This window comes from Oreochromis niloticus, linkage group LG7 (genome assembly GCF_001858045.2).
Source record: "Oreochromis niloticus isolate F11D_XX linkage group LG7, O_niloticus_UMD_NMBU, whole genome shotgun sequence".
NCBI lineage: Eukaryota > Metazoa > Chordata > Actinopteri > Cichliformes > Cichlidae > Oreochromis > Oreochromis niloticus.
Genome location: NC_031972.2, coordinates 28,050,871 through 28,182,757, shown reverse-complemented (window position 1 = coordinate 28,182,757; position 131,887 = coordinate 28,050,871). Strand labels below are relative to the sequence as shown.

At 37.9% G+C, this 131,887-nt stretch overlaps 5 protein-coding genes and 1 long non-coding RNA gene across 17 annotated transcripts in view; 3 read left to right on the top strand and 3 right to left on the bottom strand.

Moving 5' to 3' along the window:
- Positions 1-12,055: 12,055 nt before the first annotated feature.
- lpar1 (lysophosphatidic acid receptor 1) lies at positions 12,056-47,586 on the top strand. Of its 2 annotated transcripts, XM_025909174.1 has the most exons (4): positions 12,056-12,515; positions 21,026-21,174; positions 29,058-29,813; positions 42,537-47,586. In XM_025909174.1, the coding sequence occupies exons 3-4, from the start codon at positions 29,075-29,077 to the stop codon at positions 42,857-42,859; spliced, it is 1,062 nt and encodes a 353-aa protein (XP_025764959.1). In that variant the 5' UTR covers positions 12,056-12,515; positions 21,026-21,174; positions 29,058-29,074; the 3' UTR covers positions 42,860-47,586. The 2 variants fall into 2 exon arrangements, with proteins under 2 accessions (XP_025764959.1, XP_003440157.1); XM_003440109.5 differs by lacking the exon at positions 21,026-21,174 and having other exon boundaries at positions 12,057-12,515.
- Positions 47,587-51,321: 3,735 nt separating this feature from the next.
- Positions 51,322-85,773, bottom strand: musk (muscle, skeletal, receptor tyrosine kinase). 5 transcript variants are annotated; one of them, XM_005474705.4, is made up of 17 exons: positions 85,524-85,773; positions 76,136-76,262; positions 73,947-74,098; positions 73,667-73,794; positions 73,223-73,364; positions 73,013-73,137; positions 70,002-70,161; positions 69,474-69,483; positions 67,472-67,735; positions 65,789-65,982; positions 65,254-65,310; positions 65,009-65,097; positions 59,991-60,165; positions 59,591-59,777; positions 59,300-59,494; positions 56,789-56,937; positions 51,322-53,003 (listed from the first exon to the last, which is right to left on the bottom strand). In XM_005474705.4, the coding sequence occupies exons 1-17, from the start codon at positions 85,636-85,638 to the stop codon at positions 52,297-52,299; spliced, it is 2,976 nt and encodes a 991-aa protein (XP_005474762.1). In that variant the 5' UTR covers positions 85,639-85,773; the 3' UTR covers positions 51,322-52,296. The 5 variants fall into 5 exon arrangements, with proteins under 5 accessions (XP_005474762.1, XP_019216803.1, XP_005474764.1 ...); XM_019361258.2 differs by having other exon boundaries at positions 59,591-59,774; XM_005474707.4 differs by having other exon boundaries at positions 65,254-65,277; positions 85,524-85,772.
- Positions 85,774-88,337: 2,564 nt separating this feature from the next.
- On the top strand, positions 88,338-99,378 carry rassf6 (Ras association domain family member 6). Of its 4 annotated transcripts, none has more exons than XM_025909325.1 (12): positions 88,338-88,509; positions 91,430-91,552; positions 92,311-92,382; positions 92,553-92,631; positions 94,686-94,846; positions 95,280-95,371; positions 95,629-95,828; positions 95,913-96,014; positions 97,794-97,845; positions 97,935-98,053; positions 98,174-98,271; positions 98,634-99,378. In XM_025909325.1, the coding sequence occupies exons 3-12, from the start codon at positions 92,324-92,326 to the stop codon at positions 98,707-98,709; spliced, it is 1,038 nt and encodes a 345-aa protein (XP_025765110.1). In that variant the 5' UTR covers positions 88,338-88,509; positions 91,430-91,552; positions 92,311-92,323; the 3' UTR covers positions 98,710-99,378. The 4 variants fall into 4 exon arrangements, with proteins under 4 accessions (XP_025765110.1, XP_003440158.1, XP_025765111.1 ...); XM_003440110.5 differs by having other exon boundaries at positions 92,308-92,382; XM_025909326.1 differs by lacking the exons at positions 88,338-88,509; positions 91,430-91,552 and adding an exon at positions 91,634-92,013.
- Positions 99,379-103,302: 3,924 nt separating this feature from the next.
- Positions 103,303-107,664, bottom strand: si:busm1-57f23.1 (cystatin-C). 2 transcript variants are annotated; one of them, XM_013268506.3, is made up of 5 exons: positions 107,561-107,664; positions 107,173-107,405; positions 103,894-104,045; positions 103,700-103,801; positions 103,303-103,517 (listed from the first exon to the last, which is right to left on the bottom strand). In XM_013268506.3, the coding sequence occupies exons 2-5, from the start codon at positions 107,258-107,260 to the stop codon at positions 103,422-103,424; spliced, it is 438 nt and encodes a 145-aa protein (XP_013123960.1). In that variant the 5' UTR covers positions 107,261-107,405; positions 107,561-107,664; the 3' UTR covers positions 103,303-103,421. The 2 variants fall into 2 exon arrangements, with proteins under 2 accessions (XP_013123960.1, XP_019216796.1); XM_019361251.2 differs by having other exon boundaries at positions 107,173-107,381; positions 107,561-107,658.
- Positions 107,665-113,089: 5,425 nt separating this feature from the next.
- Positions 113,090-131,887, top strand: part of il11ra (interleukin 11 receptor subunit alpha) — a 51,461-nt gene continuing 32,663 nt past the window's right edge. For 2 of the 3 annotated variants that reach the window (XM_005474714.4, XM_019361250.2), the window contains exon 1: positions 113,090-113,260. The gene's annotated coding sequence lies outside the window, so the exon portion shown is untranslated. Of the gene's footprint in view, positions 113,261-127,546; positions 127,609-131,887 lie in introns of all 3 variants that reach the window. The other variant, XM_013268509.3, reaches the window with a different exon arrangement.
- LOC109202826 (uncharacterized) lies at positions 118,100-119,623 on the bottom strand. The gene is made up of 2 exons (XR_002062791.1): positions 119,040-119,623; positions 118,100-118,963 (listed from the first exon to the last, which is right to left on the bottom strand). It is a non-coding gene; the product is annotated as an uncharacterized LOC109202826 (long non-coding RNA).

Sequence of the window (131,887 nt, the reverse complement as noted above, 5' to 3'; positions counted from 1 at the left end):
GGTCCCTCTGTCAGCTGTAATGACTTTTCCATGCTGCACTGCTCTGATCAGGGCGGTGTTAGCATCCTAGCGTAGCCCAAGACCTGCTTTGAATTAGAAAGTATACAATAGTACAAATGCAGCAACTGTTGTGGTGCGATTAGCATCACAAGCCCTAGATGGCTTTTAAAAGAGTTGCTGCAACAATTACAGGTATTATACTTATCCTGTTTGGCATTCCACTTAAGTCTAAACATAAATAAGAGATACCTAATGATTTCTCCTGATAAAAAGGTGATCCACATCAAGATTGTTTGTTTGCACTGTAGTATGCTTGTTCTTTTTATGTCCACCCCCCTCAACCAAGCCTGGCTTAGTCAACGTCTCCACAGATCAGCTGTCGGCAAGAAAACTAATAAATTTCCCAATATGTCAAATGTTCAGGGGCGAAAAATTGCAGTGGTGGAGTGGGAAAAGGAAAAGGGAAGCATTTTCAAATTCATCTGCATTCCAAGGAACATGTTTTTGTCTACCACACACTAGTGCACATACACACAGAGTAGTGCAGTGACCCGGGTGCCACGGTCAGAGTTTGAACCACTACAAACACTAGACCTCACTGACTTCACTGACTCAATAACAAACAGCTGTCACATAACAGGCAAGTGTGTGTGTGATATAAACACAAGGGGTTACGCATGAAACTGGAAGAGAACTTGAGAGCTGTTTTATCTGCCAATAACACATAAGACCATTGTGGGCATGTTGCAGTGACAGCAATACCAGATAGTATGAGTGGGGAAACTGTGAGATATAAAATGTTAATCTCTTTGATCTATCACTATATCGCTGAAATCACTGACCTTATCCCAAGTTTGTTAACGCCCATGTTTTTGTGTTCAAACTTCTTCTTGAAATCAAATTTCACTGCCTTTAAATGTTCTTTTTGGGGGGTTTTTACAGTGACTGCCTGTCATTGGTAAAAACACAATGTGCTCTAGGACCCAGTAACTGCAAGACAAACTGTAAACAAGAGTCCATTACAAAAGAAACACTTCATCACTAACACAGTCATCAGTGGAAAGAAGCCATTACGATGTCTCACCACCTGAAATGAAGGAAGTCACCGTGGCTAATCTGTTATCTCCATGTAATAGCTCTTTTCTACTCTGACAATATCAAAGAGATGAGCCATAGATGTGAGGACGCACGCTAACACTGTTTCACAGATAGTCTCACTGTCATCATGGGCATCATATGTAATTACCACAACAATAAAATATCTGAGTCACTGGAAAAAACAAAAAAGGGCGGAGAAGAAAACAGTGTCATTTGACGGATATATATATTTATATATTTACAAGTAGTTCCAAATCTGACAAATGGAATTTATTTTACTTATTTTACATAGTTTCTTTTTCTTTTCTTTTTTTTTAAAGAGTTTTCATCACTCAAGTGCCAAGGCCTCCACCCAATAGACAGAAAGTTCTCTGTGTCAACAGCTGTAAATCAAAAGTTTTGTTTCTTGATGTCAGAATAATGAGGAACAATTAAGTATTGCAGAAACTGGCTTGCTCAATAACCTTCCTTTGAATTTGAAGTCACACACCACATCAGAGATGTTGATGACAGTAGCCGTATACTCGTGCACTTAGTGTATGCCATTTCTCGTACATCCACTTTTCAGTATTTGTGTCTGCTGTATATCAGCAATAGCTCATAAATCATCTTTTTTTAATCCACTTTTCCCCTACTTTTTGTTTACATTGTGACATCATTCATGTTCCTGCCACGGGCTGTTTAAGTACCTCCAGCCCGCTACTTTTTTCCTTCCATTTCCCCTGTTTTACCCTACCTCACCCCTGTGCCCTCTGAGTCTGGCTCCAAAACTGAAACTCAACTCCCTGTTGAAACCCTGGGCCTCCTTGTCTTTCCTTTGGCTGGCACATGTGAAAGCCTCTTAATTCTTTCTGACTGAACTCTCTCACTGTCAGCATCCTTGTCTCATTTGCATTAAGAGTTGGAATTTATATGGTTATTATTGCAGTTTGAGCGTAATGAGAGTGCCTTTGTCTTAAATACGCAAATTCAAAATGTCAAGACTCCCTTATCAACAGCTGAAACAACAGCTAAATGTCACGTGGAGAGGGATTGGCTGTGTGACCTATAAAGGCATGTGAGTCAATATACGGTTACCACGGTTTTTGGATTAGGCAAATACTGCACTGCTACTCCAGTGATCTAAAATACTGACTGTTAATTTATGTATACACAATGCCATGAAAAAAGTATTTGCTCCTTTCTTGATTTCTTATTTTGTTGCAGATTTGTCACACTTTAATGTGACAAATACGCGTGTTTAACGTTAGACAGAGGTAACCTGATTAAAACCAAAATGCAATTTTTAAACAATGATTTTTTTACTTGCTGAGGGGGAAAAAAACTGTGACAAAGTAAGGTATACTAGGATCTCAAAAAGCAACAGATCACGGCACAATCTAAAGCAACAGTTGACAAACAAAGTCATTAAAATCTATCAGTTTGGAAAGGGTTATAAAGCCATTTGTATCTGTTTACTGTAATCTTTGAGATTACAGTAAATCACAATGCCATTATCCACAAATGGAGAAGAAAGTTGAAAAGCGGTCGACCTTCCCAGGAGTGGACGGCCTACTAAAATTACCCCAAGAGTGCATGGACGAGTCATCCAGGAGGTCACAAAAGTACACAGAACAGCATCTAATGAACTGCAGGTGTGATTTGTCTTAGTTAAGGCTGGATGGTGCTAACGCATTAACGAGCTAACGAGCTAACCACGCTAACGCGTTGATGCCATGCAGCCCCACGGACGGGGCGATCCGCATTAATTTGTTAACAGAGATTTGCCGCGTTAATGTGGTTATGGCGTTAACGTCATTTTAACGAGATTAACGCTGACAGCACTAATTAAAATTTGTTTGATGATCTGAAATACTTAAGTGTGAGAAATATGGAAAAACATAAGAAATCAAGAAGGGGGCGAATACTTGGCATGGCATTGTATATATATAGTGATTTATATTTGGCACATTTAAAAAAAAAAATCACAGCTTTGTTAGTCTGTACATTGGTACAGCAATTTTTTTAACTTAATGCTTCAGTGTTAGCAGACAAAAGGTGTAGTGTGTTTGTCATATTCAAATTATTTCACCATGGTAGCATGCTAATATTTTCATATTAGCACTATAAAATGCAAATGTTGATATCAAAATTTGGATAAAACTGTTTAATTTGATCTTTAAATGTGTTTAGCGCAGAGAACCTATGACCATTTGTGCAACATTTGCTTCCAGTCGGTGCAGCTGATGTTTATAATGTGAGTGAAAATGTTCCATCTGATCGCAAAAATCTTTAAGATGAATCCTTTGAGCATCTAGAGTGTCTGTGCTTCATTCTTGCAGTAGATTTGGTCTCAATGAAAGTGTTCAGCTGACCTACACACCCACACTACTTTTAATATAGATGTGATGGTTGCATTGCTAAAATAAACTGAAGTCTTAAAACCAAAAGCATATACATTACATGTTGGACCAAAACCAAAAATGACAGTTGTTAGATCTGACTGTTTGACTAGCTATTCTAATGCTTTTACATTTTACAGCTGTCTTGAAACAGCTGACCATGCTATCTTCATTTCTTGCCCGGGACACTGTGCGGTGATTAAAGATACAGCTTCAGGTCACATTTGTCATAAAGATGTTTGAAGGTCAGTTTCAGTGTCTTTAATTCCCCCTAAGTTTTGCTCCCATGTGGAATACCCCAATGTTCATTTCTGGGGTCAATTATTTTCTACATTACTTCTCCTTCTAAGATCCATTTTGAAAAAAAAATATGCCATGTCTTTCCACTTTTGTACCAAATTTTTTGTACCAAATTTAACTGCCACTTAAAAGGAATGATGGTCGCTCATTAAAAATGTTGTTGAGTTGTTTCAGTGACAACAAAGCCTGAATAGCATTAAAATTTTAAATCTTAGATGACAGTAAAACTGCTGCCCCAAATGTTACACCTGAGCACCCTTAAACTTTTCAGTATGTTCAGATCATTGTAATCAACCTTGACATGAAAATGAAAATTAAAGTAATTTAAAAAAAGAATAAACAAAGTGTTTTAAAATATTGCTTTTACTATTAATACTTCTTTTTAAGGTCAAGTACTATTCATTGTCAAAAAATTTCAAGAGGGTTATACATATCACGACTATGCCATTTATGTTAGTGTAAATCAGGCCTCTGTCTCATACATACAATAGATCCAAAATGCTGCTACATGCCTGTTTTGGCCTCCCTTCATTGGCTTCTTGTTTGTTTTAGGATTGAATTTTACTATTTTATTGTATGTTTTTGCTTAATGAGTCTTGCTGACCTCTTAACACCTTATGTCTCCTCAAGGTCACTTGGTTCACTGACCTGTTACTTCTTCTTACCTTGAAGACAAAATAAGAGAACCATAGCCATTAAACTGCAAAATGAGTCGCACTTACATGCTAGGCTTGCCCTCGGCCTCCATCTTTTAAAATTGCATCTTAAAACCCATTTTACTCTTTGGTTTTTAACCCAAAGTGAGAGCTGTATGTATAATCTCTTATTTGTGGCCTTTTGTGTGTGTGTGTAAGCTTGATTTTATTATGTTCTTAGTACAACATTTGGAATCTAATGAACTGAATATTGATAATACAGTATAACAACATTAAGAAAAACATCTATATCATAGAAAAAATTAAAGTTTCAGATGCATTTGGAGATACAAGTCTGCTGTGACCGGATATCTTGTAAAACGGTTGAAATCCACAAAAACATGAAGGGTACTGCCATCTGGCACTATTTGTGCCTCCTCTGCGTTCTCTGTCTTGTGGTTAAGCCTTAACTGAGAGGCTACATAATGAAGCATACACAACAATTACATTTTTAGTCCTACCTGCTGGAGAGCTAAAGTGCAAAGTCTAACCATTCATATTGAAATATACGGAGTTTAGCTTAAATCTGCTCCACCTCAGGGTTGTTGAACTTTCGATGTTTCCTTTAATCCCATTATCATAATGCAGTTCTTTTGAAACATCCTTAATAACTTTTGAACAGCAGTTCAAATCAGTTTTTTTCTGGACTGACCTTCCTGGAAACATATGCCAGCTATTTTGACTCGTGTCTTATCTCCATTTTTTCCCCCACTTAAGAGTGCCCAAGAGTGCGTAACTCCAAAGTGAGTAAAAATTCATGTGTGCTCTTTTGGCAGTAGGAAGACATCATGAAGAGTAAGTGATGTGCCTATTTCTCCTAATATGTGACTTGTCCATGCTTCTAGTGACTTCAGACACAAGGTACTTTGTAACCTCTGCTCTTCTCTTGAATTCCTACAATTATGTTGGTTCTATTTACAAAAAAACATTTCAGTAAAGGCTACCAGATGGGTCTGTGGGTGTCGCACATAAAAACAAGTCTTCTGGGCAGGCTTATGAGTTTTCTGATACATACTGTATGTGTTAAGTAAAAGATTTTTTTGTTGTTGTTTTAATATTTGGGTGTTTCTAGGTTGGATTAATGCACATATACTAAAAATAAATGACCCAAACATACACAACTGTGAGAAATACTTTTAGGACACAGCCCAGTCCAGGCATTGCCAAAACAGTGGGCACAGATCCTGCAGATCTCCTTTCTCCATACAGATATGTTATAGACTGAGTGACAAGATATGAACTATTGGCTCTTTATCCTCACATAACTTCTTTTTGACTTGACTGAAAATACTTGATGGTTGTAGCTGGAGAATAAAGAATCCAAGCTTTGAGCATGGCTTAAAGGGAATACTGAGTCCCATATAAGAAGCATATATAGGCTACAAACAGGCATTCATTTGCTTGCAGCCATGTAGACCTGAGACTTCACTGTGTACAGTAGGTGGGATTCTCCTTTGGCCAACTTGCAGATGTTTGCTTTCCATTGTGGGACACCATAGTTTAAATTTGGTCTGTTAAACTTGTGTGAAATAGAGGGTCTTCTGTTACAACAAGAGCACAAATGTAGCATAGTGGTTATGCAACCGTTTTGACAAATCACTCAAAGCAAACGGATTTCCCCCATCACTAGGTTCATTGTGGTTCATTCCTCTTTCACCTCTAAGTGTGCCAGGAACTGCTTAAAATACATCATATTACTGCCTTTCATATCTTGGAAACATAATTATGAGTATTTTCTTATTTGGATCTTTCTTTTCTTTCATTTCTTCACTTTATTATGGTATAGGTATGGTATATATATATATATATGGGCCAGATTACATAGATGGAATATCAGAACAAACAACTGTAGTAGCAGATAATCTTGATAAATAATCTTGAGCTCATCCTAAATGTTGAAAAATGTGATACATTTTCATATTTCCTTAATGTTGGGATCAGCTTTTCAGGAAGGTCAAAAGGAGAGGTGACGAATTCACTCCAGAGAGCTTTGATACCCACCGTGCCAAGAAACATTCCTCTGGGATATTGGTCAATGTTGGCTTGATAACGTCACACAACTGCTGCAGATTTGCAGTGCATCCATTACATGAATCTCCCATTCCATCACCTCTCAAAGGTGCTCTGTTTCTTTTAGATGTGGTGACGCAGAGAGACAAACCAGAGACCTTAGTTTGAGATGATTTGATATCCTATTGTCTGTACCATGTCTAAATGCCTAAATGCACTTGGTTGCTGCCATATGATTGTCTGATTAGATATTTCTGCTATCGAGTAGTTAAACATATACCGACTGAAGTGGTTGGTGAGTGTATTTGACTAGACTTTGAACACTGGAACAAATTCTGAAATTCTTAGCTGTTTTATTTTGTTAACCTTGAAGTAGTAGTTTTTGTGTTTAATAAAACCTTTACAAATTGTAAAGCGGGCACAGACATTTTAGAAAACACTCTCACTGACTGGAGGACAATCATACAAGTTTCTTTTTCTTTTTCAACATGTATTGTGTCATAAATGGTGTCTATAACAGTTTAGTGGTGCACACATTTACTTGTCAAGCAAAAGGTCACTGGTTTGACTCCAGCTGGAGATATAAATCTAAGGTTGCCCTGAGAGGTCAAACACACTGTGACTGAAGACTCAGCAAATAGAAAAACACTGCAAAAGCACATAAAACACAACAGCAATAATAAATAAATTAAAAAACATGCAATGGAATTAAAGAAAACATAATAGAAATTTAACAGAAGCATCTCACAAAACACAAAGTAAGTGTTTCTGGGGTCACATTAACATGTTTCCACACATAAAGTTATGGAAGTTACAGTAACTAAAAAATGCTAAGAACTGCACTGAAACGTAAAACAAGTGGAGGATTCATCAGTGTTGTGAGGGAGAAAAAGATGCAGGGTAACGTGTGTTCGTATACTGTAAGAACATGTTTGCTATTACAGTTAGCTTGTCACTTCCACAGCTGTTCCATCGAATTATTATTGCCACAAAAACACTTCTGTTTTGTTTTGTGATTTTTTTAAGCTTTTGCATCGTCCCATACTTTTGTCTGGAGTCACTGCATCCTCTGGTGATGTTATACTACCTACCAGCAACCACGTGAAACTCACGACTCCTGTCCTTCTAACAGTGTGAAACTCATGAATCACCCCTTTCTAAGGGTACGTTTTTTGATCATTACCAGTGAACAGCTACAGAATTACACTTTGAAATTGGATGATTCTTTTTAATACACCCTATATTTCTATTGTGCTTTACTCAGCATTTTTCTATTTGGTGGTGTTTTCTTAAGTTGCACTACATTTGACCTCTCAGGGCCACCGTACAAATCCCCTTTGGGCATGTGTTCAGAGCTATCTGGTGTGGCAACCCCTTGTGGCACAGGAGCAGCTAAAAGTAGCTATTGTCTCACAGATGGTGTCATTTGGTACTGCAAGATATATGCTTGATACAGAAATATTCCGCCACATGGGATTAGAAGAGCAACCAAAGGAAAGTTAAATTTTTAATTGTTATTTCTGATTTTTCAACAAATTCTGAAGCTATGCTTAATCTGGCCTGTAGTCTGCTTCCAGTTTTGCTCTGTGTAATCTCTGAGTGTTGCTACCAGCACAATTTGTGAAAAATTAAAAGCTGCATTATTTTGCTTTGCTTGGAAATTTCTGCTACATATTATTAAATGTAATTGACATATTTAACTAAATGAAACAAATGAGAAAATGACTTATAGTTCAATGTGTGTAACTTTAACGCTTGATTTCATTCCTCAGCCTCGATGGTTGGTTTACTGCAAACACCTCGCTAAGTGTTCACAGATGGCGTGAAGCTGGCAGACATAACTGTCCCTGCCAAGCACTTTTTCAAAGTCATGGAACTTCAGATGAGAAGGTTTAACTTCACTTGGACACACGCACAGGCAGACAGAAGGAAATATTTCTATGTGGAGGGTTAATTGGCAAGGAATACAATATGTCTTTGAGTCCCTCGGTCTCAAGCCTTTTTCTCTCTCTGATTCACTCCACCCCTCCCTTCCTGTCTCTTTCTTAACAAGTTACCAGGAAAAAAAAAATGTGTTTCCAATTAGGTACGCAGGGATAAAGAACAATTCTTGACAGGGAATACTACAAAAAATGTATTTTGTAGGAGGACATTTACATCTTTCTATAGGCTAGCATTTTTACATGATAGCTTAAGTGAGAAAATAACAGCACTTATTGCCAATAAAGTTTCACATACACTAAATTCAAGGGCAGGCTCAGGCTTTATTGAGTTAGGATGCCACACCTTTTAGAAAAAACATAACACATTTATGCAGATTTGATATATCAAATTAGACACCTTCTTTTCCCTGTGGTTTTGGTTCTTCCCAAAATTCCAAAACTGCAGGATCACATTTAGTTTATAGCAACATGGGCGTGTTCACTGTGTTTTTTTTTAATGGTGTGAAACTGTCCATCAGGCTTTGGTGAGTGTGTCAGAAGTGTGACTCTTAGTCATCAGAAGCAGTAGTTAAACCCCTCAATGAGCTGCAATAGGTGTTATCGTGTAACCTATTAGCTACATGCTAATGTAGCCCCTGGAGGCAAGCAATTCTGGCCTTATGCCTGATTTAGACTTCTGCAAGGAAGTCACATAACCTACATACAGTGGCTTGCAAAAGTATTCGGCCCCCTTGAACTTTCCCACATTTTGTCACATTACAGCCACAAACATGAAACAATTTGATGGTAATTCCACATGAAAGACCAATACAAAGTGGTGTACACGTGAGAAGTGGAACGAAAATCATACATGATTCCAAACATTTTTTACAAATAAATAACTGAAAAGTGGGGTGTGCGTAATTATTCAGCCCCCTTTGGTCTGAGTGCAGTCAGTTGCCCATAGACATTGCCTGATGAGTGCTAATGACTAAATAGAGTGCACCTGTGTGTAATCTAATGTCAGTACAAATACAGCTGCTCTGTGACGGCCTCAGAGGTTGTCTAAGAGAATATTGGGAGCAACAACACCATGAAGTCCAAAGAACACACCAGACAGGTCAGGGATAAAGTTATTGAGAAATTTAAAGCAGGCTTAGGCTACAAAAAGATTTCCCAAGCCTTGAACATCCCACGGAGCACTGTTCAAGCCATCATTCAGAAATGAAAGGAGTATGGCACAACTGTAAACCTACCAAGACAAGGCCGTCCACCTAAACTCACAGGCCGAACAAGCAGAGCGCTGATCAGAAATGCAGCCAAGAGGCCCATGGTGACTCTGGACGAGCTGCAGAGATCTACAGCTCAGGTGGGGGAATCTGTCCATAGGACAACTATTAGTCGTGCACTGCACAAAGTTGGCCTTTATGGAAGAGTGGCAAGAAGAAAGCCATTGATAACAGAAAACCATAAGAAGTCCCGTTTGCAGTTTGCCACAAGCCATGTGGGGGACACAGCAAACATGTGGAAGAAGGTGCTCTGGTCAGATGAGACCAAAATGGAACTTTTTGGCCAAAATGCAAAATACTATGTGTGGCGGAAAACTAACACTGCACATCACTCTGAACACACCATCCCCACTGTCAAATATGGTGGTGGCAGCATCATGCTCTGGGGGCGCTTCTCTTCAGCAGGGACAGGGAAGCTGGTCAGAGTTGATGGGAAGATGGATGGAGCCAAATACAGGGCAATCTTGGAAGAAAACCTCTTGGAGTCTGCAAAAGACTTGAGACTGGGGCGGAGGTTCACCTTCCAGCAGGACAATGACCCTAAACATAAAGCCAGGGCAACAATGGAATGGTTTAAAACAAAACATATCCATGTGTTAGAATGGCCCAGTTAAAGTCCAGATCTAAATCCAATCGAGAATCTGTGGCAAGATCTGAAAACTGCTGTTCACAAACGCTGTCCATCTAATCTGACTGAGCTGGAGCTGTTTTGCAAAGAAGAATGGGGAAGAATTTCAGTCTCTAGATGTGCAAAGCTGGTAGAGACGTACCCTAAAAGACTGGCAGCTGTAATTGCAGCAAAAGGTGGTTCTACAAAGTATTGACTCAGGGGGCTGAATAATTATGCACACCCCACTTTTCAGTCATTTATTTGTAAAAAATGTTTGGAATGATTTTCGTTCCACTTCTCACGTGTACACCACTTTGTATTGGTCTTTCACGTGGAATTCCAATAACATTGATTCATGTTTGTGGCTGTAATGTGACAAAATGTGGAAAAGTTCAAGGGGGCCGAATACTTTTGCAAGCCACTGTAGGTGGTCTGCATCATTACCATCCTTTATGGTTGTATGTGGTACATTATGTGCTAATTAGCTTGTAGCTGTGTCGTGTTTTACATGCAATGCCAACCACAATACAAAATACCAGGACTTTGTGGAGGACTGTGGCTTTCAAAGACAGACATATTTCTCTCACACATTATTTTACTTATTTGTACATTTCCTCACATCTATTCTGATAGTATTGGCATCATCCCTCTGTAAATTTGCTGACCTTTGTGATTCCTTATATTGCCACTATGATTGCACTGCTAGAATGTGTAGTTACTTTTCTAGAAGGGTGCACGCCAGGTCACGACTATGTTGTAGGGTATGAGAGGGGTTTGTAGTTGCAATGTACCCGAGGCATAGATTTCAGCCTGAAGTCCAAATCTTCAGTTACACTTTAGCTGACAGACATACACTTCCTGTTCCATCTGCCAGTCAAAAAAAAAAAAAATCTTCAAGCAATAGCAAGTGTTTACAAGATTAGTTTTTGGCATGTGCAATCCCTCTTTTGCCATGGACATGTTTACTTGGCCTACAAGTAAAGCTTGGATACCACAAAACTCCTGGTACCAAACAGCCCACCTACAGATTCATATACAGAATCTGTTTATAGAAATTACTTTCATAGCATAAGGGGGTCAAGGTCAATACACCACTATGCATGCAGTGCAAACTGAACAACTTATTGATTTTCTAGTATAACTCATGAAGCCCTATTTCAAATGAAATGCAGTTATTCATAGGAATTTCAGACAAATAGACATACTTTTTTCACCAGCTAATGAATATTCACTCTACTTGTTTAGCTTTCTGGCTCACTAAAGAGGAACAACTTGTGATAGCATCCTGGCGAAAGAGAGTATTTTTTTAAGTAGGTGTTAGTTAGCAAAATATAAAGTTCACTTTGATCTGTCGAGATCAAGACACAAAGAAAAAGCTCCGGTTATGGTGTTTTTGGGTATAGATTGCTTGCACTTGGATTATAGAGGGACCTTTCAAGAAAGTCCTTAGTGTAAGCTGTGGGAATGGAGCAGACAGTGCTCTGTGACGCACTCAGCTGTATTAAAGCTGCTTGTGTATTCTGTGCACTGTATTTCAGTGTGCAGCCATCACCGTGTTTGCAGGTTTTAGCTGTAACTGTGTGTCATCCTGTTCTCTAAATGAAATTGCAATGTGCATGAAGTCTGTTTGCGTTTGCTTGTTTTGTGAACGTATGCCCGTCCTGTCTTGATAAAAGATATGGCATTTCTCTCAGCTTGTGTGCTTGTGCGTGTGAGTGACGTCACATGCAGACAAAGGTCCCGTCCTGTGCAGTCTGTGTGGCAGTCTGTCGGTCAGAGAGACAGAGAGGGGGAGAGAGAGAGAGAGAGAAGGAGAGAGCCGCGCCAGCGCAGAGGGGCACGGAGACGAAGCAGAGAGCGCAAAAGCTTCGACATCTGGGGAGAAAATTAAAACAACTTGCATTTTTGAAAAAAACAAAGCCAAAAAACAAACAAAATCGGGACGTAGCGGTGGGAAAATTTGACCGATCTTTCGCTTTTTTTCCCTGCACGGACATAAAATGAAAGGGTTACCTGGCTGCATGTTGGATTTTAAATCTTATATTACACCGCTGCGGCTTTGACTTCAGAGTTGCGCAGGCAGAGTCTGTATGAGTTGTCTGTTGGAGGAATTTTAGACACTCCGGATCAAACTTGAGTTGGACATCCAGGAACCAGTCAGGGAGTAAGCTAAACCACCTACCCACTGCTCTCACTGCATGCAGGACACTGTAAGTATTTGATATCTTATCCTCACTGTTGAGAGATTTCCCCACAATTTAACATTTGTTACATAGAGGGGGGTACATGTATAGGTTTATGTGGACCGCTGTGTCTCACTATGCACATATGCCTAAGAGTGGGCATCTTTTCATAATCAAAAGTATACCTGCCACGTAGACGTGGCGATAGAGCAGTCAGTTCAGATAAAGGCTTTGATGGTATTAGCAGATGCCTGAAGCCCCTCAGCGCACCGTTATTTCAACGGGAGACGCGCAGTTGTGCGTCTATAGAGGATGTGAGAACAGGGACGCGGCTGGAATGAAGGACTTGTTGCGCCAGAACTGGGCTCTTTATCAAACTCTGGGATTGGAACAACACTTGTAGATGGGAGTGAGAGGAAAAAAATAAATGGGCGTTGGGTGTAGGAGTTTATAAAGGCTGACATCTGTTTAGATTTTCCACGCTGATCTCGTTATGATCTTATTTTAGATTTCTTTATCGAATCTCTGCGTCTTCCTCCCCCAAATAAAATGTAAACTCATTCTAACCAGCATCAGTTATTCAAGAGAAAACACTTGTGCTGTCAGTGTGAGTACTACGGATGACCAAACCACCACCAGCGTGTTGAAGCATTTCTTGTGGTGCTGGCGTCTTTCCAAAGAAAACGCCTTGACTCTGTCTTCTGCCGGCAGGAGTCAATCCACCCTACTCAAGCTCTAAAAATCAACTGTAACTGTTACAATTTTAGCAGACTTTAGTAACATCTTTGGGAAACAAAGTGATTTAGTCATTCCTCGAACATTCCCCTTAACTGTATGGATTTAGAGTAGACAGGCTTCACCTGTTATGGCAGAGACTGATAGCTCAGAGGTCCAACTTATAGTCTAAAAGTTAAAAGGAGCAATAATTCCAACATCTTAAGACCAACTGGGATGGAATGCTTGTTTTTTTTTTCATCTGGCAGGTTCTGATGCTGTGTTGTTTGTTGGTTAGTCATAATAAGTCATGCATAACAAACTGGAGATAAATGTACATGAAACAGCTCTTGTGGGGACCTTGGTGACTGTTATCGGATAAAAGCACATCTTAAAAGCTCTGTTTCTGTTATTGCCACTGTGAAACTCTCTTAATGGAAAAATCTGAATGTCCCTTGAGACCCGTGGGATTTAATTTAGAACAGGTTTGCTCAAACTTTAACTTGCCCAACAATTAAGCTGAGTTAAGATGCTCTTGATGATATAAGGTGAAATAAAGCCATTGAGTTCTGTCCTTCCTTGAGTTTTCTTAGTCAAAACTCCCCGTGGCAAATTTCCATTTGAAGATGAACCATTTCACATCTCTACAAGAGATAAAAAGCCATAACTGAGTACTTTTATGTTTCCTGAAAGAGCTCTTTTGAGCCACTTACATCTGGTTTGTCATCAATCTCCGCAGACCTTAGGGATGGATTTCTGTTACCTTAGCCTGAGTCATGCATTCAAATAAACACAGTTGGCTGTGTTCTTGCTTGGAAAGTGACAAAAGACTTCACAGCTGTGTTGCTGATGTGATGCTTTTTACTGGCTCATTTTAGTTCCTGTTATTGGCAGTTTGCTCATTATATGCCTAGTCCTTCTAAAGTACTATTATTGTTTTGAAGAATGTTATACACCCACCAAAAACCTTGAAACTTGACCAGAACAGTTTATTAACAGTTTATTAAGTTCATGACCTTCCTTTTTTAAATCAACGTTTCCACACACACCCAAGATATGTGATAAGAGTGCAGAGTTTCTGTCATCAAAGTCAATTTGAACTGATTGAGAAGGTCTTCTGTAAGCGAAAAAAGGTGCTTGATACATGCTGTCACTCCCTTTTGATGTTTCCTGATTAACAGTAATTTGGGACTCAAATGGTGTCTCTGTGTCTGAGTGGGTGTGTTTATTTGTGTATTCACAAGAGAGAGTGAGACCACTGCTTACCTACCACCCGCTGTCACAGGTCTCAGGGGGTCTTTGATGCTCCAGAGAGTGATAGGACCATTAGCACTCCTGAAGAGAGATTTCAAATGACTTTGAAGCGACTTTAATCATGGATTCTACATTCTCAACATTTCTTACAGCCTTAAGCAACCAGAATGAAAGATTTGTCTTTAATAGTTTGTTGAATATCGATTTAGTTTTATTTACTTATTTGATGGATAGTGTGGATAAGTTAGGTTTAATTTTAACACCAATTTTAATCTGATCATAAAAAAACTAAGAAACAGGAGATCAATCCAACAAGCACAGTGGTTCGATTATAGTCATATATACAAAATCTCACATTATTTTCTGGGAAATTCTTCTTCAGCAGTGCAGTGAGCCACGTAGTTCTTATTTACTGAACTAGGTCAGTTTGTTCACTCTCGATATAGCTTATTTCAGTCATTCTCAAGTACTTATTTAAAAAAAACAATTGCAAATAACTGCACTTTTTTCATTTAGCATCATCTTATAGTAACAAAAATAACATTTTCAAGTAGCTGCAACACTCTGTGACACACAATCCAAATTCATATAGTGCAACATTTTACAACTTACACAGCTACTGTAGAGTTTTGTAAAATTAAGACATAACTCATGGAGAGAGAAAGTGAGAGATGATAGTGTTATACAACAAGCAGAAAAAGCAGATAAAAAGTGTAAAAGACTTATGATGCCCTTGTATTAAAAAAACTGAATGATACTTTGTGTATATATGGATTTAGATATATATAGATCACAACCAAGTTTTATTTACTAGTCAAGTGCACTTAAAATATGGGTAAAGCAAAGTAAAGAGGCTCGCAGAGGCTCAGAGAGGCACCTCAGGTTCTTAGCCCTCAAAGTTGTTGTTGATAGATTTGATGGGGTTACAGAAACATACTCATCTGAAAGTCATTCCAGAGAAGTTGATTCTTTTGACTTCTGACCTCTTTTATCAAACTAAACAGAACTCCCATTGCAAAGACTTACTGTCTCCCCTGAAGATGACTGTTTTATGTTTCCCCTCGTGAGCTTTGACATCCGTCAAAAGACTGGGTCCTTGAAACATCTGTGTTGTGATTACTGGAACCCTGATTTCTCCTCCCCCTATTCTAAGGAAATGCATTCCACCCATTCTTATTCCTTAGGTCCAGATTGTTTCCACATTCATGCAGGTAGCAGAGTCCCATTTAGTGAGCAGTTGCTGCAGAAAATAAATTTCTTCAAGGGCCATTTAAACAGGGAAGTAATTCAAACTAGCCTTTGACCTGTTCACAGCTATAAAAAATATACACAAGATAGAACAAATAGTTATAAATGGTTTTAGAATCACTAATACTCTCTCTGAAGTTATCTTGACTTTTTCTTACACATGCATTCTTATTAACATGAATTACAGATATTATGCTCCTCAGTGTCTGCACAGTCTTTGACCTTTGCACATCTTTAGCGTTCAGTGCCTTGTATCACATTTATGTTAGGTAAGATTAGATTAGAAAAGTCCAACAGTTGAGTCATTACTGTGTTGTAGCAGCCAAAAACATTTTAAAAAGAACCCAAAACAACAGTAAGCTAAATGGAATTCCACATAATGAACTTAATTAACCAAAATTTAAAAATGATGCAATAAGGACCTTAAATCTCAAATGAATACAGTAGTTGTGATACATTTTATTATCAGCTACTGTCAATAACATAATAACATAGACAATATCTGAAAATATCTCTCAAACTTCAGCTTGTTCTTGGTTCTGGGATCAAGTAATTATAGCTGGTCCATGCAAGTACTGGGAGGGTTTGTCCATTTTTGAAGAGGCCTGCTATGCAGAACTGGAGATATATGATTTTTAAAGTTGACCAAAGCTCGTGACAAATTGCTGTAATCTTTTTTTTTCTGTACAGCCAAACGGTGTTGTACAAAGCAACATTTCAGCTTCAGCGTGAGATAGCGTTTGGCATTCACAGTGGTTTTTGATTTGTGCTTTATTGTTCATATCTCATCTTCTGAAAACATTACTGTTGGCTTTTAATAGATAGACTTTGATAGAATTTGCTCATAACTACTTATTTGGAGGCAGTCGTGCGTTTTTCTCAACGTATGTAGACATTTCTTCTGTTTATCCACACGGAGCTTTGTTGCCATCTTCTACCTTTACCACTCATTTTTTACCTCAGATAAATGGAAAAAATAAATTGTGGTTTTGACAGGAAACTGACAGCTGTCAGATTAACGCTACTGTGGTTGCGTAGCTACGAGTGATACACAATGAATGCTGTTTAGGGAAGTAAATATATTTGATATTAATGTAGTTACTGTATATTCCAAACAAACTTCAGATATCGCCATGGCATGCTGGAAACATACATAAATATTTAAAGAAAGCAGATTTGCACAGTTTGATAAATCTATACACAAACCGCTCACAACTATCAGTGTGTACATATTATTATGCTGTCGTCTAAGGTTTCATTACACAGTGTAGTTAGTGCTAACAGATTTAAAGAAAATGGACCCCATACTTACTCAGGAAGATTACATGAATTAGGTTAGAATACACAATCGCGTGCACAAAGGGTAGATGTGTATTTACATGCATACAGTGCATGTTTTGGCACTCCAAAATATGGAACAGTCACATTATGTTACCACTTTACTTACAAGTTCTTCTTTATTGAGAGGCAGGCTTTAAGGGGGTAAAAGGATAATGGTCAGTGTGACCAAAAGTCAAGTGTTCATCCCTGTGATGTTTACATTGTCAGGAGCTCAACCCACAATGGTGCAGTACTGTAGGCTGGTGCTGCCAGACACTGGACCACATCAGTTAGAGATAAACACATTCAGTGGCTCTCATGGTAACATGGTTCAAGACATAGATCCTGCACTTACCACTTATTTCCCTAATGACCACTCATTAACTTCCTTGCAACAGATCATGTGTGGCTTTGAGGCAGAAGAGGGTTAAAATCATCTCAAAGGTGTCAGTCATGCATGAAAGAAAGAGGAACTAAGAAACACCATAATGAGGAAATTATTTTTCAACCCAGCACAAATCATGGCTCTTTCTGTGGGTACTGTATTAGTATGATTATTTGGTTCTGTACTCCAGCACGCTCTTTTTGAAGTGAAACAATGACACTAACCCTTTCTTCAGATGCTACATAGCATTTTAAAGTAGTATAATTCAAAATTCAGACAGATTGCTCTTACTTCAATGCTTCATTCAGCCAAATTATGGTAAGGACACAGTAATTAAATTCAGTTGAATTGCCCCAAGGTAAATGCTCTGAAGTATTTGAGAAAAACCCCAACAATCATCTGACCCCCTATGATCAAGTACTAAAACTAAAGTAAAACCTCCAGCCCAATCAGGAGGGTCAGCCCTCTGCCATGAAAGAGGAAAGAAGAAAGAGAAGAGAAAAGTGAAATGGAGCATAGGGAACCAGGACAAAGCACTGAGAGAGGAGACAAACTGTAATGACATGCTGCATCTGTATATAAACTTTCGGGGATTGAAAAAAGGTGAGTGGAGAAGAAGTGCATCACTGTGAATTACATGAAAACTTGCAGCAGTCTGAGCCTATAGCAGCATAACTAAAGAATGGTTCAGGGTCATTTGATCCAGCCTATAATCTTAATGCAAAAAGGAAAGTTTTAAGCGTAATCTTAAAATTAGAGACAGTGTCTGTCTCCTCAGTCCAATCTGTGTGCTGGTTCCACCAGAGACTGGCTTGATAGCCGAAGGCTCTGCCTCACATTCTACTTTTAGAAACTCTCAGAGCCACAAGTAAGCCTGCAGTCGAAGAGCGAAATGCTCTTTTAAAACAATGCAATCCTATGAGGTCTTTAGAATATGAGGAGCCCTGATTATTCAAGACTTTGTATGTAATCAGAAAGAGTTTAAATTGAATTTTGAATTTAACAGGGAGCCAATGAAGAGAAGCCACCATATGAGAAATATTACCTGTCTTTTTTGTTCCTGGTAGTAATCTTGTTGTAGCATTTTGGTTTAACTGGAGGTGTTTTAAGTAACTTTTAGAACATCCTGATTATAATGAATTACAATTGTCCAGTTTAGTAGCAACACAGAGGCAAGAAGTATATACATTTAGAGATGTTGTGCATCTCTAAATTCAGTAACTCTACAAAGACGCTCTACATATTTTTTGTGGATATTAAAGGACATATTTTGATTGAAATGACTCCCACATTACTCCTAGTGTTACTGGAAGTATCTAATCAGTCAATTAGATGGCAGCAACTCAGTGCATTTAGGCATGCCAACATAGTCAAGACAACCTGCTAAAGTGAGCATCAAAATGAGGAAGAAAGGTCACTGAAGTGACTTTGAATGTGGTTGTTAGTGTCAGATGAGTTGGTCTGAGCATTTCAGAAATTGCTGATTTACTGGGATTTTCCCGTACAAGTGTTTCTACTGTTTACAGAAAATGACCCAAGTAAAAGAAAATATCCAGTGTGTGGTAGATGACTGAGTTGATAGGAAAGCAACAGGAACTCCAATAACCCTGTGTTACAACTGAGATATGAAGATACTCATTTCTGAATGCACAACACATCAAACCTTTAAGCAGATGTGCTACAACAGTAGAAGACCATACCAAGTGTCCATCCTGTGTGCTTATAACAGGAACCAGGGCTACAATACAAATAAGGCTTACCAAAATTGGACAATAGAAGATTGGAAAAATGTTACCTAGTCTGAATTCCCCCTGGATCATTTCAATGTTAGGGTCAGACTTTTCTCTTAAAGCCTTTTAAGACCAGAGTTTCCAATCTTCCAGTAGGATAACACTCCATGTCACAAAGCTCAAATCATTTCAAACTGGTTTCTTGAACATGACAATGAGTTTACTCTACTCAAATGGTTTGTGATGCGGTGGAATGGGATATATTCCCTACATATATTCCCAATGGGATATTCCTCAGGTCCTGGAAACAATCTCTGAGGAATGTTTCGAGGACCTTGTTGAATCTCAGCCATGAAGGATTAAGGCAGTTTGGAAGACAAAATGGGATGTGGTATCCAATAAAAGAGGTATCCAATGAGTATACACAGATAAAGATACAGACATATACATGCATTTATGCATATGTAGATATAGATATATACACAAATCAATTATCATTTTAAATTATGACGACATGCACACATTTGTTTTTATTCAGTGCAGCGCATTAATGGTTTTGACAGGCCAGGTCATTAAAGTGATGAATTTGAAGAACACTTTTGAGTCAAACCCTGAAATCTCTGCAGACCACACTGACGCAATCCCATATTGCATCTGAGCTCCGGTGATGTAATCTGTGGAATCTGTCTCTAATAGTGCAATTTCATTAGAGAACACGCCCAATAATAAAATCCAGAAAAAACCACACAAAAACAAAAACAAACTGATACATATGGTAGTGACTGTTTTGTTAATTTTTTTTTTAATCCAGTCATTGTTAAATACTTCAGTTATCATAATAAAACCACTTGTTATAAACGGTTTTTAGACTGTTTTAAATGCATTCACACAACCGTCCATCAATTATTCATCTATTTTAAACATCTTTTGCTTTCTTTCACGATTTCTTTTTAAAATATATCTTAAACCACTGTAAGAAGGAGGATTTTTAATAGCAGACTCTCTTTTTTATGCCATCTAGTATAAATATTTGCTCTACCTAAACATGTGGGACAGATCAGAAAGATCCTAAAGCTAATAATCTGAGTTACATGACAGTTCCAAAATGAAAAGCTGCATTATACGCCACTACATAGATAATAACTAGTAAGTTGGATTTTGGTTGTCACTAGACTTTCCAAAGCTATGATCCCTGTGAGAATTTATAGCCAAATTAAAACAGCTTTTATATGTTATTTATGATTCTGCCCATTATTTAGAAATAACAAGTTGCTGTCAGTGGCTTTGGAAAAACCGAAAGCCACTGTGAAACCGATCCGCCTCTCTCTATGTAATTTAGAAGTTAACTCCTTCTCCTGGCGAAATGAAACATTATTTTGTCAGTGCATCCAGGAGTAACCGTTCCCAATGTGCTGCTGTTGGTGGTGTGATGAAACGCTGCTCCTTGAAATGCCTGAAATATGATTTCTCATCTTTTAAAATGCACTATTTGTTTATTCATTTTACTATTATAATGTTTTGGTAGAAACCTCTGTTCAATATTATGCATAGTATACTCGATATATTTAGCCTATCACTGTTTAGCGTGGTTTTTGTCACTAAAGAATATTGTGTATGTTTGGCGCTCCTACATTTCCTAAATGCATTCATATCACTACCAGAGAGCTCTTTTTGAGATAAACAAAGCAAAAATTAAAGAGACTATTACAGGAAGCCAACAATGTTGGTTATGTGTTTCACTACTGAATTGCATTCTGGTTTATTTATGCAATTGTGGTGCTTGATTACACTAATAGTCCTACAAAGAGTGTACTATACAGTTCTATTCTATTCTATTCTATTCTATTCTATTCTATTCTATTCTATTCTATTCTGTTCTGTTCTAGTATAATGACCATTTGGGGCCATGTGTGCTGTGATGGAAGTGGTTCGAAGGGTATCATCCTCTGATGAGCTGTGAATCAGCCGGTCACGCCTGCAGTCACTCATGACTCAACACAGGCTCTCAATCCAATCCTTGTTCCGAGTTCTGTCGGTACGCAGCAACTGTTTGAGTGTATGTGCAAGTGTGTGTGTTTGTGGTTTGTAATGATAAAGATAAAGTTAAAGAATGAAAGCCTATGTGGCTGAGTGTTTGTGTGCATGCTAGCTTGTAGAAGCCCAGCGTCTCTACTTTCTGGGGTGGGAGAGATGGAAACAATGGGCACATTGTGTGGAGAGTTGGCAAAGATGGGAGGAGGGAGCTGGAGGAAAAGAAGCAGGCAACAGGAGAGGAAATCTGAGAAGAAAAAGATTGCAGAAGATGAGCACAAGGGAAAAGAGAAGAGGTTTAAAGGGCAAAGAGGAGAGGGGAGAACAGAGGTGGAAAGAGAAAAGGAAAGAGATTTGGAGGTGAGGGATGGAAGAACCGTGGGAAGTTATGAGACTTTTTGGTTTCACTTGAGTTGTACATGGATTAGACACAGATTTAAAATTCCCAATAATCAAGCTGCAACCAAATATTTCCTATAGATAAAAATGCATTGAAATGTAGAAAAAAAGACTTTTTGAACCCATTTGAAGTACATTTTCAAACATATGGGTAGCCTTGCATAGTGATTCATGCCATGTACCGTGATACATAGTATGAAATAAAATTCCTCCATTTTAGTCATTTTTAGTCAATATGTAGTTTATAAAATGCAAACTACAAACTCTGTGGAAAACAGCCAGTTAGCTTAGCAGTAGGTGCAAAGTAAGGGTCAACAGCAACTTACTCAGACTAAGTGAAGTCTCTTCCTTAAAAGCCAAACTTTATGTTGCAAGTATATATAATATTTTAATAGCTGACACTGTTAACGTTAGGAATTGGAAAAGAGGGTAGGTGTTCACTTACTACTGTGAGGTACGCTTTAAATAAACATAAAGAGAAGAGCCTTAGCTCATGAACCCCTTGCAAGCTTCAAAGAAGACTTTTTTTTTTTTTATCACTTTCATATGTTTCCTGTGTCTCATAAATCATTCACATCAAAGTACAATTTGAAAAGTGCTCCGCAGGATTCATTTTATGTACCAAAAATAGACATTTTTTTAATCATGATTTCACCCCAGCTGTGCACTAAATGACTCCCTTTCTCTGTCTGATAATTTATGCTTCTCTGTAATCATTCTTACATGTTTCGTGACTTTTTATGAAAATAAATAATTCTTTTTCTCAAAGTTAAAAACCTCAGTACAAGACTGATAAACTGCAGGGATCCTGTTTGGAACATTAGCTTTTTTGTGTGTGACCTCACTTTTAAACAAGCTTCAAATGGTCATATTTTTGTCTGAACTCCAAAGCTAGAAGATGCATCCTTTTCTCCATAAAAAGAGAAGTTTCCCGGTGAAATGCTACATCAGTGAGACTCATTCAAGAAAGAGACAATTTGTAGACTGCAGTACTTCATATACAGCCTTTAATGCACATGTGAGTTATAGATCACTATGGGTGAAAACAATGTATGAATTTTTCTTCTCTTTCATGAGTTCCACGAGGGCTATATGTTGCTTAGCATGGAATCCCAGATCAGTGATTGGTCTCAACGTGTGTCTAAATAAATATTAGTTAACACAGACTAAATTCTTGTTCTGTGAAAGAATAACATCATATCTGGGGGTGATGTTCTTAAAGGTATTTCTCTCAGGGCTGCATTTTAATAACAGCAGCCAGAAGGCTGGATGAAGGATTTTCAAGAGAGTGGGAACAGACTCTACTGCTAAGTGTTTAGTGGACTTCTTGTCTGGCAGTGACTGAAGTTGGTTTATCTCAGCAGTTGTCAGAACAGTGGTTAAAAAAGTGCAAAACACATTCACAAGCAACATTTGTTTTGGAGCCAATTAAAAACAACAACAACAAAGCAAAAAAACAACAAAAAACAAAACAAAAAACAAAACAAAGTATCAAATTTGCTCAGCTGTTCAGATGAGCATGAGGCAGTGATGCATGAACTCAAATTACAGTGGATAGCTCTTCAGATAATCCAATCATAATATGCTCATCTATGAACTCGCAGCCACTTCAGTTCAATAATGATCAGCGCAATTAACCAAGTATAACACAAACAAATGGGTAGCAAAAGGATGAGAAACAAGATGATTTTTGCATATTTGTTATTTGACAAACTGATATATGAATAGGTTTCAGGCAAGTATTTCTCCCAGGAAATAGAGTGAACCATGTATGGTCGGACAGCACATGTAAAATTTCTATTTTCTGTTACAAGAACAAATTCTTACTTTAGAAAATGAGTAAGTTCTTCAGATGATGCAGCTCAGATGGAGTTTAGCATTAGGACTGCATTATTATTGTGCTGTATAAATCTCAAATCTGTGTGTCACATGTGAAGACAGCACAAAGCAGCAATATTTAGAATCAGATCCTGACCAGTCTGCTGTTATTAAACTTGTAATTTTGTAAGTGGACGCTGTGAAGCTGCGGATATTTATTAAAGTCAAAGGAAAGAATTTGACACAGCCAGCTGTTTGCAACAAGCAAGACTAGACACTAAAACAACAAGTACTGAGGACCTCAAATATGGAGGATTGCATCTAAACATGAAGTGCAAAGTGCAAATGACTTGAGACATGTATTTTTTGGTAACAATGGTAACAACCTGATAACAACCTTCATTTAATTTACATTTTCCTGCAAATGTAAATATAAAAGGCCAGTAGAAAAATGGCTAAATCGACTAAATCTTAAGTGCATCTCTTTTATCTTGACAAAAATTCTTGAAAAGAAAAAGAGAGTTTTGTGTTAGCACAAACTGTTAAAGAAAATCAACACCCAAGAATTATTTCTTTAAAGTCTTCATGCCTAGTGTAGTTCAAAAGTAAAAGCAAAGGCCGAGTGCTTGATCTGTCTGCCAGGAAACTGTGGTTTGCTTCCTGTTTGGAAGCTTTGACTTTTTGAACTTTGCTTTGCTTGGTTTTCACTGATTTGTTTGATTTTAACTCACTTTTTTCACTTCAGACACTAAAAGCTACTTAGATTTGGTAAAAGATTGTGTTTGAGCTCACAGCATTAAGTCAACACATTGAAATATGGCATTTGCCTAGTGTATCTGACAGATGTAACAGATCTGCGTGACTATTACCTAAACCTGGTCCACAGCCACTCGTGTGAAAAGATACCCTGTGTGTAATTTGGAGAAAATGACAGATTTAATGTCCTTGCAATGAGAATGGGCTGGATAAACAATTTACTATGTAGCACATGCTGACATAGCAGTCCTGATTCAGTGCTTTTCTACTAATACCATAAAGTGTGTTAAGAGATTTAAATGCCATGAGCCCGTTTCTGTTACAGCTACCCTAAAGCAAAGTGTTGAAGATTTCCATAAATCTTTTAATAGTAATAAAAAAAAATCTATGGTCCTTTGTTTACTTCATTTCAAGCTATAGCATTCATTGTATGTGGTAATGAATGCATATTCTAGGAACCGTGTGGTTTTGTGATTGAGTAAGTAGCTCAATTTTTCAAAGGTGAAAAGTTATCTCACCCTGCAAGGCTGCATCATTTATTGTCAATTTAGCACTTTATTGTAGTGTGAATAAGTAATGGTGATGAACAACTAGCCTCTATGCATGTGTCAGTTAGGCGTACATTGACAATATACGGATGTAGCCTTGCTGTTGATCCTTGAGTAATGACCTCACATCTATGGATTCCAGGGTGGTCCTTTCATAGCCTGTTAGACACTTACACACACAAAACACACACTGAGTCTCTCACTCCGCACAGCCAGACTTTATCACACATTGCTAACAAGCATGAAGAGTGTGTCGACACACACTTGGGCACAGTGAGCATTTTGTTCTCTTCTACACACTCCCCAAACGTTCCTCTCTTGCTCTCAAACACATTTAAATTCTTGAAAAATAAGTCACTGCAGTGTTCTTTTTTACATATTTTTTGTTCAGGAACAAAAGAACGAAATTCCCCTCATTCTATGTCCTTGTTCTTACATAGTCTTGTACAATATTCAGCTATCAACTGTTGTATGCAAACACATACACAATGACAGGATCTCCCTCCACAGGCTCCGAAGGTCTGATGAAAGTGTTGGGAATGTGTACTGAGAGGTCACTGACACTTCCTCCACTTTCTTGTGATGATGACTTGTCTCAGGCATCTAATGCCCCGTTGATTGCTCCCTCCAGACATTTAATGGCCATAAACTGCAGATGACGACATGGGCTTTCATCCGCTGTGGTCATTGTAAATGGAGACTCCATCCCTGTGACTTTATTTTAAATTTGTGTTGCTGCTGTCATTCAGTTGCTCCTCATAATGCCTCCTCTTATTGCTGACTGACTGCCTTACATGAGCAATGATTAAAATCTTAATAATGAGATGCAGGAATGATACTGTCATTTCTTTAAGAAAAAACAAAAACCTTCCACAGACACCAAAAGGAAATAACACACCCATTACAAACAGGAAAGGGGATAGTATTGCAAATTTAGCAGTTTGCTTCAAAAACAGATGTGTTCTTTATTTTCACATGTCGAAATAACACTCTTTTGCAATGAGGCCATACAGCTTTCTATTTAACCCTCTGGGGTCCAGGGTAAAATTGGCCATTTTTGACTACTTTTGATTTGACCTCTATATTTCACGTTTTAAAACTGTTTATCTTGCCTTGTTTGGTTTCATTGTTTTCAGCACAACCTCACATATCTGAATTTGGAGTTATGTTTTCATTTTGACATACTGTATTAGCACAATTGATCTAAATTCAGACAAAAAAACTTAAAATCAGAGCAGAAAAAGTTATATTTCTTACTGTAAGAACCACAAATATGTTTAACGAATCATTTTCAAAACTTGAAATGCAAATAAAAATTGTACAAACAACAAAGTTATATGGTACTATTTACCTAAAAATGCAGCCAAGGCCTCAGGCGTTTTTTATATAACCATTTAAAACTATTTACAGAACAATCAGGTGTGCTGCATCAAATAAGATGCCACATAAATTATTTGTGCCACTCCAAAAAAAGAAAACACTCAGAAAAAAACATTGCGTGTATTTTTTATTATATCTCCGGTTTTATGTGGCCTATCAACACAATTTAAAAACTGGTATATAGTTTCCAGTCTGCACTTTTGGCCCAAGTTGGAGACTCTGGTTTGCTGCATCTTGTTGCTGTGTCGTCTTAAATTGGTCATGTGATTTTGACGCCTTGGCGCATCAGTGGACCCCAGAGGGTTAAATGAATCCTGGTTTAAAAAAACATAAATGTAAAAAAACAAAAACAAAAAAACAAAAACAATGCAGTTCCCTTACAGGGCTGGACACTGCGCATTATTACATTAAAATGGTTTTGCTCGCTGGACTCAGTATACTATAAACCTCTGCAAGCTGCTGCATTCTAAACCACGTTCAGAAATACCTCTTTCCTTGTGTATCCTGATAGTAAAGCAATGCAATAATCCAAACTAGATGCCACAAAGGCATAAAATAGAACCTCATCATATTTGAACGACAAAATACGTCTGATTTTAATAAATAAATGCTTTCCTGTCCATCCATATCTTAGTTCAGTAATATTTAAGATTTAAAACCAGCTTTTCACCAAAGTTAAATAATATTTCCTCCAGAAATTGGTGTAAATAATTGTAGATCATCAGCATAACAATGGAAAACAATCTCAAAGGCCCACGTGAGTTTACATATTGGTGGTTAATGTAGTGAAAACAGCTGTGAACCAAGGTCCAAGGGTTCCATAGTTAATCAGTTGCCAAAGAGTTTCATAAGCCTCTCCGCAAGTGTATTAAATGACCTGTATTAACACAGGGAATGATCGTTGCTTACACATAGACAAGACCATTAAAAAAAGCAAAACAAAACATTGGTAAATAAGCATAACCATGTCTGAAAAAGGAGGCCCTACTTTCAAACGCTGTCTGGTTAGTGTTTAGAAATTAAAAAGCAGATACATCCCATAGGCCTGGAACAGTCCAGTACTAGCTATAATTCAATACCGCTAATACAATGTACCACTGCTATTTTAGTAAACAAAATAACATTTTACTGGTGCTTCAGGCAAATATGGCTGCAGCTGGAGTTCTTTATTGATCTTTAAGAAAATAAAGATAAATAAATAAAATGAAATCTAAATAAAATCCAGGAAACCATTTGCTTAACTGATTTCAACTTCCTTTAAATTGCCATTGGTGCACTGCAACATCTAATATACACCTAAGCAATGTAGGTATATCACACACCACTTAAACAACTTATGCTTTAACGCATGAGTCACTATGGAACAATTGCACAGTTTTGAGCAAAATTATTGTTTAGACTTGCAGGTTTTTTGCTCTCCATTATATAACATTTAGAAATGTATATTAAGTTGAGTTGCAGAATTTGAACAAATAGTTTTGGCAAGCTTAAATTTCAATGCTTTCAACATTGCTTCATTTCCCAAGATGATTTTTGATTGTTCATGTGACTATTTTCGAGGTGAAGGTTGTAATATTTTTTTTTCCTCCCAAAATTGCAAGTTAGCTAAGGAGGGGAAACAAAAAGCTTCTTCATGTTTGCACTTAAGTTTTGGCAGAGTGTGTCACTGCAAAAGGAAAAGGTGGTTCAAAGAATTTGGATGATTACAGAAGAAGGTAAAGAAAAGAAAATTTAAAAGAAAGAAAAAAAATAGAAAGCACTGGCCTTCGACCCAAAACTTCCAATACTTGTTCTTTCATCTGTTGTCCCCTCATTTTTCTCCAGTCTTCCTTGTGTCTGTATCTCTAGCACACACACACAAACACACTACTCATGCCCTGAGGTCCTGTTTCCGGTCTTAGGTGCATGAGAGAGACTAGCCAGCATCTGTGTGGGACTTGAGCTTTATTACAAACACATATACTCCTGTGAGTATTGTTTGCACGTGTGTGTGTGTGTGTGTGTGTGTGTGTGTGTGTGTGTGTGTGTGTGAGTGTGACACAGAGAGAGAGAGAGATGATGCTGCTGTTTCTACTTATTTTCTCAGTCTCCTCAGCATTTTTTTAAGCATAAATACTCGTAAACCTAAACCAGATGGAAAAAGAACATGTTTGAGGCTTTTTTACACAGGAGATACAAACACACACATCTTCTCACACATATCAGGCAAGCCTGCAGGCACAAAAAACACAGCACCTTTGTGTAATGTTTCTGTAAACTTGTAAACTTCTGTGACTTGTAGGCAACACAAGCTTCGTTTTGCACATGGTTGTATAATGGACAATGTATGTTTTCTATGAGATAACAGTGACTGCTATAGATGACAACTAACATGGAGCATGCTTATGATATAGATTAATATACTAGATTGCTTCGCATCAAAATTGTAATGAATAGGTCCAGATTCTCACATTTAAAGCACACAAAGGCTTTTTAATCACACTGCATCTACTGTTTTGTAACAATTTCTAGCAAAAGCTCTGTAAGTATCAGCCTGTCGAGATAAGACCCGAGAAAAGGATTCACGTTTCACTCACACAGCAGTGCAATCAGATAATCAGATAAGCTGAAATACTCACATATGCCACATGCTTTTGAACCTACCTACTTGAACATTCAGTGGAAGTGTTTCTTTGTTTAGTTTAATGCTCCTTCTGTAATGATTTAACATCACAGGTGTGATTTACACAAGGTGATCAAGTAAAGGAAACAATAAAAAAGTTAAACAGCACTGAATTCATAATATAGCCTGTTTTTTTTCTTAAAAACAAAACAAAACAGAACAAAAAAAGTGTTGATTTTGATTTGAGGTGGTGCATGTTGTTTCAGCTCCATGGATCTGAAAAATAAACCTCCCTTTTGAAATTAAACCTATGGTATTCAAACATACATCAAAAGATCGTGTTGTATGAAAATTTTATGTATTTCATGTCTTTTCTCATTTTAGTAAACACCACTACCACCATGGATGAGGATCAATGCTACTACAATGAGACCATCACCTTTTTCTACAACCGCAGTGGCAAGCCTCTTGCTAAAGACTGGGACACCTACAGCCGGTTGGTGATGGGCCTTGGCATCACTGTGTGCATTTTCATCATGCTCGCCAACCTTCTGGTAATGATCGCCATCTACGTCAACAGGAGATTCCACTTCCCCATTTACTACCTGATGGCCAACCTGGCAGCTGCTGACTTCTTTGCTGGATTGGCATACTTCTACTTGATGTTCAACACGGGACCAAACACAAAACGTCTGACTGTTTCGACATGGCTGCTGCGTCAGGGCTTGATTGACACCAGCCTTACTGCATCTGTAGCCAACCTGCTTGCCATCGCCATTGAACGCCACATCACCGTGTTCCGCATGCAGTTACACACACGTATGAGCAACCGGCGCGTGGTGGTTGTGATTGTCATTATCTGGACTATGTCCATAGTCATGGGGGCAATACCCAGTGTAGGTTGGAACTGTATCTGTAGCATTAAGTCTTGCTCCAACATGGCACCTCTCTACAGCAACTCTTACTTGGTCTTCTGGGCAGTGTTTAATCTTGTGACTTTTGTTGTCATGGTGACACTATATGCCCACATCTTTGTGTATGTGAGGCAGAGAACCATGAGGATGTCACGGCACAGCTCTGGACCACGACGCAACCGAGATACCATGATGTCCCTTCTGAAGACTGTGGTCATTGTGTTGGGTAAGAGCATTCACTTTCAGTCTATGTACTGCAGCTGTTGATCTCTTGATAGTCACTAGGCTTTCTAGCAGGATGCCGGTACCTGTATATTTGTCTTTGCAGCAATGACCCAACATCTGAAGTCGTCAGCAGCAGCAAAACAATGCATGTGTTAATCAGTTTAACTATGAGGCTGTTACATTCAACACTGAATCCAAGCACAGTGTCCTCCTAGCACTACTGCAGACCTCATATTGGTCAGTGGTGCTCCCCATGATCATTATTAAAATGCTCAGATTTTTAGTTATGAAGTCACTTTTAAATTGTTGATGCCAAATAGCCAAATGCAGATGAAAATAATTAAATATATGCAAGCAAAAATATATAAACATAGTGCTTTGAATAATGTGGTTTGGTTTTGTTGATCTAAAGTATAGTAGATTATGTCTCTTTTAGAAGATGCGTGTACCAAAAGTACCAAAGCTTCAGTACATGTCCATGCAAGTGCCTTTAAGGCTTTACGCCTCACTACAATTGTGCACAAAACAAAAGAACTTTTCTGGTAGTCTGTAAACAACAGCATCTGTACTACCAACGGATTATGAGGAAATTTGATTAATCCCACATCCCATCTTTTATAGTTCTGAAGAATTTTTGTAGCGTGTCCTGTTTTCTTGGTAAGGATTGTGAAATACCCTCAATTACTCTCCAGCTGTACTTTCATTTTCACCTATAAAGAACACAAACGGATGTCTGAGGTATCTAGGCTGTGCTTAAAAAAACAGATTACAGTTCTCTCACAGATACAGCAGGCCACAGTCCAGCTTTCCAAACTAAAACTAAAAACACAGTTGCAATGAACAGTAGCAGGTTTTTGAGTTTTGTTTTTTTGTTTTTTTTACTGTAGTGCTTCAGTGTGGTCAACTTTTCTGGTGTCTGTTTATACGCTGCAGATGAAACTCGGCCTGTTTAACCTATCACCCAAGCTGCGTGTGCAGTCTTGACAGTTTTGTGAGCATTAAGCAGAGATATGTTTCACACTTTGCAGGACTCTGTAATAATCAGACTCTACTCCTTCTTCTTCTTCTTTTTTCATTTAACACTAGAACAAATTAGCAGACCAACTCAGTTATGTTTATAGTATGTTGAAAATTGTGGGGGAAAAGGCTTCTTAGGCCTGGAAGCAGGATGTGTTGCATCCTAGACAAAACATACCAAAGGATTGCGAGTGATCTCTTTCCTATGTGCTCTGCTATCTCATCCTGTTGCATTCGTTGTCTTTACTCCAAACTTAACTCAATGCAGTGGACAGGAGACTATGATCTGGAACCTATAGTATGGGCTAAAGAGGCAGAGAATGTACATCTGCTGTGTAGAGATGTTTTGTTTATTTCTTTACCTCTTTGGTAACCTGTGAGGTAAAGAGCTCTGAAATTAATCTGCTAACTTTGGTGTATGTTTCCTAATGGCCATAGGGTGGAAGCTATATACCATAGTATGAATTAAATCTAAAACAAAAATTAAAAACATTTTTTAACAATAGAAACCAGCATTATTGCTGTCTTTATCTATTGTCTAATGGATAAATAAAAATGTCAATTCTCTGGTGTCGTTACAACTATCCTACAGCTGCCTTTTTCTATTGAGCTTTCCACATACTATTACAGGAAAAAGACTGAGTCATCCAAAAATAAAAGCTAAGTTCCCCTAAACAGATGTAAGAACATTCCAATAAGTGACTTCATATGAACTTTAATGATGTTAATGCATAGCTATTTGCAAAAGACTCACTCTATAAATCTAGGTAGAAAACACAGTTTTTATAATCACATAACAATAGTAAGCATTAGGATTCAGGAATTAATGTTAAGAAACAAAGTTTCACAGTCATTTAGCTTCATGAATTTCTGACTAGAGAGGACGGTTCTTTACCAAAAATGGAAAAAGTTTTATGTTTTTACAGTTTCTTTTCAGTTTAATCAGTAAATCATTAGCATAAATTTGAAATACTGTTTTAAAAATTTCAGAACAAGCCACATTTGTTCTTCTCTACTCAAGCCGACATGTTACTGAGAAAGTAAGTCTTTTGAGTGAGGGTGTGATCTGTTTTGGTTTAGTCTGAATGAGGTCATTTTGAAGCACTATCAAGGACACTGAATTCCATGTCCCAAACTAAGTCTCTCCCTTGTATTGCTTGCCTGTTTCATTGTACATGCACTGAAAACCTTTGGACTTCTCTTAGTTTTCATTAAACAAAAAAACAAATAAAAACAAATTTGTTTTTTTGCTCCAGCTGATACGCATATCAGTATTTGCCAAAAAACTGTCTATCAAGGATTTTTCCATCTCCAGGAAAGAACATGTAAAATTCCAGTTGTTTTTAGTCTAAAGCACCCATAGCTGTTAATGCAGTCGCAGCAACCAATTTTTTAAAGCCCAATTCTTCAAAATGTAGTAGCACACAAAACTCTCAAATCAGCAATATGTTTAGGCTGAGCAAGAAGTGAAGCTCAGGAGCAATCCTGGCAAATACCAGCTCACACAATCTAGCTCAGCCAATATACTTCCATGCATATGGGAATCTACCATAAGGGAAAACTCTCTGAGCTATTTTAGAGTGCATATAATTGCTCTGCATCTATTCAATTCAATTCAATTCAATTTTATTTATATAGCGCCAAATCACAACAGAAGTCGCCTCAAGGCGCTTTGTATTGTACAGTAGATCACACAATAATACATACAGAGAAAAACCCAACAATCATATGACCCCCTATGAGCAAGCACTTTGGCGACAGTGGGAAGGAAAAACTCCCTTTTAACAGGAAGAAACCTCCAGCAGAACCAGGCTCAGGGAGGGGCGGGGCCATCTGCTGCGACCGGTTGGGGTGAGAGAAGGAAAACAGGATAAAGACATGCTGTGGAAGAGAGACAGAGATTAATAACAGATATGATTCGATGCAGAGAGGTCTATTAACACATAGTGAGTGAGAAAGGTGACTGGAAAGGAAAAACTCAATGCATCATGGGAATCCCCGGCAGCCTACGTCTATTGCAGCATAACTAAGGGAGGATTCAGGGTCACCTGGTCCAGCCCTAACTATATGCTTTAGCAAAAAGGAAAGTTTTAAGCCTAATCTTAAAAGTAGAGATAGTGTCTGTCTCCCGAATCCAAACTGGAAGCTGGTTCCACAGAAGAGGGGCCTGAAAACTGAAGGCTCTGCCTCCCATTCTACTTTTAAATACTCTAGGGACAGCAAGTAGGCCTGCAGAGCGAGAGCGAAGTGCTCTAATAGGGTGATATGGTACTACAAGGTCATTAAGATAAGATGGGGCCTGATTATTTAAGACCTTGTATGTGAGGAGCAGGATTTTGAATTCAATTCTGGATTTAACAGGAAGCCAATGAAGGGAAGCCAAAACAGGAGAGATCTGCTCTCTCTTTCTAGTCCCTGTCAGTACTGTTGCTGCAGCATTTTGGATTAGCTGAAGACTTTTCAGCTTGTTTTTAGGACATCCTGATAATAAAGAATTACAGTAGTCCAGCCTGGAAGTAATAAATGCATGAACTAGTTTTTCAGCATCACTCTGAGACAGGATATTTCTAATTTTAGAGATGTTGCGCAAATGGAAGAAAACAGTCTTACATATTTGTTTAATATGTGCGTTGAAGGACATGTCCTGGTCAAAAATGACTCCAAGGTTCCTCACAGCATTACTGGAGGCCAAGGTAATGCCATCCAGAGTAAGAATCTGCTTAGATACCATATTTCTAAGATTTTCAGGGCCGAGTACAATAACCTCAGTTTTATCTGAATTAAGAAGCAGAAAGTTAGCGGCCATCCAGGTCTTTATGTCTTTAAGACATTCCTGCAGTTTAACTAATTGGTGTGTGTTACCTGGCTTCATGGATAGATAGAGCTGGGTGTCATCAGCATAGCAGTGAAAATTTATGCTATGTCTTCTAATGATGCTGCCTATCTCCAAGCCTCTTTGCAGTCCACCTCCCCCTTATGCTATCAGGATAAGTGAAAGTCCAAGAAAAGAGTTTCAGTACCAGTTACTGTAGATAAAAATAACAAACTTCCATTATCAGTTTGACTGAACAGCATTAGAAAAAAGTCCACATGAGAAGTTCTAAACAAATAATGCAACCAGTCTTTCTCTGTGATTACTGTTTTTGAGTTGCAGTCAGATTGTCTTTTTCCCAGTTAGACAAGTACCAAGTGTTTACACTTACAAAACAACCAAATTCAGTGAACTGGCACTCATCATCAAAAACTGTAGTGCATCAGATTATAGACTTGGTTATTGTGATAGCCTTGCTAGTTTTACCCACTTTGTGTTTATTTAAAAAAAAAGAGTTTGAATCACATAGACAGAGATTCCCTTCATTATTCTTAAATGAGCCAACAGCCGTCAAACTGGCCAATGTTCCTTGTTCAGCATGTGTGCGTGTGTGTGTGTGTGTGTGTGTGTGTGCGCGTGCGTGTGTGTGTGTGTGTGTGTGTGTGTGTGTCAGTTGTTGGCAATTGCTGGAGTCTTCTGTGAATGATTTGATTATCTTAAAGCTTATGGTGTTGTATGAGGTCACATCGTCAGACAGCATGGAGTGCCAAGCAATACCATGCCCAAACAAATGCAGATGCCATATCACAGACTTGTACTTGTCTCCAAATTACAGTGTATAAGCAGTCAGTATTTACCCCGAGGACTTATTTCAGTATCTAGATTTCAAAGGAAGGACAGAAATTAATGATTACACACTAACAAATGTGCCCTACTCATACACAGACGTTTCTGTAATTTTCTGCTATAATGCTAGTGTATTTTCTGGCTGAGCAGAACCAATCTGCAAAAACCGCAAGCCAAACACTCCAATCTGCTGTCAGCATGGAAGCACAACTGGCATGCATCTCACAGTGTCACCTGTTTTCTGTGTGTTTGAGTTTGTGTGCATCTGTGTATGTCAATTAATGTAAGAAATAATTGTAGACAATACAGCTTTTGTAATCACTCCCTATGGCAGGATCTACGCCTTACAAATGTGGTTTCAGCAGCATGGGTTGTTACTTTCAGGCAAACTTAAAACACCGCTTAACCCTTTTACATTTTAAGCCTGATTCATGAAATAATTGCCCGAAAAATCTACTTGTTTTGAAAATGTAGTGTTTAGTGAACCTTCTGACAAAAACTAACCAAAAAATAAATATGAATTTGCATATATGAGTTTAAATTTGTATAACATTTGCTACGTAAGGCATTTTCTTTTTCAGTGCATTCCTCAAAAATGAATTGTGGATTATATTTGGGCTTTTTCTGGGATGTAGAAGTCTCAGAAACTCACAAAAACTCATATATCCAGTATGACACACTTGGCTTAGAGTTAAACAGTTAAATATACGAGGTGTTATAAATTGCTTTTAGATTGGGTTCAAAATAATATAGTTTTCTTATTCTTTTCAAATGTGAATTTTAATTTTTATTTATTTACTTTTTTTGTTAAAACATATACATCTTAAACACAAAACCTGCTGCTCATTTCAAACCGGGACCTTCGTTTCATGTCATAGCCCTCATTCCCGGCTTGATGTCTGTTGTCTTCTGTATCTTTTTCTATAATACAAGTTACAATACCGCTCCAAAAAAGATCTGATCCCACAAAATTTGAAAAAGATTTTCATGCTGCATTTGTTAGGGTGTCTGCATTTTCAGTTAAAAGGTACATCAGTTGTTTTAGAACTAAATGACAAGAGAGTCAACTCCAGTTGCCTTCTTGTCAAGCAGCTGAGAGAACCTAAGTAGACCTTTTGATGTTGATGTTTGAAGTTTATTAAAAAATGACAGATTTAAAAAAGTCTCAGTACCTACACATGAGTCACTGCTGCCAAGCAAACATCTCTGCAGATAAACAGATATTTTTGTGTAGGTCAAGCAGGAAAGAAACGCCATTATTTCAAAGAACTCACTGTGTTTCCGGTCAAAAGCTGGTTTCTCTAACCATTAGATCACTATGAAACCACTACAAGACTCCATCACTGTGTACACCACAAGCATCTTTGTAGACTCTGTGCTGTGGACTCTCAGCTATTGAATGTGAACTTTAATCTAATCTTCTGTGTGGAAGCACTGATGTGGGTAAGAGGGGAATGGGAAAAGAAATCCTCCTGTGGACAAACGGGAAACTAATGGGCCCTTTTAGAAATATATATAGGGATCATGGTCATGACCACAGATAATGATTGGGTTAGAGAGACACTTGAGACAGAATGTGAGATACAAGTAAAAGATGAAGCCGGGGATGGCTGACAGGAATACAGGTTGCAGAAAGGAAAACATGACCACGATCTGAAAGAGACGTGCAATGAAAACAAACCCCCAAAAAACAAGATACAAAGAAAGGATAAACTCAAGATTTTAAAATTCATAAAGGGATTTTTGAAAAACAATAGATTTTAAAAAGGAAAAGAAAGTGAAGAGAGCAATAAAAAAAAACTTGAGAAAAAAGAGATACAAATAGATTAATGGCAGGAAAATGAGTGAGACTCACAGAAGATGAAAGCAATAATTCAATTTGGGGTGTTTTTAAGAGCCACAGAGAATTCACATTAGTGGAAACCTAAGCTGGCATGATGAGCCTTCCAAAATAACTGAGTGATGAAAATGTCAGACAGAAGAATAGGAAGTTGTTTCTGAATTAAATATTTTACTGGATGTAGAATATTGGATAACTAATATAGATATAAAATTGTAATGCAAACATGCAATTGTAATGTTTGCACAAAAACTTTTCTTTTCTAGTGTTAGCTTAGCCTTCCTGGCTTGTGAGTACTTATGAGTTTAGCTTTGAACAAAAGAAAAAAGAAAAAAGAAAAGAAAAGTAGCAGGGGCGGTGTTAGCAGTAGAGTTTGTTTTAAGTATGTGTGTTTCAGTCTTACTGTAAAAAAATATCAGCCCATAAGTGCTCACTTGAAAAGTAAACACATTTAACATCTAACAATGTAGCCATCTTCTTTTCTATTTTAGTTATTTTGACCATTGTAAAGAAATCGAAGTAACTGAAAACTCAACCAACACTTTACTCACTATCACCTAGCCAGCCAGCTAGTGAACCTTCTGACAAAAACTAACCAAAAAATAAATAGGTCAAGCAGGAAAGAAACGCCATTATTTCAAAGAACTCACTGTGTTTCCGGCCAAAAGCTGGTTTCTCTAACCATTAGATCACTGTGAAACCACTACAAGACTCCATCACTGTGTACACCACCATTTTCAGTTAAAAGGTTAAAAGGTACATCAGTTGTTTTAGAACTAAATGACAAGAGATCAGTTGTCTGATTGGCTAATGTAGTCGTATTAGTCTCGCCAGTCTTTCCCAAATAAGCATAGCATTAGAAAAACAAACAACATGAATGAATCTTGGTGACAGTGGGGTACAAGCGCTCCGTATTAACAAGAACATCCTGCCAGCTTTAACATGAGAGAGGCAGCCTACTGCCTGTTGGAGAATGAGGGGAAAAAGAAGACAGATAATCACAGATGCTATATTTTTACAGTTTTACAGTGTGAGTGCTTTCTCAACATCGTCAAAATATTTAACCCATCTGTCTTTGTGCCATGTATAATTTAAGTAAGTGAGTGTTTGCATGTGTTTGTGTCTGCACATGTGAGTGTTTATCTACCCTCAGTTCTGCATGTGTGTTTTGCGTGCATGTGTCTTTGTGGGAGTGCAGGGTTCACTGCCATAATCTGGCCTCTATTATTTCCTTATTTTTGTTCCCATAGATCAAGAGTACTTAATTAGAATTTAAGGAGGTCTGGATAGAGAAAGTTTCCTCACACAAAGGTCCAGAATATGCTAAAGTTTCTTATGCATAATAATTCAATGCAGTATATTTACAAATAGCCTAACACTTGTCTGTAAACAGTCAACAACTGGCTGTCAAGTAAAAGAAAGAAATTACAATTCACCATTGTTGAACTAGTGTTTCTTATTTATTTTCAATGAACTGAAGGGTACTTTCATAATAAAATGTTCTTTTAGCAAGGTTTACATTCAAAATTTAAAAAAAGCTTTTCATGTACCATACTTACCATTCATGCCATTACATTGCCATGTGAGCATTAAGAAAAGACTTAAGAAAAGAAAGAAAGCATGGTGGTGGTTAAAACACTGCTGCTGTATCATACACTTGGATAAAGCAGTACATATTATTATTAGCAGTTCATACTATAGGATAGTAAACATTTGTACAAATGCACCATGCAAAATTTCTTTTAAGTAACTAAATGATAATCTGAGAAATTGCATGGTTAGAAAGTGTATAGGAACAACCTCTCATACATAACTCTGTACTTTATTAGGCTCACCTAGGACGTACGAGGGTGGATTCCCTTTTCCCCTTAGTACCGAATTAATTGGTGGCATAGATTCAACAAGATGATTGAAGCATTCCTCAGACATTTTGTTCTACATTCATGTGACAGCATCACACAGTTGCTGCTTATTTGTCAGCTTCACATCCATGATGCATATCTCCCATTCCACCACATCCAAATGGTGCTCCTTTGGATTGGGGTCTGGTGACAGTGGAGCCCATTTGAACTGTCATGTTCAAGAAACCAGTTTGAGATAGTGAGAGATTGGTGACATGGTGTGTTATCTTGCTGGATGCAGACATCACGAGATTTATATATTGTGGTCACAAATGCATAGATATGGTCAACAAGAACACTGAGGTAGGATGTCCATTTGGTCCTACTGGATCTAAAATGTGCCAAGAAAACAGTCTCTACATTTTAATATCACCAGCATCAGCCTGAAGTGTTGATATTACGCATAGATGGATGTTGTTTACTCCACATTCTGACCTTACTGTCCAAATATCTGCAGGAATTGATACTCATTGGACCAGGCAACATTCTTCCAATCCTTTGGTGTCCAATTCTGGTGAATGTGTGTGAATTGTGGCATCAGTTTCCTCGTCTTAGTTGACAGGCTTCTAAGTTCGCCATGTTTTGCATCCTGAGGTGCTCTTCTGCATACCTGAGTTGTAATATGTGATTATTTTGCTCGAAGCAGTCTGACCATTCTCTTCTGACCTCTGCCATCATTTAGATATTTTTGCCCAGAGAACTGACACTCCATGGGTATTTTCTCTTTTTCAGACCATTCCCTATAAACCCTGAAGATGATTGTGTGGGAAAGTCCCAGTAGAGCAGCAGTTTCATAAATACTCAGACCAGGCCAGTATGTCAGAAACTGTATTTATGGAAGTGCAGGCCCATCTGGCAACAACCATGTCATGTTCAAATTCTCTTGAATCACCTTTCTTTCTCAGTTTGAAGTTTAGCAAGTTCTCTTGACCATGTCTGCATGTCTAAATGCCTTAAGCCATTTGATTGGCTTATTAGATATTTGTGTTGAGAGTCAGTTGAACAAGTAAAATTGCAGCTCAGTCTTTATAAACCCCCTCGAAGCAATGCATTTTTGATATGTTGTTCATGAGCAATGGCACAGTTAATCCATTGTGTGCTGCTGTTTCTAACAATTGCTTTGAGTTATGTAAATCTTGAGAATCATTCCACAAACTAAAAATGTCTCCCCTAAAGCTCGTTATCAGGTTTTTGACAGCAAAATGATTCCTTTAAAGGTTTATTTACTGCATTCTGGTGACACATGAGCCATTAACAAACTAATAGGAAAATATGTCATTTATGAAACTGTTGCAATAGTAGTTTGTCATTGCAATAGCCACACACATCTTAACACATTTCTATGTAATTACTTATTTTTATAAGACAACGAGTGTGCCAAAGTAGTTTTCCTAGGTTTCCATACACTTTCCAGGCCTGCTTTAGAGCTGTGTTTATTTACCTTCTTCCAGTGACTTTCCATTCTCCAGCCTCTTTTCCCTCCATGTGGCATTTTTAAGTAGTGACGGGGCAAAAAAAATTTTTTTTAAAAATCACATGTTGCTTCCATAAACAAAACTCTGGTTTACCCTTTGTAAACCTGGCATGGTAGTAACACTGTACAATGTGGCTATGGTAAACCAGCCATATTCTTTTGGGGGTAAAGAGGAAATTCTGCAATAAAGATAAGTAATGAAGGTAATTATATACTCTAGGATTCAGGGAGGAAATGAAAGAATTTGAGGGTTAACCTCGCAGGCCATAAAATCACAAAACGGCACTCCTTTCTCATTTTGAGTGGAAATAAAACAAATGTCCTTTACATATATGCACATATACTGTTTTATTTTATATTTTTCACTGGACGTGATCAGATTGTTTCATTTATTATTTTGATGGATTTTGCCCTACTAAGACAATAACATATTGTGAATTGTGGTTAAGATAGATTGGATGAGTAATAAATGTTTAGATCACCACTGACACAGTAAGACAGTAAAAACAGAAAATACAGTAGCAGTCATAATGTTAGAGTCAAGTTTTTTTTTTTTTCTTGTTTTTCAGACTGGAAATTCTAAATGCTTCCTCTGAGCATTTTTTGTGCTGAGTCTGGTCCTGCTCCGAGTAAGATGTTTCACTGAGAGACAAATAGTTGAAATAGTTTCTCTGCTGGGCAATGAACTGCTTGAGAAATTTATCCAACTCTGGAGAGTCTGCTTGCATAGTTAGGAAGTGAGGTCAAGCTCCACTGCAGCTGCCGCCTGCACAACACTAACAGATAACAGACCTTCCTGTCAATACTCTCTCGCTTTCGCTCTCCCTCTCTTGCTCTCGCTCTGTCAACTCTGCTAATTTCTCAACAAGACTCTTTGTTTTACCATCTCGCGAGTGGAATGTCCTATAGTTGTCGTATAGTTAGGACATATATCATCTGATGACTGAATTCACAGCACTTGACATGCACGAGTAATGTCAGTGACCCTTTCCACAGCGCTAACATATTTCATCTACTCGGGGAAGAGTCCACTTTAATGCACAAAGTGCATAGCTGATTTATTATTTATATTTATATTTAATATTTATCACAGTCATTCAAATCACTTAAATCTAAGTTATTTTTCATCAATTTTTAATGAGGTTTTTGACCTTATTAACCTTTTTTTACTTACATTTGGTCATAAAGAGATATTGGTACTTTGTTTTCTTGGCGGTGTGGTTCATAAGTGATGCTAATGTGGTTGTAGAGTGATTGTTATTTGTTTCAACAAATACACAGAAAACATTTGAGAAAAAGGACAGGAAGGCTATCAGTGGGGTTTCCGTGCGCTCAGAATATAGGCACTAAAATAACGCCATAGTGCAGTGTTTAGCACTGTTGCCTCACATTAAGGAGGTATCTGTTTCAAACCTCCTAGTGAGCTGGGGCCTCATGTGCTTGTGAGAGAGATTTTCTGTGTTTCTGTGTTAGAGGACTATTATACTTCGCGAATGGCACTGTATGACAAAAACAGTGTCATAGGGTTGCGCACCTCTCAGTTTTTGTAACCTTCCATGCTCAGCCCCTCCTGCTGCCAGTTTGTAGAGGGAAACTAATGTGTGGTTGTGCTGGTTTTTACCACCATTCTATTGATATCAGTATAGAAGCTCTGAAGGAGATGTTACGACAGTATAAAAAAAAACAAAAAACAAAAACAGGACTTTGTGGCAAAAGCTTCTTCTGCTATACTAATGATTAGGGTTTGCATAAGTGGCAACACCTATAACTCTTGGAAATAATGTAGTTGATATCTCCACCATAACAGGAGAAATAGATGTGTGATGACATCAGTGGTGGTCTAAAAGCGATCAGTGCGTCAGATTTAATTGGGTCCCTGGCCCTCTGATTCAAACACAGGATGTTGCGTTGTTAGTGGTTTGATAGTGTTTTGTTAGAATTATGAGAGGTGGTAGGATGAATTCTAATGTGGCACCGAAAGGACCCATTTTGCAAGTTGCCTGTACTGACTCATTATTATTCAAGTGTAAGTTAGCAAAAGCCCAAACCAAGTAATCAGTTCCCAAATGTTGCTCATGAGTCATGACAGTTACTTACATGAATCTTGCATGCTTAGATCAAAAACTGCCATGTGCTACAATGTTAAAATCCAAAAACAAACACAAATTACTTTGATAAATTCATGGTGTCATCATATGATGAATCTTAGTGTCATCATCTGTGGAACTAAACACTCAGTGGACGTGGCCCACTTCCAGAAAATGGAAGAAGTCAGCTTGATTCATGTGAAGAGACAAGTAAATAAAATAAATAGTATTGAATTGTTCAGTCTAAGGCAAAAAGGTTTCTTTCATACATATCACAAAATTACACGTTAGCTCCAAGTATGTAAGTATTATACTTATGACAATTTTAAAATAGAAACAGTTATGATGTGGATTACTTTTAAGGTTTATATTCCATTATGAGGTGGCTGTGACTCAGGAGTTAGTGGGTGGTTCAATCCCTTGCTCCCCCAACCTTCATGTCAAAGTACCCTTGGGCAAAATACTGTACCCCCAGTATCCACTGATGCATCAAAGTGTGAGTGTATGAATTTTAATGTAAATAAAAGTGAAATAGAAAGAAAGCACTTGTATGAACATGTGTTAATGAATGAATGAGGCTTATAGAAAAAAGAGTGCTTTGAATACTCAGATTGAGTAGAAAAGCGTTATTAATTAAGAACAGTTATCATTTATGTAGCGCAGTGTATGAGAGGATGGAGTAGGCTTCGGTTTTCTGATGGGCGTGTCAATTACCTCAACTAATATGTAACGTTTGTGTTTTTTTAGGTGCGTTCATCATTTGCTGGACCCCTGGTTTGGTCATCCTCCTCCTTGATGTTTTCTGCGCTAGCTGCAATGTCTTGACCTACGAAAAGTTCTTCCTGCTACTCGCCGAGTTCAACTCAGCCATGAATCCCATCATCTACTCCTACCGTGACAAGGAGATGAGCGCAACCTTCAGGCAGATCCTGTGCTGCCAGAGGCAGGAGAATGTGAATGGGACGGCAGCGGAGGGATCCGACCGATCTGCGTCTTCCATCAATCACACGGTGCTGACTGGCAGCACCATGCACCACCATCACCACCACAATGAACATTCGGTGGTATAAAAAAAAAGAAAGAAAAAAGAAAAAGCCCAATGTCTTGGATTTGAATCCATCTTGAAGGGATTATTCTCTACAGGAGATACAGACTGAGAGAAGGTAAATGAGTGTATGTCAAGAAGAATATGGCAACTAGAATGAAAGCTGAAAAGACTCAAGCTGTCTGAAGACAGAGCTGAAGAGAACTCTGATAGGCTGTTATTATTTTGTTTTGTTAATTTCCATTTGTGTTAAATGTGTTGTCACAGGCAAAGATGATATGAACTATTTAAAATCTGTGAAGTAGAGTATTGCCAGTATAGCCCATCCTCTTTATCCAATCTTCCTAACTTTATGCCTGGTAGGTTTGTACTATTACTCATCTAGAGCCCCATCATTACGAAAAGTATCGAAGTTAACATCCTACATTTATGTTATTGTTGGTTGCTGACTCACCTGATCCCAGATTTACAACATAGTGTTTTTGATTTTTGTCGGGCAGAAGCTTTAACTTTAAATGGATGTGGTGTAGGCTCGAGGCAGGATATTGTTACCAATGTTATATATATTTCAAAAGATGTCATCCAAAGTGAAAATCCAATTCACTATCCTGCCTATATTCACTTGTTTTCCATGTTTTGCAATCTACCAAAACCCTGTGACATTGTTTCATCCATGAATTCAACACATTATTTTAATAACCTCAAACATTATCATTTTCTGCTGTAGAGAGTTGTCATCTATTGTTTAGCAACAAGTAAATTACAAAGTACAACCAGATTCATTTTTTTATTCTATTCTACCTATCCTCTTTTATGAACACGCTCTTGTGAATCCATCAAAGCAGGTTTTTGCTTCCATTTAGTTTAAATAAAGTAAGGATCCAATGTTTGCTACAAATCCTGGATTGTTTACTCCGTCTAAGGATTTAAAGGCAAGCTGTTCCAGGGAAAAGAGTAGGAGGAGGACAGTTATGTGAAGACAGGATGAGAGTCATGTTTGGTGCACTTTCAGAGACTTGATATTATGACACCAAATGTGCTGAGCAGACTGCCTCTCAGTGTTTTCCTTGGTCCCCTGATGCTGACTTCGGGAGGGAAAAGGGGGACTTGTGGAAGTGAATGTGAAAGTATCGCCTGAGTTAGTACCAAATTGCTTTGTGGTACCTTGAGAATGGGTTCTTTAACAAAACAACTTAAAATTAAAAAAGAAAATCAAAACTTTTGACTCAAAAGCCTTCTCCCACTCTATTTTTACCAGCTTTCATGAACTAATGATGATACGTGAGCATTTACCTACCTCACTTCTGGTGAATTTATACCAAGCGGGGTAGAGAAATAGCAAGAATGGCTGGTTTAAACCTTTATGATTGATTCTGTAGCCATGCTAGCCACTGTGTCAGGCAGGGCTGTAGGCACAACAGTGCTATGACTATGCTGTTAGGATGGCTAATGACTCACAACATAACCTTGATTAGCAGCAAGCCGTGCAGTTTGTTGGTTTACACTTTTAAGGCAGTTTGTAATTTGTCAGTGGTACACAGTGAAAGCTAGCCAAAAGCAGTGCTCTTGAGTTTAGTTTAGTTTTTGTGTTTTTCACCTCCATTAGAAAATACACATTTTCCTTTTAAAAATAAAGAATTTGAATTAATTGTTTAGAGAATTCTTGAACTAAAACCCCACAGACACAAAAATGCACTAAGCCTTAGCAAATGCTGCAGTTGTTTAACAGAATCTGAATGACCAGCATAGATTTTTACTTGCTGTAACATTGGTATCAGTGATATGAAGTAAGCAGATATCCAACCAAAACACGTTTTATTTTGTGTCTCTGTCAGAGAGATAGTTGACGCTTACTTTAAAAGTATTATTGGTAGCCTATTTTTATTTTTATGACAGCAATGACAAATTAAAGTCTACTCTTATCTTCCCCCCTTAGGGTGCCTTTATAACTGACTCACTTATGAGCCAGTGCAGTTCGAATGGTGTAATATTTCCACAAGTGCTCTCATTAACTTGCGATTTTGTGCCAGCTGAAATCCAGCATGGCAATGCTATGATGCACATTGTTAAAAATTGCAAACTGAATGTTTTAAATCAAAACACATTCTGGCCAAAATACATAGACAAACCTCCCAACAACCGACAGCAAAGTGAGAATCACTGCCAAAAGTACAGTCAAACGTTTTCCAGGAAACCAGATGTTTTTCAGGAATTTCAGCTGCAGAGTTAACATGAAGTCACCAGGTATCTTTGCCCAGATGTTTGGCCTATTAATCAGGCAATTTATGTTGTGATATACAGACAAAGTTTTTTTCACCATCACTCTGCAACACTTGCATACATTTTTGATGCATGTGTGAGATAAAGGACTGTGGTCAGGGCACCTTAGTCATCACTTTTGTTAGTCATTTCCTTCCTGTGCCGGTGCTTTTTTTTTTTTATCTCTAGCTCTGCTTCTACTTGAGCCAAAATGAGAGAAATATTCTAAGGAACCAATCCCCTATAGCAAACTTGTTGTCTTAAATTTGTCCAGCTTTCACAAAATCTTGACCAGATTTTGTCAATATATGGCTCTGGACCCAACACTCCATATTTGAAATTCACTGTAACATTTCTTTTAAGTATTAATTCAGGTTATTATATCAAACCAACTAAACATTCAGTGTCTTTGTTTACTAGTGTGTCAGTCTTTATGTACCTTTGTAAGTATGTGTGTACAATATGTATATATAAAATATATTATGCAAAGTTAATCACCAAAGGGAAACATGTTTTGTGTCTGTAAATTTCACTGTGTTATACTCTGTCCAGATGTACTGTAGGCTTGTTTGTATGGGTTTTTTTTAAATGCCATTTGTATTGTGATCCCAAATAATGACTTTCCCATAAACACTATTACAGCAACATTAACTTGTTTGTGATGCAAAATTCAATATCTATGAGTGCAGTGCTTTTCAGTTCCTGTCCATAAAAAGTCAATTAACAGCAGAAAAGCAGTGATTTACCCTCTTCTGGTTGAAAGTTTTAAGCTTAGAACATCTCCAATCATACCCAGAAGTGTTTAGCCGTAACCACACCCATCAGTGCAGTCTGTATGCACTTGTACAATACTGCAGCAGTGAGAAGAGTAAAAAAAAAATGAGCGGTGTTATGTTACTTTTTAAGCTTGCTAATACACCAGTCCTGCATATGTTTCAGAAGGACAGAGTGTAGGATTTAGTGGCATCTAGAGGTCAAGTCGAAGCATGCAGCTTACACAGATTGTGGCTAACAACTTACCAAATTAAAAGTTGTTAGCCAATGTAGAAATGCAAGTATCAGTATGGATACAATGCCTGCCCTCTTTTATGCCAGTGTTTAGTTATATGTATGGAGAGAGAGAGAGAAAGAGAGCGAGAGAGAGCTACAGATGTCAACAACAGGCCTCCTGAAACTGCCCAGAAAATGGTGTGATGACTTTTATCTCCTTAGATTATAACGTCATGGCCGTTTTACCCACTTGCTTCTTATTTTGTCTGAATGATGTATGCAGTGTTTGCTGTGGCCTTCAACTGATGCTGCTTGACACAAACACTGTGTGATGCAGTTCAGAAACATTCTGTAATACCAAAAAACTGATGTGCTTAATAAAAAACAAAACAAATAACAAAGCTGTAGATCTGAACATTTTGTTTTTTCACAGTGAAACATAACATTAAAATGATGTTGAAAGTTTCCAGGCAAAAAGAAACCCAAAACATGCACCACATGTTTTATATTTTTAAGTAATAGTGAAAAAAAAATCAATGTGATTTCCTTACTATCTCTACTTTAGAGTCCAATATCAATAAATGTCCAACCACAGTCATAGTGTTGATACTCCAGCAACAATAAAAACATCAGTCTGACTCCAGGTGAAAGTGTGTGAAAGTTATCTATATGAAATGAAGGAGCTTTGTGAAAAACAAACAAACAAAACAGAGACTGTATCTTACTATGGTTGTTCTGTTTGATTTCCTGCCAATATTTGTGATTTTGTCCAAACACATCAGAATGGGGAACACGGAAAGACACAGGCTTTTATTGTTGTTGTTGTTGTCGTCGTCATTTTTTTCCCAGCCCATTAAATAGTTTGTGGAAAATGAGCCTGCTAACATAGTTTGGGCAACTTTAACTGTTACCAGAAATTTGTGTGTGACTGTGTATTTATTGTTGGAGGAGGAACACATTTCTTCTCAATGCTGTTTGTGTGCGACTGTTTTGCATAGCGAGAAAATGCTGAATGAATAAGTTCCCAAAGCTCACACGGTCTCCTGAGGCAGTGTTTCTGGACTTGGCTCATATTCGGCAGACAGTTTGGGGTTGGTTTACGCTGAACTTTTGTCAGTGAAACAGGAAAGAAGGCCCACCCACCCGCAGTGTTGACAACAATTCATTAGACACATGTGATGCCATAACTTGAAGTCATCTTAGATGATTTTGGAATGTAAAATGTGTATTAGACAGGCATATTTATTTATAGCATATATGTATACATTAGGTTGTATAATCATGAAAGATATATTTGGGACGAGCTGAATAGGGGAAGGGACTGATAAGCATATGCTTCCTCCTTCTGCTTTTTGAACAGGACATTTTTGGAGTAACATTTTACTTTTGTTTTTCTTTATTTCCTCATTAATAGGATGGCTTTCAGTGATTTCATGTTTATTTTTGTTATATGTATTTACAATCATTACTCATATTTTCAAAATAAAGATTCGATTGACTGATTGATGGATTGATTGATAAATGGAACAGGTTTTCTAATTTTAATAATGTTATAACGATGTAGAACTACCATTAAACTCTTACGACTACTTCATACTCTATCTAGTCTATACTGGCCTTTGGCTTCTGTCGACTGATTATTTTGGAATACAAAAGTTAGTGATTATCTGGTGAATATATGGAAAACTATTTATTTAATTTGTGACAAAATATTCCATTGACACAATGCCAATTCCCAGTCTAAAACCATCTCTATGTGTTTCCACCAAAAAAATAATTCTCCTCAGTGGCTACAAGATATGATACATGAGAAATTAACCAGATGTACCCCGCAGATTCTGTTCAGCATGATTTGCCACAACTTCTGAAAGAAAGACATCATTAAAGAACTAGCATTGTACCAGCAGTGGTGCAGCGTTGGTGGAAAAGAGGTCAAATTTGCATCTTTAGTGTAGCACAATTAATGCACCATGTGCATGTGGTTACAGGTGTAAAGCAGAGACAACATGAAGCACAAATATGGTATTTCTGTATGTTTACTAACACTGTAAGAGTGGTCAGGGTCTGTGTCATGTGTGACATAAAGTATGCAGCAGTCCTTGCAACAGCAAAGAGATGTTTCCATGGAAAACAACATTGTCTCCCCTTCTGTGTGTGTGTGTGTGTGTGTGTGTGTGTGTGTGTGTGAGTGAGTGCATTCGCTCTGTTATGTTTATTGTTCCACAGCTTTGGACTGGTAGCCTCCAGTTGACTGATATACGTCTGTTCACGTCCTGTTGCTGCCCGAAAAGGCCAATCAGGGCCAGTGTGGCCACACAGGAAGTTCTCTGCACGGTTGCTGAGTGAGGGGGGGATGTAAAATCTTCGTCACAAAGTCAATATAGACACTTTCCATAGTTCCTGCCATGGTTTGCTGAGTGAAAAATTTGTCCCATTAGTCAAAAGTCCTACTGCCTGTTTGGATAATGACTTTAATGAATAGAGTTGAGCATCATGTTGCCAGCTACATTTATGAAAGATGAAAAAGTCAACAAGACATTAAAAATCTGCTGAACAGCTCAGATCCAGAACATTTAGAAAATACCAGCTTCCTCTGTTACACTAACACAGAGTTTTGACAAAACAGGAAGCGATTCTTAGCCATAATAACATATGACTGCCAGACATGAAGATCTGTTTTTCATGAGGCCACAAAAATAATTCTATTTTACTAATTTACTGTTAATAAGTGTTACCTCCCAGTAAGGATCAGCTGCTGGCTTTGCAGCACACTAAAAACAAAAACACTAACAAAACAAAGAAGATGGAGACAGGACAAGGAAATGACTGCAACGGCTGCAGATAAGAAACAAAACACCACAATCATGGATTCACTCTTGGAGGAAAATAGGAAGGAAATTAGGAAGTACATTCACATGGCTCTTTTGTATAGATTTCAACTTCAGTGAACTTTGACCTGTGAATACTTGTTCAAGAGTTCCAAACCATCCTGAAAGTGTTGACCTTTGACAGAATAGATAAACCTGCAGGATTAAGTGCCAGTGTTGTTTACATATATTGGGTACATATATTTTGCAGAGGCATTTTTATGGCTGATAGAGTTGCCTGTGAAATAATTTTAATCTGCATCCTTGAAGAGCACACCAAAGAAGAGCAACAAAATGCTTTCCGTCTGTTTTTTTTTTTTGATATGGTTATACACACACACAAATGACACAAATGACTGTTTTGCATTTTATAATACAAACATTTCAATTCACTAACAAAACTGTTTAAGGATGGCTGGGTGATTAGGATTAAAAAATAAAAATACAAAGAATGAGTAATGATTATGTATTCAGAAGTAGCGTGTTCATAATGGATGTGATCACCTCATAATATTCATGATAGCGCCACATGCGGTCTAAAACATACTAACATACCATTGTACGATTCTCTCTGTATTGTATTCATTGGTGGAGAAGTGATGGAGATAGGATTGAAAGACTCTGAGCCAAAGTGTAGATCAAGAAAAAGACGGATGAAAGTGCAAGGCCAGACTCCATACAGTCTAATCTAAACAGTTTACACTTAGGCATCCCCCACAACGCACACAGATGTCCTCCATTTAACTTGTATACACACACCCGTTTGCACTGAGATGCAAACACAGACATTTTGATAAAGTTGTACAAATGCAAACAAACAGGGCTTATTGCAGGCACATGGAAATTCATGGTAAAAATGCTTTGAGTAGCACCATTTCTCTAATGCATACTCTTACACTGAGGAAAAACAACAAAAACTGACATAATAAGATAATAGGGGCCTTGTATAAAGAGAGACTTGCAATGAAATAAAATAAGATATAGTTTGGGCTCAGAGAGAGAAAACTCTACCAGTGATAATGTCAGTAGGAGCTCCTGAACCAGAGCAACACACCTTTGAAAGTGATGGTGGACATTGTTGGGTTTTCTTCCTTAGAGAGGTGTTTTGGGTTAAGTATGATGGCAAGTGTAAATATTCCTTTCTAACTTCCTAAATTCAGATGCATGCACACCTTGTGTAAAAAGATTCATTCTACTCTAAAAAAAAGTCACATTTAGATCTGACGTACAAACTGTTCAATAATTCTGTTTATTTGCAAGCAAGACAAAGAAATATACTTAATGTGAATTATGTATGGCAAACAAAAGGGAAAAAAGCCCAAAACATTATTGATATATTGCAACAAATACAGCAAAAAAGTAACAACATGGCAAATTTTAAAAGAAGACAGTTAAGTCAGGCATTTATAGACAAAATCAACATGTTTTTTTTTAGATATGAATATCTTAGTTTTTTTTTAAATTCTATTAATGTAACCCAAATGGAATTTTTACCAAAGAAAAAAGGTTAAAGAGTACGAGCACTAAGTATGATCTCTAACCTAGCTGACCTAATAAGCTTCCATTCTAGATTTATATTTTCAGAATGAGGATGTAAAGACATGTTGGCAGTTTGTCACTTACAAGAGTCTATTTAAGTCAGGAGAATGAGTCCCATTAATAATTCTATTCATAATATGTGAGTTTTAGTGCTTCAGTGAGGAACTTTATGTGAAATGTAAATGCACGTGAGAAGAATTAATTAACTTGTGCCTACTGTAATTTGCTCATATGTTCAAGAAATATCAATAACAATCTAAAACACATCTATAAAATTAAAAAAACAAAGAAACACAAATAAAAACAGAATGCCCTGTAGTGGAATACCAACTTGTCTACAAAACAATCATCAGTGATTTAAAGTGATTGTGTGCCACTGTGGAATAAGCAAGCTGACTTGAAGAGAAAGGTTGTGTACAATCTTATAATAAATATATCATCAATCCCTTTCTATGACACTGTTAAAGAACTTTTTAAGTGTACATTCTCTCTTTCTGCCCAGTGAACTTCAGGGTCACACTGAGCCTATTCAGAGCATTTGCTAAATTTTCATCAACGTTGACAAAAAAACTCTCAATGAGAAAAAGAAAAAAACAGATGAATGACCATGGTATATCTGTATGGTTAGTTTCCAAGTATTTTCCAAGTATTTGGGGTGAGTTCACAGATTCAGGTTTAACATTTTTCAAAATTAAAGTGAACCTGTCAGATGGGCAGCTCCCAGTAAACAGTCAGAAACTGAAATCCTGAATTCTGAAGTAGCAACATACAAATGACTACAATATGGCCATGTTCAGTCTCCTGAACAGACAAGCTACAAAAAGAAAATGACTGCAATTACTTAACCATCTGAGCATGCAAAGTACAGTGCTGCTGTGGACTGCATTTTTATTTTACTTTTCTCTCCTTATCTTATGTACGGAGGTCAGTTATTGCAATTTGGTTATTTATTTTTTTGATTAGGTAAGTTTGATAAATATTTCAGATCATTTCTTTTTGTTTGTTGTTTTGGTATAAATTCCACCCTGAAGTTACACCCAGCTCCTTATTAGTGTTCCATCCTAAAGAAATAACATATTATAAAAAAATAAAATAAAAAAAATCATTGTAAAATTGTACCAACTGTGTGATGTGGCTGCTTTAAGTCTGATGAGGATGGGTCGCCTTTATGTTGTGGTCTGGCCCCCACTGGGCCATAACACTCCCTCTCTATTGGGGAAAGGGATTTCTAAGGCTTTGGGACTCCAGCAAATCACAGTAAAAGCCATTATCCACAAATAAAGAAACTTGTCCTGACACTTACCAGGAGTGGCCAGCCCACCGAGAGCACATAGAACGAAGGTTTTGGACTGGTATAGCATTGCCTTAGACTGCTCATGCTAGAAAACCTTCCAATAAATTAAAATAGGTTCTGCAAAGAAAAGTGGGCAAAAAAATTCCTCCACAGCATCATACAAGTTCTTGCAGCCAAAGGTGGTGCAACCAGTTATTAGGTTTAGGGGGCAATTACTTTTTTACATAGGGCCAGGTAGGTTTGGATAGTATTTTTTGCTTAATAAATTAAAGCTTCATTTAAAAACTGCATGCTTTGGCTATTTCTATCTAAAATTAAAATTTGGTTGATCAAGTGAAATATGCAAGTATAACAAATATGCAAAAGTGAAATAAAATAAAGTAAATAAAATAAAATAAGAAATCATGAAGGAGACAAATAATTTTTCCCCAGCACTGAGTGCTTGGGCCTAATGTAAGTATTCATTAAATCATTAAAACAGCAAATCAATGCCTTTTGTACAGAGAAAAGAAGTTAACAGTCAGCATCAGCTTCAGTGTCAGCATTCATGCTTAGTCTGTTTTGATGCATACGTTCTAGTATCCGATGTATGCTACTGAAGCTGGGCCTGTCTGATGGGTGTGTACTCCAACAGAGCCTCATCAGATTATAGAGCTCCAAAGGACAGTTCTCAGGACAGGAAAGGATGTGACCATCCCTCACATAGTAAATAACTTCCTCATGACCCATACCATAATATGGCTGCATCCCATGGGAGAAGATCTCCCATAACACCACACCATAGGCCCACACATCTGACTCTGTAGTATAGCGATTGTAGAATATAGACTCTGGAGGCATCCAGCGAATGGGGATGGCATCATTTTCATTGGCTTTGTAGTAATCAGCTGAGTAGATGTTTCTGGAGAGGCCAAAGTCTGCAATCTTTACCACCATTTCCTCTCCAACCAGGCAGTTCCGTGTCGCCAGGTCACGATGGACAAACTTGCGCTCAGACAGGTATGCCATTCCTGCAGCAATCTGCTTGGAAATCAATAACTGCTCTGTACAAGAGAGAGGCCCGGCCTCCAGCTCAGAGGAGAAACTGCGACCCGACAAGCTAGCACGGCTGAGGGTGCGCACTGACTGGGTAGGAGATCTGCGACGCAGGAACTCGTTGAGGTCACCATGGGCCATATACTCAAACATCAGACACATTGGTTTACCCACTGCGCACACACCTGAGGAGAGAGCACACAGAAAACTATTTGATGGCCTATGATATAGATTATCGCTTTTGATTTTCCCACCACAGATGTTTTTAAAGAACAAACACAAATATTTACCATAAACACATCAGTCCAATCAATGAAAACACTAAACTAACAGTTTTTCTTCTACAGTATCACATAATGAGTTCATTCACCTTAACATGCCAAAAAACCCTATTACCCAGACATAAACACAGATGAGACCTTCTCTAAAGGGCATGTACTCACAAATAAGTCATGCATGAGTTTCTACTTCTACTTTAGTGGATCTTTGATATAAATATGGTATATTTATATTTGGTAAATTAAGTTTCTGCTTTTTCTGGACTTTTTTTCCTGAGCTGTTATTGGGGAAATGATGGCAAACGAAGGCAGATTATTAAATTGAGAGTGGTATGACTGAGGCTGCTCATGATATAAATATCACCTGTGATTAATACAAGTTATTTGAAATGTTGTGTTTACATGTTTAATAGTTTAATAGTTTAATTATTTATATAGCACATTTAATTACAACAGGAGCGTTGACCAAAGTGCTGTACAAGAATACAACATACCTAATAAAACAACTTAGAGTATTAAAAACACCAAATATGAATTAACAAATAACTCTCATGCTGTATTAAAAGCCAGTACATAAAAATGCGTTTTAAGATAAGATTAAAAAAAAAAAAAAGTTTAACAGTAAGGACTTCCACAGGCTTTGGATGTTTAACGAGGACAGAACAAACAGTGCTATAGTATCTTTAAAAAGACATGGATTTATTTGTTAAATGCCCATTTATACTGGATATAGTGGGCATACAACCTTTATTTGATAGAACTTCCATACTTATTGGACAACAACTTAAACTGCAGGAGTGAGATGTCAACTTTAAAAAAAACCAAAAAGACAAAAATCAAGCATATGAATGAGGTCTTTGGTGGAACAGGATCTTGGCAAAAGTGACAAAATTCATTCTACTTTATTTCCTCCTTATTTACTACAACTCTATAAAAGAGTGTCTGTCTGCTTGTTTGTTCTTCCACTCCTGTGAGTACTTGTTGCAGCTTGTGAGCACACACTGCCAAGAATTTGCAGAGCCCCGATAGCCCTCCGATCCGCCATCCGTATGGTTCACAAACAAGTTTCAGTTCTTTTCAGCAGAAGTTAAAAAATGTATTGCTAGATGAACAGAAATACACCACTTTATTCAAACAGTGGTTTCAGTTCACTCTTCTTTTCTTCTCACTTTAGTGCATGAATAGTAATTTATGCATTTAGTGCATTGAAATGTACCAACTTATTATTGGCTGCAGTTATAATTTTGATTGACTGCATTTACTATTGCTTCTGTTTTTCAGTGAAAGAAATTGGAAGCTCAATGGCCCATTGGTAGGCCAGTAATTTTAAATGCGTTTAAACTTTGTTCAAACCCAGTAACATTTATTTCCCCTCCTTGTTGAGGTTCCAAAGCCACACAAATTATGAAATGTGTCATGCTGAAGTCTGGTGAAATCAATGAAGGGCCTTATTTAGCTAGACGGAAAATCACTGCACAGTCAGCTCTTGGACTGCATTTGGCACTGCCCTCCAGGGATGTCCACTGCAAGTAAGGGAGCGCTCATAGGTGCAGTTCAGTGGTGGAACACAGAGTTGGAACACTGTACTTCAGCGCACAGTTGATCAGACGTAATCTAATTAGATATTTTTAAATCTGATTGGATCAAAAATGTTAAAATAGATTCACAATTTTCAGGATTCTGGAGTGAGACAACCTTATGTAATCCACTCTTTTATTATTACTATTATTATTACTCTGTTATTTTGATCACACAGTTATTTCAGGAATTTAGGATTGAGAAAACTTGGATCCAGTTTTATGAAACATCCATTAATCACATCATTCTAATTATAATGACACCATGAACTGAGATAATCCCAAGCATAGTTTCTCTTCCTTAGCAGATGAAAGTGCACTGAAGACATTTTCATCTGGTAAAGATAAAGAAAAAATTAGTTAAATGAAGAAATCTGAATCTTTTTTTATTTAATTGAGTGATGAATGGTTTTTTTTATACAAATCAAAAAATCTTTAAAGTATGCACTCATCTGTTGGGATAATTGTACAGGCAGAAAAGTGGGATTGAATACCTGATCCTGGATTGTGAAATGTGAGATTTCTTGATCCAAATCCATATTATTCTGATCTATATTAAACTTTCTGAACAACTGAAGCCAGAAGCTAAAGTGTCTGTATTTAGTTGTAGTTCACTTTATTTGCACTATGCGATTGCAACATGCTTCCAGTGAACTTTAGGGGCAGGGAGGAGGTTGGAGGTCATGTTCACTTAATTCATATCCTGTGGGTCACTGGATAGAACAGCTCACCAGAGAACAATTATCGTGTGTGTGTGTGTTTGTGTGTGAAGGTGGCTGGGTGTATATGCTTCTGTGTACAGGGTGGGGGGAAACAGGTTGTAATTTAGTGCTAGTGACCTTTGCTAAAGGACGGTAGCTGGATTAAAATGTTTCCCTCATTGCTAAATATATAGAAGACAAAGGCCACACACGGCACAAGACACATGTAGACTTATGGTATATCTAATTCTGACACATTCATGTTTTGGATGATGCATATATACCTGCACATGATTTACGGCTGTATTATTAGTCTAGAGGGTAACTAAAGGTTAAGGAAATAATCTAATCAACTCCAGTTTCATGCACACAGTCTTTGCTGTTAGCGTGTCACTCGCCAGATGAGTCATCTAAAATGAATGTCACTCAGAAAATAACAAAAAATACCAGATAATGCAGTGATTGTGAGTGAGGGAGTGACTGAATGTTAATTTTGAAGAAATATATTGCACAACAACTGGAGTTGCAAAGAAAACTTCTCTGAGCACAGCCAGTGATCAACAGCTCTGTTTACTCGCTGACCGCACCAACTATGCTGTATCTCCAAATGTCTTCCTGGAAATATATTTGGATGTGAGCTGTTTGTATTAGATTAGATAAGCTGCATTAGTGAAGATACGGAATTTTAATAGACCACATTTGTTTTACGTTGGCCAACAAAGCCACATTAGTTGTCAGTCAGCACTTGTTTACTGGCAAACAGCACTATGTGGATTATTCTCGGACTTTAATAAGTCCACAGCGGGAAACAAACAAACAAAAAAAAGCATCTGAAGAGAGTGAATTCTTTCAGAAAAATTGCTGTTTGGAAAATCAGACTCAGGGAAATACTAAGAGGCAATCCTTTCTTTTTTATTTTATTATTTATTTCCTTTTAATGAAAGCTCTACAGTTTTTTGAAAGTTTATTGTTAAATTGTTGCTTAACATAAGCAGGTGAAAACTGACAACTGAATAGAAATGTTATTTTAAATGACCCAAAAGACTCTTGTATGAGTTGAAAAGCATTCTTTTCAAAAGCTCTTTGTTTGGTCCGGCTTCTTTTAAATAACTGATTTATTTTAAATGCCTAAATGCACTTTCATGCCATAAAACTCTAAAACCAAATAATAAATGTTGATTTCTATCAGTTTTTACATGTCCAATTCTGTCTTTTCCATCTTGTTTAAGGGTTTTTTTTTCTTCCTCCATTTCCATGTTTCTGTTTTTCCACTTTACTTTACTTCTCCCTGAAGTAAACTCAGGGATTCTGCAATTATTCAATGTAAACTCCATCTGTGACCGTTGTCTCTTTGGAAATCAGATTTTTCATTGCACACTTTTTCTCTCTCATTTGCACACTAGCACACACTAACCTAAGAGTCGAACTATGTTTGGATGGTCAAATGCGGCCATGAGTGCTGCCTCTCTCTGGAAGTCATTCTGCATGTCAGCTGAAGCTTCCTCCTTCAACATCTTCACAGCGACCATTGTGAAAGACTCCATGGGTAGCAGGCCTGGAGCTCTGAAACAGACACAAACAAAGATATTCATGAAATGAGCACGAACAATTATATTATCAGTATTTGTATTGTATTGTTAATGTTTTTGTCACTAATGCATAAACCACACTTTTGTTACCATATGTTTCAAATGTGTATTTTAGCTTTACCCAAGAGTATCTAAGTAAACAACACAGCTATTTAAGTGGGAGAAATATGAATGAAACACATATATAAACACATATTTATACATAGATACAATAGGTCTACAGAAAAATACTTCCTCTGTTGGCTCAGGTGCAAACTGATGTTTCCTCAAGTAGATATAGTTGGGACACCCCCCCAAAAAACAATGATATGACCCATATGGAAAAGATATATATAAATCTTATAAAGTTTGTATCTGTCTTGTGTGAAACTTGTATGAAAAGCATACAAGAGTGAAAACAGATATAAGATCCCTTGAAAAATTATATAAATGAAACTTGTATATTTTGGATACTCACTAAAACAATATGTGAAGTAATGAGAAAGTGGCCACTTTCATGAGTAAATCATATAAGCCTTATATGATTCACTATGTGAAGTAGGCCACATCTTATGCAAGTCTTTTATAGGTTTTTACTATTTCTTTTCCATATGGGGACACACACACATACTGTAGAGTCACACATGGGACAAAAAAACAGACTGAAGTGCTGATGTCAGAGAAGAAGTTATTTTTTTTCCTCAGGTCTATTTAAGTATCTTTCACGTGGCTGTGTGTGTGTGTGTGTGTGTGTGTGTGTGTGTGTGTGTGTGTGTGTGTCACAAATGATTAAATGCACTCTATAGTCATATATTTACTGAGTGAATGCACACACAGGAAACAGCTTGTATTTGCTTTTGATTTACATTGAGATCCATATATTACATTGTACTAAATAATCCACATACATACTGTGTACTTCATGTGCACATGAATTTACTCCTGTGAAACTTCTGTTTTGGAGGTTTCATATCATAGTTGTATAATCATCCAAGTGTGTGTGTTAGAGTATGTGTTTGTGTTCATGTAAGTCAGCGCATGCATCATGTTCCCAGAGGTGTCTATATACTGCACCTTTCTAGTTTTCAGCGAGAGATTATCATCTAGCCCTAAGGACATCTCTCAGATTTGACTGACTATGCACTACAGGTGCTACTGTCATAATGCTGCATGCTATTATTGTACTGCTCTGTGATCAAGCTATCATATGATGTGATTTGATGCCTCCGTTTATCTATTGCATTACATTTATGTGGCTTCTTAAATGTTGTCTATCATGTGGTGCTGTGAGTTCACTTGTTCTAATCATGTTACTTACAACACAATAGGAATTTCTATTTAAATTGAGATTCCTTTTTTCTTGTATTAATCAAATATTTTTTTTCAGTTTTCAAAACAGGCAGTTGAGCATTGAGCTTTACATTCTTAATTTTCTAGCATAGACATGGACATCATATGGGTGACAAGGCTGTGGTGCATGAATAAGAGGGAGTGTAACAAAGTTGGAAAATCTATATCTAGAAGATCTAAACTGATTCACTTATGCTGTCCTGAATTCTTGGCTGTGACAGCAAACAGTAATAAATACCTGCGATTGTGAAATCCTGTATTCAGTAAACCTTGTAAAATACAAACAACAAATAATTGGATTTGGCTTACTTTAGTAAACTACTAAAAACTGTCAAAGAGGTTTGATAGGTTTCCGTGGCTCTGCTTTATGTTTGCTTCATGAAGTCGTGCCACTGTATGTCATAATGAATTTAAGCAGATTACACTAATATTACAACATTCTGACTGATAACGAGAGCTGCAAACTTCTGACAACTGCTGTCTATCAAGCCTAAAAAAATTAGATTCATGCTCATGACAGATTTATGACTTTTTAGAATAAAACTACCATATCACCCAGCTCTGGTATTGAGTGTGATTAAAGAGATACGTTTGCAACATTCATGTCTTGCTGTAAACAGGCTCAGGGTGCAGTGAAAGTGACACCTGTAACAGCTTGCCTTGTGACTTTGTGAATGACGCAACAGTTCTCAAAATGACCAGTGACCTTGTTTAGCCATGTCATCTTTCTCTCTGTCTCAGTCCTGTCTCACTCCCCTTCCCCTTTTCCTCTGCCTTAGACATATCAGCAGCATCAGCTTAGCCCCTGGATGCGATTATGATTAGGAGATGGCAATATTAAATATCAGTGTGCAGAAGCAGTGCTGTGCTGGAAGAAAACATCCTTTTCGATCTCAAACCATTTGATGAGAAATACTCTTGCTTCCCCTTAATCTCTCTTTTTATCATATTTGTTCATCTCTTCTTTTGTCCATGCTGTCCTTCCCCAGTTCTCTCTTTTTTCTCACCTGGCTTGGAAAACTCGTCCAAAGGCTCCTTCCCCAATATCTCGGACGTATTGAATATTATTTCGGGGATACTCAAGGGCCAACAGTTTTGAGTTCAGCAGCAGGGGAACACGCTGGTACATGGGGTTAGGGTGGAGTCGATCGAGCAATAGCTCTGATGGAAGGGCGTTCAACATCGGGGTCTCTATTACTCCTCTAATATAAAAAAATATATATAAGTGTGAGCATTAAAAGGATAAAAACAGACAACAGATAAAGAAACATATTCCATCTTTATCATCTTTCTTTTACCTCTTCCGATTCCTCAGTTGCTTCTTCCATCTGCGGCAGCCAAGAATGATAACGGCAAGAAAGACTGCAGTTGCAAGAGCAGTCAGGATAACGACAATGACAGACATTGAATAAGCTGGAGATGATGTTGTTGTCACTGGAGGGAAACGAGGGGTCTGGTGAGGGTCTCTAGACTCTGGCTTCACTACTTAAAAACACAGATATAGAAAAAGTCACTAAACTTGGACAAATGACAAATCTAGAACTTGATTGTCTAAAATCCAGACTGAGCAGTCTAAATTTTGGCTACTGGGTAGCTTTTAGTCTGCTGCAGGTGAATTGTTGGTTTCAAGTGTAAGAAAAACAGGAACTGTAAATAGGTGAAGTGGGGGGGAAAGTTCTGAATGCAGAAGGGCAGTACCTGATGCTATGCTTGTTTCCCCACACTGTGGAACAGCACAGTACTCCCAGCGTATGTTTGGATTTAAGGTATAACACCAGGGCTTGTCACTGATTCCTCCTGGGTTCCTGCAGTGATTGCCTGAATTCTTCAACTCTGGAATGACATCCACTGACAAATGGTGCTGGTGGGGAACCTGCAGAATAAAGCATAGTAGTAAGGATCAAAAAAAAGAGAAACGCTTTCTCAGGCCTTTCCCACTAAGAGGAATAAAATATTACCAAAAAAGAATAATCACCAACATACATACTATAATAAGGAAGGTTAAGTATCTTAATTGGTGAATAAACATGGTTTTCAGCCTGTGAGTACAGGGCTGGAGTCTGTGTAACGAATGATCTCTTTTCTGTTCTGCTGCTGACCCTGTATTCCTGGGGGGTAAAGAGGAAATCTACCTTTGCTGAGGGATCAGTTCTAGTGAGTTTTCTGTGAAAGAAAGAATTGATTTGGATGGATAGTTTTTCAAACTTGTGAGTCTCAAATCAAAAGTGAAGCTAAGATGACCTTCCAAATATTTCTTCCAGGTTCTGTTCTGTGTAGTAAGGTTACAGCTCAATAACCATTGGCTATTGTGAGGGACATTAGGGGTTGCATGACTGTTCCTGGAATCTAGACTGCCAACTTAAATATGGAACATCTGGTGGGCTTGTATGTCATGAGCTTTAATCATGAAAAGAGCAATGGCCAACTCTCTCCCAAGAGACATGAAGACATGAACTGAAAATGTTGGGTTCAACACATGTTGCTGTAGCTGAACGTGTGAAATCAACTGCATGGGGTTGATTCCTAACTGGTGCCAGGAATGCTTAAAACAACAAGTCTTCGCACTAGAATGACAAGTTAGGCCATTTGTCGTCGCCTTTCAAGATAATACACTGACATTTGGCAGGAAATGGGATGCAAGCCTCCATTGTCAAAGTGCAACACTTTGTATAACCAACCATCCTCCCCAATCTTCTTCCTGCAGGCATTTTGCAACGCTATTCTGCAACACTCTAGATCCATAGAGAGAGAAGATTTCTAGCAGAAAAGGGGGTTTTGGAGCATAAACAAATGATCTCTGCTGGTAAGTAATCCCCAGCAGTGGATCAAGTTGCATTTCCAGCAAGAAAGAGAACTCGACCCCTTTTAATGTTTAATTAGTGGCCACTATGTTATTATTTTGTGGATGATTCTTAGGCTGAGTCATATATATACCATGAGAATGACAGTGTTGTATAGTATGTTTAATTCGTTAGCAGTGTTTTCCTCTGCAATAAAGTTGTGAATCATCGTCTGCAGTATTTCAATGACTCAGCACAAAATGGCACCAAAGTTACTCCATTCATGTATCATGTACTTCTACAGTTTACATGTTTGTGCTGAACGGAAATGTGATTTTTATGAGAGAAAGAAGTCATTCTAAGCAGAATAGCATATGCTGTGGAACATCACAGTGTTCTGCTCATTTCCTACAAAACTCATAGAGCTGATTAGGGATCATTTGTATTATGAAAATATTTATGTAAAGCATATGCTCTCTGATGTGTGGAAGATAGAAGACAAAGGATGACTTTCAACTCCCACATCAGTTAGTAATCTTGAGTTGTCATTTTTACAAATACAAAAAACAAATGCCTAATGGTCTCATGGCACGGTACTGAAAACTGTTAAAAGCTCCTACCTTCACACAGAAAGCTAATACTGTTACAGGCTGTGAGCAATATGTTTAACAAAGTAATTTTACTTTAGGCTTGTGTGGTGTTACTTTCAACAAAAAAAGAAAAAAAAAGATGGCTAGTGAAAGTAGATAGATCACATAATGCATAAAGAAATGTACTATTTAGCCTACAATGCATTTTGGATCATTATAGTTATTAAAATGATATGTGAAAACAACATTTTAAAAGTCTATAGTTTTGAAACCCATTCAGTTAAAAAAGGGAGAAATTCATGGCACAGTTATGATTGATGAGTTGCTCACCCAGAATGCAATGTTAACATAGCTCTGTAAACATTTATATTTGTGGTTAAAGCATGCGCAACTTGCTGCAGTCGTCATCTAAACAAAAGGTGTAGAAAGTCAGGAAAGAACATCACGAAAGTAAACAGGAGACAAAGGAAACACGCGGTAAAATGGGGGTGGGGCTAAAGGCTAAAGCCCCCACTTTTGCAATTATGGGCAATGAAAGCTATTGATTATAAAAATAATTCAAAACATTTTTTGTTTTTTTAATTTTGAAGGATGGACTTTCCCATATGTACCTCAGTGGTTTGGTCAGTTGCCTACCATTCCCTTACTTTCCAATCTTTAAACAAAGGAAGTTTCAGACCATACATACTGTTGTAACCAGACTATATTTTTATTTATTAACTCCTTACTCTGCGTCTTGTACTTTGGTGTGGCTGTCATTTTGTTATGGGGCAGCTACTTTTCCCAATAATGTATCACATTTTGGGTGTGACTCTTAGTTTAACACGCTATGATTTCACTCTGATGTTTATATTTAACACAAATCTTGTCTGATTTTCTATAATAAAATGAGAATGAGATGCAATTTATGAACTTGTAAAGTACATATCCCCAACCACCTAGGTCTATCTGAAAACATCTACTGAAAAAAACCATTTGTTGAGTTCAGAATTGTGCAATCACATTAACATTGCCTTGGGAGAATTGTTACAAGAGACATTACCCCAGCGATGCTGGTATTATACGATGCTTACAAGGAGGAAATGAAAGCTTTGGTGCTGGCCAAGAACTTCAGCTTAATCATCAAAATGATTCCATCATGTTTAACAGCTCACCTTCTGACTTATGTTCAGCCAGGACGTTATATCAGAAAGTTACAGTCTTTTCCTGGAAGCAGCATGGGCTAGAGCCTAACTTCCTGATGTCACTCTGTCTTCTTAATAGCTTCAATCCTATTGTCCTAGTGCAGACAACACACAGCACTGGTTTGCTAAGCCCTGCTCCCTTTAGTGCTTCTGCACTTACCACTTACCAAGCCCTCTGTTTTCCAGTAACACTTATGAAGTTTACGATGTCAATTCAGACCTGCCTCTCAAATTTATGAGTAATTTGATGAATCTGTGGTTACAATTCAAGACTATGGTATTAAAAAACATGCTCAGAAAATCCAGGCTTCTTCATTTGAAAATTACACTTAGTCCAATCTGTTGTAAATGGCTATGTAAAGAAGCTAACATTTTCCCTAATGTCTTAAATATAATCATTTAAAAAAATCTTCTGGAATGAATCTAGAATTTAAACAAGACTATCTTAGAAAAGGAAAAATAAGGCTGGATAAGCACCGGACTTGATATATGTGGAATACACTATTGTTCTTATTATAGTGCCATGCATAGAGCTTAGATGATTAGAAAATTCTAATTGAAAGGACGACGTGCATTGTTATTGTCACTATGCTATAACAGTGCACAGTGAGCTAATTTCAATTCAAATTAGCAGATAGGATGCAAACTAAAGTGTATTTGTAAAGTCTTACAGTTCAAATAAAAAAGTAAAACAGTCAATGCCACCTTTTTACTTTTAGTATTCAACATTCAATTCCAGGGATTGTCTGCATTTTTTTCCCCACAAATGATCACCCTTCATGCAGTGGAGGTAATCTTATTATTCCTACATAACTCTCCCCAAGCTCAGGCGTGATGTGGCAATTCTGTTTTTGACATACATTGAAATTTACCACGAAAGAAGATGAGCTCATTTTGCAAGTTGCCACTTGTTTGTTGAATGTTTCATGAAATGAGCCCTTTACCACAATAGGTTTCTGGAGAAGGATTTTTTTTTTATGTTTCCAGTGCCTGCCTTTAATTAAAATACATTTAAATTTTGCAGAGAAAGGGTGTTAACATTTTGAAGTAAAAATAACTGCACATTTAGTGGTATAGTGGTACTAGTTTTGACTTTCCCATAAATACATGTAATATACAGTGACTATATTTCCACACAAACCAATCCATGCACACAGACACACAAGCATCTCTGGCAAATGTCATCCAGTATCGAGAAGCGTAAACATGTCACTGGTTTTAAGAGTGAAGATGGTCGAACTGAATATAATTCTTGTAGAATACAAAACCAAACCTATGTGTTTATGTTTACTTGTTTACATCAGACACGGTTAAATGCGGTATTCATATATTTTCTTCATGTGGTATTATGCACCCATAGTTTGGGGTGTTTGTGAAGAAGAAAAAAAACAACAGTTCAGTAGTAAACATAAGTGTAAGTACTAACATTTGAAAACTGCATTAGAAAGCAAGCTTTTTCGCAGTTAGCAGATAGTAGAGTATATGTGCGTGAGCAAATCCAATATGCTGAAGTGGGAGTGGGTGTCTGTGTGGGTGTGTGTGTGCGTGTGTCTTAGTGACGGAGCATGTGGAACATATGCGTGTGAGAGCTAATTGCTTCCAGAGGCAGGATGTGACATAATGAGTCCCTCCCTCTCTGCTGACCTGGCACACACACACACACACACACACTGCACAGGAGAGTAGTAACAGTTCACCCAAACAGACCCTCTCACTGAGCAAAGCCATAAAAACATAAAGGGGCTTTTGGGCTACAGGAAGGGTGTGTGTGTGTGTGTGTGTGTGTGTGTGTGTGTGTGTGTGTGTGTGTGTTTAACACATTTGTGTGACTGTATTTGCTGGTGTTTGCACATGTAAGCATTTTTGTATGCTTTTCTGCTTCTGAGTAAGGGAAAGGAATGTTTTAATATAAAACTGAACTACATAAAACTGAAAACACACACACACACACACACACACACACACTATCAGTGAAGCATCTTTTCTTGATTCAAATCAGCTGAAAACACTACATGCCTTGGTCATCAATCAAATGTGTCCTGTTTTCTGATTACATGTGGTTATTTCATACTTTTGCTGGTTTTGTGCTTTAGTTGAAAAGTATCTAAGTAGTTTTGTAGCTCTAGGAACATTTACAGAAATATACCCAAAGACCACAATACCTGTTGGTTCCATGGTTGACATGGTATCCCAGACCTGGTTACATTCACACTACCCTGGTAGAAATAACCTCGGTCATTGTAACACGTTCCTGTTGATGTCAAACAGAACAGTTTACCATACGATAACAATGTTAACTGTAGCAATTATTTTTTAAAGTAATAAAGTAATTCATTTTTGCATTGGATTAATTATGGCAGCTGGAAACAAATTCATTGTGATGTACTGAAAAACATTTTGTACTTACTTGTAATTAGATCTTTCTTGATGTCTAAAATATAGAAAAAAATTAAGAAAAATGAATCTAAATATTGGGAAGAAGAGGAGCTATGAAGTCATTTGAACCAGAAGATCAGTACTGAATCACTGAAACACACAAACAGAGAGATACACACACCTGCAGCTATATATTTTGGCTCAATTCAGACAAACCCTCTTAATGACCTCATCAGTATCAATGACCTGCAGTGTAGCAGGCCATGCTTTATTTGGCCCTTAGCACACACAGCTGTACCCAGCCAACTTTCTTTTACATAATGGTTCATTTACTTTTCATAACTGCTTCTTTTTTTTTTAGTTTAATGAAAGCTGCAGTCAGTGTTCTTTTTAAAAAACAAAAACAAAAAAATCTTTGATTTAACAGACTTGTGCAAAAGAACACAAGGTCAGTTTGCTCTTAAATACCTTAGTCTTCGCCCAACTCAGTGCAAGAAAAGTTTCTACAAATTTTACAACTCAAGTGGTTCAACAAACTAATTAAACTTCACTTCAGGCTGTCTTACCCGCAAAAGGAACATATGTACAACCATCAGGGTCTGTGTGAAGACTTGGTAAGGTCTGACATTTTGGCAGCAGTGAAACAGGAGCCTGGGACCCGGTGAGAGAGCTGAAGAGTCCAGACTGGACTGAACTGCTGCCTTCTAGTATCAGCCACTCCTTATGGCAGTACAGCTCCTTCACTGCCAGGCAGTGTTCTCTGTTTATGAAGAAAAAGTGTATGAGATTCAGTGATTCTTTCTTTTGTTTAATAAATCTGAATGGGTCCAAATCTATGGAGGGCCAAAAGTGCCAAACTGAAATAAATAAATACTTACTTAAATAAGTAATTAATTATGCATCATTAATTAGTGAGAATTTAAAATAAGTAAACAAGCTATTAAATGCATAAATAATTATTTAGATGTGATTAAATGGTTTGTGTTCTGCAAACCATCGTTAATTTATTTTCTCATTATTATTTTGAAAGGTCACAACAGACCAGACTGATTTTGAAAAAAGTGATCAAGAACTGTACACCGGTATATTAAATTAAATATTACTGTTTAATCAACAGACTGTTAAGCAGCTCTTCTTGAAAACAGCATGCATGTATGTATAACTCTTACTGAAAAAAATATGCATATCACTTGTTAATGTTTATTTATTTATTTATTTTTACTCTAGCAGGCTTTTTCAAAACTTTCAAAACAGACAGCTCATGTTCAGAATTTAGTTGATTAAATATTAAATATAGAAAAAGTGATCATTTCTGGAGCTCGCTTGAGATCAGTCACCAGTCAACAATATGCTAGTCCAGGTGTTTCTGATCCTGGTGAAAATGCTTGCGTCCCCATATTAAAATATTTATTTTAATTGAAAATAAGTTGTTCTGACTCATCTGAACATCCTGAAATAAAGATGAGATAATGAATCAGTTCAAAATATACTGAAAGTGAGACATTAAAAATCACTAAAACTATAAAGTTATGAAGCTTAATTTTAATGTTAGCCTAACCAATTTGCTTTAAAATAAATAAAACACCAATCTAAACCAAAAACAAGTCAAGCTTTGTTAGACATTAGAAGTGAATTATATTACCCTTCACTCAGAGGTTAGGGTCAGTGGAGGTTGAAAAAAACCTGCCATAACCAGGCTGTTTTTATCAGGTATCATGAGCTCCAACCGTCCAGTAAGCTGATAGCTAAGGAGGTAAGCTAGCTGTTAGGTTAGGGGTACCTGACATCTCTGAAAACATTGGAGCATTTTCAGAAATAGTCTCTATTTTGATCAAAAACAAATCAAGCTAACTACTTCCTAACTAACATTATCACCATTATCTGGGATCAGTCTGTCTTGATTCGTTTTCTATGGTAACCCACCAAATATTAGGGTCTATGGTTGAGCTTCAGTGACAGTTACAGATAAGATACACTGCAGTGCAGGAACCATAAAATAAAATGAGTTGATATTTTAATCAATTGATGACATATTTACATAATTAAATGTGATTTTTTTATGTATACATGTTTTTCCAATTTTAATTAATTATTGACACATTTAATCAAATATTTAATTATGTTTTCCTTTTGGCACTCCTGGCCTTCTATACCGACCATATGTTGTGCACAACTTATATCAACCCATTCAGTTTTATTTCTACACTGTGAAAAGACAAAGAAAGGGAGACCACGGAGAACAATACTACCTGCAGACAGGTTTTGGTGCAGGTCCTAGCCCTGATGGGTTGCAGTCAGGAAAGGAAGCGTGGCAGAGCAATGAGCGTAATGCAGGACTGCACACCCCACTGAGCCCTTCTACCTCTGCCCACCAGCTCTGAAGAAAGTACTCCTGCGTGTCCTCAGGGTTTGAGAAGGACGAGTTAAAGAAAACCAGCAAATCGTCGTGCAATATTGTGCGGCAAACATCTCCACGATATGCACTGCAGTAGCCTGCGATCCCCTTATAAAGTCTGTTTAAAGGAGACACACATACAAACATTTGGCAAATTAAAGGCAAAATCACTACAAAATAGTTCTAATGCTTTATTTTTATTTCTATACAGCTCCACTGTAGGTGTGTTATCTAACACATCTCTACCATACTAATTCCTGGGGAGTAAATTATCCTGGGTTTTTTTTGTTTTTTGCTTTTTTCAAATCTCCTACATATCTAAGATGCCCCTTCTCTCTGAGCAGTATGTGATGAAAAGGTTTATAACACATGAGATCACTCCCAAATCACCATTTTTCACCATCTACCGTTATGGGGAGTGGCCATAACCATGATCCTTTACTAATCATCGAATACCACATCATCAAACAGATGTAAGAGCCTAAACCTAACTAAGAACAGGAACTTGCTAAAGTAACTGTAACTAATTCATTAATATGTATTTGGGATAGCATGTCATTTCTAATAGAGAAAATGCCTTGTGTAATTCAGTCATGCAGCAAAAACTGGAGTTTGACCATATTCCATACTGTTTTCTAGTAATATTTCCTTGTGTAATTTGGGTATTTGTTATTTGCATATTTTAACTTAACAAAATGAATGGAAAGAAAACCAGTAAGAGTTGCATACTAAAAGTACAGAGAGTGGTCTGTGTTTACTGTCTTGGCTTATAGCAAGTGTCCACTGAAAAAGTAAAAAGAAATCATCTTTCACTTGAAATATCTTCTTTAACATCATCCAGATGTTGATCATGAAACAGGCTGGAGAAAGTTTAAGTGAAATTGCATCCTGTCTGTTCAACTTCCTTGCTGGACCTCAGTCATACCTACTTTGCATAAACCTGAATGTCTGTGCGACAAAGTCCCTGTATTCCTCTTTCACCCTATGTTTGCCTTCTTTTCTTAATGCTTTCTCATCTGTTAGTCCTCAAGCATTGCTATGATCCACATCTCTGTCTGCTCCACACTGCTGTCTTTCTGACAGCATGTACTCTGATAACCTTCACTCCAGCATCACTGCTGCCTGTCTGCATTCTCTTACAGACTCCAGATGTTCCCTCTTGGGGAGGTTGGTGACTCAGCAGAGTTCAAGCCAAACTATCAAACTTAAAGGTGCCCTGTAAATCTATCAATTCACTCTTTTCTTTCTTTCTTTTTTCTCTTTCTTCCTCACCAGATCTCTGTGCATCTAGTCCAGATGTGGTCACAAGTGGGCAAATCAAGATAAATGCAGCCATTAAACCTGCCTTTCTGTGACCTACAGCCCTCTATCCTTAATGTACTTCATTTCTCATCAGGCACCCTGAGGCCAACATTTTATTTTCTTTATTTTATTTCTATTTTAGTCTCTTTCTTTCTGCTTCCTTCTATGTGCATCTTGTCTCCTCGCTCTCCCTCTTTCTCTCCCTCTTCACAGTTACATAGTCCAGATGTGGCAACAGCAGCTGTGTTAAGGTTCAGAACAGTTCAAATTCAACTCACACAGTATGGGTGATTGAGAGACCCACTCTCTTCTTGGCATACGGGCATGTTCAGGAAAACGAATAGAAGCAGCAACACAGAGACAATTATGGTGCTTACTTAAAAAAAAAAATAGTGGCAGGCAATGTACTGTGAAATTATTCTGATTCAACATGGGTCAAATGAGCTGGAACATTTTTTATAATCAATTCAAATGTAATATATACAAAAAGAAGTAACAAAAGAAATAAAGCTTAGACAACTTCACACAAATCTGGCACAGGTCTTTTCTCTTACCTCCACTCTACTGGGAAGTGGCAGTATCCAGAGCACACGGGATGAATAGGAGCAAGTAGAAGAAGAGGGAAAAAGATGAAAGACAGAGTGATGAGAAATGGTTGATAGACGAAAAATAGTCCTAGCAGGATGAGAAAATCAACCATGGTGTTACTCTCTGCAAGTCATCACTAACTGTGGAGAGACTGAGGGGCAACCAGGTGGAAGGACAGTGTGTTTTGCTGGGGAACAGGTGTGTGCGTGTGTGTGTGCATGTGTGTGTGTGTGTGTGTGTGTGTGTGTGTGCGTGTGTGTGTGAAGGAGTGGCTTTGTTTGAGGAGTAGTAACCAAATGGGGTAGGCAACAAACAGCTGAAACCACACAAAGCACAACCAATATAACTGGCAGCTAGCATAACAGCAGGTAGTACTGACAGTAACAATAAACACCGAGATAGAGGCTAAAAAGAAAGCAGACATTTTTTTTCTAATATAGCAAAATTTGAAACATGTAACACCACAGTATAAGCTGGAAATCAAAACTTGCCACCTGCAACAGTGACTTTTGCAGTTGCTTTGACAGTGTTGGCTCCAGCATTGTGTCTGTTGGAAGCCAGGCACGTATATAGGGCTGGCTTAGTCACCGTCACCTTTAGAACAGAGAGTATCACCTCTCCCACTAATGTCTCCTCTACTGAGGCTCCGGAGATCTGGAGAAAAATGACATTGAGACAAAAAGATAAAAGTTGTAAAAATCAGTCATTTACATGCAATGAGCAATTTGCATATAACAGTGCAGAAATGCATGAAGACTTTCTGTGAGAGCATCCTAAACTTAAATGACAGAGCTGGAAAAAATAACTGCACTTCCTGGAATGGCCACTGGAGGCTGAAGTAAGTCCTCTGCTGAATTAAACCTAAATATCAGGTTTTGCTTTCTCTGCCTAGCTTCCCTGTTCATAACTGCTGCATGGGAGGTGAATTTTAACTATAATTTATATAATACAGGGTGCTGCATGATGATTTATTTATATATAATATTACATATTTTATTAAATATTTATATACAACATTGATAAATACTGAATCTATTATAACTTTTTTGAAAATTCAAATTCAAATTATGATTCTTATATATCTCAAATTAGATCTAGACTTTATATAAAACTAATAATAATAAGAGTAATAACAGATTACTACAAGATTTTTTCTTATTGACACTTTGGTCACTTGATATTTGATAGTGGTCTGAGTAAAACTGGTTAGTTAAAAAAATTATTGTGTGTAAACTCATCATATGCTGATCATTATAGCCTTTGTGTTAAGCTCATAAAATGAAATGCATTCAGTACGTGTCTGGCACTGATATAACCACTTGTATTATTTTAGCAGATTTGAAATTCCCAATTATTCACACATTGTAAATCTAGCCAGATAAAATGTATCTGTTGTTTTTAGACGATTCATGTATGTACTTATATATTTATAAATGATATGTGAGGAGCTCTAAAGTGTGTGCATGTGCGTGTGTGTGAGAGGTGCTATTAAGCGGCTATGTCTATATTTGAAGCTGCGTCTGACACCGCCTGCTTTTAGGACAAGCTCCATCCATCCATCCACTGAAATTAATGACCATACCAAGCTGCCAGAAAAACAACTCTCACAGTCATTTTAATCAGCACATGCCCACACATAGTATTTACAGGCATTAAGAGCATGTAATCACTTTGTAGCTAGCACCCAAGACTATTAAATACCCAGACATTATGTGGTGTATGTCGACCGCAACAGCATGCATAAAAAAATGTCTGCTGCTTGATGAAAGAAAAGCCCTGTCTTAAAGGTGGTCACATACACGTTCAAGTTTGCATTGTTCCAATATGAATTTCATGCATTTTTAAGGTTCCAACCCCTTAAAAACATTAAAAAACAACCACATCTTTCAATACCCCTCTCACACTTAAAAACAAAAACAAATTAACACTAATAACAGAGTGTATTATAAGCTAAATGCAAGATCATCTCTTCAATCCTCTGTCACCATGATGATAATTCCTTTGCTGTGATCTCAAAGCCATTAATGTCTGTGTGTGTGTGTGTGTGTGTGTGTGTGTGTGTGTGTGTGTGTGTGTGTGTGTGTGAGTGAATGAAAGAGACAGATGAAGACTGCAAAGGTTAAATGTGTAATTTTACATATATATGCATACAATCTCAGGTAAGGTCTTGGTTTCTATATTTGCTAATGCTCACTCTGCTTCATGACTAATTATTTTGTTGCCACATGTGCAAGGATTGCACAAATACATTTTTCCCTGTATGTGTAGATCTCGGGCAAAGCTCAAAGAAAAGGTGGAAGCTACTATAGTATATGTTCTAAAATTGTAAGTTAAATGTTTATTTTTTACTTTGCGCAGGCTCTAACCGATTTCATTTCTGATAAAGCAAAAAAACAAAACAACAACAAAAACCAAGGAGGAATCCTTATGTTCACTCAAACTGTAAATAGACAGTTGCTTTTATAACCATAGGATATTGCTTATGACAGCCAAGACAAATATTCAGACCTGCGGGTCCCCTTAGTTACCCACATTTAGTGTTGATCTTTAAAGTATAGCTTGCGTTCAGTTTCTTACTAAATCATTAGTTGTTTTATGTACAGGAGTAGCAGAAGTAGCTGCTTAATATAGCAGTACCATCTTTTTTTATGCTTTCCAGTGTAAGGTTGGGGTTTTTTTGCTAGTGTAGCAATAGTAAGGCCCAGCTGCAAACTTTAAACAGTACTCCTTTTACTTTTGTGTCATTTACTCAGCCATCAGCAGATGGACATATATCAATAAAACCACTCCTATTTTGCAGAGCTACACACAGGCAAGCTTGTCTAAAAAGAGAAAAAAAATCACTTGGCTAAAACTAGAGAAGAGCCCATGTTGTTCCCATAGACTAAAAAGGCAGGCCCACTTGGATACTATAATTCTTACTGGAGAACTGAAACCAAGGAACAGATTTGTTTCCAAGAGTGCCTTGTAAGCATTTGTATTCACCCAGTGAATTGTCATCTCTTTAGCTATAGTCAAAAAAGTGGGTAATGATAATGTGTTGGACTATTTGTGTAGTTCTGTATCTATGCCTACAGCTGACAGTACTTAACTATTAATTTGCTTTTGATATGGAGTTATAATGAATACAAATTGTAATCATAACATCACTCTCTCTTACATGACAGCTTGGACATTTAATCTATTATTGTTGCCGCTTTCCCATTATGTATGGCTATGCAGCTGACAATGTGTCACTATTTTAGCTACGTGCTAGAATTTCTCTTATGTTGGCAGTGTGTGACTGACATTTGAGCCAAATTCAACCACTATTGCAACCACTGTGGGGGAGACAAGCATATTCCTGGTAAGATCAGACGGAGGCCAAGGAATGGATATGTATAGCTGGTTGGATATTTTGATTAAATTAGATTTTTTTTGTTAAAAAATCAGTATATATTATAAAAATATCAGCATCAGCATCTGTACAGGTACCCACAAACACACACACACATTGAGTACTCACAGTATTCCCGTTTTCCAGCCAGGTAATGGTTGGGACTGGATTTCCAGTGGCATTACATTCTAGGGAAATCTGGCTGCCATATGCCACCCTTTTGTCCTTTGGAACCCGCAAGATTCGTGCTGGAGCTGAGGGCACACACAAACAACAATAGCGTAGACAAAAAACACACATGGTTCCACTGCAAGCTACAGCTTACATTAAAATACATACCTTGTACTTCTATGATGACAGGCTTTGAAAAGGCCAAACCAAAGCTATTCCTGGCCACACAGCGGTACTGTCCTGCATCCTCTTTCTGTATGTTATGAATTTTCAATGCCCCATAGTCGAGAATAGTAACACGGTCATTGACCTGGAAGAGTTATCGTTTGTTTTAAAAATAGAACTGATATATTAGCATTATTGCAACTATTTGTCAACACAGGCTATGAGACACAAGAAAGCAAACTGAAAAACACATAGTGGATAACTTTCCTTTTTAAGTAATGTCTTGCAGTTTTGAAAACCTTAAAACTATCCAGATATTTGCAGTTCTGGTCAAATAGTGAAAAAATAAATTACTCATGAGTATACGGTACTCTCAGAGTGTTATTATTAACTCCATAAGTCAGTGAACTGCATGTATTTTACTTAGAAAACTTGCAGCAACTGTACCTTGATAAGCTCGTCATCTTTGAGCCACGTGACATCTGGTTTAGGGTTGCCAAGGGTAACACAGGGCAACACTGCTTTGGATTCTACCAGTAGTGTTAGATTGGTTGGATGCCTTTTGATCTGTGGCTCTGATGACGAGACCAACAAGACATAGAACAGTGGTGTGAAATGTATTTCTTTTAATGATGTCTTGGTATTAGGTTATTTTTTCAAAAATGTGAACTAATGATCAGATTTGCTCAAACTCCAGTCATACATCCTCGGAAAAAAGTAAACATACTCATCTTTAGCTGAAGCGCTCCACAGCTCTTGGCAGGTTCTCCAATGCCATTACTGGCAAGGCAACAGTACTCCCCATTGTCTGACTCTCTTACATGTGGGATGATTAACATCTGACCCTTTTCCTTGGTAAGGTACCGTGTGTCATAGTACCTAATGGGACAAAAAGGACAGTGCAAAGCAAAGAAGTGATCAATGGATATATGTTCTATATTTAATACTCCTGGGTTAGACTCCAGCCCCAACCCAACTCTAAATTGGTTCAAAATTAAATAAATAAAAAACAGGGGAAAAAAGGATGGATATATAAATATAGATAGAAACATATATTTAAGATTAATCAGTGCAAGCACAGTGTCATGAATAATATGCATTGCAGTTCATTAGTGCAAAATAAGATGTAAGATTAAATATATACACACACACACACACACATATATATATATATATATATACGTACAACACTAGAGGCCAACTCCAAGCCCATAGCACAAGTCACCATCAAGTGCGGGATCTACCAAGGAGATGCTCTGTCCCCACTGCTGTTCTGCATAGGCCTGAACCCCCTCAGTGAGATCATTAACAAGACTGGCTACGGATACCGACTACGAAACGGAGCGGTTGTCAGCCACCTCCTGTACATGGATGACATCAAGCTGTATGCCAAGAGTGAACGAGACATCGATTCACTGATACACACTACCAGGCTATACAGCAATGACATTGGAATGTCGTTCGGACTGGAGAAGTGTAGTCGGATGGTAACAAAGAGAGGGAAGGTAGTCAGAACTGAGGGAATTGAACTACCAGAAGGCAACATTGCAGACATAGAGGACAGTTACAAGTACCTGGGCATCCCGCAAGCGAATGGGAACCATGAAGAGGCCGCTAGAAAGGCTGCAACCACCAAGTACCTGCAGAGGGTCAGGCAAGTCCTGAGGAGTCAGCTGAACGGTAAGAACAAGATCCGGGCCATCAACACCTACGCCCTGCCCGTGATCAGGTACCCTGCTGGGGTAATAGGCTGGCCAAAGGAGGAGATAGAAGCCACTGACATAAAGACAAGAAAGCTCCTTACCATGCATGGAGGGTTTCACCCCAAGTCCAGCACCCTGAGGCTGTACGCTAAGCGGAAGGAAGGGGGCCGGGGACTGGTGAGTGTCAGCACCACAGTCCAGGATGAGACAAGAAACATCCATGAATACATCACGAAGATGGCCCCAACTGACAGCGTGCTCAGTGAATACCTCAGGCAGCAGAAACCCAAGAAAGAGGAGGAAGGCGAGGAACCATCATGGAAGGACAGGCCCCTGCACGGTATGTACCACCGGCAGATAGAGGAGGTGGCTGATATCCAGAAATCCTACCAGTGGCTGGACAAAGCTGGACTGAAAGACAGCACAGAGGCACTAATCATGGCAGCACAAGAACAAGCTCTGAGTACAAGATCCACAGAGGCTGGGGTCTATCACACCAGGCAAGACCCCAGGTGCAGGCTGTGTAAAGATGCCCCAGAGACAATCCAGCACATAACAGCAGGGTGCAAGATGCTAGCAGGCAAGGCATACATGGAACGCCATAACCAAGTGGCCGGCATAGTGTACAGGAACATCTGTGCCGAGTATAACCTGGAAGTCCCAAGGTCAAAATGGGAGATGCCCCCAAGGGTGATGGAGAATGACCGAGCTAAGATCCTGTGGGACTTCCAGATACAGACGGACAAAATGGTGGTGGCTAACCAACCGGACATAGTGGTGGTAGACAAACAGGAGAAGACGGCCGTAGTGATCGATGTAGCGGTTCCGAATGACAGCAATATCAGGAAGAAGGAACACGAGAAGCTGGAGAAATACCAAGGGCTCAGAGAAGAGCTCGAGAGGATGTGGAGGGTGAAGGTAACGGTGGTCCCCGTGGTAATCGGAGCACTAGGTGCGGTGACTCCCAAGCTAGGCGAGTGGCTCCAGCAGATCCCGGGAACAACATCGGAGATCTCTGTCCAGAAGAGCGCAGTCCTGGGAACAGCTAAGATACTGTGCAGGACCCTCAAGCTCCCAGGCCTCTGGTAGAGAACCCGAGCTTGAAGGATAAACCACCCGCAGGGGCGTGCTGGGTGTTTTTTTTTTTTTTATATAACTATCATAGCAAATTTCCTAATTAAACTAGTGAACTTAAATAAAGCTGTAAACTTACATAATTTGGTGATTATTTTTGGTCCAGGTGATCTCAGCAGGGGGGCGTGACTCCACCTCACAGATGAAGGTGGCATTGTGATCCAGTAGAACATCCACTGTCTCTAATAATGTGATGATACGAGGTGCTACGAAAAAAAGATCCAAAGGAAAAAAATCATTTTTCTTCATATATATATATATATAATTTATTTATTGTTGTAGTTGCAGCAGTTTGTGTTTGAGCTTATACATAAACATAATATGCTGAATTATGTTTTATGCTACATAATACACTGTTGAATATTTATTGGTTATATGTTATTAAGTCCTGAATGAAGAACTGTAAGGAAAGTACATTGTATTTGCTGTGATTTTGGGTGCAGAAGCTACAAAACTTGAATTAATTACTTTTTAATTTATAGGTGACTGCAATTTTATAATTATATTGGCAGTTATTAGTTGGTCATTAGATACTGTATAAGTAAACTGTGTCTATAAATCTAAAATGCTATTACAAAAGCTTTCATATTTTATAAGGAGCCCTATTGTTAGACAAAAAAAAGATATTGGACATTTCACAGTCTACATTTTTCTTTTCTTTTTATACATTTATTTCAGCATGCAATATAATGATTCAATCACATTATAATAAGTGATAAGGAGGTCTCAACAGCTGCATCTTTTTAGCTAAATTATTTGACATTCTTGGCATTCCTCTGTTGGACTGAGTCATCCGTTTTAGTCAGTGAGGATCCAGCTAACACTGCTGACTAATGAGACAGGGTCAGAAGATTTGTGCTTTGTCACAGTTTTGACCTGAGTAAGCAGAAGAATTTGACCTTGAGATAATGAAAGAAAAAGAAGCGTGTTTATTGTCAGAATTACATCTGGAACATTTAGGATTTGGTTAGTTTTGGAGGATTAGGACTAGGAAGGGAGGATAGCACAAAAGGAGAGACCAGTATAGAAGCTGAACTTTATCTAGTGTTTAGAGGGTTGCTGTTAGTCTGGTGAGGTTAAAGCAAAGACAACAGAGAAATTTAACATTCAAGGAAAGCCTTTATCCCCACAGCACCCAATGTTCTCCACTATCTGATTTCAGCACATGGTCTTTGTTAAAACTGAGGTGAATAAGTCACCAATTCTGTGTACAAAGACTATGCAAAATATTACACATCTCTTGTGATGTAAATCCATCCAGACTAAAGATGTGATCCATATTTATTTGGCTACTCAGTCTTAATAACGGACAGGGAGTTGCAGGAATTTTGAGCTTGTATTTTCAACATTGTTCTGTTGCTCTAAGTTATTATATTGAGAACTAGATAATTGGTAGTGGGTTTAAAAGAAAGATACAAAAAGCACACTTTTAAAAGACAAAGAGAAGTAAGGAGATGGAAACAGAGGGTTCGGATCAGAGAGTTAGGGTTGCTTTAAACTTTGCATGAACTAAGAAGAGAAAGAGGCAAAATATAAACCAGCGGAGGGAAGAATGAAGAGAGCAGAGGAAGGGTGAGAGCATGGAAAGAGAAGAAGAAGAAAGAAGAAGCAATGATAGGATTAGGGCTTACAGGACATTGCTTCTCCCAGTTATGGTATTGTGAAATCTTGGTTTCACCAGAGACAAAACAAGCACAGCCACATTCCCACCCTGAATTCAAGGTCACTGCTGCTGTGACTTACTACTGACTGATGAAAACAAAATAAATAAATCATACTCATGTACTGACAACGTCTTGGTCTTTAAAAAAATGATATATTTGTAGCTAAAGTCAAAGTAAGATGGAGGTCTATGAACTCAGTATCAATGAACTATTCTATGTATTGTCTTGTCAATTTGTGTGGACATTCATTGTCCCAAGAGAACAAATCCTAATTAATTCTGTGGTGAAATAACTTTCCATCTCATTAAAGGCAATTAACCACATGTTGAACTGCTGTTACCCTTATTGTGGATTAAGGACTAGGTTGAATATCAGGAAACACTTCCTCTAAGAACTTTAATTTCTTTCTTTTTTTCAACTATTATGTTGTATTAAAGTTGCAGCAGATTTGGAGAAGTTTTGCAGACTGTTTGTTTCTGTCTGCAATGTCTTTCCATTGCCAATATTATGTCTGAACAGATGGGTAACATCTGAAGACTGAAGCCAAATGACTCATCACTTAAATCAAACGAGAACCTCTGCGGATCTGACCCCGTCAGAGGATTTTGTTTTTCCAAAATCTCTGAATGTTTTTTGGACACCAGAAATGACTCAAGGCTGTCAAGGCCTTTAGAGGAGGCCACTTACAGTGATCACTTCTGGCCTTTGCTATAGGCATTACACAAACCTACTTAATCCAAACTAACAGCAAGTCCCTTTATTATTTTTAGTGTTGCTGTGTCAATGCTGATCTTGATGGGCTGAAGAAGTAGCAACCAGCCTGTTTATGCTAGTGTGCAGCACTTTACAAATGTGTGTGTAATTCAAGAAATGTCCTGGTAAAATGTATCTTTTCCTAATCTTTTACCCATGAAATGTGCTTTTTTCGTACAGCCTGTAACTCATAACCTTTGGTTCCTTTGGAGTTTGCCTTGGATAAGAGTTTATCCTCCGGGTTTTTTCCATGCTCAGAGACAAATTGTAAATACTATCCTCTCTCTCACACGCACACTCACACACACAACCAGGCATACTTCGATGCTGTTGTGCAGACCAGATAGAAGCTTTTGACTTTTACGTTGGACAAATGAGAACAAAACACAAAAATAGCATTCTCATGTTCTCATGGTGTATCTGGTGCTCAGATGTCTGCAAAGGATTCTTCTATTGTTGATACTAGTTCAGTTACACAGGCATGTTGAGCAACGTTAAAAAACCTCTTTAACTAATCGGGCTGCTTTTGAATGCATAAGTGATCTTGATTCTGAGAATAGACTGGCTTACAGCACAGTTGATTACTGATGTGAACAATTATAAATTGAGTCTGAAGGTTTACATATTGAGGTTTACATATTGAGTCTAATTTTGTTAACTTGACAAATACAGACTGAAACCATAATCTAATGTGTAGATTTCTGCTGCTAAAAAAGCCTGGACTGGCTACCTGTACAACCACCAACTAGCAAGTATACTTTTGGACTGTCAGTAACAGACACAACATATAAACTCCACGCAGAAAGGCCCCAGCTGACCAGGAGACTCAAACCAGTTACCTTCTACTGTGAGGCAATGCTGCAATGTGTCACCACAGTTTGTTCGCAGTCATTTCAAATTAAACCAAACACAGGAAAATAAAGACAGATCACCCGTAGCATGACATGAAAGTAAATATTTCTGTGCCAGCCATGCTGGCTTTGGTCAATTAATCAATTAATCAGTGCCTCAAAAAACACAAAATAAAACAACCAATAGTATTAAGATAATAACACTTTTATAGCACTTGTCTGTCCAGAGTTGCTAAATATTCATTTACAGATTCATCACAGTTTGTTATACTGTGGTCAAGCCAAACTCTGTCATGAAACACTTCATCTTAAAAAGCGCACCCATGATCATTTAATTTTCACAGATGTTTAAACTCAAATATTGTACACAATTGTGAAAAAAAAGTCTTGAGTCACCCTTCATTTCTTCATATTTAGCTTTACATTTAGGAAGTGATCTATTGAAATATATAAAAACATCCCAGAAATACAGTATATAAGAGAAAAACATAGTTCGTACAGTTCTAACAAGCAAAAGTTAATATTTAGTATGATCACTGTTGGGTTTAAGTCAGTCCTGCTGGTAAACAGAACCTGTTACTGAACGCAATCACACAGACACTAGTGTACATTTTACTTGCAAAGGGAGCATTGGAGAGCATTGCTGCGACTCGCCTGTCCAAGTAACTCCAACTCCTCTGCGTCCGCCTCACTCTTTTATTGACAACAGAGGTTACACACAATTCAGTTAACCACGTGACAGTTTTAAGCAGGCATTTCTGAACAACATCAGCGTCTGTATTCTGTGTGTGTGTCTGTGTGTTTTCAGCCATACCATACATAGACACACGACCTTTCAATGAACCTAATGTGTGTGTATGATGTATGCAGAAAAGCTGAAGTAAGCGTCTTGCTAAACTATAAAAACAGGAACTTGCAAAAGGTCCTGTCTCAAATGGATATTTAAAGGTGTGAAGTCTTACACCTTACATGAACAGAACATGGTGCTTTGCATTGCTCATCTCTGCACTTAGCTGCATTCTAAAGAAAGAAAGCACATTTTATCAGCACAGACACAGATAATGCAAATGTTAAAATCTGAAAATAAATCCTCTGACTGTCTGGCTCTTTCTTCATAAGGATAACCATATTAGGACACATAAAGGCAATGATTATATATCTATATATTTTAGCACAAATGACAATATAAAAAATATCAATTCCAACAATCACCTTTGTTCTTAAACACATTTTGAACTCTCAAGTTTTCAAGGCAAGTGTTCCAGTAATGTCATTAGGAACTCCTCAGGAATAGTTCTACAGGGTTGTTGAAGGACATTTGAAACTGGATGTTGGCTGCTTTTTGTTCTATTCTCTATGAAGATGATCTCACACTGCTTCAAAAATGTTGAGCTCTGGGCTCTGAGGAGGCCAATCCATGATTGACAATGTTCCATTCGGTTTTTGCGTTTTTTTATCCACATTTTGCTTTTACTGCACCACCAGTGTGTTCGGGATCATTGTCATGCTAAAAAATAAAGCCACTGACAATTAGATACTTTCCAGATTCCAGGTATTACGTGGTGGATCCAAATCTGACTGTACATTTCTGCATTTAAAATTCCATGAATTTGATCCTCAGCACCACTGCTGAAATTTACCCCCAAAACATGTCTTACAGATGGGCTGTAGACAGGTACAGTTGTACCTCTCTCCTGACCTTCTTTATAAAGTAAAAAAGATTTGCACCAAAAACTTCAAATTTGGATTCATTACTCCATGATACCTGTTGCCGCAACAGTGGCAGCAACAGACATGTGTACATGTGTGTACATGTGTGTGTACATGTGTACATGTATGTGAGGACTCAGGGCTGTGTGTCGGACAGGGTCGTGTGCAGTACGGGGGCCCCACAGGGAACGGTTCTGGCTCCGTTCCTCTTCACCATCTACACTGCAGACTTCTCCCACAACTCCACCCAGTGCTTCCTGCAGAAGTTCTCTGATGACTCTGCAATAGTCGGCCTCATCACTGATGGGGACAACAAGGAGTACAGAGGACTGACTCAAGACTTTGTGGACTGGTGCCAGCTGAACTACCTCCAGATCAATGCCAGTAAAACCAAGGAGCTGGTGGTAGACTTCCGCAGGCACAAACATCCTCCACTGCAACCACTGAACATCCAAGGTATGGACATTGAGGCTGTGGACAGCTACAGGTACCTTGGTGTTCATCTGAACAACAAACTGGACTGGACTCATAATTCAGACGCAGCGGAGGAAAGGGCAGAGCAGGCTGTACCTGCTGCGGAGACTCAGGTCGTTTGGAGTGGAGGGCCCACTCCTGAAGACCTTCTATGACTCTGTGGTGGCCTCAGCCATCTTTTACGGTGTGGTCTGCTTGGGCGGCAACATCTCTGCTGGGGACAGGAAGAGACTGAACAGGCTGATCCGAAGGGCCAGCTCTGTTCTAGGATGCCCTCTGGACCCAGTGGAGGTGGTGAGTGACAGGAGAATGGCGGCTAAGCTGTCATCCCTGATGGACAACATCTCCCACCCCATGCAGGAGACTGTGACAGCACTGAGCAGCTCCTTCAGTGGGAGACTGCGGCACCCACGGTGTGGGACGGAGAGATTTCACAGGTCTTTCCTCCCCACTGCTGTCAGACTCCACAACAAAGACTTTAACTGTTCAAACACACACATCCACACATGTGCAATAAGACTAATGTGCAATAATCTTTTCTGGCATCGTTGTATTTTTACTCAGTTGTATATAGCATTTGTATTCTATTTTTATCTTATTGTATATTTTATTCTATTTTATTCTACTGTATATAGTATTTTATTTTATTCTATTCTGTACAGTTGTGTACTGTATTTATTCTTATTTTATTTTATTCTAATTTTTGCTTCATAACTTTTGCACTGTCCACTTCCTGCTGTGACAAAACAATTTCCCACGTGTGGGACTAATAAAGGTTATCTTATCTTATCTTATCTTATCAACAATGGATAATATGGAGTGCAGGAGAGAGTACAGTGGGATGCAAAAGTTTGGGCAACCTTGTTAATAGTCATTATTTTCCTGTATTATATATATCTCCTGGTTGTTACAATAAAAAATGTCAGTTAAATATATCATACAGGAGTCACAACCAGTGATATTTGAGAAGTGAAATGAAGTTTATTGGATTTACAGAAAGTGTGCAATAATTGTTTAAACAAAATCAGGCAGGTGCATAAATTTGGGCACTGATGTCATTTTATTGATTCCAAAACCTTTAGAACTAATTATTGGAACTCAAATTGGCTTGGTAAGCTCAGTGACCCCTGACCTACATACACAGGTGAATCCAATAATGAGAAAGAGTATTTAAGGGGGTCAATTGTAAGTTTCCCTCCTCTTTTAATTTTCTCTGAAGAGTAGCAACATGGGGGTCTTAAAACAACTCTCAAATGACCTGAAGACAAAGATTGTTCACCATCATGGTTTAGGGGAAGGATACAGAAAGCTGTCTCAGAGATTTAAGCTGTCTGTTTCCACAGTTAGGAACATATTGAGAAAATGGAAGACCACAGGCTCAGTTCAAGTTAAGGCTCGAAGTGGCAGACCAAGAAAAATCTCGGATAGACAGAAGCAACAAATGGTGGGAACAGTCAGAGTCAACCCACAGACCAGCACCAAAGACCTACAACATCATCTTGCAGCAGATGGAGTCACTGTGCATCGTTCAACCATTCGGCTGTATGCGAGAGTGATGCAGAGGAAGCCTTTTCTCTGCCCACAGCACAAACAGAGCCACTTGAGGTATGCTAAAGCACATTTGGACAAGCCAGCTTCATTCTGGAATAAGGTGCTGTGGACTGATGAAACTAAAATTGAGTTATTTGGGCATAACAACGGGCGTTATGCATGGAGGAAAAAGAACACAGCATTCCAAGAAAAACACCTGCTACCTACAGTAAAATATGGTGGTGGATCCATCATGCTCTGGGGCTGTGTGGCCAGTGCAGGGACTGGGAATCTTGTCAAAGTTGAGGGACACATGGATTCCACTCAGTATCAGCAGATTCTGGAGACCAATGTCCAGGAATCAGTGACAAAGCTGAAGCTGCGCCGGGGCTGGATCTTTCAACAAGACAACGACCCGAAACACTGCTCAAAATCCACTAAGACATTCATGCAGAGGAACAAGTACAACGTTCTGGAACGGCCATCTCAGTCCCCAGACCTGAATATGATTGAAAATCTGTGGTGTGAGTTAAAGAGAGCTGTCCATGCTCGGAAGCCATCAAACCTGAATGAACTAGAGATGTTTTGTAAAGAGGAATGGTCCAAAATACCTTCATCCATAATACAGACTCTCATCGGAACCTACAGGAAGCGTTTAGAGGCTGTAATTTCTGCAAAAGGTGGATCTACTAAATATTGATTTAATTTCTTTTTTGTGGTGCCCAAATTTATGCACGTGCCTGTTTTTGTTTAAACAATTATTGCACATTTTCTGTAAATCCAATAAATTTCATTTCACTTCTCAAATATCACTGTGTGTGTCTCCTATATGATATATTTAACTGACATTTTTTATTGTAACAACCAACGATTTATACAGGAAAATAATGACTATTAACAAGGTTGCCCAAACTTTTGCAGCCCACTGTACAACCATGCAGCGTTTAAAGCGTGGAAGTACTGATATTACTTTGAGTTTGATTCTGTAAAAACTGTCAAAAACATCTGAGCAAGCACCTGGCACTCTGCCACTGGAATGTGAAATTCACAGAGAAATGGAAAAATGCTATTTCAGACCCATTAAAATGTGTTATCTATTAGATTTTTCAAAGCTTCAACTAAACAAAATAGGAGTTATATGTTTTTGTGAGAGGCTGCTTGTAACAAAGTGCATAAAGACACAATTTAAAATTGGTTTCAAAATTTCCTGTTATATGCATCCACAAGACTGTCCGTCATCCATTGAAGATGCATTAGATGCATTTTTATGCTTGTGTGATTCATAGGTCAGTGTTACGTAGCTTAACAAGCAAACAAACAAAGCAAAAAACATACCTCTGTAAATAGTCAAGTACAAGGATTGGACTGATAATAAGTGAAAAAGAAAAAGAAGCCAGTGTCCAAAGAGAACATTTGAAAGACCTTCAGAAAGCTTGGAAAACTTGTTCTAGACCACTTTAAAACGTACAAGAAAGTCTGGGTCCTTGGAAGCAAAAGAAAAAAATGAGGGGTGACTCAAGACTTAGTTAAATCCAGTGGAACAGCTGAAGATATTAATGTGTGGTAGATATTGTTTACATCAAATCTTCAAGAGATATTTTCTTTTCTTATTTGACAGTAGTTGATCTGCAATGACATGGAAGAAGCTATGCACATCAATTCAACCTTCTGATCAATGACTTCCACAGGAAAAACCTACAGTCAAGTCTAACCCTACACCATGTCAGTCCACCATGTAGCTTGACTGTTACAATAGCCTCCCAGACAGAGTGAAACCGCAGCTGCACCACCTGTTTCTATGAGACAATTTGTAGCATGTATAGCTTTATGTGTGTAGTCATTAAATAATTTCCAATGCCTAGTAGTGTATTATCTATGACTTCATCTCCATCTCGTATCTCATGACCCTGAAGCTGACCTTATTGGTTCAACAACAAGCTCAGGTTTGCGTTTCCTCCCAGTGTGGCTCAGCAGGAGGTGTCCCAAACAGGCTGACATGTGGTGAAGAAGAAGCAGGAATAGCTGGTTCCCCACCACCTCTACCATATGCTTCAGAGAGGATATCCCAAAGTGTAGGAAGGATGTAGATTTAATCACATTTACACTATGTTGACCTAGAAACACCTTCTCCTTTTCCCTGCAGGATGTGCAGTGGGAAACAGGTGATTATATGTGCCAGGAAAAACTCAGACTGCTTTCTCTTTGTCTTCTGCACATTATATTCACTTACACATGTTCACCCATCTAAAGGTACAATCTTAAAAGATTTATCATTGACCTTTATTTTCATTTTGTTCTTCTGTTTACATTTTGTGACATTTATTAGCATTGCTGTTGTAACTTGGCAAGCACACTGCAGCTTTCATGCATAATTAATTCAAACTTCATGTTCTTTTAATTATTCACCACATCAGTGTAATAAGACACTTTAGAAAACTTTAAAAAGACATGCTTGAAGGACCTCTGGTGTAGGAGTCTCACTTACCTGTCTGCATGTTGTAACATGAAGGGATCAAAATCAGCAGAAAGACCAAAATGTGTTCCACAGTCGTCATCCTTGCTCTAGAATTATTGGTCAGAACATTTTCTAGCAGATACATAATGAGACTATGGTGAGATTCCCCCAGTACATATGGAGATGTTCTTGTTGTGTTTCTCTCCTATGTGCATCTGCGTGTGTCTTAGCCAGGGACAGCCATGAGCTCTGTGCTCAGCAAGAACCAGCTTAATCACTCTGCGTATGTATCTGTGTGTGTGTGTGTGTGTGTGTGTGTGTGTGTGTGTGTGTGTGTGTGTGTGTGTGTGTGTGTGTGTGTGTGTGTGTGTGTGTGTGTGTGTCTTTTAACTTTGTAAGTGACGGCGGCAGCTGCTTGCTGTCCTCATGTACAGTCACTCAGGTTGTGTAGTTCTGCTCTAAGCTCCACAGGCTCCAGTGCTGGTGTGTTAACTACATTTAAAGTAATCAACAAACAGTGTTTATTTATCATATTCATATAAGACACTAGGTACAAGTTTTGGTCAGTATGGGCATACATAAAGACACCGAAATTCTGAAACTTCTACATTTTTTATATGCAGTGCAAATTACTTTACACTGGCATACTATCCTTTTTCTCATGCACCAGTGACCCCATGTAAATCTAGTCAGAGGTGTAACCCTTAATACACACGTAAAATAGTCAAAAAGCCACTAAAGAGAAAGCTCATGTCAACCATCAAAAGAAAAATAAGGTACATTTTATCTGCAGATGTATCCTCTTTTAATATTAATACCACATTAATATATAAAGAAATGTACAAATACGTATTTTTAAAAATATATAAACAGGCTTATTCTAGCACATTACTTAACATGTATTTACTGTTATATATTGACACACACACACAATCCAGAAGGAAGCCTTTGTGCCCACCTGTTGCCTGCCAGCCTGTACGTCCTGTTTTATTTTGGGAAAGGAATGGCATTTCAGTTCATTTGCTCCTTATCCATTCTGCTTCAGATACACTCTACTATTGTACTCCATCAGCACACACAGTTAGCTTTCAGTCTGTCATCTGTGTAGGTTTAACTGTTGACTTAACGGATGTCACAGGGAGGTTTGTTTAGAAAAATTAATAAATAAAGTGGATTAAATTAAACGTAAAATACAAAGGATTGCTTGTTAATGACCTTCTTGTTTTGTTTTGTTTTATCATTCTGTTCTTATGGGCTTTTTGGCTAATTAGCAAAGGCCTATAATATGAGAATTCCTTAACTTTCTGTCCATGTAAACTTTGCATCTGATGAAATAATTCACATCTGTTGACTGTCTAGCTCCATTCACCCTTCGCTATTTCAAAGAGTACATTAGCCTATTATATAGTAAACAGTATGCAGTAAATGTTATGTAAACAGCAGCCCTGCCAAAGCACAGGATTTTTTTTAGTTTACACTGCCGCTTGACACAACTGGGCTGTATGTAGTGTAATGAGTCCACTTTTTTTTTTTTTTTAAAATCTGTTTTATTGTTTCATTAAAGTGTTACAACACCAAAGTAACCCAAACACATCAAAGAGATCAGGTTTTAACCTGGTATCAAACCAGGATAAAACTGAAAAAGATAACAGGATCCCACTGATACTGATAGGCCTGGAATCACTGACTCAGCAATACCAGATGGCTCTGTTAAATATTTGTACTAATACTCTGACTCCCTCTGCTGACAGAATCACAGCAGTGGCTCCAATTTGCATCAGACTGAGGTTTGCAAACATACTTTAAAGACGTCCATTGTTTTGATAACCTGAAAACTTTTTATGATTTCTCCAAATAGGCTGTACTACCAGGTTTCTTCCCTACGTTTTAGTATGTATTCATATGTATGTGTTTGTATGTGTTTGTGTGTGCTCGCATGCATGTGTATTTGACACAAATTGCTTATTTGAAAAGATCATTGCAAAGGCTTTTGAGATTATGACACTTGAAGAAAACGTCTGTTTTCTTTTGAGAGAACATAAAAATTACATTAAACTCCAAAGTCACACTTTTCAGTTCAGCTCAGTTCAATTTTATTTATATAATGGCAAATCACAAAAACAGTTACCTCAAGGTGCTTTGTACTATAAGGTAAAGAGCACACATTAATACAGCAAAAACCAAACAATCAGATGACCCCCAATGAGCAAGCATTAGGAGAAAGTGGGAAGGAAAAAGTCCATTTTAACAGGAAGAAACCTCCAGTAGGAGCCCTGAGCAGTCATCTGCTCAGGGCACTCAGGGCATCGTGGGAACCCCCCAGTAGCCCAGGCCTACTGCGCATAACTAAAGGAGGTTTCAGAGTCACCTGATCCAGCCCTAACTATAACCTAATAAAAATAAAGAGTCAAGTTCTATTTTAAAAGCAAACACACTGAATGTTGACTTGTAGAATTTTGTGGTGTTACATGCTGAAACCTGAACATCAAATTAGTAGATATTTGATTCTGGCAGTGTAAGACACCTGGCCTAAACTTTTAAAAGGACAAATGTGCTGAATGTGAATAAACTCTGTATTTAGAATGGTTGAAGACTTTCTAGATGGTTCAGTCCAAATGGTACACAAACATCAACAATGTTCCAATCCCACTACAATCTCAGTTGATTTGTAATTTGTAAAATTCCCCAGCAGGCAAATGTAATGTGTTATGCATAACCCCCACTCTCACTCTCTACATCTCTCTCCGGGCATGCATGCACAAACGCACAGTTAAGTCGAGTCATATCTGGTGTCAGTCAGCCACTCCCTATGAACACTGTCTCAACATGTTCTGTAATAATTAACCAGCTGCTGCGGGGTGCTACACACGCTCACCTCCTGCCACATGCACCGTACTCTGGACCTCCTACCACAAACACACATGTACATTATACACACATGAGAGCTCGAACATGGAGTGAACTTTATTTGGAGTGAACCTTTATTCGATAGAAGACTAAAAGATACACTAGTCAGGTAAGAGGAAATGTACTTTTGGTACGTGTTTACTTTATGCTTTGGTTTGTTTGCATGTTCTTTGCAGCTGTAAGAGAACCAAAGAGTGTCTGGCTTAACAAAATGGAAATGAAATGCGTTACACCTCTTTCTGAGCAACACTTGCTAGTCACATTAAGAAAATAAAAGACTGTAATAGTTGAATTCTTTATACTATTTGAATGAAAAGCATACTCATTCTATGTTAGCCACATGCGGTGGACACCAATGTCACAGACTAGAGCTCATGTGACTCAAGTCATACAGTAGCCTGATACAGCACAGTTTATCTGTAGGCTGGAGTAGAATAAAGTTAGGGTTTTTTTCACAATGTTTGTCAAGTTTTGCAGCCCAGGTGCAAGAAATAACCAGAAGGTATATTAAAATGACATAATCAGGTCAAATCTAGAGAGAAACAAAGAGCAAGAGCTATGTATGAAGACAGTAACATAAAGAAAGGAGTGGCAAAATGGGGAGGAGCAAATGAGTAAAGAAAAGGAAGTAAAACAAATACATGGGTGTGTTTTTGTTTTCTTTGGCCTCATTCCGTTTTTATAGAACCACAGCTGACAATTTGAAAAAGGCTTTTACTGCATACACACACAAAATCATCTGTTCAACCTCCAGATAACATCGTACTAAAAGTAAAGTGAAGCAGTCGACTGTGGCACTGAACTGTGTGAAGTGTACATGCCAAAGAGTTGTAAAAGTTTATGAGTGATTATCTCATGCTATCAGAACATATGCCCTCTTAAAAAAAATAAAAAATAAAAAAAATAAATCTATTTCCTGATGGCTAGTTTAGCGGATTAGCAGAGAGAGGGTTGTAAAGTGTTCACCTACAGCGGGATTTTTACTCACCAATAGCCTCTTGAGAGAACATACGTCATGGTTCTATTTGAACGTCAAATCTGACGCTGGCGATTTTTTTTTCTTTTTGCCTGCAAACAAGATTTACAACTTTAAAGGTCACTTGTCTTCCAGTGAATGTCGACCCTCAAAGCATGCTTTGTATACACTTTAAGAGTAAACTTTTGATTATATTATGCAAAATATTTTTTTAAATGAAGTCTTAATTCTAAAAATGTATAACCACATTGTAACAAAATGCAAAAATGAAATATAACAACAAAATTATTTCAAATAATTACATGTTTGTGAATACACTATAATACTGTGAATGTGGATACTGTGTGAAATGGTGGTAAATTGCTGCGCATTCTTTATATTCTTCAGTATATATACAGTGGTTGTTTCCTTTATATTACAAAGACTTATAACAATCAGTCAAAGAGCTGACATTATTATATGCTAGAGCTTAAATTTTCTGCAGCTTACTACCATGCATCACGTTTTTATGAATAGAAACTGTTCTTGTAGATCACATTGGTGCTATGATTTCTTAAAGCAAATACCATTGAATTGATTTAACCTTTGCATACTGTTCAGGACAAATTTGGGCCATTTCAAGATTAAATATAAAAATAAAATACTTTTTTAAAAATGTCTAAATGTCATTCTTTTAGCCTGAAGAGTGCCTTGAGAAGTATTGCCATGGCACAGATAGACGATCTGAAATATGGTTGGATTATGGCCCCCAGTTAGGGCCTTTCTGTGTGGAGTTTGCATGTTTGACCAACTCCAGAGCACTTGGGTTATTCTGGCTTCCTCTCACAGTCCAAACACATACCTGTTAGCTTAATTGATAATTCTAAATTGGGCATTTGTATGAGATATTGCTTGAGCTGCACTATGAAGTGATAAAGTGATATATATATTAATTTTAAAATGGTTGAAACACTTGTAGCTAAAAGTGCTTTGAGTGGTCATAAAGAACAGAAAGGTTATGTATAAATGAAATTACATCCTGTGGTTGTTTGTGCTTTGTAACTACAAGCACAAATATCCACAATGTAAGGAAAAAATCTCATACCGAGCAAACTGAGATTAAACTAACTGAGAGCTAAGATTAAAACAGAGCTCATAAGTGGGGTTGTGGGATCATAAGATTAGAAAGGCACGTGACTTACCAATGCTTTGAATGCACAGACTAGTTTGCAATAGGCAAGTTTTCGTTTTTTTGTTTTTTGCTTTAAGATTTAATTATAAATGGAGTTTTTTGTGAAACAAGTGAAGACAATGATTAATGATTATAATAGTTCAACATGGTTATATTTGTTCTTGCTATTTTCACTCTCAAGAAAATAATGATAAATTACTTTGCTTGTAATGGTTAAATCTCTTAGGTGAGATGATGTTCTCAAAAATGAGTGTTATTAAACTTGAAAAATAAAACATTTATTAATCTTAATAGGCAATTTATACATTCTAAATAGAGTTGCTGATTAAAATTTGTTGGAAACCCTAAACTCTGCATGTTTAAGAGGGAAGACATACAAACTGCTGGATTTAACTCAAACTCGAGGGGCTGGAGTCAGAATGATGAGCATGATAATCCTTTTTTTTAAAGCAATTTTAGCAAACATTATTATAAAAGGACATTTGCTCTATGCCATGTGCTTCAGTACTTCATTCACACAAACATGCCCACCTGGGAGTTGTTACATAGACCCTGGATTTACAAATGAACTCCAACTCCAAGTTTCTAACGTTATGATTACCATTATTATTGTAATTAGTAGGAGGAGGAGTTGTAGTAGTAGTAGTACACTGGTATAAACATAGTGTTTTCTATCAGAAAAGAGTAAAAAAGAGTCTTGACTGATTCTTTGATATATTAGGGATTGTACATTGTGCTTTACTGTTACAGTGCTTAAATGCAGTTTTACATTAAAGTTTGTTGCCAGATTCTGTCAAATCTTCATGTGCACATAAGACACAAATACCAACGTTTTTCTGTAGAAACTGCAGGCTTAAAGTTTTGTTGTTGTTATCGTTGTAGCTGGCACGTCCCTCTGCGCAAGAGGAAACCGTCAGTCAGAGGAGTGCCGTGGCTTCTGGTATGACAGCTGCTGAATAACTGACATATTACTAACCAGCAAACAGGCTGAGGCAGAGAAAACTGGTAAGAATGAAAGAAATAGACATAAATGACTGCTGTTTTCAGACTGCTGGGATTTTTTGCAGGATTCCAGAAAATAACAGGAGAAAGAAGTTTTTGCTTTTTTGTTTTTTAAATGAGGCAACGTGAATATTCCAGCAGTCCTCTTTGTCCGTCACAGACTTCGGCGTCTCTGACCAAAGAATAAACAAATGGTTAGGTCTACACTGTCATCACGGGTTGCTGGGTGGAGTGCTGCTATAAAATCTCTTAGACACGAGCACAAAAAGAAAGTAAAAGAGTGAATGCATGTTAGAGAGAGAGAGAGAGCAAGTGAAAGAGAGAGAGGGATAAATATAACACAAACACATTAGAGAGAGAGACAGAGAGACTGGAAAGAGATATTTAAAGCACAGAAGGAAGAGAGAGGCAGACACAAAGACAGAGAGAAGAGAGGATAGCTCTGACTCACCATGTTAGAGGAGGTAAGACTCGATTTATTTGATTGTTCTTGGAAACACTGACAGCTAGTTGAGGATTGTAGAAGTGCACTGTAGCTCCCAGTGTCTTTCCTTGCTCAAGTTGGACATAATGCTGGTTAACTATTTTTATGGAGCCATATGCACTACTACACAATACTGTTCAACAAGTTGGCAGCATCTGGTGTTAGTCACCTGGTTTTACACTCAAGCTTACACGTATATGTTTGAGTTTTTCGGCCAACTGCAAAAACAGAATCTTTTCATTAACTTTATAAAATTGTTTGTTTGTTTTCACAGCAGTAGATGACCAGACATGAACGAAGCAGCTCTCCTCCCAGTCATCAAGGCAGGGAATGGGAGAACACTGTCCAGGTGAGTTACTTTGTATACTAAATGTAATTTATGTATTTCATGTTCCCTCAAGTGGTTCCAAATAATCTGACAAATAATACAAAATATAAAATAATAAACTAATAGATATGACCTGAACATTGTCGGGCTGTGCTGTGCAAAACCTTGCATTTGTTTTTTATTAATTTTAGAGCGAAGTTTCTCTCCCTGTTTAATACCTACAACTGTTTCCTGAAGGACCAGACTCAACTTCACCTCACTTACGCTCAGGTATGATTTCATAAGAATTTGAAATAGTTTTCCATTTTGTTTCCCATTACTTGGGATATTCACATTGCTAGTTAGTAATGATAGTTAATAGGTAATATACAAAAGCACCATGATTCAGTGGTTAGTGCTTTGGCTTCCTGGGGTCAAATCCACCTGCCTGTTGAGGCCTGTCTGTGTGGAGTTTGCATGTGTGTGGGTTCTCTCACACTACTCTGACAGAAAAAGATTGTTTGTCCTTGTCTGTGGTAGCCAATAGACTGCAGACCTGAGGCCTGTACTTCAGGGTTAATCCTGGGTTTTTAGCACTGTGAATGTGGATGACTTCTTACAGGTGTAGATGGTAGCTTACATTGCTAGCCTAACCTGCTCAGGAGCAGGTTATGTTCCACATCATAGATCAACAGGTATTTAATCACCACCTGCTAGCCAGTTTTTCCTGAAAATAGAATCAGCATTCCTGGAAGATCTCCCAGACTTCTTTGCACAGAGAGTAGGAGGGCCTAAAGTTCCAGTAGTTTCTAAAGTCTCCGTGTTTCTCCATTGAGCATCAGTATTAAATATAGATTCCTTTGCACAAATTTATTCCTTGATTTTTTGTTTTCCTGTTCACTGTGAACAATTTTATAACAGGGTTATTATTCTATAAACTTTAATTTATAAACCTAAAACAAAGCACCCATTTGTACTTGCTGCTCTGTCTGCCTATCACATTTGCTTGTAGAATAAGGCTATATTTTCAAACCTGTTTTTATATTCATTTGTTATTTGTTTGTTTGTTTCTTAGACCATTAAATAATAACCAATTATAATCCATTAGATTCCCCCATGACATAATGATAGAGCTGTAATTTTGATAAGTCTGTTAACTCATGTAGTCGGCAGCTCCATAGCTATATACAGTCCTGATCAAAAGTTTAAGACCACTTGAAAACTGGCAAAAAATCATATTTTGCATAGTTGGATCTTAACAAGGCTCCAAGGTTCCAAATGAAACAGGCTTTTCAACTGAAACCCCACCAAAACAGAAATGAAAGTTCCAAACATGAACTCAGTAATGAGTAGCTCCACCGTTTTTGTTGATCACTTCAAAAATTTGTTGTGGCATGCTTGATGCAAGCGTTTCCATGAGGTGAATGGGAACATTTCTCCAAGTGGTGGAGACAGCCACATGAAAGGAATCTACTGTCTGGAACTGTTGTCCATTTTTGTAAACTTCCTTGCCATCCATCCCCAAAGGTTCTCAGTTGGATTTAGATCAGGGGAACATGCAGGATGGTCCAAAAGAGTGATGTTATTCTCCTTGAGGAAGAAAACTTTCTTCCACCTTTCAATGTCTTGCAAAGTCCACGCAGTCAGTTCTGTGCTGTTCAAGGAGACGAGACCTCTAAAGACCTTTTCTGTTTTGAAGCCCTTCAGTCTCTCCCAGATGCCGTCTGATGGTTATTGGGCTGCAGCCAGCACCTGTAACAGCCTTAACTTGGGTCGAGGATCGTCCAGTGTCTTGACAGACAGCCAACTGGATCCTCTGGCTCAGTGCTGGTGAAATTTTTGGGGGTCTTCCACTTGACTTTTTTGTTCCATAACCCTCAAGATCATTTAGGAAATTCCAAATGACGGTCTTACTGCGTCCCACCTCAGCAGTGATGGCACACTGCGAGAGACGTTGCTTATGCAGTTCAACAACCCAACCACGTTCAAAAAGAGAAAGCTTTTTTGTTTTTGCCATCAGAACATCATGATAGTGTAACTACCTGACAGAAAATGGCAATGAATCCACATTTTTGCACAGATTTGGCCTTTTAAAAGCATGTGGTCCTAAACTTTTGATCAGCTGTAAAATAAACTGCATGCTCAAAAAAATGATTTGTCTCACTCCCATTTCTTCTTTTTGTATATTGAAGCTCTACTTGGAACCTTGTTAAGATCCAACTATGCAAAATATGATTTTTTGCCATTTTTCAAGTGATCTTAAACTTTTGATCAGGACTGTATCTAGCCATATAGCTAAAAGTGGAGATTGTTTTAACATGTCTGTGTATGTGTTTCTGTAACAGGAAGCAGATGGCACGATGGTGGTGGAAGGCATGCTGAATATCTGCTGGGGAGTACGGAGACCAATCAGGCTGAAAATACAGGATGACAAACAAATGTTTCCATTTGTTCCTAAGACCCCTCCAGATCCCACCAGTCCAGTCAGCCCACTGGAAAGCAAGAGGTTAAAATCAAATTTTGTACAATATTTATAGTATTGGTGGGAAACAGTGGCTCTGTGGTTACCACCATTGCCTCACAGCAAGAAGATCCTGAGTTTGCCTCCACCATCTGACCGCGGGCTTTGCATGAGCTCCCCTTGTCTGCATGGGTTCTCTCGAGGTACTCCAGCTTCTTCCCACAGTCCAAAGACATGCAATTGGGGGGGTCAAGTTAATTGTTGACTCTAAATTGGCCATAGGTGTGAATGTGAGTGCAAATGGTTGTCTGTCTCTCTCTGTTAGCGCTGCTTCAGATTGGCGACCTGTCCAGGGTGTACCCTGCATCTCAACCAGTGGTAGCTGGACTAGGCTTCAGCTCACACGCAACCCTACTGCATGACCACAGTGGTTATATAGCTAAAGTGTTTCAGGCTTTATTTTCAATCATTCTTTCAGAGGAATGTCACGATGGGGAGAATATGTTGACCTTCACCAGATAGATGAGATGGTTGAGACACCACAAGAAACAATCAAAAACCCTTTATCAGGTGAATGTTTCTTTCTCTTCGCTATCTCTGTCATTTCTCAAAAATGCTATCTTAACCATTAAATAAGAGTATATTATAGATATTGTTGGACATAAGATCTTGGCTTATGGATTATCATCAAATCTTATTGTTAGCTTTAGTTGAATGTCATGTCTACTTGTTTACACACATTTAAAACTGTCTTGTTTATTGTAGTTACTCACACCATATGTTGAATGTGAACCTTTTTTCTCTGGGGGTGTTTGCACAATCTAAAGGACCGCCTGTTTATGAGACCTCGACCCTGCGCCCTCCAAAGCAGAAGAATCCAGAACAGGAAGCAGAGTCCAACCTGTTCCGCTGTATGAGTGATGCCTCGCTGGTTAAAAGAAGGAGGAGTACGGGAAAGTCAGCAGCTCAAAGAGAAAAAGAAAGGCAACATCGCTTTTCAATCAATGGCCATTTCTACAATTACAAAGTGGGTTTCTGCTTAAAACTGCCCTCAGGGCTTCTTTTCTTCATCATGAGTTTAAGGTCAGTGTTGTTTCACTCTGTTCTACAGACCTCAATCTTCACTCCGTCCTTTGGTACGCCAACTAAAGTTCGTATCTCTAGCAGAATGACCACAAACCAAGTCATTGAACAGCTGCTGCACAAGTTCAAAGTAGGTTTGGTACATGAGGACTAGTAGAAAAAATGATTTTAATTTAATATGTGTATATGCAAGTGCTGTGAAAAAAAGGAATTTCACCTTCTTGAGTTTTTAAAGGCACAGTAAGTTTATGAGGTTTTTAAAAGACAAAAACCCAATTTTGAACACATAAACATATATATATATATATATATATATATATATATATATATATATATATATATATATATATATATATATATATATACATATATATATATATATATGTATATATATATACATATATATACATATATATATATATATATTGATTAGTGTGTAATTAAATCTTTCAAGAAACTGATTAAACTTAGAAATAATGCATTAAAAATACTTTGATGTCGCGATGTTGCTGCTATCTTGAATACAGTGTCCAACATTGACATCACCAGTCCATCCTTTTGTGCATGTGACTAGAGATCAGGCACACTTATTATGCACCTTATAACGTTTCATTCAAAGATCACAAATAGCTTACACACTGTACCTTTAAATACAAAATGCAGTTTTTAAATGATGATTTCATTTATTCAGGAGGGACAAAACAGCTACCCAAACATATCTCGGCATTGCCCCCACTTGTTAAATCATGAATTAAAAAAAAAATTTTGGGGGAATGTTCATGTTCATTTTCAGCAGCCACACCCAGGCCTCATTACTGTCAGACATGTTGAATCAGGTAACAGGCTAAAAGAGCTCGGAAAGCGACAAACATTGCCTAAACCTAACCTACTTAAGAACAGATAGGAAACAAAGTCAGTGACATCTCAGTATGGAAAGGGTTACGAAGCCATTTCTAAGGCTTTGGGATTCCAGTGAAACAAGGTGATAACCATTATCTACAAATGGAGAAAACTTGGAACACTGGTGAAACTTCCCAGAACTGGCCGCCCTACAAAACTTACAACATGACCTCATTCAGGGCATAACAAAAGAACCAGGTTTATATCCTGTCACATCAAAAAACTAACACAGCTTTTCATAAAAAGAACATTATACCAACAGACAATGGTGATAGTGCGAAGCTCTGTAGTTACTCACAGAGCAACTACAGAGCACAGAGCAACAGAGCAACTCCAGGTCCTTGCAGCTCTTGGACCTGGATGACTTCTTGTAATTAACGGAATCATGAATTCCTGAAGGAGAGGTTTGGATAGCTTTTGTCCCTTAAAGAATGAAATCATGATCTAAAAATTGCAGTTTGTATTTGCTCAGGTTACCTTTAAATGAAAATTATGAACACAAATGAATATTAAAATTTGCTTGATGATCTGAAATAAATGAGTGTGACAAATATGCAAAAATCTAAGAAATTAGGAAGGAGCCAAAAAAAAATTTCACAGCACTGTTTAGGGAGAGAAGTACACTATATTGGCAAATGTATTTAGTCTCCCATATCAATTACTGAATTCAGGTGGTCCAATCACTTCCATGGCCACTGGTGTGTAAAAGCCCCTAGGCACATAGAGTCCTTCTACAAACATTTGTGAAATAATGGGTTGCTCTCAGGGTTGCCAACATCTTATTAAACCTTATGGATTAAGCATGGGATGTCACTCAAGTTCTCGTGTAAACGTAGATGAGCAAATACTTTTGCAATATAGTGTATAGGAAGGGCAGTATTTGAAAGTAAGAACTCACATAGTGGTGAAGTAAATAATGTATAGTCAGAATTCATCAAACCATAATAACTTCTTCCAAAAAAAAAAATATGTATATATTTATATATTTCTTTGGCTGTGTGTTCATCAGATACAGAACGATCCCCAGGAATTTGCTCTCTACTGTCTTCATCAAAGTGGAGGTGGGTTCATCTTTTCCACAAGAAATGCAATAATTAGACATAGCACAAGAAAATGCTGCACCAATGTGGCACTTGTGTGCTTTGTCCAGAAAAAAGGAAGCTGAGTAACACAGACCAGCCGTTATGGGAGCGCATACTGCAGGGACCCTCTGATGACATCATGAAGATTTTTTTGATGGATGCGGATGAAGAGGAAGTTAGTGATGATGTGAGTGTAGTAGCCATGCCTTTACTTAAGTGTTTTAAGGTACCTTCATTTAGTTCTAATAAGGAGTTTTCTGCTTTTTTATTTGTTGCAAACTATATGGTACCATATTTTTCTTTGCAGGTAGCTCAATATCTGAACTTAGAGCTTCCAATCCTGGAAAAAGTTTTACAGAAACTCAAAGACGAGGAGAACAGAGAGATACAAAGGATTGAGAACAAGTTAGTATACAATTTTATTTGTTTAAACGCTCTTGACTTACTTTCTCACGAGTGCAATTAAGTTTTGAAAATAGGGAAAATAAATAAAGAGCCTAACGGTGCGTGTTTCACCACTTATGCATGACTACATCTTCCTTTTCACCTGTCAAAAAGATGTGCATAACCAACATTCACCAGTCACGTGTGAAAACTGTAGTAACATTTGAGGTCAGGTGGTGGCGCCAGTATTTAAACTTTCTCATTTATATTTTTGCTTACTTATGGTGTCTGTATCTCTCTCTTAATCTATCTATCTCTCCGTGTGTGTGTGTGTGTGTGTGTGTGTGTGTGTGTGTGTGTGTGTGTGTGTGTGTGTGTGCCAGGTACAAACACCAAAAGAGAGTCCTGTCCAATATGTTAAACTGTAAGATGTCACGTCCCATTGAGACCAGTGTCTAACAACTCACCAGATTTTCTAAAACAAGATTCAACAATCAGTACAGCATCATTTCCATGTTCAACGATGAAAGATCTACAGAAATATGAGGAATTCTTTTCCCTTGTTTTTTTTTCCTTACAAACTCTTTAATGTTATAATTCTGCATCTCTGATACATGGTAAAGATGAACAATTTGGGATATGAAGCATGAAGCTGGTGTATATCCCATACAAAAATGTATCATCCTTCCAGTCTTATGTGTCTTTTTCTATTTTAAACTGTAAAATAAGTTAAAGATGCAAATGTAAGAAGTTGCTGCCAGAAAATGTAATTCAGTGTGTCCGTGAATAAATATGGGACCAGCATGGCCACTTCTGTTTGTGCTTTCTGTTTGCTATGTTTGAGTTGTGTGTGCCACTGGAGCTTTTCAAGGGTTAACTGGACTCTGCTCAAGGTTAAATTGGATTCTATTTTTTATCAATGATCAATATATGTGTATATAGACTTTTGATAAAACTATATTGATTGTTAAAAACCTGCTGAAACCATAAATGATGACCTTTTCTCTTTTTTCCTGTACTTTGTTATTTTATATGTGGTTGAGTTGGATGGATTTCATTGCTGATTTCTGGTATTTATTTTACTGGTTTGTAATAAAGTGTTGACTGGCTCAATGACCACAATGGAAATAGTTCTTGTATGTGGTGTTTGTCAAATTTTAATCCAGACAAAACTTCTTAGGCTTTCCTTGAGTCTTGACATTTGCACTTTCCTCAGACTCCTGCATTTTCCTCTCTACGTAGTTTTCCCATGAGAGTCTGCATAATACTTTGTACTTACTGTAGGCCTCTGTTATTTTGTTTCTCTGCCTCCACCCTTTTTAAAAAAATGTGTTTGCCTTCATCTGAACCTCTCAAAGTGGCTGGTGGTTAATTTGTCACTTAGTCACTCTGTGCAGCCAAACATCGTTCCAAAGATGCCACACATGACAGGCTGAAAGTGGGGGAAATATGTCTAAGATGAATCATAAGATGAGGAAAATGCCACTTTAATTAAAGCAACCATCAACAATGGTACGAACAAGATGACAAAGAGTGAATGCAATAATAAGCTACTTAAGGGGACAGATAATAGGAAAACTGGGTGATAGGAGATAAAACCAGTAAATAAAAGTCCCCTCTCTTTCTGCTTCTCTGTGTCTGTGTGTGAAAGATGGGAAAATGCTTACAGATGGAAAACCTTGTCATCCTAATAGTTAAATAATGAATGTGAAATGAGGTGAGCATTGCAGTTTAGAGGCAAAGACTTTGTAATGGCTTGCCAGCCCACCAGACAGCCTTATATCACTAAGCAATTTTCCTCTGCCATGATGAATGACTAAATGAGTATAAATAGATGTTTTATTGTAGGATAGAGTTTCCTTGTGCACCAGTTTCCAAATGGTAGACTTTTAAGAAATGGAAAATGAGTGTTCCCAGTGGCATAGTTTTGCTGTTCCATCATGAAAGAGATCCATAGATGTTAGCTGTGCAAGCCCCAGAAGAGGTTTAACATTTCTGTTTTTGAAAATTGGGTTTTGGCAAAAGAGGAAGAATGTATTCTTATCCACTAAATGCAATTTTTCATTTAGTTTATTCATTTAATTTTGTTTTTATTAAAAAAAAATCATACAAGTTTGTAGTTTTAACTGAGATAATATTGTACATGCAGAGCAAATATGTGATCTATGTAAGCGCCTGACAACTCTGGGTGTAAGCCACAGGATTAAAGAGAGAAAGAGAGAGAGAGGATTTTAGCAATACAGATAAATAGATTATTAGTTTGGTTTATTAGCTTGTTTAACTGCTCATTAACAAACATGCACAAATGTCTAACCAGCCATCCACATGATAGCGAGGTCAAACTGGTTCATCAGAATTGAGAAGAAAAGTAATGGTTTCTCATTCCAGATAGATGTACACCAATGATTACAAACAGGGAATATATGTGTGTGTGTGTGTGTGTGTGTGTGTGTGTGTGTGTGTGTGTGTGTGTGTGTGTGTGTATGTTTGATGAACCTTTGTGGTCACAGGCCAGCACCCTCCCGAGCTTGTTCATCCATATGAGCTGCAAAATTATGAAAAAATGGGCCTCTTCTTTCTTCTTACACTGATCTTGTAGTAAGTAAACAGTCAACCATTAAATTCTTATTTTTAATTTGTAATGTGCTATTATTGAGTGACTATTTAAGGAGGACCTGACATGATGACAATCAAGGTCAGCTTTTGTTAAATAAAAAAAAAAATCTCTCATGAATCTTCATTTGTATTAAAAAGTTAGTAAGATGAGACAATAGAAATGAAAACAAAAAAATGAAATTCTTCAATATTCATGTTTTATTTTACTCCTTAAGATTCATTTGTGTCTCTGGAGGTGCATCCAAAAAGAAAGGTGATTGAATATTCTTATCTTACATGGGTGTTTAACTCATTTTATGACTCCACGCTTCTTCATGTTGGATAACTGAATCATTTAATTTTAGATGTGAAGTTTGAGGACACTCAACATTTAGGCTTAAAGTCTAAAATTCTGGCAGCAAACAAAGGTAAGCTTTATTTATTCAAAACAAAATGTTTCAGCTACATCCTACAGTGTTATTTCGCATTAAAAGTTAATTATGAGAAAAAAATATTGGCTGCTCAGATGAGATTTATTTCAACTTTTTTGAGGTTAATGATTCTCCCCTTTATGGATTCAGATTTATCTTGAATGTAAGGAAGAAAAGGTTGCTAGTAGTTTCATTTATAAATCGAATTTCAGAACAATATCTAGAAAGTCTGACCATCCCATTATATTACATTTGGTTAAAATCTGATACAAAGGTCACAGAGATCTTGGACTGAAAACAGGACTGTCTCCAAAAACACCTCTGAGACAAAACAAGCTCATACCTCTGAAATGAACAATGATAACTGTTTTTATTCTCTGTTCAATACAGAATGCATTCAACTTGTATAAACAGGATACTGACAACTTACACACCGTATGACTGCTCCTCTGTGATGTATTATGGAAGGTAAGATTACTTTCTATCAATAGGCAAGGCAAGGCAAGTTTATTTTATATAGCACAATTCAACAACAAGGTAAAAACAAAAACAAATAAAAAGCATGATTTAAATTTGATTACAACAAGCAAACAAACAAACAAACAAACAAAACAGTATATAAAATCAAATATCAAAACAGTAGATAACATAACTGTTTCCAGAAAAGTAGCAAAATGGTTTTGCTATTGGTTTTTTTGGGTTTTTTTCAAAGAAGTACATTTATTTATGAGTGTAATGGTAGCTTGCCTGGCTGCTAACTGTTACATTATTTTCTACGTGGCTAGTTTCTGACTTCATCTCTTTGCATGCTGGTGTTGGGTATAGTACTGTGGTAGCAGCAGCAGCATCATATTACTCTTTGGCAGGAGTAAAATTAAATATACACTGGATTTTAGTTGATGAATTACTAGTTGGTGATGAATTTTAGTTGATGAAGTCATTTCTTAGGACTGACTTTGCATCAATCCCTGGAGAAGAAACCATTACTCCCATTCCTGGTCCTTCTGTGCCAATAGGACAAACAGACAAAATGTCTAAAGGATCAATAAGTTATACAAATGCAGTGAGTACAAAAGGCATGAAAGACACAACCCACTGTGTTTCCTAAAATGTATAATGAAATGTATCTCTCATTCCTCATGCATTTTCTCATTGACTGAATGGAAGATATTTCTACAGAAACAGGTGTAGGAGATGTTATTTCCGAATGTCAAATCATTCTAATGACTCATTTCCTATCCTTCTTTTCAGACATTTGAAAGAGCATGAAGAGAAGTTGGCTTGTGAAAAACTTCATGACGTGTGCAAAATGTCTAATCAGCTGATTTAGCTATAAAAAAAAACAACAACAACAAAAACCATCAGTTAGATAAATATGAATAAATCATGAACACTTTGACTCTTACCTGCATGCATATGATTGAGTCTATTCTAAATAGCTCACAGTAATAACTAAATAACTGAATCAAGTTTACATTTTGCACTAATGGCACACACATAATTAAAAAAAAAAAACTAAAGTAAAATAGAAAAAGAAGGCATTTCAACCCATGAACCACAGCCATGGTAAACCAAATTGTAATTGCATTCTGGCAAACCTTTTTAATCTTTATTTGAAATTTATGATTTGTTCATTTTGAACAATCCTCCACATCCACCATGTTTAATGTGCTGCATTACATAGTATTGAAAACAGATCTAAATTACAGAGACAGGAAATAAGAACACAGAAGTTAGCCATGGCAATAAGCCTACAAAAGCAATTCAAATTAAAGCTGTCTGTGAAGGTTCTCAGTCATCCAGGTCATTGTAGTCAAAGGAGTTTGCAAAGAAAAGCGTCTGGACTTCTTTGAGTTGCCCCAGATTGGGGCCAGGTTTCACAATGAGCTCACCCGAAACCTGGCTGATTGGGACCCACACCCAATTTCACACCTTGGCTCAGGTGATTAGAGGATCATCAGGGGGTCCTTTTGTCCCTCTGTGGGGGGATACTCCCACTAGGTTTAAATCTGGGACTCCCCACCATTTGACCTTAGAACTGAAGAAGCTTCTCGGATGAGAGGTGAAACGTCTTCAAGCAACTCAAAGAAGTCCAGACGCTTTTCTTTGCAAACTCCTTTGACTCAAATTAAAGCTGTTCAAAAATTAAACATTGTCTTTAATTTTCCTGCACTTTTGTTTCTGCAGCTCGTGCTTGCTGTTGCGGGGGTTGTAAATCACCACAAAGCGGCACTTCAGATGCTGTGAAAGAGGAAACAATGAGTATTATATGAGAATCAAAAGGGAGCGTTTCTCTAGATTTCTGTTTTTAACTTAATATTTATTAATATTCAGCTTTTCGCGTTTTTTGCATTGAAAAAAAAATATTACTGAGAGTTTGAACTTTACAGACTTTTACAAATGCAGACAAAAAAAACATTCACCTTTTTCACAGCACTGCAGCCCTTCAAGTCTTGGTTTTCAGACTTGGGACACTTGGGTTTTCCCATGACTGCATCAATCTTGTAGTTGATTGTATTGGTCACCTACAAACATCAGCATACACAAATGTATATTTTACACTGGGATTACAATAGCAAAACGCTGATTCATTTTGTTTGTGAAAGCTGTTTCTAACCTGACTCTGAGCATCAGTAACTTCAATCAATTTGAACATTTTCTTGCCCTTGAGCTTTTCATTGAACATCTTCACAGCATGTTGAGCTGCCTCCTGAACCTCAGCTGAATCTGGATTCCTTTTAAACCAGCTACCCAGAAGAGGATTGTTTTCTTTGATGAAATTAAAGACATGAAAACACACAAACATTTAATTTACATAATTTCATCAAGATATCACATTGATGATCAAAAAAAATGATGAATGGATATTATTATGAGGACGCATTTCCTTATTGCACTAAACCTTGTGCCACTTAATGCATCTGTAATCTTGACTGCCAATTTAGGAAATTATTAAAAGTACTTACCTTAGTAATCCTCTTATATCCTAATATTAACTTTGATCTGTTTCCATTTGCAAAGTCATACACTATGCTGAACTCCATATTTTAGTCCAGAAACCACAAAACCCTGCACTGAGCTGGTCTTATACTGCCAAACCACACTGATTTCTAGGCCAAACCAAGCATTGCTCATCAGGCCAAGGATCAGAATCTATTGTAAAACTCTACATGGCCCCTGCCTACATATATATCAGCGTGACTGAGGTATTATATGCAGATGCAGCTGACTTCTCGTCTTTTAACACCCTCTTACTTTAAATAAGAAGTTAGTTTTTGATGTTGTGGAGATTAAACTTTGGAATGTTCTTCTTTGGCCTGTCAGATCAGCTTAATCAGTGTTTTGTTTCAAATCACTCCTGAAACTAATTTCTCTAGGCTGACTTTTCTTTAATCCTTCCCCCGTTATTTTTCCCCTTAATGTAAATTTATTTGAGTACTCAGTGAGTAAAACAATGGTTTTCATCTTAACAGATTTAGCAAGGAGTTGCCCTTAAAACACAAGTTAAAGTTACACGCAAGATAAAATGCAGTTTTGTCAAATGTATGTCTGAAAACAAACACTCCAAAGTTATGAAAATGATCAATCACATTGCATTCCAAATTCTGCGTAAATTGCATCCATGCTGCAGATTTTACTGCACTATATATAATCTTCCTTACATACTAAGTACTGGTACTGAGTTTTCCTGATGGATTACTCGTTTATTTTTTTTATCCCTTAACACTCTGCAGCCACAACTCCTCCCTGCCAAATTAAACAGCACTTGAGCAAGAACATCTTTATCTGTCTTCTCACTAAGGTAAACATGACTCACTGTAGCCAACCAGACTGCAGTATGGAGTCATTGAATATGGCGCCATTTTGGTGCCGTTTTGACATTCAAAGACTTACTAAGAGGCAAAATGTAAGCTCCCTGACTGTATGAATGGTTAAACAATTTTATTTATTACCATCCTAAGTATTTTGACCATATTATGCCATGCTGAGAAATCTGTAATGCAAGAACTGAGACAGAGACACTGAAGCTTCAGCTGTCACTAAAACTACTATTTTATTCAGGATTTGCACAGATTCTAACACTTTGTTTCCAAGGGTGTCATTAGCCCAGTGCATAACTTCACACATGGTGCAACATCTCATTTCCACAACAACAACTGTAAGCCATTAAAGAAAACAGCAGCATTGGAAGAAACAAGCGTATAACAGCTACGCAACCATAATAGTAAACACAATTCCCTTAAACTCCAACAAATAAGACATCCAAGGAGCACAACAGAAGATCACATCTAGCCTCTCTCATCATGGCATAAAAATATTTAATGACTATCATATGTTTTTCAGTATTAGCATTCCTATTTTTCTGTATTCTGTCTTGTTATTACCTTGGGTTGTTATCTGAATTTTGTTATTGTATTTTTTCTTCATCATTTGTATAAAAAAATACAGATGTGTATATGCACATTTCATCTCATCTTTTCTTTAATGCTGCGATAGTAGGCAATTTACTAATACATGTTTTTCATTGTGGCTAAATGTCATATGAATACACAAAGTCAAAGTAGCTGAATTGCAAATGTTTTGTCTGACTCGTTTCTAGACTGTTAGTCATGGTTCTGACACAGATGTCTACGCTCCAGTGCAGTCATTGTTATATACCTCCATTGTACTTTATAAGAATGGCTCCCATTTCAAGCCCCATGTTGTTTCTATTTTACTGTTGAGGTACTAATCAGAATCCAAGAGACAGAACAGGAAACGACTCATTTAAATTTAAAATTTGTTGAAATAGATGGATGCCTCTCATAATGTATTTAGATGAAGTTTAAATTAACATAGCAATATATTGGTGGCTGTTTTTATCCATGTAGGATTTGCATCTAAAGGGCAAGACCAATTCTGTTCTGTTCAACTGAGTTTTACTTATATAGCCCCAAATCACAACAACCAGCCAATACTGCATGCATGATCTGTTGGGTCTAAATGGGCACTGAATTGGGATCAGACAGGGAAAAGAAAAACAACCTTTTCTAGGATCAAGTGCATTTAAAATGGGCTGACTTGAAAGGAAATGTGTCCTATGGTTGGAAATCATGGACAATATATCTTTATTGGGTTGCTTGATTGTACATGCTGATACTATGTATGCTGGGCAACATGAACATGTTTTGGAGCAACATGATGCTGCCAACCAGACAAGATTTTGTTTTTCAACTAACACAATGCCAAACCCCATTCTGCACGATTTACAACAGCATAACTAACTGTGCAATAACACAGTCCTGTTGCTAAACTGGCCAGAACCAATTGTTACTCATAGGAAACATTGAACACGTTTTTTTTAAAGGAGGACAAAAAAGAGATCCTAAGTGAAAAGCAAGTGACATCCATCATCTGACAAAAATAGACAAACATGATTTCAACAAAATTCCAGCTGATCTCATAAAGTTTGTTAAAAGAAGAGATGTTACAACACAGTGTTAAACATCTACAGATCCCAGCTCTTTCACAAAGCATGTTGCTGGCATTGGTTTCAAAATCAGTGCATATTTTAAGGAAACAATAAAATATTTTTTAACTAGATATTTATGTGATTTGCAAATATTTCACACACAGCTTCTTAACGTTTTTGCAAATGTCTCTGTTGGAAAGTGATATTCTTTCATGAATTTATATCTCCAGTGTAAGGCTCTTTTGAAGCACAATAATAAATACAGCCACTTCAGTTGTCATGAAACTTCACATTTAAAAAAATAATGTGTGTGTATTAGATAGTATTTCTGCAGTATTGCCCCCAAAATTTCAGAAGCTATTTTTTCTGGCTTGCTTGCTTGCCTGTGACATTACCCCACATTTGCTTTTGCCTCTTATATTTCTTATCCATATAATTACTTACTGGCTCTGATGACTTCCTCCATGGGCTGATCTCCCAAGCCCAGCTGGATAACTGATAGGCATATCAGCAGTGACAATGGAAGAGACATCTTTATACACCAAACTCTGCTGTGCTCCTCACAAGAGAAAGACTGGTTTCCAGAAAAACACTTCAGATGAGCAGAACAATTTACTTGTCAACCAACTTGCAGATGTCCCACTGGATTTGGTCTGTCCAGGTCCACAAAGAGAGCACTCAAATGAGGACAGAGATAAAGAGGATTTTTACTCTAGAAATAAAACTTTAAATGATATAGCTGAAAGGAAAAAAGTACAAAGTACTATATATAATCCATACAGATTATCCATCCGTATAGCTTATGCTACAAAGAAAGTGGAAATATAAATACCTTTTTGTTAAAGAAGTTGAATACTGGTGAATGCTGGAGCAACAGAGGGTGAAACTGAGAGAACTGTGAGGCAGGAGAGTGAAAGAGGGAGAGGGTGGCGTCAGTGAATGCCTGTGACTACTCAGCCTTTCAACTGTGGCCTGTATAACAAGCCAGTGAAGACCACACCCAGCTAATACCACATATGACTGCATGCATAACCTAGGGTGTGAATGCCAGAAAAAAAATATTCAAGTGGAAGAGTCAGTTCGGATAGGTGTCTGACATGCACTGTTGTGTGTAAGATAAGATAAGATAAGATAAGATGACCTTTATTAGTCCCACAGGTGGGAAATTTGTTTTGTTACAGCAAAATGCAAAGTTATGTAGCTGAAATTAGAAAACACTGGAAAGCAATAAAATACAATGAAATAAAATAAAATACCATATACAATAGAATAAAATAGAATAGAATAATATATACAATAGAATAAAATGGAAATACAAATACTATATACAACTGAGTAGGAAAATACAAAAATACAACTTCATCAGAAGAAGAATTGCACATATAGCAGTCTTATTGCACATGTGTGGGTTTGTGTGTTTCATCAGCTGCAAAAGTCTTTATTGTGGAGTCTGACAGCAGTGGGGAGGAAAGACCTGCGAAATCTCTCCGTCCCACACCGTGGGTGCTGCAGTCTGTGTATGTGCACGCTCTGTTGTTTCTCTTTGAATGCATCATGTGGGTGTGTAGTCTGTGTCTATTTAGATGTGTGCATTTCCATCTTCTCATTTTGTTTTAAAGCACTGAATAAGCCACTTTGTGGAGATCCAACTCAAGCCAGCTGATGACATCAGTTGGCATACAGTGAGTAACAGTGAAAACCATAGCACACAGCAAAACCACATCAGGTCCAAAATATCTCTTATCATGGAAAAAACTGTTCTGAAAGTTTTGAATAGATTGGCCAATATAAGCAAGTGGAATATTCTAAGTTTACTCACTTAGTGAGCTACACCAAGTAAAAAAAAAAAAAGTAAAAGAAAGAAGGAAAGAGTGACAGCTTGTTTTGTTGTTCAAGACGATTATAAACAATATCCAGTGATTTTCATTGGATATCAAATAGTGTTGTTTTTAACCAGCCTCAGGTCCTCAGGTCAGACATCAGAGAAAATTGTGAAAGTGCATTAAATTCTAATTATACAAATGGGAAATCACAGTATTTATAATCCTCATCACTTATGTGGCAATGGGAGGCTCAATTTGACAAAAACTTTGACCCAGACTGAAATATTAACAACTATTTAAGATGGTTCAGTCAAACAACTCACAACTTTAAATGATTTATTGCAACAATAGAATAATTACAGTTCTGAGCTCATCACTCTGACAGCATGTTATATATAAACATGTAGAATGATGAGTAAATATGCCCTTAGAGAAAACTGGAAGGGTGTGTGTGGAGCCCCTATGGTTTATTGCATCTGTGCTAAGGGATTGTCTGGCTTTTCCTTTAGCACCACCACCAGGTTAAAATGTCTACTCAAAGCATAGGGTGTACTGACAGAAATGTCTTGATGCATTCTCAATCATCCAGGAAAGTAAATCTCCAAAAGTTGAATCTGTTCATCTGGACGTAGCGTTTTGTGGGAGAAACGTTTCGTCACTCATCCAAGTGACTTCTTCAGTCTCAGCTGACTGCAGGTTTCCCCAAACCTTATAAACAGTACATTTGCATAATGACTGAAACCAGCCCACTGAAGGAACAAGTTAGCAAGTTAGCCTTCTTAGACTGTGAGATTTCCATCAGTAATGGGGGACATCTAAAAGCTGACGTGTACCGTAAACCTACACATACGGATCAGTATCTAAGGTTTGACTCTCATCATCCACTGGAGCACAAACTGGGTGTCATCAGGACGCTACAACACAGAGCGAACACCATCCCCACTGACACAGCGGCCAGGGAGGCAGAAGAACAGCACATCAAGAAGGCCCTGAGTAAATGTGGTTATCCCAGCTGGACTTTTGTCAAAGCTGGGAAGGCACCTAAAGAAAGCTCCAGCCGATCCAGGAGAGAAGGACAACCGCTGCCCAGGCGAAAACCTGTAGTGATCCCATATATGTCAGGAGTATCGGAACAGTTGAGACGCATTTTTTCTAAACACCGGGTCTCTGTGGCTTTTAAACCCCAAAATACGCTGCGCCTAAAACTGGTCCACCCCAAGGATCGGGTCCCCCGACACAAACAGAGTAACATAGTGTACGCTGTTAAGTGCCAGGAGGATTGCCAGGATTTATACATCGGGGAAACCAAACAACCTCTGGTGAAAAGGATGGCACAGCACAGAAGAGCGACCTCATCAGGCCAGGACTCTGCAGTCTATTCACACCTACAGGCCAGTGGACACTCTTTCAACGATGAGGATGTACACATCCTGGACAGGGAAGAACGCTGGTTTGAGCGCGGAGTCAAGGAGGCCATTTACGTGAAAAGGGAAAGACCATCTCTGAATCGAGGAGGGGGCCTAAGGGTACATCTGTCACCATCTTACAATGCTGTGATTGCAGCCATTCCCCAACTCTCTGTGAATGGTACTCATGGCCATTGATCAGTGGTCTTTGATCAGTGGGTTTTGGTCAGTGATTGTTGATCAATGGTCATGAGAATTTGCATAATTATGATTAAGGAACTGACCTCACAGCCCATTGTTCCTTCAGTGGGCTGGTTTCAGTCATTATGCAAATGTACTGTTTATAAGGTTTGGGGAAACATGCAGTCAGCTGAGACTGAAGAAGTCACTTGGATGAGTGACGAAACGTTTCTCCCACAAAACGCTACGTCCAGATGGACAGATTCAACTTTTGGAGAGATACTGACAGAAATCTTGGTACACACATTGCTTTTTATCAGAGAAAGATTGTGATTACTTTGGTGGTGGTGATTACTTTGGTGGTGGTGTGCACAAGTTACAACTGTGTACTGGTGGTAGAGCTCAAAAACACAAGGAGGTAAAGACTTGGTTGCAAAAAATATGTGTTGCTAAAATCTAATAACTGACTGCATATGAACTGAGGTTTAATGTAATCTTACTTACTGACAGCGAGCAGGCCAGCACTGGTGAATTTACACTGGTTTGCTTGAGTATTTGTGTTAAAGTGTTGTAAACTGTGGTATACAAAATGTGGATGATGTACAGTCTATATGACTGATCTTGTTCTTATTTTAAACTTGTTGAACTCTGTAATGAGTTAAAAGGCCCAGCAGAGGGAATCAGTACCACAGAACATAAAGCAACAAGTGGTTGACTTTTTTTTTTATATAACTGTAGAGAAATAAGGTAAAGTTTTCTTTCTTTAACATTCACTTCATCGAGATGCTCTAGTGCTATTTCACATTATGAGTACTGAGTGCTTAAATGTGAGCTCTATGTAAGAATTTGAGTTTGAGAAACTGAATATAGTTTATTGGTCGTTGTCAACCAATAATAGCCTACATAATAGACTTAAAGTCTACACTTACTTTAAAGTTTGTATTACAAGGTGCATTACTGTAACGAAATTAAAGAGAAGACACTAGTATAATTTCAATCTAAATTTGAATATGTTTATCATAGAAACAGATATTTAATTGCTAACTTGAAGCCTAGTTTTCAGATGCATGAAAATACAGAAGTGTCACAACAGATGGCTAAATGAGCTACGGAAAAAGGACCCAGATGAAGGACGGACACACACAAACCAATGAGACAAAAGATAAGGCAGATGGGAACAGAGTGACAGGTACATTTTGTCCAGCAGTAGTAAGACAGATGCCAGGCAAGATAATAGACTGGAAGATACAAACCACACAGATGGATAGGTCATCAGAAGGCAAAAGTAGTACACTCCAACAATGCCACAAACTGCTCTTTCAAAAGTATGAAAGATTTAAATTAACACACACGATTTAAACAAGCAGACAAACAATCAGTGAATGCTCATTTTCAGGAAAGCAGTATTTTTGTAAAGCTTGTAGTGATGGGGAGTTCACTCCACAAGTGTTCTAGGACAAAAATTAAGCAGTTACACTCTACAGAAGAAAAAAAATCTCATTGCAAATATGTAAACACTGGATAAGCTGATAAATTAAGATGGACAACCAGACTCTTTCATATCTCTTTTACGCATGCTTGGCAATCACTGCTCTTCTGCTCCTAATGAGCATGTTAAAATGTAACTCTTCCAAGCTGCAGCTAAAAAGGTCAGGGTCAGTAAGGGGGGCTGGCTGAGCTTTTGGAAATTGGAAATCCCCTTTTCAATGGAATAATTGATGTCACCCTTGTATGCCTGATGAGCGGACTGGAATCCAACTGCCACAGTTTGCACTCTAATTGTTCTTGACTGTTAATCATAAAACTGAACGAAAAGCTGCACAAGTGGCTGTTTTTTTCTGTGGAGGAGATCTAGGTGAGAGGTCAAAGTTAGTTTACAGGAAAAAAGAGTGTAAAACAGACTTTGCACTAGAATTTGTTATGTCAGAAAGTTGTTTTGTCATGTGGTAAATCTGTCCCTGTGACAAGCAGTGGTTTTGTAATATACTGCATTAGACCAACAGATGTGTTTTTCCACCTCTATCATTCATGGGGGAGGCGAAAAGGGAATTATTTCCGATAATTAGCTGTTACTGTCATGTAATTTATTGCTGCTGAAGCCCAGAGCACTGGAACCATTAATTGGTTTAATGTGTTATTTACTTATCAACAAACAGGTAAGCCAAATATAAAAAGAAATAAGTAAATCAGTGGTGCACTTCATGAGACGGGATCAACATTTTAGCTGGAAACCTGTAAAAGGCTGTCTTGCATCCATCGATATCCACATGTTCAGTTACTTTCACGCATAAGAGCTTATTCAAATCAAATCAAATCAAATCAAATCACCTTTATTGTCACGTCACAAAACATTTAGATCAATAAAATAAAATAAAAACAGAACCAACTTAACAATATTATGTATTAAAAATAAATCACCTTAAATACAATTAATATATCCAGTGAAAATCTTTTGTCAGTTTGGTGAAACCTGTAATCAAAACCTGCCTGTCTGCAGCATTACTTTGCCATTAAAAAGTGTTGTGATTATATTGTTTATATTGCAATACTTATTCCGAATACCTATACCTATTTTATGCTATATGCATAAAAAAATAAACAGGTAAACCATGGGAAAAAATTAATATACATATATTTCATCAGAAATTAAAAGAGGCAGCTTTTATAAGTACATTTTTTATAAGTTACAACTGCCAGAAGTTGAATTTTGATTATTTTCCCTTTTTCATAGTAGAGACACATTTGAAATAAACCTGCATACATTAAAAACAGACGAAAACATTCAAACTTTCATAACCCTGCTGTTGGAGACCTCGCTCTGTTTTTCCATCCCGCATTCCTCATTAGACCTCAGACCTATAGCTCAGCCTCCATAATCTCTTTACAGTTAGGGCCCGCCCACTCAGCCAGGTGATTGACATGCGCCGCCTCCAACGGCGCAGCAGCCTACTTTCCGGCCTCGTTCCTCCCTCCTCCTCCTGGTTGCTGTCCGACTTTGTTGCACTCTTCCCCCGCTACTTCGTGTCTAGTGTCATCGGTGAGTCGAGGAACAACTCGTAGAGGTACCAGCCATGGAAGGCGACAATATAATAATGCCTGTTTGACTCGGGGAGAGTTTCCAAGGTAAGTCCGGCCATTTAAAGTGTTTATCCCGGGCGGGAGAGGATTAGCGGCTAGTAAACTGCCTGTGTGTGTGTGAGGGGTGGTTGGGGAGGGATGTGGGGACTAAAAGTTTAATCCGCCTCACTACACGGGACAGGAGGGAATGAAGGGAAATTTACTCTGGTGTTGTACACAGTGGGGAATTGTCGTACTAGCTTCAATGTGGATCCCTGTTTAGGCTGTTAAACATCATACCACAGTCTTTTTTCCTCTAGTTGTATTTTAACTTCATGCCTTCCAATTATGGGTAAAACACTGATGGTACCCTGGACAAACAGCACTGGTTACAATGTGTTGTTCTTTTATTATTGATAAACTGAGCATGTCTTTCTGTTACTGTGTTTTAGTTTCAGATTTCCTTTAAAAATGATGCAGTGAGAACAAGGTGCTGTATGATATTTAAATGTGTAAATATTGTTGTGATAGGTGGATTGTAGATTGGTGTGGTTTGGTTCTGGTGTACTGTTTGTATTATTGTGTTATTATTGTGTGCTTGTGATTTGTGTAATTATTTTATAAATATAGTAATATAGTGTGATGAATGTAAAGAAAAAAAAGCCAACTTTCACTGGCTTTCATTGACATGCTTTGCTTCCAGTTCTGAAAACCAAGCACGGGAACTCACTTGGCAGAGTATAAATGAAGCGTTGAAATCATGGCCACTGAAAGCACTTGTTGATGTAATAAACAAGATTAGTCTTCATCCTGCCCTTTGTTGTTGTATATTTATATCTGCAATTAGTTCAAGTTCCAGGTCAATAGCAAAAGCTAACGCTCTGAGAACTCAATCAGAAACCAATACTTACTATAATGCATAAGCAGACAGAGAGACAGACAAAAAAAAGAAAAAGATGACAGAGACAGTGGGATGGGGTCTCACTGCAGATGTGCATTCCTCTACCCAGTGGAGTGATCAAGCTTTTAAATAGAGCTCAACAGGAATGCAAACAGACGAAGCAGAATGATGAAGCCTGGGGGTGTCTCAGGAGTAGGAAAGGGAAGGAAGGTGGGGAGAGAAATCAGAAAAGCAGGCAGCGAGCCTTTTGCTTGAAATTAGCCATTTCTCGAATGTTGCCCCGCTAAAAGGAAAATGTGGGTCAAAGTTCATGCTCTAACATCTGTCTTTATGAGCTTAAAGGCTTTAAGAAACTCATAGTTGCCCACAGTGTAAGCAGTACTTCTGTATCAGTGGAAAAATTCGAACCTTGCCAATAACCTTGTGTATTCCAGCATCAGTGTACGTCTGTGATTCTTTAAAGAGGTGGATGCAGCGAAAAGTAGGATCTGAGTCCACTTTTATTGATCAAGGATTCCACTGGCTCAAGTACATGGCCATCAACAAAAAGAATTGTTACATGTACTGAAAACGAGGATAAGAGGAATATTAAAGTAAGAGCTGTTGGATCGGTCATGATTTGTAGAAGTTCCGTGTTAAATTCTTGGAGATATTGTTTTCAGGAGTATATGTTAAAGACAGGAACAAGACAAAACTGCGTCTGCTTTATTGGCTATTATTATTATTTGACCTTTTCAGATATCTTGTATTTTCAGAGAAAAAAATGACTTCTCATTATTACTTTCATTTTGTTTTCGTTATGTTGCAAATTGTCTTTTGACTCTGCATGCTGCGTCTGCCTGTCACTGTGCTGCTGGAACACGTGAATTTCCCCAATGAGGGACAATAAAGGATATTTCTATTCTATTCTAGTTTCTTGTGAGGTGGAAGCAATTGTACTGTTAGCTATCAGTTGGCCAATAGAAGTCCATTTTTCCGCTTCACTCCCATGTGGGAGTAAAACAGAAAACCGGGGTTGCTTAAGCCAGTCTTGTGATGTTAATTTGTCCCAGGTTTTCAGTGGTTCCCTGTTTGATTGCTGTTTATTTTTCTCCTTTAAAATCCATTCAGCTAATTCTGTGCAGAGAGACAGATCGTGTAATTGTTGTTTTGTCGTAGCCAGACGCACAATGGGCTGTGTGGAAAGAGAAGCCAAACACCTGGCGTCTCCCCGTAGCATGCGTGTCACTTACAGCAGTGTTTACTGTTTTTCATTCGGGAGGATGCATCTCAGTTTGGACACCTTTGCGAAGAACCATATTTCTTGACCACTTCACCACTCTGAAACTAAATATACACTGACTAAGAAAAACGAGGCACACCGGGCACCTTGTTGTTTACCTCTGGGATGTTGGCCTACCCACGGATTAAAGCCTTCTGTCTCTATAAAAGGAAAACTTGATGGTATTTTTTGCTTTCTAAACATTGTGAAAAATAGTGGGAACAAATTTGCTTTTTGGACTCACAGACCACATACATATCCAAAAAAGAAAGGGAAATCCAGGATCCTGAGCAGAGTAAAACAAGTCGACTGTGGCTGACACCTGCGTGTTTTGGCTAAAAAATACTATAATATATACTAAAAATATACTAAAAATACTATAGAAAACATTAGTAATCAATTTAATCCTTCAAGAAGTACACAGGATCCGAGACAAGGTTTAACTTAACCCAATCTTCCTCATTGTTGTATGAAGTATTCATTAATTAACTCGCAGCAGGTTTATAAAGACAGATCCCAGACTGTATAGTCTAACTTTCTTCACTTGATCACATGTTCTGTACAGCTCAGTTCAGTTGAACTCACCTTCTAACACCTCATTTTAGCTTGAGAAGGGTACTGTTATTCAGCTCGCTTTCCCTGCAGACGTCTTTAGCTGGAAGTCCAATCTCTGCTGTAGCTCAGGCCAAAAACCACACGCGCACACAGATACGCTCTGGCTCCACACAGACCTTGACGCAGACTTCTGCATGCACATATATGTAAACGATCCAATGGCTTTGTGCATGCACACTCACACGTTCACATGCACACGGAGCCAAACGCACATCCAAGCCTCCATACTCTTCTCCACACTCATATTTCACTAGTCACTCACAGAGGGCCATGGCAATCAACTTTAAATTAGAGAGAAAGCTGCTCCAAGAACTTGAAGGCTGTTTGCCAGGTCTGAGGCCATACTTTTGGTGTGTGCATGTGTAAGTAAAAGAAAGAGCAGAAGGAGCCAGCCAGATATTAAACCAACATTGAGGGGCCTAGATAGGGGTCTCTCTAGTCCTCAGTGCTGCTGTTTAAGCAGTTTATCCCCACTCACCAGGAGCTGTGCTTAACTGTGCGTTTGAAGAGTTATTATGCAAGCTTCAAACTGGCAAACATTTCATTTCAACATATTTTATGAATTTCTGCCTTTGGAAGAGTTCCCACTGCTACAAGCCACAAGATCAAGCCGCTTAAGAGAGATGCGTCCTCTCTGTTAGGAGCTATGACTCTCTTCTGTGGTCAGCTGACCAATAAGGGCAATGATACTGTGGCGACAGCGAAGGTGAAAGTGTAATATTTGCTAGCCAGTAAGGATTTTTTCATCTCCAAAAAAATTGGGCCTGTTCTACAATAATTGTTTCCTTGTTAATGTATAATGGACTGGAACCTGGTGCTTTTCTACTCATTCATGCACACACTTGCAATCCGATGGATGCATCAGGAGCAACTTGGGGTTCAGTATCTTGCCCAAACATACCGATAGACCACCCGCTCTACCATCTGAGACCCAGATGCCCCGAAATGTTAACATACACACTCTTTGATAAATGGGGCCTCGTGTTGAAAAGCTGAAGTATGCTGGATCTGTTTTAGATAGCAGAACTGAACATACAACTGAATGCCACATCAATATTGGAAACAAATCTGGCAGATATTTACATAAGTCTTTTATGAGTATGTTTATTAAAAAAATAAAGCAAGTCCATAAGGACGCATGATTTTTGACATGGCTGTCAACATCTTTATTCTTTATATCAGTTGTATCAGAACAGGTTTTATATCTTTAGGCATATAGGCATTAGGCAGGGTGGAGACTGGACCATTGCTACCATTGGTACCTTGTTTTCCATCCGTGTGAAGAAGTGGCAGGAAATGAGTAGTTTCCTGCCATTGAGACACACTTAAGTAGTGTCTCAATTACCCAATGCAAAATAGTTACTACTGTATCTTCCGCACTATAAGGCGCACTTAAAATCCTTTAATTTTCTCAAAAGTCGACAGTGCGCCTTATGTGTGAATTCTGGTTGTGCTTACTGACCTCGAACCAATTTTATGTGGTACGCGGCGCTCAAACGACTTTGGTAAACTACGAAGCCGGACCACTTGATGGATTGTCGGAGCATTACTGTAGTCAGGAGCCTCGCAGAGTAATCTGGGTCCAAAACTCCGTCCGCTTCAGGTTCCAAAGTCAAACGAACACTGTGGCATCACTGAGAGTTAAAAACTGTCTAAATTGTTTCATCTTTAATAAAATGATCAGCATTGCTGCTTTACCAGATGTAACAATTAAGTTTAACATCCAGGCATCCATGAAAACAGAATTCATTAAATTTCACGGAGTTAGAAGTTAGCAGGAAGTTAGCTCGCTAGTTTCCACCTAAACATGTTATAGCATGTTCTGACTGAGAGATTTCTGAAAAAATGAAAACGTACAGCTCTGCTATCACTTCCGACAAAAATGAAGACAGAAAACTAAACAGCAGTGACTTTTGTAGGGTTACGGAAGTTGGGCTAGCTGGTATATAATGATGTGCTACATGATCACTAGCGACACAGCTATGTTAGGATAACATAAACACAGTGAAGCTGGAGGATGAATGCTAACTTTTTTCCACTAGGTAAAAAGTTAACGTGAGGGTTCCCGATGGTTAGGGACAAATGCAGTCGCATGGCAGGATGCTGTAAACAGACCAAACTTAAGTCAGGGCCCTGTTTCAGAAAGCCGGTTTAGTGCAAACTCTGAGTAAGTATACCCTGAGTTAACGAAAACTCTGGGTTTTCGGTTTCACAAAGCGAGTTTAGATTAATTCTGAGTGAGTTACTATGACGACACACTCCGTGAAGCTAACCTGCCCCCTAGCAGGTTTACTTCAACTAACCCTGAACTTCTCTGCCTCTTTGTCGGAAACCTGACTGTAGGAAGTGTCAGACATGGTGCCCCTTACTTGAAGAGCCAGTAGATGTTGAAGCCCAAATTCTCCGCAGAGCTCTCCACCGGGAGAGAGTGATTAGAGCGTGTTTGGACATTTTATCATTTCCTGATGATTTTCTGTGTGAACGTTACCGTTTTTCAGCACAATCGATAATTTATTTGAATAACATCCTCAGGCCTTATATTGCGCATGTGACACATCGCGGACATTCTCTCAGTTCTGTACATATTATTTGTATTGCACTTCGTTTTTTTGCAAACGGGAGCTTTCTGTATAATATTGGTGACGCTGAGCACGTTTCCAAGGCTACCGTCTGTCGGGCAGTCAGGTATGTTACAGTTGCACTGAAACGTCTCCTGTACTCGTTTGTGGTGTTCCCCGGTCATAGACCCACAAGATTTATCAAAGAGGGATTCCACAAAATTGCAGGTATCAGGATGAACAAAACTTAATTCATGATGTGGTGATACTTGAACTACTACTTAGATTTTACATTTATTTTCAGGGTTCCCAGGCGTGATTGGCTGTATAGATGGCACTCACATTCCATTCTGCTGCTTGAAGTGTTCCATTTCCAAAAAGCATTTTTTTATTTTCTTGATCAAACAGGTCTTGTACAGCTGCTTTACAGGGAGCTATTGAAACACAGAAAATGACATTCATAGTACATGCCTACTTAGGTTGGTTGTAAATCAGTGCTGAACATCTCACTGAGGAAAGGTTTGTTGGAGAAGTGGCTGGACCCTCTTCCTCTACATTTTTTATATTTCATTTTTACTTGCTGCCAGGAACGTTTGGGGCCTGTTGGGTTGCACATGCGCTCACATCACATCACAAAATAAAATGTATAAAATAAAATGAAATATAATAAAATAACGTGTTAAATGGGTGGAAATCCCTAGATCAATTTTTAAATTAACACTCACGCATTGACTCTGTCGGCTATGTATTGCCATGCATGCTCCCTTTCTTTTGCAGCTGAGGCTGTGTTACTTTTTTTCCGCAAAATTTGCATGTTATCGGCATATGCTGCCATCAGAATTTCGGCCTCAAGCGCTGTAAAATACATTGACCGCGCCTTCTTTCCCTCCGTCTCCATGGTGACTCGCTTAATCTGTGCTCCACTAATCAGGGCTTTATGCGCGTGCTTAACTTGGGGTTAAAGCAACTCCGCGTTGATTGAACTAATTGTTATCAGCCTTTCTGAAACCGAATATTCCGAGTTGGACAGTTCGGGGTTACTCAACCCTGAGTATCATTTTTAACTCTGAGTTTTCTAAACCGGCTTTCTGAAACAGGGCTCAGGAGAACAACTGGCATAATCCATCCACAATATTGAAAACAGACCCGTTCATCGACAGTGCGCCTTATGGTCCGAAAAATACGGTAGTTGTCCTTAATTGTGGTCATAAGTAGCTGTTTCCTTTGTCAATTGTCACAATACATTCTATGTTGCATACTCTTTACATCATCTCTGGTATACATCTAAGTTTAAAAACTTGTCATCATGCCACTGAGGATTTATAGTTGTTGGTTTGACTTTAAGTATAGTTAACAGAGAAGGCAGTGAAGGAAATATACCGCTTATAATTTGTGCTATTCCTGTGCTTTTTTGGGGGGGGGTGTCAAGGATTAAGCCGCTTATTATAACAACATTTCACAGAAAAAGCTAATAAGATAAAATCTCATGAACTGACATTTGAATTCAAACTTTGTTTGAATTAAAAATGTGATCATGTGTTTCACATTAGGCCAGTCACCACACTTAACTGGTGACACTATTATAGGGTACTGTACTCAACCCAGCAGCATTGTGTCTTCAGTGCTGTTAGATTGAAGGTATGTGTGTGAGTGTATTTACAGCGTCTACATTTTAGATTTTATAGCAAAATAAAGACTATGTTTTGTCAGATGACTGATTGGTGGAAGCCTAAAGATGCAAGGTTGAAATTCTCATTTAATTCATTGCGTTTTTAAAGCAATTTCATTGCAAAGTCATTGTCTTTGCAATGGTAGCCTCATTGTAGAGACTTCTGTGTGGCAGGGTGGTTGTGGTTCCAGGGAAGATATCTGCTAAAGAATGTACTTCCTTCCCTTGCAAATGTACTGGATGATCTTCTGGACCTCGACAGGCTCTCTCAGGAAACTGCTTTCTGTTTGTCACACAGAACGATAAACCCTAATTTTACTGTGTGCTTTTACTATGATGATGAAGAAAGGTGCTGTGAGGTGTGTATGCTTGTTTTACTGTGAGTAGCATATCTCAAATATTAATGTCCATGTGACTGAAAAACTGGGTACTTTTGGCACCTTGCTGCCATTTTGCCAGTGAAAATAACATCTATTAGGTTTAGCTGTATAAACAGTAACTCTTCTTTCCAATGCAGTGTTGACTCTGAAAACAGAGCTCACTCGGGAGATTATTAGTGCTTGGCAGAACCTTAGTCTGTTCTAGAAAAACACTATATTGATTGCAATGGTGTAAATTCTACCTCCGCATTATGTATGGTTATTTGCCAAGCCATCATGAAGAATACAGTGGATTGATTTACAAGCTGGTGTGGAAAAGTTACCAAAATTGTACCTTTTTCTTAGCGCTAACTTCCACCGAACAGGTGGTCATATTTAACATGTCTGCCATGTCAAAACTATTGTTTTGAAAGTTGTGACCCTGTTGTTTTCAGCATTTGAAGAGGTTCTTGCTTTATTCTCTCTGCAGGGTTTATTTTCAGAGACAGGGAAGAACTCCAAGGGCTAAAGGGGAAAGAGATGATTGGTGCTCTTATTTTAGCCTTTGGTCAGTGTAAGTAGTGGTGCTTTCAAGTCTGTCTCGGGTATAAGTTAGGTAGCCAAAAAAACCTTGTCACCTTGCAATTGATCGTAGTTACTAGTGAAATGAGTACGAATATATGGATTTTGAGTGCAATCCAGTGTGGAGACAGCAGCCTCTTAAGGGAAACTTGCATAGACAGCGTTTGCCATGTACATATGTTGTTCAGGCTTTGACCCAGAGTGGCTATGGCAGAGGCTTTGGTAACCTGTAGAGTTGATAAACGTAGTGTTGTTGAAGCTCACGGTCAAAAATTTTTAAAAAAGGGAGATTTTCTGGTGTGAATAATGTATGTGTGTTTTTGATAATCCAAAACAGTCCTTAGTGCTCCCTGTGTGTTCAGTTATTTGCATCAGTGATTCAGTGATTCCACTGTGCATCAGTGATTCCACTGTGTGGCGGGGATGGGGGGGTCATGTTTGTGTATTCCACATGTGAATTGCCATTCATTTGTTTGTGTTGGTATGGGGTGGGATTTGTTTTGACGTATCATTTCTCGAGAAAAGCTCATCACTTGAATAGAGGTGAAACTCTTAATTTATCAGTTGAGTCACCGGAAAAATAAATAGCAACTACATTTAAATCATTTCATAATTTCCGTAATTTTTTTGACCATCCATCCATCCATCCATTCGCTTCCGCTCATCCTTTTCAGGGTCGCGGGGGGCGCTGGAGACTATCCCAGCTGTCATAGGGCGAGAGGCAGGGTACACCCTGGACAGGTCGCCAGTCTGTCACAGGGCCAGAAATGTTAAAATTTTCATTTTTCTAAATGTGCTAATTTGATGCTTTTATATATCAAGCTATCAAGCTTGCATCTATAAAAACACGTATTGCGGTGTTTATTGGTTGTGTACTTTCAGTTTTGATTTCCTTTCATTAGAAATGTCGTTTCAAAGTTTTGTGTGATCAAGTATGTGCTGATTGGACAATAGTGTGAAGCTGGGCTGAAATACTTTGAAACAGTTTATTAGGTTATTTAGTTTTATAGCCACTCTCTTATTGCTACAAAGTATTAACACCATTAAAATCTATGTCCTTATGTTTTACACTGTGTAATTGAAGTTGTTTTGCAATAACTGTCATCAGTTAGAGCAAAACAAAGACTTTGTTTCATTTTATGCTTGAATATTTGGCGCACTCCAAAACAGTCCTTTACCTCTTTGTGCCACTGGGGACGAGGCTAAAATCTAAAACTGTCACTACTGATCCCTTTAGGTGACTTTTTTTTACCTGTCTCCTCATACATAATGAATAGACTTGTCTGTTTAATTTATATGACAGTTTGTATGTAGCCAAACTGTCTCTGGGGTCCAAAAATGTATGTGTATGTGTCATGACATAATTCAGTTGGAATGTCTATGGCAAGTAGGTATGAACTTGCCCCCAAATTATAAAATGTGTCTTCTCCTTTTGGTGTCTGTTTTTTTCCGCTTTGTTTAGTTTTGTTTCTCCCTTGTCCTTATTTCTCTTGCCTTTTTCAGCTTTATCTTTCCCTATCCAGTTTTATTGTTTTATATGCCCTCTGTCTCTCAGTATCTATTTCCTCCCCTCACCCCCCTCCCACTGTGTTGTTGCTTTCATGGAGTGTTGGCAGTCTGAAAGGAGGATAAATGGGTGTATCGAGCATGGTGATCTTATCTTATTTGGCAGGCAGGTGACAGAAACAAATGAATATGAAGCTGAATACACTGCTAATGTTTCTTAAGCAGTTTTCAGGCAGAAATCTTTGTTTTTGCAGGTGATGAAGCTTTGGTTATATCCTTGCTATCAGTGTAAAACTGAAAGAGAACTGTTGTCAAGAAGTAAGGCTTTGGCTGGCTGAATCTAATCAGCTTTCACCATAAAGATTGCAATATGTAATTATTATATCAGTATGATGATGTGGTTTGGCATTTGGAATTGTTGCTGTTTGTTGATTGTTGAATATATGTCACATTATGCATTTGAATTATATGGACTGTGGCTGTGCCACATGATGCCGCTGGCGATAATTCCAATTTAAATTTTTACGTGAGATAAAAATGCCATATCTCGATATCGCTGCTATAGCAACAACTTGTATTTACGTTCCATAGTGCATGTATCAGTGAGGCAAGCCGGGCATGTAGCAAGAGTCAGCCTCTTGTGATGAATTAGTACTTAAAAAGAGAACTGTTTCAATAATATCCAACAAGGTCTGGTCCTTTGCAAAATCAGCATTAAATTTATTCCCGTTAAAGGAAGTAACAGCAAATGTGTCCCATCACTTTAGGCAAAAACACACAGTTGAGTTCTACCATGCTATGGTGGAGTAGATGCTAGTAGCTGGTGATGCACAACCTAAATGTAAACAAATAACTTCACTGAGCATTACTGGAACACTTGATAGTTGTACTCCATATGACAGGAAGAGCAAATGGTGTTTATGGTAGAAAAGCAGGCAGGACTTTAAGCAACTGGTTAAAAGGCTTGACCCAGATGAATCCCAGGTAGAAAATATTTTTCAGTTTTATATGGTACAGTATAGAGTTACAAGATTAAGTTGCTTCACTTACTGTTAAACTGGTGTCAACCAGTTATTTTATAGTTTTACTTAAAAATTCCAGAGAAAACACTACCTAGGATACTGTTGTGCTTACCTTTGATGGAAAATACCCTTCATTCACACATAAATGATACTGCCTACAAGCAGTTTCTCTTGAAATGTGATACAATTTTGAGGCTATATCGCCCAGTTTGACTATGGGCTAGGATCACAGCAGATGTGGTTGTCCTGCGTGGAAGTAGTGAGAGCACACCTGATCCTCTGCCCTTTCAGCATGTGTACTCTGAACTCTTTGGTAGTAGGTGTCAGTTCTTAGAAAACAATGGTAATGCATTGCAGCTTCTGTGTGTCACTACATCAGTAAGACGATGTTAATACAAGGCCATAAAGAAGAAGCTGGAAAAAAAACAGTTCAGCAGCTCGACATGTTGACGCTATAATGAAAACTTTATAAATACATTTTAATGATGAATTAAATGTTGCTTAACACAAAAATCTGAATACAAACCACTGCATTCTCAGTGGTTCAGGAACCAATAAGGTCATGTTTGTTTGCCAGTTCTTGTCCACCCATCCAACTGTAGTAATATTATTATATATAAATAAATAATAGTTATATAATTTATGTGTATAATTCAACATCTCGAGTTGATTGTGAGTTGTTTAATGGCTCTTTCACTGTGAGACAATCACAGTTTGAACACTAAATGTTTGCTTTTTCTTCTTTGAGTTCCTTCATCTAAGAAAAGGCTTAAATCATAAAGATCCAAGTCTCTCTTCATTACATTTATCTTAAATGCACAGTTGATCACAGCTTGCTTAATATAGAAATGTCTGCCATCTACAGTTTGTGGATTTTGTTTTTTAATTGTAATTTTCATCTGAAGACAGTTTTATAGCCATTTATCATGGTTGGTTGCAATGAGTCAAGCAAATGCCATTGACATGAATGCATTTCAACAACATTGCTCTGGGCTTAAGAAAATTGGCTGGCAAGAAACTCTGAAAATATCCAGTGATCTAGAGTAGATGGATGTGATAAATGATCCTTAGACTTTGGTTTACTTTGGCAAATCTTCAGTGCTAAACACATCAGATTGAGGTTGTTTGTAGATGACAGTCAATTAATGTTGGAGGATGGAAATAATGCAACAGATCAAATATATGCTTTAATATTTCTATACATGTTTTTGACCATCAGTCAAGGAAGAATACATACTGACACGAAATGCTTTGCATGTTTAGGAACGTGTTAATAACATAGCTTTTGAGATTGATCAGAAAAGACGATACAGGCATTTTGTAAAAGTTATTAATGTGAACTGTATGCAAGAAAATACTATACTAGATCAAATGCCAAATTTACTAGTAAGTAGAACCATACCTTTATAACTTGTATTATACAAGCACTTACTACTTGATGACCATATGGACTGTGTTTGTTTAAATGATTTTTTCATCAAGGCTTTTCCCTGAGTCAACATTAGGCCATTAGGTTAAATAACATTCAAAGGGACACTGCAAAAGCATGGGTAGAAATCTCTGTGTTACATTGATTTCACAAAATGGCAGCACAAAGTCCAGTGCACTGAGACAAATTATCTTATCATCAAAAGATCAAAAACTATACCTCACTATACTAAACTTACAGATACATAGTGTATGTGGAAGAGGAGACATCGAACCTCGTACAAAAAACCCCCCAAAACCTTTTGGTGGTGTCACGTTGAGCTGGTTTTTGGTTTTAAAAATCCCTCTGCGTCTGCCTTTGATCTCAGACAGGGTTCATAATCTGACTCCTGGATCACTAAAGAGGCACACACACAAACACACACACACACATTAGACATGAACACACAAACATGGACTATCTGAAAATCAACAAACTTGGGAACCAAATCATGGTGGTGCACTGTAAATCAACCTGCTATCTGCCTTACTATCTCAAGAAAACCCGTTTGATAGTCTGCTGTTTGTGATCCAGGTCTGTGCAGCAGAGCCCTGCAGTCTGATGAGGGCTTTGTTACTCAGTTATTCTGAAAGAAACTTTGTTATAGGTTTCTTGCATAGTGCTTCCAGTAATTAAGGAAGAAAAGGTTGTTAGCCTGCTGTATCTTTTAGAGTATTTACTTCATCCTGACACATATAGGGTCTGTATACGCCAGTGTCTGGCTTGACTGAATAGGAGTACTGTAAAACTCCCAGTGTACACTGCAGCAGAACTCTGTATATGATTGTTGTTTATTTTACTGTATTTTTTTTTCCTGATTCAGTCTGAGAGACCTTGATTTAAAGCTCTACTTTCAGCTGTTTCCCTATTAACAAGGGGATTTTTTTTTTTTTTTTTTTAATGCCCCGAAGGGATTTGTGTCTCATCCCAAGATCAAACCTAGGCATCTTTCACTTGTTAGGCGAATGTGTGAACCTTCATCTATGGAGCCACTCTGAGAGGACTTGATTTAACTGTTAAAACCCAAGATCAAAAAGACCATAACAGTCATTCTGTTCTTAATGGCAGTGCGTAGCAGATGTTGAGTATAGGATAATACATAATAATACTTAAAAAATCATAGGTGGCAAATTAACCCAGTTATTGACAGTTCATACTGACTTTTTAGCCCATTTCACTTCCAAACAGACATCAATCTGCTTTGTTTTTGTTGTTTTTGATGCAGGTGTCCAGAGATCACAGTTCAGGGCCAGCCTTTAAGTGCTGTGAATAATTTGTTTTTCCTCTTCTCTGCTTTACTTTCATTGCACTTATTTTCCTTGTTGCCTCCTTTCTCATTCCATCTGTCTAAATTGCTCTTCCATCACATTCCAGTCTGCAATGAATTAAATGTAAGCAGTCTTAAAAGAACATTTTTTTAAAGAAGCCCCCATCACTCGGTTAAATTACACCCTGCAGGCAAATGATGAAACGTATGCGTGCCTGCAACTTATTTTTGCTTTTGTAGAAATGAAAAATAAAAACATCTGGCATATAGTAACTAACTAAATGTAACAGCTTTTTATTTTTTGGTGTTTTATGATTTTGTTTTTCCATTTGTTTGTGATTTGTTTCCTGTGGTGCTAGGTCAAGTGCACATTTATTTAGCTTTTTTGTTATGAATTGGTATTATTGTATTTTTTGATTTCATAGCTAAAGTTCTGTTTTTTTTCTTTCTATCTATCTACAGTTGCTGTAATTGGTCTATTGCTTTCAGGATAGAAGACTTTCAAGTACTGGTCAAATTTTGTTTACCTATTCTCTCATTCGATATCTTGGAGTTTAGTCAAAGTTTAGCCAATTTAGGCAGTTTCCTTCCAAGTAAAGGCCTGTGTTGCACTTACACATTTTAAAGTGAAATACGAGTGTTCAGTCTCCTTTTAAAACAGTTCTGTCCATGAAAACCTTGTCAGACTTTGCATTTAGTTAAAGATCTTTACCTATAGTCAGTTGCTGTATTTTTCAGTCAAGTTTTATGACTGGCAGGAGAGGCATTCATCATATAAAATGTGGATTGCATTAGGATCGTTCTCTCTCTGTGCCTTTCTTTTTGTTTGTCTCTTTGCCAGAAGCATTTTTGGAAGGGCAGTCAGACAGTAGTAATCAAGAAAGCATGAGTTTCTCATATTCAAGCACTCATAGGATTTTCTTTCCTTGGTTTCTACTGTGTTGTGATTGGAGGTAAAACCGGCTGTTTCACTGTGCCCTTGTGTATAGTAGGACAACCACTGAGGTTTAACATGGAATGGTACTGTTTTTCTTCGGTTCTTTTGCACACTTATTCTTGTGTTTTGTTTAGTCTTTTCTTCTTCTTTACCACTTTCTCTTATCACTACACTATAAAATCGACCTTTTTTTTTTCTTCTTTTCAGCGTGTTGAGACAGTCAGTCAGCCGGTCTGTAGTAATCGGAAAAGCATGGAGTTCCCAGCACAGTGAGTCATCTCCAGCGAACAGGGGTCGCGCATGTGTGTAGGATGGTTGAAATGCGAGTGGGTGGCAGGGGGTGGGATTTCTGTTCGTGCGGGTGTGTGTTGGGGGTGGGTATGTATGGTCCACATGTTTGTGTAGTTTGGGCGTATATGTTCCCTCATGTTTTTCCTTCCTGTTGAACAAGTTAGAGGTCTCTGCTTGCTGTGTAATGGTCATCAGTTAGTGAGAGTCAGGCAAACATAAATTGGCGTCATAAAGAAGAAAACAAAAACTCAAGCTTTATAGCACCTACTTATCTCTTGTTTAACATTCTTAAGTTTTATTGGGCATTTTTATTTGTTTTGGTTAATTGACAGTTACATATGCTCTATGTTATCATTAGAAATGCTTTGACAACTGACTGATAGTAAACATTGAGTTTTCATTCCGTTTTAGATTTTTTTTTTTTTTACAACAATAAATTGGGTGGGTGTATAGTTGGTTGGAAAGTGGGTGAGTAGGTATGTGCACGCCTAGCCCTAGCTATTTTTTAATATACAGTGCTGGTTAACTGTTGGTTACACAGCCACCTTCCAACTGGGTTTTAACATTATTCCTATCTGTCTGTGATGGGAAGCTCTAAACTAGCTTGACATTGTGTTTGCGCCGTGCTATGCATGCTGCCAAGTGCCACATATTTGAGCTACATTGACAATACTTTCATACCAATAAAGACTAATTAATGGTTTCTTAGATAAAAACGTAAAAACACACAGACACAGAATTTCTTCAGATCTTTAATGCCATCCAGCCATCCAGTATATTGTGCTCAGTTTTAGTATTTTCTGAGTGTTTTCTTATTTTTAGACTTGCAAACTACTCCAACCTGCCCATATTGTTTTTAGCAAATTCGAATTTTCTTTCTAAGAAGTATAACTGACAGTGTATACAAACTTTTTTTATTTTCAGTTTTAAACAAATCCTAAAGTTAAGTGCCCCACGTTACTGGGCGGTGCATCTTTGTACAACTAAAATCTAACTGAAAATGAATTGCAGCATATCCACCTGCATTTTACATGTTTTACAAGTCTGCGTTGCTCTGTAATTACACCTCTAAAATGCTGTTTTGTAGAGCGGTTCTATATACTGCCTTGAGTGTCTTCAAAAACTTCAAAAACTCCAAAAAGTGCTTAAAAACACTGAAATGACATGAGGTAGTCGGAGCAAATCAAGTTTGAGTTGGTGCTTACAAATGTAGAACAAAAGGTAGCTTAAATTTCATTTAAAAACCTGTGGAATAACCAGTGTAGTCTATACATGGGTTTTAAGTCATATGGCAAAATGCTAATGTTGTTTGGCAGGCTAATGCTATCTACTATTATTAGAAAGCCAGGTAAAGTCACAGCCCATTACATATTTCTGCAAATATATTATAGTGCCCTTGCAAAATATTTCATGTTTGGATATTTACACATATATACATGGCATATTTCTAACGAGCAGACATGTACTCATATTTATGGATTATTATGTGCATGTCAGGCTGCTGCACAGGCTAATTGAATTGTTACAGTATCAGATATATCAGAGTTTAATCTCACCGGTTCTAGTCACTGGATGATCAATTGCATCTCTAATTAGTACTAATATTAGTTTCGCTACCACAGCAGACACTGCAGTGTAACAAGCAGGCAGTGCTACCATGTTCAAGAGAGTCATGTGTATCCATCATGTTCATTGTAGCTGAAATCTGGGTCTTTTTAATATTTAGAAGAAGAAGAAACTTGAGTTAAGTGTTTTGATTCTATGCTAAACTTCTGCTCCATTAGACTTCAGTTGTTTTCTTAACTAATCATTTTTCAGATTAGGATTCTCTAAAAAGCAAGGGTTGCTAACCTGTTATGAGGTAAGGCACTGCTATCTGAACATTTCTCACTGTAATGAAATAGTGTCAATGGGAACAAATTACAATATTCAAAAAGTGTAAACAGTCCACTTCATCATAATTTTTTTGTGTATATTCATCCACTTGTGTGTTTCTCAGTGTTGAACAAAACACACATCTTCAGCTATCTGCTTCATGTCTTTATAATTGTTCCCAGCCGTAGAATGGCGCCAGTCAAATGTACATGAACGCGCACTCACACATACTCAGATGCAGAAACTCTCAGCAGATTATCGGAGCAGTGTGGCAAAAAACAGAACTGGGCAGTGGTTGCTGGTCGGCGAACCTGCTGGCTTATTGACTTGGACTGAGTTAGATAAAGCTTTCATCAGCAGCATATGTGTGCAGGCACTGTGTGTAAATGTGTGTGTAGTTGGTATGATATTTTTTGGGTCTTTGACAGCAAGCCATGAAATGACACATGACTTGCTTATTTTCTATTGCTGGTAGAATTCAGCTGCTTGTTCACTTAGCATAAAATTCAAATGGCATTGATCACAAAGTCACAAAAACGTCTATCTCACGTCCTTCCTTTCCTTTAGTCTCTGGCTGTTTATACATATATTTGTGTATGAGTTTATCTATATATTTATCTCTTTTATGCATATTGTTACAGTTTCTGATGATGGGTTGGGTATGCTACTAATTGATCACATTTGGCTGTGTCTGTGTGTAAGGCTTTGTTGGATAACAGAGAGCAGATGTGGGAGGGTAAGTGGGTGTATGTTTAAAGAGCTTGTCATTGGCTCATACAGAGCAGATGTTGTTGGGCCATCATCTTCTTCTGGCTACTAGCAGTACTGATTCAGATGCTGGACCGAACGGTGTAAACTGGAACTCGCAGTACAAAAAGCATACAAAAGCTCATTGTTGCAACCTCTCTGTTAGGATGTGTAGTTTGTTAGCAGAGTGATAGATGCTTTGACGTTTGTTTAGGTCAATATACGGTTGAATGGAAGTTCTAACTAGGACACTAAAGCTATGGAATTTTCCAAACCACAGCAATAAAAGACTGCGGTTTACGGTAATATTCTGGTACTGCCAGCTGACTCCAGCTGAACGTAGTCCAGACGGTTAAGCGTAGTTAAGCACAGCCAAACATGTTGAGTGGTGAGATCACATCTATGCTTGATTTTTGTTAGTGGAAAGGTTTTCTTTGTCACCTTTTTGTATTCAGTTTATTTTGGTTCACTCCGTACATTTACAAGAAAACCACAGCTTGTAAACAAATGTCACCAGAACTTTTTTTTGGATTTGGTTAGGTTGACAGTCTTATTTTAGATTAATTGCACCTTTTTAATGTTTAAAGGCAAAATCTGAAACTGTTCAACCATGCAACTAGATACAAATATACATTACAAACACCTAATTAAACTTAAAAAAAGTATGTTGCACAACTCATGTGTACATTTACAGAGTAATAGGAAAAAGAATTTTGTGTGACGCATCCAAATATGTTTTGTGTTTTTCATGTCGTTACTTGATTGAACTGTATATGAGTGGTGCAATGGGGCTTCCAAAATACAGTAAAAATGATAAAATTCTTGAAACCATATTTTATGATTGAAAGGCTTATTGTGCTAGGCGACAAGTCTGACCACAGTTGAGGAGTAAATGAAATGCACACATGCGTGTCTGGTTGCATTTTTCTAGTCTCTTAGATAAGCAAATGTACATGACATGATGACTGGCAGTTTTCATTCCACTTTGTACTGCTTCAAACTAAATAAAGTTACACCCCTATAAGAAGGTTTGTTCTGACTGGTGCTGGCAGGGAGCTTCCACAGGACAACATCTGCTTGGCTACTATGTTTGTGGTCACTTGATTCTACTGAGAGCTGCTAAGCTAGAACAAAATGTCTTGGCTTATATAAGTTGGTTACCAGCAAAAGAGAGGCTTGATATTTAGTTGGAAAAATCTTTAAGTCACAGGAATGACATCAGTCTGGGAGATCAAGCCATGTTTTGTGTCCTGTAAAAGAATAGGCTTCTGATTCTTACCATGTTCTTTGAAATCATCAAGATTATTAATGGTGGAAGCTTGGCAATCATTTGTTTGCTTTTTTAATTTAGTCCCATAAATAATATTTCAGTAGACTGATGAGTTGGTAAAGGGTTATAAAAATATTTGTATAGATAGTTGTATTTGCATATAAACCTGGTCTGGTATGGACCAGACCATTGTGACAGATGTTACATGTAAATAAATGATCATGGATTCTTTGACAGTATGTTACAAGCTAGTAGTTTGCTGTTTGCCTTGAAGGTTTAGCTAAAGATCCTCAGCGGTTAGCAGTGGGACTGGTTTTGAACCACAAGAGTTTCATCAGATCTCTCCTGTTTTTTGGATCACTATG

Coding starts and splice junctions, on each gene's coding strand:
- lpar1 (XM_025909174.1), top strand. CDS start 29,075: ATGGATGAGGATCAATGCTACTACAATGAGACCATCACCTTTTTCTAC. Junction 29,814..42,536: donor GACTGTGGTCATTGTGTTGG/GTAAGAGCATTC, acceptor GTGTTTTTTTAG/GTGCGTTCATCATTTGCTGG.
- musk (XM_005474705.4), bottom strand. CDS start 85,638: ATGTATCTGCTAGAAAATGTTCTGACCAATAATTCTAGAGCAAGGATG. Junction 76,263..85,523: donor ATGTTACAACATGCAGACAG/GTAAGTGAGACT, acceptor TTTTTTTCGTAG/CACCTCGTATCATCACATTA. Junction 56,938..59,299: donor GGACGAGTTTTCCAAGCCAG/GTGAGAAAAAAG, acceptor TGTCTGTTTCAG/AGCTCCAGGCCTGCTACCCA.
- rassf6 (XM_025909325.1), top strand. CDS start 92,324: ATGAACGAAGCAGCTCTCCTCCCAGTCATCAAGGCAGGGAATGGGAGA. Junction 92,632..94,685: donor TTCACCTCACTTACGCTCAG/GTATGATTTCAT, acceptor TTTCTGTAACAG/GAAGCAGATGGCACGATGGT. Junction 98,054..98,173: donor AAGAGGAAGTTAGTGATGAT/GTGAGTGTAGTA, acceptor TTTTCTTTGCAG/GTAGCTCAATATCTGAACTT.
- si:busm1-57f23.1 (XM_013268506.3), bottom strand. CDS start 107,260: ATGTCTCTTCCATTGTCACTGCTGATATGCCTATCAGTTATCCAGCTG. Junction 104,046..107,172: donor GGAGGAAGTCATCAGAGCCA/GTAAGTAATTAT, acceptor ATTTCATCAAAG/AAAACAATCCTCTTCTGGGT. Junction 103,518..103,699: donor GCTGCAGTGCTGTGAAAAAG/GTGAATGTTTTT, acceptor CCTCTTTCACAG/CATCTGAAGTGCCGCTTTGT.